The sequence below is a fragment of the Chiloscyllium plagiosum genome, unplaced genomic scaffold (assembly GCF_037043375.1).
Source record: "Chiloscyllium plagiosum isolate Xiang-an unplaced genomic scaffold, Cpla_swu_hap1 HiC_scaffold_38, whole genome shotgun sequence".
NCBI classification, from domain to species: domain Eukaryota; kingdom Metazoa; phylum Chordata; class Chondrichthyes; order Orectolobiformes; family Hemiscylliidae; genus Chiloscyllium; species Chiloscyllium plagiosum.
Window position 1 is genome coordinate 23020616 of NW_028270176.1, and position 144179 is coordinate 23164794.

General features: G+C 47.1%; 2 protein-coding genes across 8 annotated transcripts; one reads left to right on the forward strand and one right to left on the reverse strand.

The window, feature by feature from the left end:
* Window positions 1-12207: 12207 nt before the first annotated feature.
* LOC148139305 (putative G protein-coupled receptor 139) lies at window positions 12208-16286 on the reverse strand. Its single transcript, XM_087980966.1, has 2 exons — window positions 16169-16286; window positions 12208-13130 (listed from the first exon to the last, which is right to left on the reverse strand). Exons 1-2 carry the CDS (start codon window positions 16236-16238, stop codon window positions 12208-12210), a joined length of 993 nt encoding a protein of 330 aa, XP_087837092.1. The 5' UTR covers window positions 16239-16286.
* A 25448-nt stretch (window positions 16287-41734) lies between these two features.
* LOC122544179 (uncharacterized) lies at window positions 41735-97911 on the forward strand. 7 transcript variants are annotated; one of them, XM_043683214.2, is made up of 18 exons: window positions 41735-41838; window positions 42009-42326; window positions 53097-53375; window positions 57958-58039; window positions 58200-58271; window positions 62881-62955; window positions 65700-65780; window positions 67780-67860; window positions 74324-74389; window positions 80509-80574; window positions 83493-83573; window positions 85966-86046; window positions 88132-88184; window positions 90949-91008; window positions 91934-91990; window positions 94031-94068; window positions 95062-95142; window positions 95326-97878. In XM_043683214.2, the coding sequence occupies exons 1-18, from the start codon at window positions 41787-41789 to the stop codon at window positions 95437-95439; spliced, it is 1737 nt and encodes a 578-aa protein (XP_043539149.2). In that variant the 5' UTR covers window positions 41735-41786; the 3' UTR covers window positions 95440-97878. The 7 variants fall into 7 exon arrangements, with proteins under 7 accessions (XP_043539149.2, XP_043539151.2, XP_043539150.2 ...); XM_043683216.2 differs by having other exon boundaries at window positions 85966-86025; XM_043683215.2 differs by having other exon boundaries at window positions 80512-80574.
* The last annotated feature ends 46268 nt before the right edge of the window (window positions 97912-144179 follow it).

Sequence of the window (144179 nt, forward strand, 5' to 3'; positions counted from 1 at the left end):
CCAGGAAGGCCAGTGTTGAAACACATCGCGCAGCAGATTTTATGCTGCGCACATTGATAGTTGCAATTTTAAACCCCATTTTGTTAACAGGTTGTAAGGTTACCCATGTCCGATTGTCGCTGGTCCTGCCCCTCTGGGGTAGCTGTCTGCATCCCCGTGCAGTACGCAAACTGCTGGACCCTCGCTGGGCTGAGGTAGCTGTCCAGTTCCTCACTCGGCCCATTTGCCCGCTTCGGTGTCATCGGGCCGAGACCAGGGTCCACGCTGTCTGTTTCTATATCTGACAGCGGGGCTGTCAGAGGGTCGCTGCTCCCAGTGACCTGGAGCTGTGGGGCGGTGGGGCCCTCCTGGCTTTCACCTGGTGGGGGGTGGTGGTTTCTCATTTCCTCAGGAGGCTCGTCCCTTGGTTGGCAGTTGCTGCTCTCCTTTCTCCTCGCAGCGCTCTGCCTCTTCTTTTGGTGACGGCCCTCCTTTCTTCCGTCCTCACCCTCTGAAGAGCTGTCCGTATCTTCCACCTGCAGCTGCCTTTTCCCCTTTTTCTGGGAGGTCTTGGTGACCGGGTGGGTTTTCCTCTTCCTGTTTTTCACCACGGTCCATTCCTCTGCCTCCTTCTTCCCTTCTCCGCCTCCTCCTCCTGTCCTGTCGGAGCTTCGCTCGGCAGCTGTACCTCTCCAGTAGCTGTCATCTGCTCTGCTCCGGCCTGTCCTTCCTGTTGCATGCCTCCTGACACCATTCCCTTGCTGGTTTGCGGTGCCTTGCCTTCCTTTTGTGGCCCGCCTCCAGCCATCTGCGCGTAGGTGGCGGCCCCTCGTCTTGGGCAGGCCCTGTACACGTGGCCCGCCTGCCCGCAGATTGCAGTTCTTTTCCTCCTTGCACTCTTTGGTCGGGTGGCCCTCCTTCTTGCAATTGCGACAGATCGTGACCTTGCAGTCCGCCGCCATGTGGCCTGACCTCCCACAGGTTCGGCACACATTCGGCTGCCCTGCATAAGTCAGGTACCCTCTGCTCCCTCCGATAGCAAAGCTGGAGGGTGGGTGGAGGATATTCCCGCTGGCGTCCACCCTCAGGGTTACCTTGACCTGTCGTTTGCTGGTCCAGATCCCGAAAGGGTCAACCACGTCGGTGCTTTGACCCTCGACCTGCACATATCTTCCCAGGAACGTCAGGACATCAGTTGCTGGCACGTAGGGGTTGTACATGTGGATTGTAACAACCCAGCTCCTCTGTGCAGGAAGCACACACAACGGGACCTCTGACAAGATGGAGAACAGCGGCTCCCCTTCCTTTTCTTTGAAGACCTTCAGGAGCTGCTCACATTGCTTCACGCTCCTGAAGGTGACATCGAAGTAGCCTGCCCCAGGGAAATCCTGCAGGCAGTACACGTCTTCTGCGGCGAATCCACAGCACTCGAACAACACCTTCTTGACGAACACCGTCCGATCGACTGGTGTACGCTCCTCCACCTTCTTGACAGACACCCGGACAGTGTTTCGAACCCCCTGCCCAGGGCTGCGTGCAGCTGTTGAGGCCATAGCTCTGAGGTTGGCTGGTCCCTGAATTGGCGTTAGGCCGAAGCCAGCATGAAGATCCACCAATAGCAGGTCAGCACAACCAAACGATCCTCCAACATCCAATCACGATCCAGCGATGATCTCCACTAGCTCTGATGACTCACAACTCGACCCCTGTCCTGATAAGAACAGACACTTGATCTTAGCCAAAAGGCAAATTCAGCTGATGCTTCAACTCGTCAACAGCAACAGTCCCACTGATTCCCCGGTAAGGAATCTTGAACTACCTGACCAGACAATTATCATACACCTGTGGGTCAGGTGGACTTTGGGTGGCATGATGGTTAGCACGACTGCCTCATGGGACCTGGGTTCAATTCCAGCCTTGGGCAACTGTCTGTGTGGAGTTTGCACATTCTCCCCATGTCTGCGTGGGTTTCCTCTGGGTGCTCCGTTTTCCTCCCACAGTCCAAAGATATGCAGATTAGGTGAATTGGCCATGCTAAATTGTCTGTCGTGTTCGGTGAAGAGGGGAGTGGGTCGGTGTGGGCTTGTTGGGCCAAAAGGCCTGTTTCCACTCTGGAAGTAACCTAATCTAAAGAAAACTTGAACTTGTCTTCACACCCACTTTCCAATTGTCAGATCTGCCTTCAGTCACTGGGGATCTGTTTTCTATTGGTTGGATCTGCCTTAAATCACTGTGGATCTGCCTTTCTATTGGTTAGATCTGCCTTCAGTCATGGGGACTCTCTCTGTCTATTGGTTAAATCTGCCTTCAGTCACTGGGGCACTGCCTCTCTAATGGTCGGATTTGTCTTTAATTAGCACCTCTCTCCCAATCTGTTGGCAAGTCCTGCCTTCAGACACTTATTGCCTCTTACTCTATTGGTCAGTCCTGCTTTCAATCACAACCCTTTCCTCATTCTATTGAGAAGACATGCCGTCAGTCAGCAGCACTCTCCCTCTCTACTGGTCAGTGCTGCTTTAAGTCACTGATCCGCACATCCACCAATATCATTTATTGTATCCGTTGCTCCCGATGCGGTCTCCTCTACGTTGGGGAGACTGGGCGCCTCCTAGCAGAGTGCTTTAGGGAACACCTCCGGGACACCCACACCAATCAACCACACCATCCTGTGACCCAACATTTCAACTCCCCCTCCCACTCTGCCGAGGACATGGAGGTCCTGGGCCGCCTCCATCGCCGCTCCCTCACCACCAGACACCTGGAGGAAGAACGCCTCATCTTCCGCCTCGGAAAACTTCAACCCCAGGGAATCAATGTGGACTTCAACAGTTTCCTCATTTCCCCTTCCCTCACCTCACCCCGGTTCCAAACTTCCAGCTCAGCACTGTCCCCATGACTTGTCCTACCTGCCTTTCTTTCTTTTCCACCTATCCACTCCACCCTCTCCTCCCTGACCTATCACCTTCATCCCCTCCCCCACTCACCTATTGTACTCTATGCTACTTTCTCCCCACCCCCACCCTCCCCTAGCTTATCTCTCCACGCTTCAGGCTCTCCGCCTTTATTCCTGATGAAGGGCTTTTGCCCGAAACGTCGATTTTACTGCTCCTTGGATGCTGCCTGAACTGCTGTGCTCTTCCAGCACCACTAATCCAGGTCAGATGTTTCGAAAGATTCGTGTACTCACTGTCGTCAGTCCTCTCTCTCTCGATTGGTCAAGCCTGCTTTTTAGGTGGACCTAAATTGGCCATTCTCTCGTTCTATTGGTCAAGGCTGCCCTCAGTCACAGCTATGCCAACACACTATTGGTTAATCTTGCTTTCAGTCATCTGTCCTCTCCCTCTCTATTGGTTAATACTGCTATCAGTCAACGTTTCTCTCCCTCTCTATTGGTGAACACATCACAAACTCACAAGCAGAGGGTGGGAACCCCAGTATGTGGTGACGTCACAAACCTCTGCGGAAATCTGGAGGAACAGCATCCCATCTTCAGATTGGACACTTTACAAACTTCTGGACTTAGTATTGAGTTCAACACCTTCAAATTGTGAACTCACTCCCATCCCTTTCCTTTCTTTTAGCTTGAGCTGAAAATGTGTTGCTGGAAAAGCGCAGCAGGTCAGGGAGCATCCAAGAGGCAGAAGAATTGACGTTTCGGGCATGAGCCCTTCTTCAGGAATGCTCCTGCTCCTTGGATGCTGCCTGACATGCTGCGCTTTTCCAGCAACACATTTTCAGCTCTGATCTCCAGCATCTGCAGTCCTCACTTTCCCCTCCTTTCTTTTAGCTTTCCTCGTCACATTGTCAGTCCCCATGTCCTCTCTCCTCAGTCTCCATCCCAGTGGGACTGTCTCCTCCATCCCAGTCTGGGTTGTGCCATTCTCACATTCCCACTCAATCTGAATTATCAACACCCTTTCTCCCCCAGCACTCCAAGACCCATTCCCCCACTATAGCATAGATGCTGCCCCCTCCACACTTCACCTCAGTGATGATGAAGAGTCATCTAGTCTCGAAACGTCAGTTGGTGCTCTCTCCATGGATGCTGTGACCTCCAGCATTTGCTGTTTTCAGCATAGATTCCAGCATCTGCAGTAATTTGCCGTCACAAATCAACACCGACGCTTCGAACATTTGGGGTGACAGGAAACAGAACGAACCTTCAAAGTGAGTGCCCCCTCCATTTACTCAGTGAAGCCCCAACTGTAAGTGAACCTGTAATGGTTTATTTATTAATTACAATACACTTTCATTCTGAGTACGACCCAATTCCAAGTGACCCAATGGAATGAAAACACACAACAGGGGGGTTAGGAAAAGGCCAGAGCGGTGGCACATTGTTTGTTGTTTGGTTTGTTTTTGTTTTATTTGGGCCTGTGGCTGAATCTTGCCAAAATTGGGGACGTGACAACTGCTGTCCCTGAGGGATGTGTGAGCATCTGGTCCCCATTCACAACCATGTCGCCATGACAACAGCTACCAGGATGGAGAGAGAAATCACGGCGCCTTTGAGCAAATGGAAGCAATATCACCACCTTCATGGGCTGAATGGCCTGACTTAAGTCTTCTACCTGCCTCCTTGCAGACCAGTGGGCGGTTTCACTTTTAAAAGGAGGAATCTACCAAAAACACTTGGGTTTGGAAGAAAGTTTCTGGACTAAACTGAGAGAGACAGTGAGTCACAGAGAGAGAGAGTGAGTGTTACACAGAGAGAGACAATGATGGTGAGTGACATAGGGAGAAGAAGAGAAAGCCAGTGAGTTACTGAGAGAGAGAGTGATAGTTACAGAGAGAGAGAGAGAAAGACAGTGAGTTACAGAGAGAGCGAGAGAAAGACAGTGAGTTACAGAGAGAGAGAAAGACAGTGAGTTACAGAGAGAGAGCGAAAGACAGTGAGTTACACAGAGAGAGAGTGATAGTAAGTTACACAGAGAGTGATAGCATGTTACACAGAGAGACAGAGAGAAAGATAGTGAGATCCACAAAGAGAAAGACAGTGAGTTACACAGACAGACAGTGAGTCGAGAGAGAGGGAGACAGACAGATAGACAATAAGTAACACGGAGAGAAAAAGACAGTGAGTTACACAGAGAGGAAGACAGGCAGGTATACAGAAAGAGTGTGTAAATCTTTTAAGACGCCTTGATTTAATTTGTTGTAGTCACATGCACCTACGTACAGTGTAAAGCATTGTTTTGTGAGCACTACAGGCAGATCAATGCGTACAAGGACATACAGACCATAGAGTGCTTAGACAGTGAGAAATACAAGGTTACACTGCACAGGAAATTCACAAAGCAAGATCAACATGAGCAAAATCAACATTATTTGAATTTAGAGCGTGAATTCATCAGTCTAATAATCCTGAACTGCTGGGAACTGAGTACAAACTTCTCTATCTTCTGCCTGACGGAAGACATTGTAGGAGAGCGTTACTGGGTTAGGAGGAGACTTTGATGACGTTGGCAGCCTTTCCCTGACAATGTGAAGTGTAAATGGAGTCCATGGATAGGAGGTTAGCTTCCATGATGGTCTGGGCTGTGATCACAATCTTCGGCTCATGGACAGAACAGTTGCCGTACCAGGCCGTTACACACCCAGACAGTGTGCTTTCGATGGAGCATCTGTAAATGTTAGTGAGGGTCATTATGGACATGTCGAATTTCCTAAGCTGCGTGAGGAAGAGGAGATGTGATTGTGTCTCCTTGACCGTCACATCTATGTGGTAGGTCCAGGACGGGTTGTCGGTTATCATCGCTCTGAGGAAATTGATGCTCTCAACCTCCGTTCTGTTGATGTAAATGAGTGTGTGTCCTCCTTTCTTCCTGAAGTCAATGATCAGATACCATTTCACGACTTGGGACAGAAACTTTATTGAACCAAAAGTCTTGTTGGATTGTTCATCTTTAATTAATAGTTAACGTGGTAAAATCTCATTTTGATAAAGTCTCATTTTGGGAAAATGTAATTTAGATTCCTGAATCCAAGTTTACTTTTGAGAGCGAACAGGAAGAGAGCTTCGAAAATGTTTTACATCCAAACAGTTGGAGTGGAGTCTGTAATGCACTGCCTGGGAGGGGAGTTGAGGTTGGGGAACCTCGCAAACTTTAAATTATCACTTCATTGAGCACTTGAACGACGCAACATTCAAGGCTTCGAGCCTTCAGGTGGGAGGTGGGAGTAATGTAGGTAGTCATGAAGTTTTGGCAGGACAGACTTGATGATGTGTTCCAGCAGTGTAAGTGAGAGAAAGAGAGGACAGTCTGAGAATATATATATATATATATATAAGAAACTGAGATAGAAAGGAAAGATTGAACGGCAGAGAGATTAATAAGGATAGATAGAAAGGCAAACAGAAAAAAAGGCAGTTATATAGAGTCATAGAGATGTACAGCATGGAAACAGTCCAACCCGTCCATGCCGATCAGATATCCCAACCCAACCTAGTCCTACCTGCCAGCACCCAGCCTCCAAACCCTTCCTGTTCATATACCATCCAGATGTCTTTTAAATGTTGAAATCATACTAGCCTCTACCAAGTTAAAAATCACACAACACCGGGTTATAGTCCAACAGGTTTAATTGGAAGCACACTAGCTTTCGGAGCGTCGCTCCTTCATCAGGTAATAGTGGAGAGCTCAATCCTAACACACAGAATTTATAGCAAACATTTACAGGGTGATGCAGACTTTGGGACAGGCAGCAGCGAAAAGTGGCCGAGCAGAGGCTGATAGCTAAGTTCGGTACCCATAGGGAGGGCTTCAACGGGGCCTTGGGTTCATGTCACACTACAGGTGACCATTATTGCACTATACACACACACACAGACACTCCTACACACAGATACTCACACACACACATGCAGGCACTCCTATACATGCATACACACTGACACACATATACACAGACGCGTACACAGACACCCACACACATCCTTACAGGCACACACAACCCCACACTCACACATGCACCTCCTCACAGACTAAAGACACTCTACACTCACTACACACACATACACTTTCTCACACTCACAACCCCCAACCCAGACAGACACTCACACACACAGACAGAAGAAGACCCACATGCACACATATATTTTGTGTGGTGAATTTGTACTTGCAGGGTTACATTACTTTGCTCAAAAACTGCATAAATTCATGTAAAACTCAGTTATCCCACTTTTTAGATTAGAATCAATCTAAACATCATGGCATAGACAGAGAACACAGGGGGCTAACACCTTCAACATATTGTCTAGCTATCACCGTTGTTAACAGCTAACCTGAGAATGCAACTTTTTAAAAAAAGGTTTTGTGATTTACACATGAAAGGAGTGAAACTATCATGGTATTCAAACAGATGACAGACAATCCATTTTTCAAAGTATAATTTCAGTTACATCACACTGTAAGTTTTTGCTATAAATTCTGTGTGTTAGGATTGAGCCCTGATGAAGGAGCGGTGCTCTGAAAGCTAGTGTGCCTGGAGTCAATTATAAAGGATGAAATTACGGCACATCTGGATAGCAGTAACAGGATAGGTCAGAGTCAGCATGGATTTATGAAGGGGAAATCATGCTCGACTAATCTTCTGGAATTTTTTGAGGATGTAACTCTGAAGATGGACAATGGAGATCCAGTGGATGTAGTGTACCTGGACTTTCAGAAAGCCTTTGATAAAGTCCCACATAGGAGGTTAGTGAGCAAAGTTAGGGTGCATGGTATTGGGGGCAAAGTACTGACTCGGATTGAAAATTGGTTGGCTGACAGGAAACAAAGAGTAGTGATAAATGGCTCCCTTTCGGAATGGCAGGCAGTGACAGTGTGGTACTGCAGGGATCAGTGCTGGGACCGCAGCTTTTTACAATATATATTAATGATATAGAAGATGGTGTTAATAGTAACATTAGCAAATTTGTTGATGATACAAAACTGGGTGGCAGGGTGAAATGTGAGGAGGATGTTAGGAGATTACAGGGTGACCTGGACAGGTGAGGTGAGTGGACAGATGCATGGCAGATGCAGTTTAATGTGGATAAATGTATGGTTATTCACTTTGGTGGCAAGAACAGGAAGGCAGATTACTACCTCAATGGAGTCAAGTTAGGTAAAGGGGCAGTACAAAGAGATCTGGGTGTTCTTGTACACTAGTCAATGAAGGCAAGCATGCAGGTACAGCAGTTAGTGAAGAAAGCTAATAGTATGCTGGCCTTCATAACAAGAGGGATTAAATATAGAAGCAAAGAGGTTCTTCTGCAGCTGTACAGGGCCCTGGTGAGACCGCTCCTGGAATATTGTGTGCAGTTCTGGTCTCCAAATTTGAGGAAAGACATTCTGGCTATTGAGGGAGTGCAGCGTAGGTTCACGAGGTCAATTCCTGGATTGGCAGGACTATCTTATGTTGAAAGATTGGAGTGACTAGGCTTGTCTCCCCTTGAGTTTAGAAGACTGAGAGGGGCTCTGATTGAGACATATAAGATTATTAAAGGATTGGACACTCTGGAGGCAGGAAACGTGTTTCTGCTGATGGATGAGTCCCGAACCAGAGGACACAGCTTAAAAATAAGAGGTAGGCCATTTAGGACGGAGATGAGGAGAAACGTCTTCACCCAGAGAGTGGTGTGTGTGTGGAATGCTCTGCCCCAGAAGGCAGTGGAGGCCCAGTCTCTGGACTCGTTTAAGAAAGAGTTGGATAGAGCTCTCAAGGATAGTGGAATCAAAGGTTATGGAGATAAGGCAGGAACAGTATACTGATTGAGGATGATCAGCCATGATCATAATGAATGGTGGTGCAGGCTCGAAGGGCAGAATGGCCTACTCCTGCACCTATTGATTATTGTCTATTGCTTCCAATTAAACGTGTTGGACTATAACCTGGTGTTGTGTGATTTTTAACTTTGTACACCCCAGTCCAACACAGGCATCTCCAAATCATAGCCTCCACCACTTCCTCTGGCAGCTTATTCCATACATGGACCACCCTCTGTGTGAAAACATTGCCCCTTAGGTCCCTTTTATATCTTTCCCCTCTCACCCTAAACCTATGCCCTCTAGTTCTGGATTCCCCCACCCCAGGGAAGAGACTTTGTCTATTTATCCTATCCATGCCCCTCATGATTTTATAAACCTCTATATGGTCACCTCTCTCGCTCCGACGATCCAGGGAAAGCAGCCCTAGCCTCGTAGAGATATAAAGGCAGGCACATTGATAAGAGAGATAGAAAAACAGAAACCAAAGGGCATCCTGTGTACTGTATGTTTCTATAATCAATGAAACATTTAAGCATTTAAGCATCTTTAAGAAATGGGAGTTTTGGATTTCCAATGCAGTTTTACCAAAGGTTTCGAGTCATATTTGCACAACACATTTTAACGAAAGCAAAGCTTCATGTTCTGGAAGGAAAATAAAGCAGCCACATGAAGCTGCCCGTGTGCAAAAGCAAATATTTAAAAACAATGTTAAGATTCTGGCAATACGTCTTCTTGCTAATTACCTCTCATTTCACAATGTCCACATTGAGCCTGAGGCTGTGTTATTGTATGTACCATTGTGGATTGAACACGAGGCGACGCTGCTCTCTGCTTGTGTCGTTGCCATCGGGTCTGTCCCTCCAGTCACCAACAGAGGGCAGTGTTTTAACACTTCCAAAACAGGAGGGAAACAAGTTTGAGAAATTTCTCCATCCCTTCACAACTCAGCTCCTTTCGCTTTTATCTTCTCGCTATCTCTCTCTGTTCATCCCATTATATTCTGCATTCTCTGTCTCTCTACATTTCTCTCTCTCTTTATCGATCTCTCTGTCTTTTTATCTATATCTGTCTCATTGCTTTTCTATCCCTCTTTACCTATCCCATACATTCCTATCTCTTTACCTCTCTCTGCTTTTCCATCTCTGTAGCAGGCTGTCTGCCATTCTCTCTCTTTGGCTGAGTCTCTGCTTTTCAATCTCTCTGTCTTCTTATTTCTCTGTTCTATCTTGCTGTAACCATCTTTCTTCCTTTCTCTCAATCTATATGTCTTTATCTCTTTATCTGTCTCTCTGCCTTTCCGTCCTTCACTATATGTTTATCTTCCTTTCCATCTCTCTAAATCAGTCTCTCTCCTTCTCCCTCTAGCTATCTCTGTGCCTTTGTATCGCTCTTTACCTTTCTCTCCTCTTTTCTGTTTGTCTTATCTCTTTCTTTTGTCTTTCTATCACTTATTATCTCTCTTCCTGCCTCTCTCTCTCCTGTTACATATTTGTGGTTCTTGCAGTCCTCTTTTTCTCTTGCCCTGTGCCTGAGCAGATCCCCCAAACTCCGGCCTCACGTTTTCCAGTTTGAAACCAAAGCAGACATCAGCAACAGCAGAAGCCATCAGTGTCCATTGGGAAAACGAGTGAGATTGTCTACTCAGGATATCCCCAAAGTAGGTAGGGAATGCTCGAGAGCCAAATACGGCCCCTCGCCCACCCCAACAAGTCCCTCTGTTTTGTTTAAATGGGGAGAGTGAGCAGGGGAGAAGGAATCGATGTCTCGTGTTGAGCAGGAAGTGTTTTCTGGGGAAACAGGACAATAATTGAACGAGCAGTGACCGAACTCAGGAACTCTGTGAGCTTCAATTAAAACAGTTGCTTCAAAAGAGATGTGACCGAGAAAGCAGCAATCAGCTGTTTTGAACTCTTCCCAAAAGTTGGCTGAGGGACAGGAGATTATCCCAATGCCATCCAATTCAAAGTTTGAGTCATGTATCTGATTTCCAATGATCCTGAGGGTGGAAGATTTGGGACAATCACCTGGATCTTCTAAGCAGCAGCAATGATCCCCAGATTGTCATTGGTCTGATCAATATCACAACATCCACAGGATCCCAATGCCTACCTCTGGCCCACACCCAATCTAACGATCTTGAAACTGGAAGGTTTGACCCCTGACATTGAGGAGACATCTTTGTGTTGTTCATACCTTTCAGTGGAAATGTCTTCCACAGCAATTCTCTTCACTTTCCTAATTTCCTTCATAATTTCATCTAAGATGAGGAGAAATTTCTTCAACCAGGCAGGAGAGAGCCTGTGGAGTTCTTTGCCTCAAAAAAAACAGTCAAAGCCAAAACAGCGACTATTTCAGGAAAGGGATAGATATAGTTCTGTGGGCTAAAGGGATCAAAGGTTATGGGGTAGAAAGCAAGAACAGGGGACTGAGGTGGATGTTCAGCCATAATTATCTTGAATGGTGGAGCAGGCTTGAAGGGCTGAATGGCCTACTCCTGCTCCCATTATATTTGTGCTGTGTTCAATCCATATGCTATTTTGCAATATTTTGTCAACGTGCGTGTGTGTGTGTCTCTGAATCTGAATGTGCTTGAGAGAGAGAGAGAGAGGGAGTGTGTGTGTGTGTGTGAGAGAGAGGGATTGTGAGTGTGTGTGTGAGAGAGTGAGAGAGGGATTGAGTGTGTGTGTGAGAGAGTGAGAGAGGGAGTGTGAGTGTGTGTGAGAGAGAGGGAGTGTGTGTGTTAGTGTGTGTGTGAGAGATGGAGTGCATGTGTAAGTGAGGGAGGGAATGAGTGTGTGTGTCTGTGTGTGTGATAGAGAGGGTATGTGTGTGAGAGAGGGAGTGTGTGTGTGTCTGTGTGTGAGAGAGGGAGTGTGTGTGTGTTAGTGTGAAGTGAGAGAGTGAGAGAGTGTGTGTGAGAGAGAGGGAGTGTGTATCTGTTAGTGTGTGTGTGAGAGAGGGAGTGATTGTGAGTGTGTCAATGTATGTATGTGAGAGAGAGGGTGTGTGTGTGTGAGTGAGAGAGGGAGTGTGTGTGTCTGTGTGTGTGAGAGAGAGAGAGGGAGTATATGTGTGTTAGTGTGTGTGAGAGAGGGAGTGTGAGTGTGTGTGTCAGAGAGGGAGTGTGTGTGTGAGAGAGAGGGAGTGTGTGTGTGAGAGAGAGGGAGTGTGTGTGTGAGAGAGAAGGAGTGTGTGTGTGAGAGGGCGTGTGTGTGAGAGAGAGGGAGTGTGTGTGAGAGAGAGGGAGTGTGTGTGTGTGTCAGAGTGGGAGTGTGTGTGTGTGTGAGAGAGAGAGGGAGTGTATGTGTGTGTGTGTGTGTGAGAGGGAGTGTGTGTGAGAGAGAGGGAGTGTGTGTGAGAGAGAGTGAGTGTGTGTGTGAACACACATGGTGCAGACATTCCAATGGAGCGTGTTTCTTCTCTCTGTTGGATCTAAACTGTTTGTTGCTGAGAGGGAGAAAAACAAGCGAGAAGGTTACAAGCGTGTCCCCGTGACTGTTGACAGAAATTTAACGATGAGATTGAATGGGTATTTCACCCCGTTCTTCAGCTCCTCTCTGAATTTAGTCTGGGTCACAACATAAATACCTGTGTTAGTGCAAGTACTGAGTACTTGCAACATCTTTGATGTGCGGTATGTGGTGTAGTTCGGGTCAATATAGGAGTAATACGGTATCATATCTGCAATTCGCCGGTAAATGATGTACACAATGTGTAACACCCATAACAGGATGAAACTGCCTGAAATGCTCAAGAGTAAAATAATGGATTTCCTGCGACTCTTCATCTCTGGATCATTGTGCTCATCTCTGTAGCTTTTGCCCCGAAGTCCTCTTCGAACTTTACTTGCTACTGAAATGTGTCTGACTGTCAAAACATTGAGCAGCAGAATTAAAAAGAAAGGGATACAAGGTGTTAAAATGTAATGAATCAGTTCTAATACAGCCCATCCAGGGGATGTATGGAAGCTTTGTTTAGTGACACAATTCCAGGGAACATTCCCAATTACATGTTCAGGTTCTTTTATAAAGCACCAAGGAATAGACTCCAAACAGCCCAGCAGGGTCACTGTTGCTATAACCACAGTCGCGGTTTTCTTGGTGCAATATTTTGTTTTCAGCTTCTCACAACAAATGGCCACAAATCGATCCATGGTGAAAGCAACTGTGAGCCACACAGAAGCAACAGTGACTGCCACAGCTGAAAAATAAATGACAATACAGAGAGGAGTAATGAAAATGAAGGAATCTGCAAAATACATTGAGGCTGTCTGCCTCAGTAAGGGATCAGTGACGACGACAAGAAGATCAGAGGCTGCCATTCCCACAAGGTAGCAAGTGATACATGGCGAGAGACCACACTTGCCTCGGTATAGGATCACAATTGCCACCAGGTTAACTATCAGAGAGAAGGAGAGAGGAAAAGATCAATCAGCAGTTGCACATTTAATTTTGTCTTTACTTCTTGCACCCTGTCCACCAGCCCATATCCAATTAGAGCCAAACAGTGAAGCTTCTATTAATATTCCAGTGCTTCTCCATATACTCCAAGTTTCTTACTGTTCCTGCACACTTTTCACTTAATCTGAACTGCACAGATTGAATGCAATCTAAATCCTCTTCTCAATATCGATCCAAAAAACTGTCTGTCCTTGAATTTTAGAGTGTACTGTGTATGACCCCTGTTGAGAAGAAACAAAAACAAAGATCCCAACATACCAAACTGTCCAAGGGCAAAGGAAAACCAATGGACAAAGTTTCCGTTATCTAACTTTTATACTAACATCCAAAGCAAAGTCAACATAAATTCAACATGAATTCATGGCAAATTGCAGTCAGTTAATAGTTAGACCAGTCAGCATATATGTGATAAATTACAGCCACAATGTCTGTCAAGACTCCAACTTCAGCTCCTTTCCTAGGAAGATTTGGTTTCCAAAAGAGTTAGTATAAATTAAAATGTGTTCCATGTGTACATTCTTTGATACAATGGTACATTTCACAGAGGCTGTGAGTCTGTTCCCCTTCATTCTTGGTCGTATATGTATGGACTTCTTTTATCTAAACTGTCAGTGGAGACAGTGTGCACTATGGGCCAATTCACAACTCTCATTTGTTTTGAAGTAATAGAAACAGTGAAAAATTCTGCTTACATATCACCCACTCCAATATTCAGCCTTCAATTCTCATTTTCCAACTACATCATCATCTTCTCCCCTTGCAAAAACCCAATTTCATAGATCCATTTTATGTGCCCTCCCTTGCTCGTGAATGTTGGGTTTCAGACCCTTTGCTCTGAACTCACCCACACCAGGGCCTGACACTCTTCCAACCAAATTCTTCTTTCGGAAATCTACACAACCCGCAATATCATGCATGATCAAGACCGACGAAAAAGATATCAATCACTGCAGTTCCACAAATCAGGACAAAACTCTCCCTCAGAATAACTGTCCAGCTCCTTCATCAGAAGCACCAGAAGGTTCACTTATCAGAACACTATCACAGAGAATGAAAGTATTGATAAATCCATGTCACACATGGTGTCTCATCAATCTCTGAAAGAATGTTTTCAAAAAAAAACTTACACTGCAGGTTAATGCCAAAGAGTGAAATTATTAATACTTCCTGGTGATCTGATTTCTGCTCTTAACACAAGCATCCAATTCAATGTTGTGGTTCTATTCGCCGAGCTGGGAATTTGTGTTGCAGATGTTTCGTCCCCTGTCTAGGTGACATCCTCAGTGCTTGGGAGCCTCCTGTGAAGCGCTTCTATGATGTTTCCTCCGGCATTTATAGTGATTTGTATCTGCCGCTTCCGGTTGTCAGTTCCAGCTGTCCGCTGCAGTGGCCGGTTTATTGGGTCCAGGTCGATGTGCTTATTGATTGAATCTGTGGATGAGTGCCATGCCTCCACAAATTCCCTGGCTGTTCTCTATTTGACTTGTCCTCTAATAGTAGTGTTGTCCCAGTCGAACTCATGTTGCTTGTCATCTGAGTGTGTGGCTACTAAGGATAGCTGGTTATGTCGTTTCGTGGCTAGTTGGTGTTCATGGATGCGGATCATTAGCTGTCTTCCTGTTTGTCCTATGTAGTGTTTTGTGCAGTCCTTGCATGGGATTTTGTACACTACATTGGTTTTGCTCATGCTGGGTATTGGGTCCTTCGTCCTGGTGAGTTGTTGTCTGAGAGTGGCTGTCGGTTGTGTGCTGTTATGAATCCTAGTGGTCACAGTAGTCTGGCTGTCAGTTCAGAAATGTTCTTGATGTATGGTAGTGCGGCTAGTCCTTTGGGTTGTGGCATGTCCTCCTTCCGTTGTCTTTCCCTTAGGCATCTGTTGATGAAATTGCGGGGTATCCGTTTTTGCCGAATACATTGTATAGGTGTTCTTCTTCCTCTTTTTGCAGTTCTGGTGTACTGCAGTGTGTTGTGGCCCTTTTGAACAGTGTCTTGATGCAACTTCTTTTGTGTGTTGGGGTGGTTGCTTTCGTAGTTTCGGACTTGGTCTGTGTGTGTGGCTTTCCTGTATACCTTTGTGGTGATTTCTCCATTCGGTGTTCTCTGTACCATCACATCTAGGAATGGAAGTTGGTTATCCTTTTCTTCCTCTCTAGTGAATCAGATTCCTGTGAGGATGGCGTTGATGATCCGGTGTGTGTTCTCTATTTCTGTGTTTTTAATAATTACAAGGGTATCATCTACATAGCTGACCCAGAGTTTGGGTTGAATTTGCGGTAAGACTGTTTGTTCTAACCTTTGCATTACCGCTTCTGCTATGAGTCCAGAGATGGGTGAGCCCATGGGTCTGCCGTTGATTTGTTCATATTGACAAAATCCTAGCCAGAGAAACACTAGCCAACCTGCTGGACAGACAGAACAGACAACAAGACGGGGAACCTATCAACAAAGACTGCATACTCAAACTAATGGACCTGTGCCTCACAACACACTTCACATTCACCAACCAAATATATGAACAAATCAACGGCACACCCATGGGGTCCAAGAGGAAGAAGAACACCTACACAATGTATTCGGCAAAAACGGATACCCCCGCAATTTCATCAGCAGATGCCTAAGAGAAAGACAACTGAAGGAGGGCACTGAGGATGTCACCTAGACAGGGGACGAAACGTCTGCAACACAAATTCCCAGTTCGGTGAACAGAACCACAACAACGAGCACCCGAGCTACAAATCTTCTCAAAAACTTTCATCCAATACTTGCACTCTAAAAGGATAACGCTGAAACAATACCAGCCTTTGATCAGCAAATGCCATCGCAGATGTGACATAGTCCTGTGGAAATTGAAACAGCAGCGAACATGTTATCATGCAACTGTTGGACAGACCAGATAGCTGTCTGAAACAGTCAAATGTAATGTCAGGAAGAGCCAATAATAGATTTTCATCACTTTTAATTGCGATAACAACTTACCAGGAACTCCAATAGCTGAAATTAAAGGATAATAAACACGCCTTATTTCCCATACTCCAGAATACACCATTTCTGTGAAAGACAGTGATTTCTGTTGGATTCTGCCCAAAACTCTGACAAGATCTCTCGCTGATCTGCTCTGATAGGTTTTTATATAGAGATTAAGTCTCCACTGACATTGTTATACTCCTGTTCATTGAGATTATTTCCATGAAGTTGAACAAACACATTATCTCATCAAAGTTGTCTCTGATGTGGGCGGTATGGTGAATCATTTCACGGTTCAGAAGCTATTGTTTGGGATTAACTCAGTAATGAAGCAGGAATCAGTTGATTTACAAATTTCATGTAACTTTAATGAGCAAATTCAATATCATTGGTACAATTATAAATGTAACATATTTCTCCACTCTTCAACTTTACCAGGGACCCCAACATTCATGTTTCCCTTTGTGCTACAGTGTTCCATTCACAATACCAAGTCCCTACAAAGGGAACAGGTTAAGTCAACACTCAGCATTTCAGCCTGTGAATAGCTGAGTGCAATAATAGAGGAAGTGTTTCCTTTGCCCACCTGCTCAAGCCTGTTTCTCTGAACGTGATCACCTGTTCATTTGACAAGGTTCCCCATCGGTTAGATATCGTGGAATACAGGGAAAACTAGCCATTTGGATAGAGAACTGGCTCAAAGGTAGAAGACAAAGGCTGGTGGTGGAGGATTGTTTTTCAGACTGGAGGTCTGTAAGCAGTGGAGGGCCACAAGGATCGGTGCTGGGCCCACCACTTTTCATCATTTACATGAATGATTTTGATTTGAACAAAGGAAGGATATTTTGTAAATTTGCAGAAGACAACAAAATTGGAAGTGTAATAGACAGCGAATAAGGTTGCCTCAGATTACAATGGGATCTTGGTTAGATGGGGCATTGGGTTGAGGAGTAACAGATGGATTAGTTTAGATAAATGCGAGGTGCTGCATTTTTGGGAAAACAAATCTTAGCAGTACTTATACACTTAGTTGTAAGGTCCTAGGGAGTGTTGCTGAACAAAGAGACCTTGGAGTGCAAGTTCATAGCTAGTTGTAAGTAGAGTTGCAGGTGGATAGGATAGTGAAGAAGGTATTTGATATGCTTTCCTTTATTGGTCAGAGCATTGAGTACAGGGTCATTTTGTGGCTGTACAGGATGTTGGTTTGGCCACTGTTGGAATATTGTGTATAATTCTGGTCTCCCTCCTATCGGAAAGATGTTTTGAAACTTGAAAGGGTCCAGAAAAGATTTTCAAGGATGTTGTCAGGGTTGGAGGATTTGAGTTATAGGGAGAGGTTGAATAGGCTAGGGCTGTTGTCCCTGCTGCCTCGAGGGCTAAGGGGTGACCTCATAGAGCTTTATAAAATGATGAGGGGCATGGATAGGATAAATAGACAAAATCTATTTGGGGTGGAGGAGTCCAAAACTAGAGGGTATAGGTTTAGAGTGAGAGGGGAAAGATATAAAAGGAATCTCAAGGGTAATTTTTTTTTCCCACAGAGGGTGGTGCATGTATGCAATGAGCTGCCAGAGGAAGTGGTGGAGGCTAGTATAATTGCAACATTTGAAAGGCATCTGGATGAGTATTTGAATAGGAAAGGTTTAGATGGATATGGGCCAAGTGCTGGTAAATGGGACTAGATTAGGTTAGGATATTTGGTCAGCAAGGATGAGTTGGATCAAAGAGTCTGTTTCTGTACTGTATATCTCTTTGGCTCTATGACTCTACATTGACTGTTGTCTCTAGTCAAATCAGAACTCTTTTAGTTCCTGGCTATGATTCTCCTTCTCAATACTGACTTGAGAGCTCAAAGATAGAGATAGAGATATTACCACTTGATATTTGAGCTCAGTTCTTTGTTACACATGAACACTTTGTGACTTTCACTGTCCACGTCCTTTTGCAGTTGGCTGTTTCCACTACAGTGAGAATCCTCCATTCCACAATCTGTTTGCTATTTCCCGTTCACAAGCTTGATGCTATCGCTGGAAAAAAATTACATTTCGAAGTTTTGGCTGATGGATTGACCTGAACTGAACGGCATGCAAAGTTTAAACATTTCTGAAAGCCAACATCATAAAACCTTAGTCTATGGTCCCATTAATTTTCAATGTTGACTCTCTTGAATTTCAGAGAAAGGTAGACTAAATTTAAGATGCAAAGTGAACATTCAGGCATTTGTGGATGATAGAATGCTTTGTGGTGCAGTTCCTCCAGCAAGCTGTTTGTAATCAGCTGAAATATGCCGATTTCCTGTCAAATAAACAGGAGATAATGTGTGTCCAATATTTAAATCAATGTTATGACCAATGCCATTTAATGATCTATGGTGGCATGGTTAGCATAGTGGTTAGCACTGCTGCCTCACAGCATCAGGGACCCAGCTTTGTTTCTAACCTGTGTGGAGTTTGCATGTTCTCCCTGTGTGAGAGTGGGTTTCCTCTGAGTGCTTTAATTTCCTCCCAAAGTCCAAAGATGTGCAGCTTACATGAATTTGTTGCACTAAGTTGTCCCATATTGTGCAGGCTAGGTGGATTAGCTGTGTTAAATAGGGGGTTATGGGTCTGAGTGGGATGCTTTCAGACAGTCTGTGCAGACTTAATGGGCCAAATGGCTTCTTTTCACACTGTAATTCTATTAACAAGTGGTAATATCTATCTTTGGAATAGAAGCTCAGCATTCAAATCCTACCTGCCTCAAAAGGGAGTGTGTGTTTCAAAAATAAGTCACATGCTACAAAAGAACTGACAATTCTTCTTTAGAAGATACATTCTGTTTCCTTTCTGCCAAATTGAGTCATAGATTCATACAGCACGGAAACGAACCCTTCGGTATTGACCACAATCTCAAACTAAACTAGTCCCACCTGCACTTGGCCCTTTCCCTCCAAACATTTCTTGTTCATAAATTTATCCAAATGTCTTTTAAACAATGTAACTATAGTTGCATCCACCACTTCCTCTGAAAGTTCAAACTACGCAGGAATTACTCTCTGCGTAAAATAATTGTCCCCATGTCTACTTTAAATCTCCCTCCTCTCACCTGAAAAATATGCCCCCTACTCTTGAAATTCCCCACCCTAGGGAAAAAAAATCTGCAATTCACCTTATCTCTACCCGTCATGATTTTATAAACTGCTATAAGGTCACCCTAAACCTCCCACACTTCTGTAACAGGGTGACCAACACTGGACACAGTACTCCAGAAGAGACCCCACCAATGACCTGCGTAGCCTCAACATGACGTCCCAACTCCCATTCTTAAAGGTCTGAGCAATGAAGGCAAGTGTGATAAACGCCTTCTAACCACCCTATCTACTCAAGGCCTTACTTACAATCATATAGTTTCTGCCCTTGGGTCAATAGAAGTGGAGTTGGAAATAGCACACAGGTCAGGCAGCATCTAAGGAGCAGGAAAGTCAACATTGTAGATGGGTTAAACACAGACCCCATCTGTAGTTTGTGAGAACAGCAAGCCACTGCAGATGCTGGAGATCTGAAGTAAAAACAGAAAATGTGAGTGACACTCAGACAGTCTGGCAGGCCGCGTGGTGAGAGAAACTGAAGTTCAAGTTTTGGAGTTCAATTTGATTTCAGGACATCCAGGGGATGGGGGAGCAGCAGAAGCTGTGGCACATATTGGTACCAATGACACAGAGAGGCAGAGCGATGAGGCTCTGAAAGCAGGATTCAAGGACTTAGGAAGGAAACTTAGAAGCAGGACATTGAAAGCAGTGATCTCAGGATTGCTCCCCATGCTAACCTGCTGGTGAACATTAGAACTGAGGATTGATTGAACACATGGATAAAGAATTGTCCTAAGAGGGAGAGAATCAGGCATCTGAAACCTTGGGACCACTCCACGGGCAAGTGGTAGCTATACAAGCTGGTATCGATACACATTCACAGGACTGTGCCTGATGTCTTTGCAGGGAGATTTGCTGAAAGGGGTTGATTCGAACTAGCTTATCAAGGGAAACTGAGAGGCTTTTGATAAGATTCCCCCCCCCCCCCCCCAACAGGAGCTTGGTCAGAAACATTTAAGTACGTGTTATCGATATTTATATTTTCATTCAGAATGTGGTAAAATTTTGGAATTCTCTCCCTCAAAGTGCTATGGAAGCTCAATCTTTGAGTATTGAAGGACAGGTTGATGAATGTTTGGCTGCCAATAGTGTACATGATTATGGGGATACGATGGATAAGACTATAGCACATGGCCTATCAGTCCATTGTGTTGGCTCCACCAGTCAGTGTGATCATGGCTACTCTGATAATCCTCAACTAAACTTTCCTGCCTTTTCCCTGGATGAGTTCATCTCCAACAACATTCAAGAAGCTTGACGCCATCCAGGACAAAGCAGCCCACTTGATTTGCACCACATCTACAAGCATCCACTCCCTCCATCACTTATGCTCAGTAAAAGCAATGTGTGCTATCTACAAGATGCACTGCAGAAATTCAGAGATCTTCAGGCAGCATTGATTGATTGAGTTATTGTCAACTGTACCAAAGTACAGTGAAAAGCTTTATTAATGAGCTGGAGGCAAATCATAGTCAGCAAGGACGTACAGATCAAAAAGACTTAGACAAAGGTGTATAGGTTACAATAGAAAGGGTGTGCACTCGGCAAGATCAGCATTATTTGAGGCTAGAGAGTCCATTCATCAGTCTAATAAGAGAGAGAAAGAAGCGGTTCCTGAACCTGCCGGTGCATGTGTTCAGGTTTCTGTATCTACTGCCTGGCAGAAGAGGCTGTAAGAAATCATTACCAAGGTGCCATGAGTCTTTGATGATATTGGCAGCCTTTCTGTGGCAGAGAGCTGTGCAAATGGAGTGCACAAATGGAACGTTGGCTTTGTGATAGCCTGGGCTGTGCACGCCACCTTCTGGAATTTCATGCGGTCCTGGGCAGAACAGTTGCTGTACCAGGCCATGATGGACCTGGACAGTATGCTTTCGATGGTGCATCTGTAAGTGTTGGTGAGGGTCCTTACACACATCCTGAACCGCCTGAGGAAGAAGAGGTGTCGTTGTGCCTCCTTGACCGTTACATCCATGTGGGAAGCTCAGGACAGATCGCCGGTCATCATCACTCTGAGGAATTTGACACTCCCCACCCTTTCGCCAATCATTGCACAACATTCAGCACCATTCGCAACTCCTCAGGTTCGGAAGGAGTTGTGCCTAAATGCAACAAGATCTGGACAATATCCAGGCTTGGGCTGACAAGTGGCAAGCAACATTCCCACCACACAAATGTCAGGCTATGACCATCACCAATTAGAGACAATCTATTCACTGCCCCTTGACATTCAATGGTGTTACCATCACCGAATCCCCTACTATCATAACCTTGGGGTTATCATTGATCAGAAACACAACTGGTCTCACCACATAAACGCAGTGGCAACAAAATTCAGAAGCTTGGAATCCTGCAGTGATTCAACCTCAGTTCTGTTGATATAGATGGTAGGTGTGTATTTCTCCTTTCTTTCTGAAGTTAATGATCAATTCATTAGCTTTGTCGACAATGAGACAATGAGATGTTGTTCTTATTGCACCGCTTCACCAGGCCCTCTATTTCCCTTCTGTTTTTTGACTCATTGTTGTTGGATATCCGGGTTTTGGATTGAGGGAAGCCAGATTATGTTAAAATAAAGTGGGATGTAGCCAAAATAAACTGGGAACAGCTAGTTGAGTGTAAATCTGCAGCACAGCAGTGAGAGATACTGGACAAGAGACAGGCCCAACATGTTCCCTCAGGGCGAAATGTGGGAGCAACAAGCCCAGAGAACCCTGGACATCCAAGAATATTCAGGACTGGATTAAAAAGGGGAAAAGAGATGCATAACGGTGACAGAGGGAGCAAATCAATGGAGGCTTGAATGAAGTATCGGAAGGGTGGGGGGAACGCAAGGAAGCAATGTGGAGTGCAAAGGGGGAGAATGACAGAACATAGGCTGGTAATGTTAGGGAGAATCCCAAGGAATATAAAGGGGAAGAGATTAACCAGGGAAAGAGCCGGGCATTTTAGGGACCAGGTGGGGGGGGGGGTGGGATATCTATGTGCAATGCTGGAGGACATTGATAAAATGTTGAATGAATACTTCACTTTTGTCTTTGCTTGGGATAAGGACGGTGCAAGTGCAGAATTTGAAAAGAAGACCATGAAGTTCTTGACCAGATTGATACAAGAAGTGAGAAGGTATTGAAGGTTTTGGCGGATTTAAAAATAGACAATTGCAGTGATCTGGCAGAATTGCATCCCAGTCTGTTGTGACTGGAAATCATAGGGACCCTGACCCAAATTTTGACATTGTTTCTCATCACAGGGAGTATGTTATTTGGAAGTACTAGCTTTCAGAGTGCTGCTTCTTCATCAGGCAACTAGTGGGGCAGGATCATAAGATGCAAATGATCACAGTGCCACACAATTAAAATGGTATAATGAACAAACCTAGCTTGCTGTTAAGTCTTTCATCTTTTAGAATGGGTTGCAGGTTTCAGTTTATTAATATGTAAATCCCAGAACTTTCTTTAAGTCACGTTCTCGATATAACTTAAGGTTTTATCAAAATAAAAGTGAAATCTCAGCTCAGACAATGTATTTCTTACTTTGGAGATAGAACCAGTCTGACTCAAGATTAGGATACAGACAGATTCTAACCTGACACTTTTAATGCGCTGTCTGTACAACAGGGTACTAGGTCCCTTCTTGTCTGTGATCTTCATAAATAATGTAGGTTAGAATGTTGGGGTTTGAGAATAAGTTTTTGGATGGATCGAAGATTGGCTGGGTGATGAACAATGAGGATGAAGGTGTTAAGTTACAAGAGGACAATAACAGATTGGTCAGCTGGACAGATCAGGTAGCAGATGGAATTTCATCCCACTAAGTGTGAGGTGATGCACTTTGGAAGAAGGAACAAGACAAGGGAGTACTCAAGGAATGCTTGGAAGCTCAGAGGAATACACGAGTCTTAGGCTTGTCCACACTTCACTGAAGGTATCAGGACAGATTAATAAGACGCTTAAGAAAACAATGCGCTGCTTGCCTTTTGTGAGTTGTGGCTTGGATTATAAGACCAAGGAGGTTATGCTAGAGCTGTACAGGACTGTGATTAGTCCACTGATGGAGTACTGTGCGCAGTTCTGGTCACAACACTATAGGAATCATATAATTCCAACAGTGTGGAAAGAGGCCATTCAGTCCAGCAAGTAGAGGTTTATAAAATCGTGAGAGGCATGGATCGCATGAATAGACCAGGTCTTTTCCTTGAGTTGGGGGAGTCCAGAACTCAAGGGCAGAGGATTAGGGTGAGAGGGGAAAGATATAAAAGGGACCTAAAGGGCAACTTTTTCATGCAGAGGGTGGTGTGTGTATGGAATGAGCTGCTAGAGGAAATGGTGGAGGCTGGTACAATTACAGGGCATCTGGATGGGTATATGAATAGGAAGGGTTTGGAGGGATATGGGCCAGGTGCTGGCAAATGGGGCGAGATTCATTTAGGATATCTGGTCAGCATGGGCCGAAGGGCCTGTTTCTGTGCTGTAGATCCCTATGATTCTGTGTGCACACCAATCCTCCAAGCGCACCTCACCCAGGCCCAACCTATCCCCTTAATATTGCATTTCTCATGGCTATCCACCTCACCTGCAGATCCACCTAACGTGCAGATCCTTAGACACTATGGGCAATTTAGCATGACCAATCCATCTAACCTGCACATTTTTGGACTGTGGGAGGAAACTGCAGGACCTGAAGGAAACCCACACAGAAATGGGCAGAACTTTCAAACTCCCCACAGATAATCACACACAGGTGGAATCGCACACAGGTCCATGGCTCTGTGAGGCACTGAGCCACCTTTTGAATGTGATTGTGATTGCACTGGAGGGGGGTGCAGAGGAGATTTACCAAACTGTTGCCTGGGATGGAGCAATACAGCGACAAAGAGAGACTGGATAAGCTTGGGTTATTTTCTTTGGAGCAGGGAGGATTGAGGGGGGACCTGATAGAGGTGTATAAGAGTATGAGGGGCACGGACAGCCTGGATACGAAGCAACAGTTCCCCTTCATCACAGGGACAATAACAGGGGGGTCTCATTTTAAGGTGAAAGTCAGGAGGGTATGAGGGGAATTGATCACCCAGAGGGTGGTAGGGATCTGGAGTAGGGTAGTTGACCTCATAACATTTAAAAAGTACTTGGAGGAGCAGTGGAAATGTCAAGACTATGGGCTGAGTGCAGGGAAGTGGGTAAAAACAATGACTGCAGATGCTGGAAACCAGATTCTGGAGTAGAGTGGTGCTGAAAATGCACAGCAGTTCAGGCAGCATCCGAGGAGCAGGAAAATCGACGTTTCGGGCAAAAGTCCTTGGTGTCTACAGTGGTGTCCTACTGGGAAGGCTGAAGCCAAGTAGTTATTCAACCCCAACTTCAAATACCAGGAGGTGCAGGGTTAAGGTGAGAGGGGGAAAGTTTAAAGCAGATGTGCGAGGAAAGTTTTTTACACAGAAGGTGGGAGGTGCCTGGAACGCATTGCCAGAGGAGATGGGAGAAGGAGATACAGTCACAGTGTTTAAGGGACACTTCGACAGACACATGAAATAGAGGAATAGAGCACGTGAAGGCATATTGGGTTAGTTGGGAATGGCATCATGGTCAGCACAGACATAGTGGGCCAAAGAGCCTGTTCTTGTGATGTATTGTGTTACATCCTCTGAGGTTTCCTGGTTCCCCGATATTATTTCCCCAGCCTCATTCTCTAAGGCTTTGAAGTGTTCCATGACTGTGCTGAATGATAGAGCAGGATGGAAAGGTTAAATGACCTACTCCTGTTTCGATGTGAACACAGAAACTCATTCAAATATGGAAGTTATTTGAGAGACGAGAGAGCTCTGTGTTTGCAATCACCTCCTGACATTTCAGACAGTCTCTCTCCCATTGGGAGCTCCTATGTGCTCAATGTTGTACAGAATATTGAGTAAGTGCAATTAGTTTTGTTGCTACCGGGTGTGTTGCTTAACGAGCTGCCCGATTTGTAGGTCACAATAACAAGTGTGAGGCTGGGATAAACAGCCATTCCCGAAAATGCCTGAAATTTATAGACAGAGCAGCTTTTCTTAATGTACATAAAATGGATCGTTGTTTGAGGAGCACTTGGAGACTCTGGGTCTGTTCTTGATAGAGCTTAGAAAGATGAAGGGGCATCTCATCGAAGCTTACAGAATTCTGAGAGGCCTGGATCGAGTGGACGTGGTGAACATGTTTCCACAAGTAGGACAGAATAGGACCTGAGGGCTCAGCCTCAGGGTGAAGGGCTGATCCTTCAGAACTGAGATGAGGAGGAATGTCTCCAGCCAGTGGATGGTGAAACTGCAGAACTCATTACCGCAGAAAACTTGAGAGGCCAAATCATTGAGTGTATTGACGACAGAGATAGATTCTCGATTAGTGAAGGGATCAAGGGTTACGGGGAGAAGGCAGGAGAATGGAGCTAGTGGGCGGCACGGTGGCACAGTGGTTAGCACTGCTGCCTCACAGCGCCAGAGACCCGGGTTCAATTCCCACCTCAGGTGACTCTCTGTGTGGAGTTTGCACATTGTCTGCGTGGGTTTACCCCTGGTATTCCGGTTTCCTCCCACAGTACAAAAATATGCAGATTGGGTGAATTGGCCATGCTAAATTGCCCATAGTGTTAGGTGAAGGGGTAAATGTAAGGGAATGGGTCTGGTTGGGTTGTGCTTCGGCGGGTCGGTGTGGACTTGTTGGGCCGAAGGGCCTGTTTCCACACTGTAAGTAATCTAATATAATATAAAATATATCAGCCATGATTGAATGGCAGAGCAGACACAATGGGCCGAATGGCCTCATTATGCTCCAACGTAACAGTGTAAACAGCTCCAATCTCGATCATGAATCTATGAGGCAAAAAATGAGCTATTCACAACAAATATAAACATAGCTGAATATATTTAGTCTGATTTTGACTGTATCATCAAGAAGGACATTCCAAGCATAATCAAGCTGTCAGCTTCTGCATTTCGCCCAAATATTGTATCTGTGGCTGTCATCATCGTTGCAGTTCTTATTGCAGCCTGTTTGTTATTTCAGACTCGTCGGCTGCTGATGCTTGATGTGCTGCCTGTGAGATAATCTACACCCTGAAATGATGGCCAAGGGTTTGGTCTGAAATGAGTCCACACACCACATCCTCTCTCCATCAAAACAGGATCACAACGGCGAACATGCAGTGGTGTCTGTGCAGAATGTTCCCAATGTGTAAGACCAGGATTGTTGTCTATTCTGGCAGACTCCCCCCATTTCTCTCATATGTCAGTGGTGACTAATGATGGAGATTTGTTAAGATTAGATTAGATTCCCTACAGTGTGGAAACAGGCCCTTCGGCCCAACAGTCCACACTGACCCTCCGAAGATTACCCACCCAGACCCATTCCCCTACATTCACCTCTGACTAATGCACCTAACAGTATGGGACAATTTAGCAAGGCCAATTCACCTAACCTACACACCTCTGGACTGTGGGAGGAAACCAGAGCACCTGGAGGAAACCCATGCAGACACAGGGAGAATATGCAAACTCCACATAGGCATTTGCCCAAGGTGGGAATTGAACCTGGGTCCCTGGCGAAATTAGTTGCTGCTGCCAGTTATTCTGTACTTTGGCTACAATTTAATCGTCCTCAGGGTGAACTAGGGAGATAAATGATTGGATTTTATAGGTAGAGTATCACGGAAGTAATGCATCACAAAGGAGGCCGTTAGGCCCATCTTGCCTGCATCTGCTGTTCTGATAAGCACTTCCCTCACTGCCATTTCCCTCCCTTCACCCCATGACCCTGCACATTCCTTCTCAAACAGGTCCCATCCCCTTTGGATAACCTCAGAGTAATCCGCCTCCACTACACTCTGGGACAGTGCATCCCAGAGCCTAACCTTTCCTTCCTCTGCTGTTGCTACTTTTACCAACCAGTTTAAATGTGTGTTTTGTCCGTCACCAGCACAGTAGCTCATTGCTTAGCATTGCAGCCTCATGGTGCCAGGGACCTGTGTTCGATTCCACCCTCAGGCGGCTGTCTGTGTAAAGTTTGCACGTTCTCCCCAGCTCTTTGTGGGTTTCCTCTGGGTGCTCCGGTTTCCTCCCACAGTCCAAAAATGTGCAGGCTAGGTGGATTGACCAGGAGGAAATCAGGGTTATAGGTTGGGGAGGGAGTTGAGTCTGGGCTGGATGCTCTTGGTATGGGCCAAATGGCCTGCTTTCACACCGTAGGGATTCTACAATCCTTTCTTGGGTGGGATCATTCCCCTCTTAGCTGTGTGCTGACCTGTCATGATTGTGGACAACTCCATCAAATCTCCACCCAGCCTTTTCTTCTCCAAGCCAAACAGTCATCTCTTCTCCAAGTAACTTCCATTATCACACAGTTTGTCCAGAATTAGTTTGTTAAAAGCTGAATCCATAAGAGACGACCTGTAATAACAGGCGATGGTACATGTCAAGTTTAATTCAATGCCGTGACTGGGCAAGTGAAGGGGTGATAAAAGTCTGAGAAAGAACCTTTTGGAAATCACATTTTGGTCTTTTCATTGCTGAGTTTCCCATGCTACTGGCATAGTGGCCAATCCCACAATTAGCGTGGCACAGTGGCTCAGCGGTTAGCCCTGCTGCCTCATGGCGCTAGGGAGCGAGCTTCGATTCCAGCCTCGGGGCAACTGTGTGTGTGAGGTTTGTACATTCTCCCCGTGTCTGCGTGGGTTTCCACCAGGTACTCCAGTTTCCTCCCACAGTCCAAAGATATGCAGGTTACTCTTTGGAGGGTCGGTGTGGAATTGTTGGGCCGAATGGCCTGTTTCACACTGTAGGGATTTTATGATTCAACAATTAGGAACCCCGGGATCACTGTACACTTCCTCCTTGTGACATGCTGAGCTGTGTTCATCGCCAAATCAGTCGACAGGTATGGTGTGCTTTCACTATCAAACAATCATCATGAAAAATAACTTATTTATTTATCTAGTTTAGTGTGGTAGGCTCCTGATTGACCTTAGTTGAGAGTGTGGTGCTGGAAAAGCAGAGCAGGTCAGGCAGCATCCAAGGAGCAGGAGGATCGATGTTTTGGGCATAAGCCCTTCATCCCGATGCTGACCGACCTGCTGTGCTTTACCAGCACTACACTCTCGACTCTGATCTCCAGCATCCTCACTTTCTCCTGACTGAGCTTACACGTGCTCTTTGTCATACAGTCGTACAGCACAGAAGGGGCCGTTCAGCCCATCAAGCCTGCTCGCACTTATCCACACACTTTCCATTGCTTGGCCCACAGGCCAACAAAGCTGAGAAATTTCAGTTGCTCATCCAATTACCTTTAAAGGTTGCGAGGTTTCCCACCTCAACTGCCCTCCCTCTGTGACCAGCTGTCCCTGTGTCTGATTTTCTGATACTCCCAACAGTTGCCAAGTAGCACTTAACTCAGAAACATTTGTTTTTTAAGAAAGAAGTAATTAATAGCTTGAATGTTCAGATATTGATGGGCTAGTCTGTCCACAGTCTGCAACACTAGGGCGCTGTCCACAATCACGACTCCTTACATTTCAGGCATATATCACTTTAAGCAGTGTTTAAGAGATGAATATTAGAGGTATACAACTCAAGTGATTTCAGTTGCTACTGCCTCTTGATATTACTCAATTAGATGTCCTGTTTGCTGTTATCGTTACAGGGTTTAGTGAGCTGTTTGATGCTGGGAAAAGCAGACAGTCCTGCAATGTTTGAACCATTAGGCAGAGCAGCGTTTTTTTAAGAATTTAAATTTGCTGAAGTTTAACATCATTAAGACTTTAGTTGTGCATAAATTGTTGGAAGTGATTATAAAAGATTAAATTTACAAACATCTCGAGAGTCAAAAATTGATGAGGGATAGTCAGTATGGTTTTGTACGAGAAAAATCGTGGCTCACAAACTTGATTGAGTTTTTCAAGGAAGTTACCAAAAGAATTGATGAGGGCAGAGGAGTACATGTTGTTTGTTTGGACTTTAATAAAGCCTTTGACAAGGTTCCACATGGTAATCTGATGAATAAATTAGGTCACATGTGATTCAGGGTGAGCTTGCCAATTGGATATGGAATTGGCTTAACAGCAGGAGACACAGAGTAATGGAATATTATGTCCAGTTCTGGTCGCCCAGTTATAGGAAGGGTATTATTAAGTTGGAGAGGGTTGAGAAGAGATTTGCTAGGATGTTGTTGGGTATGAGGTATAAAGAAAGGCTGGATAGGCTGGGACTTTTTTCACTGGAGCATGGATGTTGATAGAAGTTTATAAAATAATAAGGAGTATAAATAGAGTTAGTGGTAGTTGTATTTTCCCTAGGATAGGGCATTTCAAGACTAAGGGTACAATTTTAAAGTGAGTGGTGAGAGATTTAAAAAAGTCATGAGGGGGGGCAAATGTTTTACACATGTTGGTTTGCATAGGGAATGAACTTCCTGAGGAAGTGGTGGATGTGGGTACAATTACAGCATTTAATAGATATTTGGATAAATACATGGATAGGAAAGGTTTGGAGGGATATGGGCCAGGAGCAGGCAGGTAGGACTGGTTTAGTTTGGGATTATGTTTGGTATGGACTGGTTGAATCAAAGGGTCTGTTTCTGTGCTTTATGACCAAGTTACACTTTATTTACACATGAACAGTCCTTGAATGCAATACTGCCTCATATACAATGAGGTACTGAAATAACTCCATGAAGATTGGTATTCCGTCACCAAGTCACCCTTTATTTACCTGTGGAGAGCACTTGACACTGACCCAGCTCGCTCAGAGCTGTCTTCTAGCGAGAGCAGAGCTCCTGCCACTCCTGTTTATATCAGCCAGGTATGGTTATGTCAGCCAGGGTTCCCTGATTGGACCAGGGAGTTCTCAATCAGAGAACTCATTCTCTAAGGTCCACCTGACTGACCTCATTCCAATCACTAAATCCCTCTCCCTCGAAGTCCTGAGACGTAGGCCCATTCTGTCTCTTCTGGCCTCTCCTGGATTGGTTCCTCTGACTTTCCCTTAGATGCAGTCGGTGTATACTGGACCATAAAACGCCTCTTGCACCCAGAGCATCTTGGCTGAAACTCATTTTCTTTTTCAGGCGGTAATGGCCTCGGGGCTGCGACATCAGCCATCTTTGTTTCGTTGCCAGCGGTTTCCTTGACACTGAGTGGAAGGCGGGTTCTGACAGCATTGCCGGATGTTCTGAGGGGCCGGGTATGTTTCGTCCCTGCCCCGTTTGCGAGGTTCCAGCTTTCATGTGGTCCAAGTGCTTGGTCAGGACCGCTCCCCCTACTCGAACCTTGTTTGTTACAGGACCTGACCTCGCATCAACCCACACCTCTTACACTTGCAGGGCCATTTCCGTAGATTTGATGCCAAACTTCATCCCCTGTAGGGAACTGTGTCTCTTTTAGATGAGTCTTGAGTCCAGCGCTGGTGTTTCTGATGCCATTTCACCCCCACCCCCAAGACCTGGAAAAATCAGATTTAACCTGGTGCAGAGTCTTCTCCCCATTAGCAACTCTGCCAGAGCGCTCCCTGTAGGCGCGTGAGGGGTGGTCCGACAATCCAATAGGAACCGGGACAGGTTGGTATCAAGTGAAGCTGTGGGCTGTTTCTTTAAGCCTGTCTTCAAAGACTGCTCTTCCCACAAGACCATCAGTTGATGGTAGGTATGGACTTCTCCTTACATGCCGAATACCATTCACTTTCAGAAATTTACAAATTCCCTGCTGCTAAATGATAGCCTGTTGTCTGTGACCAACACCTCTGGGAGCCTGAGTATTGCAAAATAGGCTTGGAACCTTTAAAGACCATAGGACCATAAGAAATAGGAGTGGAAGTAAGGCCATTTGGCCCATCGAGTCCACTTCGCCATTCAATCATGGCTGATGGGCGTTTCAACGCCACTTACCCACACTCTCCCAGAATCCCTTAAATCCTTGCGAGATTAAGAATTTATCAATCTCTGCCTTGAAGATATTTAACATCCTGGCCTCCACTGCGCTCCATAGCGATGAATTCCACAGGCCCACCATTCTTTGGCTGAAGAAATGTCTCCTCATTTCCAGTTCTAAATTGACCCCCTCTAATTCTAAGGCTGTGCCCACAAGTCCTTATATCCTCACCTGATGGAAACAATTTCCCAGCGTCCACCCTTTTAAACATTGTCGTCGAGTTTGACAAATAACCTCTATGCACGTCCAATCACTTTGAATGGACATTCATAATGAATAAGAACATATAGCCTAAGAAAAGACCGGCAGTCAACTTACAACCAAGTCCATGGTTTAACCCAACCATTCCCACAAATGTGGTGGAGCTGCTGGCAGTAATGTTTGTCATTGTTTGCAATCTCGACTCGTGTCCAGCTTCCTGAAGGTCAGCAGCCCTCACCAGTATGGCGTAGGAGTACTCTAGGTGAGGGATTAGGTATTTATCCAGCTGCAAAAAGCCATTTACCATTTTAAATCCCCACAAAGGCGAACCAACCCGTTGGGCTTCACAATCGAAATGACCGTTGCTGCCCATGCCTCTACTGCACTGGTTTGATAATTGCTTCGCTTTCCAGCTCCCTGATTGCCCCATAGGGCAAATGGCATTTGGTGGGCCTTGCAGAATTCTGCAACTGCTTCCTGGTCAACATGTCCAGGATTCTCTCTAGGTCAACTTGCAGATTGAGTCAGTAGTTAGGAAGGCAAATGCAATGATGGCATTTATTTTGGGATGACTTGAATATGAAAGCAGGGGTATAGCTCTGAGGCTATGGTCAGGCAACATTTGGAGTAGTGTGCAGAGTTTTGGGCTCCATATCTCAGAAATGATGGACTGGCCCTGGAGCATGTTCAGAGGAGATTCACAAGAATGGTCCCAGGCATGAAGAGCTTAACATATGAGGAACGTTTGAGACTCTGGGTCTATACTCAATGGAGTTTAGAAGGATATGGGGAGATCTAATTCAAACTTACAGAATGATTGGATTTGGGAAGGTGTGATCATTGATAGGAGAGTCTAGAACCTGCAGGCACAGCCTTATAAAGGGACGATCTTTTAGAATGGAGATAGGGAGAAACTTCTTCAGATGGAGAGTGGTGAATCTATGAAATTTACTGCCACAGAAATGTTGTGGAGGGCAGGTCATTGTGTATATTTAAGATGGAAATCGAAAGGTTCTTGATTGTTAAGAAGATCAAGGGTTACTGGGAGAAAGCAGGAGAATGGGGTTGAGAAACTTATCAGCCGTGATTGAATGGCGGAGCAACTTGATGGGCTGAATGGCATCATTTCTGCTCCTATATCTTATGGTCTTATGTAAGGTGGCCTTGACTCCTTTGTCAGTCCCTTGATATTCCTAAAAAATGTCCGGATTTATTTAATTAGGACCTCACTCCAGCAGTCAATATTTAATAAAAAAATGTTGAGTCAATTGAGATGAATCTTTTTTGACCAATTCTGCCCCATCAAACTTGAGCCAGAACCTTTCACTATAATCACTGGTAACTGAAGCAGCTGCTCCTCATAGGAGATCAGAACCAAGGTTATACCCTTAATCTGTAGGGGTTCTCTGGTACAGGTTCTCGGCCTAGCTGAGGTATTAAGCAAATTTAATGCAGTGGAGGCTGGGATGTTAAATGTCTTCCAGACAGAAATTGATAAATTCTTAATCCCGCAAGGAATTAAGGGATATGGGGAGAGTGCGGGTAAGTGGCGTTGAAATGCCCATCAGCCATGATTAAATGGCAGAGTGGACTCGATGGGCTGAATGGCCTTACTTCCACTTCTATGTCTTATCGTCTTATTGTCTTAATGGTTGGAATTCAGTGCATTTTTGTAAAGATTGGTTCCACAATCATTAATACAGCCACGCTGGTATCGACCTCCATTAGAACTGGGTGACCATTTAACCAGACATTGATTTTGACTGGTTCCGATTTAGAGTTATAGAGAATTACAGCATGGAAACAGATCTTCTCTCTAACTCTTCCATGTCAATCTTAAATTAATCTAGTCCCATGTGCCAGCATTTAGCCCATACCCCTCTAAACCCTTCCTATTCATATACCCACCCAGATGCTGTTTAAATGCTATAATTGTACCAGCCTCCACCACTTCCTCTGGCAGCTCTGTCTATACACGTGCCACCCTCTGTGTGAAATAGTTACCCCTTAGGTCCCTTTAAATCTTTCCCCTCTCAGCTTAAACCTATGATCTCTAATTCTGGACTCTCTTAGGAAAAGACCTTGACTATTTACTCTATCCATGCACTTCATGATTTTATAAACCTCTATAAGGTCACCCCTCAGCCTCCCATGCTCCAGGGAAAACAGCCCCAGCCTATTGAGCCACCCCCTGCAACTCAAATCCTCCAACCCTGGCAACATCCTTCTAAATCCTTTTTGAACCATTTCAAGTTTCACAATATCCTTCCTATAGCAGAGAGATCAGAATTACATGCAGTATTCCAAATGTGGCCTAACCAATGTCCTGTACAGCTGCAGCAGGACCTCCCAATTGCTATACACAATGCACTGACCAATAAGGATATTGCTAAGCAATTTAACTGTTCCAAACCATGTGTAGGTGGACTTTCCAGGGTGTGCACTGTCCTGGATACCGGCCTATGAGTTCTCTTACTCAAGTCAGGCCTAGGGGTGTCTCTTTTGTTGTCTCAAGTTCATATACTGGCAGCAACTACAATGGCCTTGGCGAAAGTGAGGACTGCAGATGCTGGAGATCAGAGTCTAGATTAGAGTGGTGCTGGAAAAGCACAGCAGGTCAGGTGGCATCCGAGGAGCAGGAAAATCGCGTTTCGGACAAAAGCCCTTCCTCAAACTACAATGGTCTGCCATCCTTAATGACAGTTTGACGACAGCTTGGTTTTGTTTTTGGGTTTTTGCTGTGGGCTGACCTCTGTTCAGGATATATTCTGAGTGAGGCTATGCAATTGCCTTCACTCAAGAGGCGTTCCCCAAACTCGGTCAGCCTGGCAAGGGTGCCCACTTCCGTTGGAATACCCTGCAAACTCATTTGGTGCACTTGCTGCATTTCTAACGGCAAAGCCACTTGTAGGGCCTGTTTGAAGTCCATTTGGGCTTTAGCTGGTAAGCGCTTTTGCATGTTTATGCCATTAATCCCACACACCAAACGGTCTCTGTGCATCTCACTTCAGGTTAAACTAAAATCACAGGCCTCTGCAAGTTGTCTTCACCTCGTCAAAGATCCCAATATGGATTCCCCTAGTTCGCGAAGTGCCAAGTGAAACCAATACTGGGGTTGTAATATTTCTTAGCTAAATTCTTAGCCATGGATTGAGATTGCCTGCTTATTGTGCTTCCCCTATGCTTTTTGGTACAAAATATAATAAACTCCAAATTCCTTCACTATCTGCAAACAGGAAATATTGTACCTTTTAGTAATTTGAATGTGAACCTTGACCATAGACTGTACTCATTTGTTAGTTTTTGTTAGGAAATGTCTTAACACAATGTTGCCTTGTTCAATGTTTGACAGGCAGAGGTCTATTACTCCCACATACAGTTGTCTCTGAAGTCAGTCGATTTAAATCCAGCACATACATCAATGTTTCCGTAAACTGACTACCTTGACCTCTTCCTTTGAGTCGAAAGAGGAACTACTGCAACGAAAGAGGGCTAATGCAGCGGTTCAGCCTTGGTGTGGGTTGATACTTGTTTTAAACATGTTTAAGTCAAGTCAATGATTAACCTTTTAGCAAAGCAGAAGAGATAATAGAGTGAAATCCCCCGATGATACAGCATCAAATACCACAATCCTTCACTAACTGTTCCTCTTAGGTTTCTAAATAAGCTTTTATATATTGTTTTTAAATTGTTTAGAATAAATGTTAGGCCTGATGCACAATCATCTCCAATTATTCACTCCACCCCATGTCCCTTCATGCAAACACTATTTCCACCCCCCCTTGCCTTTAAGAGTTCAAAAATGTACTTTTCATTTCACTCAGCGGGAGATCGCAGAGAATAAGCAGGCATCATTCTTCCTCCCCTCTGTTAAACCCCCTCCATTCCCACCAGCTACAGCGACCAGCTCTACATCTCTAAATTGTTTCCATCTGATGTGGCACTTAATTGTCTAGGGATACAGACATGCCAAGGAAGGTCGAACATGGACTGGACCGAGCTAATCATAGAACCCCTACACTGTGGAAACAGATCAGCTGGCCCAACTAGTCCAAACCGACCCATTCCCTTACCCTATTGTGCTGCATTTCCCCTGACTAATACATCTAACCTACACATCCCTGAACACTATGGACAATTGAGCATGGTCAATCCACCCTGACCTGCACGTCTTTGGACTGTGGGAGGAAACCGAAGCATCCAGAGGAAACCCACGCAGACACAGGGAGAGTGTGCAAACTCCACATAAACAGTCACCCGAGGCTGGAATCGAGGCAGCAGTGCTAACCACTGAGCCACATACTTTTAATGATTTGCTTTACTTACAACATTGAAACAGTTTGCAAAAGCACAAAACCATACACACTATCTGTAGGCCAAAGGATATTTGCATTTACTAAAGTGCTGTTTGAAATGGTCCAGCAAACCACTCAGTTGAGGGGAAATTAGGGATGGGTAGCAAATGCTGACCTTTACCAGTGGTGCTCATACCTCAGAGAAGAATAAACGGAAGTAAAGTTAGAATAATCACAGTGTTCTCCAGCACAGAAACCGATCCTTTGGTCGAATTCATCCATGCTGACCAGATATTCTAATAAATCTAGTCCCATTTGCCAGCATTTGGCCCATATCGCTCTAAACCCTTCCTATTCATATACCCATCCAGCTGCCTTTTAAATGCTGTAATTGTACCAGCCTCCACCATTTCTTCTGACAGCACATTCCATACACGCACCACCCTCTGCTTGAAAAAGTTGACCCCCTTCAGTGCCTTTTATAACTTTCCCCTCTCACTTTTAACCTATGTCCTCTAGTTTTCGACTCCCCTATCATAGCTATTGATACATCTGTGCTCCTTAAGGTTTTCTTTTTGAAAACCTCTATAAGGTAATCCCTCAGCCTCTGATGCTCGAGGGGAAATAGCCCCAGCCTATGTAGCCTCTCTCTATAGCTCAAACCCAGCAACATCCTTGCAAATCTTTGTGAATTCTTTCAAGTTTAACAACGTGCTTGCTATAGCAGTGAGACCAGAATTGAACACAATATTCCAAAAGTGGCCGAACCACTGACCTGTACAGCCACAGCATTATGCGCCAACTCCAATATGCATTGCAGTGATCACACGCCAAGGTCTTGAAGAGGCTTCCTTTTCTTGGACCTTCTTCTTTTGGGCAGAGCTCCTCAAGGCTTCTGCAAATGCGATGTTAGACCTGCCACAATGTTTTCCTGGTGGCAATTACTGGGATGTGGTTGCCGGGAGACCTGATTGGGGGATTGAATAGCCAAGGGTACACTGTGTTTCAGAAGGGTAGGGAAGAAGCAAAGGAGGTGGTGTAACTCTGTGAGTAAATGGACAGTTCAGTGTTGTCGTGAGAAATGATATCTGCATTATGATAGGGGGTAAACACTCCTGCTTAATCTAAACCAGCAACACAGAAAAGATTTCACAGCAATCTGTGAAACTTTGAGAGGCCAAGAACTATTTAAAGTAAAAATTAACAACTTTACTTCTTAAAGTATAACAGAGAATAATTAACTAACAACTATTTACAACTCATTCCTCTAGGGAGAAAGTGAGGTCTGCAGATGCTGGAGATCAGAGATGGAAATGTGTTGCTGGAAAAACGCAGCAGGTCAGGCAGCATCTAGGGAACAGGAGAATCGACGTTTCGGGCATCAGCCCTTCTTCAGGAAGAAGGGCTGATGCCCGAAACGTCGATTCTCCTGTTCCCTAGATGCTGCCTGACCTGCTGCGTTTTTCCAGCAACTCATTCCTCTAACCTATCTTTTGCCTTCCCCTTCTACAATACTAGTCTGATAAAATCTGTAAAATAAGATTGACAAAACAAAACTTCCTATCTCCAAATGAGGCAGCTTTTAATTCTTCTCTGTATTCTAGTCTTCTTTTCTTCTTATTGGGGTTTCTGCTTCACAGGTTACTGATCAATAAAAGTACCTTGAAGTGAGTTATTTTTCAGGTAGTCTGTATGTATTGGCTTGGCAGTTGTCCTCTCAACTGTCCAATTTTCCCTGGTCTTATATTTCCCAAAGCATCGGACTGAGTCATTGGCTTTTAAGATTGTCAATATACTCAATTCAAACTGGATTGGAATTTTTTGGGGGGTATAATTTAAACTAATTAGCCTAATTTGGATCTGTTTTTCTCTCCAGGCAACCAGCTACACTAACTGCTGGACCAATAGGTTACATTATATCTTTTTTGCAGAACACTTGGTGCTGTCAAGTAGTTGTGTTGCTTTTCACTCTCTTACAGATACAGTACGCCCACATCTTCATAACAACTGGACATGACGATGCAGAATCAATCTGGGTAGATACAAGAAATAGCAAGGGGACAAAAAACCTGACGGGCAGTAATCTGGGTGCCCAAACAGTAGGCCTGCATTTGGGGAAGGTATAAACTAGGAAATGCGGGGGTTTATAAGAAAGGTATGGCAATCATTATGGTAAATTCTAACCTGCATATGGATCGGAATAATCGAATGGCCAGGGAGAGCCTTGAGGGGAAGTTCATTGACTGTATTTTCTTGAAGTAATCGGTTGTGGAACCAACCAACCCAGGAGCAGGCTAATCCAGATTTGTCAATGTGAAATGAGATGGGATTAATTAATGTGGTCAGAATGAAGCATCGATAATAACATGCCAGAATTTCAAATTCAGTTTATGGATGAGAAACTGGAATCCCACACAAGTATTTTGGAGATGAACAAAGGTAATCACATAGGCATGAGGATAGGTCTGTCTTGAGTGGTCTGTGTGAGAAGATTAAATGGTAGGACAGTTGATGAGCAGTGAAGGATGTTTAAAGAGACACTCAAATATTCTGAACTAAAATGTATTCCAGAAAGGAAGGATAATTGTAAGGCAGTAAAAATAATCCATGGCTTAGCAGGGAAGTTAAAGAGAATTTATAAAAAAACAAAAACTAAGGCTATTATATTGAAAAGGTGGGTGGTAGATTGGAACTTTGAGAAATTATAAAGATCAATAAAGGATTACTATAAAGTTCATAAAAAGAGCAAAGGTAAATTATGGAAGAAAACCAGTGCAAAATGCAAAAAGGAAGAAACTTCTGTAAGTATATAAAATGGAGGAGAGTAGCTAAAGTGAATCCCTTGGAAAATGAGAATTGGAAGATGATATTGGGGAACGTAGAACTGGCAGAGTCAGTAAATTAATATTTTCCTTCATTTTCACAAGGGGAGGACACTAATACCACCCCAAAATCAGCAGGTAATGCAGAGGTTATAGAAAGGGAGATACACAGAGCAATCATCATCACGAGGGAAAAAGTACTGAGCAAACTACTCAGAGCAGACAAGTCCCCAGGTCCTCAAAGACCCACATTCTCAGGTCTTAAAGGAAGAGACAGCAGAAATAGTAGATCCGTTGGTTATTATATTCCAAAATTCCCTGGATGCTGGAAAGGCTTCAATAGATGCTTAAAAATGCTAACACAGCACCCTCCTTCAAAAAGAGAAAGAGGCAGAAAGAACAGAAACAGATCATTTTGTTTAACATGTGTTATTGAGAAATTGTTAGAATCCATTATTAAGGAAGTAATAACAGGGCATTATGAAAGTCAAAACACAATCCATCAGAGTCAGTGTGGCTCTATGAGGGGTAAATCATGTTTGACTAATTGCCTAGAGTTCTTTGAAGATGTAAGAAGCAACGTGAATAATGGGGATCCTGTTGATGCAGTATATCTGGACTTCCAGATGGCAATGGATAAGGTACTGCACAAAAGGTAAGATCGCATGGGTACGGAGTAATTTATTAGCTTGGATAAAGGATTGGCTAACCAATAGAAAACAGAAAGTTGAGAGAAATGGGTCCTTCTCTGGTTGGCAGGATGTAACTAATGAGGTTCGAAGAGTTTGGTTCTCAGGCCCTAAGTATTGACATTCTGTATTAATAACCTGGAAGCTGAGGCAGAAGGTACTGGAGCCAGATTTGGTGATGACACTAAAATAGGTCGGAAAGTAATTTGCAATGAAGAAGTAAGAAATTTACAAATGGACACAGATGGGACAAAATGTGGTAGATGAAGGGTGGCATGGATAAGTGTGAGATTTTGCATCTTGGTCAGAGGAGTAGAAAGGGAACTTTATTCTCTAAATGGGGAGAAACTTCAGAGTACCTATGGCAAGATAGATCTGAGTGCCCTTGTGTATAAATCACAGAGAATTAGTATGCAGGAACAGTAGGTAACAGGAAGACAAATAGAGTTTTGCCATTAATCACTAAAAGATTTGATTATAAAAGTAAGGAACTTTTGCTGCAACCTTACAAGGCATTAGTGAGACCGCACATGGAGTACAGTGTATAATTTTAGTCCACTTACTTGAGAAGGGGTGTAGTTGTATTGGACGCAGTTCACAGGAGGTTCACTAGATTGATTCCAGAGATGTGGGGTTTGTAAAGAGAGATTAAGTGATTTAAGCCTGTACTCTCTGGAGTTCAGAAAAATTAGAGGAGATCTAATTCAGATATAAGATACCAAAGGGATTGACAAAGTTGGGAAGGATGTTTCCAATTTACAATGAGATGTCATAGTTTTAGAATCAGGGTCAGCAGATGTAAAACAGAGATGTGACAAAATCACCTCTCTTAACCTGTGGAATTCACTACCCCAGCATGCAGTGAATGCTGTGATGCTGAGTAAATGTAAGGAGGAGGTAGACTGATTGGTAATTCGTAATGCATTAAAGGGTTATGTGGAGCAGGCAGAAGAATGGAATGGGGACCAAGATGAGGCCAGCCATGATTGTATTGAATAGCAGAGCAGGTTTGACAGGCTGAATGGCCTACTCCTCCTCTGAGTTTTTATGCTCTTAACTTAAGAGTTTGAGATGCACAGGGCATGTAAGGAAGAACACTTTAACACAGCAAATAACACTGACCTGGAACTCACTCCCAATAAGGGCAATGGAAGCAAAGACAATGAGTAACTTCCAAAGGAACTTGGATGGGCTTTGGAAGGAGATACACATACAGGACGACAGGGATACCTTAGTGGCAACTATTGCGATGATGAATGACCTCCTTCTGTGCCATAATCCAAGTGTCAGACATGTTTCCTTCATAGAGGTACTCAACACTGTTCACCAGACAAACCTCTCATCTCTGGAATCAATCAACTGAGCCTCCTCTGGACTGCCTCCGATACTCAATTGGAGTCACTCAAGTAAATGTCCTCAGCCCAACCACTTCAATCTGCTTCATCAGTGGGTTCACTTCCACCTTCCCTTTATAATGCATGGAGATGTTTATTTTTTAATGTGGTATTGGGTTCCATTCTCAGCTGGGAGCAATGAGAGCAAGAAAACAGTCAGTTTTTGAGCTGGTTTGTGACAAGTAACATACACCTCCCAGAGGAGAGAGTCAAGCCATCTTGACATTCAGTAGCATTGCGGAATCCTCCATCATTAACGTCCCGGGGAAATTACCGTTGACCATGAGCTGAATGCTGTCAGCAATATCAATATCAAGACGAATCCAAGATTGGGAATTCTGTGACGAGCAACTCATCAAAACAATCTCCACAGTCCACGAGGCGCAATACTCCCCACTTGCCCACAGTGCCAAAAACACGCAAGAGGCTGAACACCATCCAGGACAAAGCAACCTGCTTGATTGGCACCATACCGACCATTGTTGCTGCATTGTATAGCACCTGCACGATTTGTTGCAATGCCTAACCAAGGCTCCTTCAACAGAACCTTACGAATTGCAACTTTTACTGCCCAGTTGGGCAAAGTCATCAGGATGAGGCTGACACCCCCAGCTGCAAGACCCCCTCCAAGCCCCATGCTTTCCTGATTTGGAAACATATTGCCATTCCGACAAATGTAACTGCTTCGAATACACTATCCTCAGCTCAAAGTGGGAACGCCAGGACACTCAGTGAAGAACATGATGGGACGTGGTTTGATGTCCCTTTATCAGTATTGGCCATTGTGTACATGGATGTACAATGACCATGGAGACTTGTTGCTATCCCCTCTCAATCAGATTTCGGTGGAGAATGGGAAAACTGGTCAGACTGTGGGAGACCTGGCCTTCCTCAGTCACAGAAACAGTCACCACCTCATCCTCAACTGAAGGACTGAAGAGTTTAACCTGGGGAAAAGGGAGGAAAATTATAGCGTGAATGTGCTTCCTGCAGCATTCCATCAGTCAGTGAACTGGATAACTGCCACCGTCTCCCGATAGTTCCACTCAGTGAAGTTAGCTCTTGACTGATTGAATTAGTTAAAAATTAACCTGGTTCATTGACCAGGGACTGCTGGCTGGACACTGTTTAGTACAGGGACCGACGCTGCTCTCACAGGATGGAGAGAGCCCGACTCACTGCCATTACTGTCTGGTCACTTCTATCTTTTGGTGAGAGTGAATTTCTCATGTTGGTATTGAGGGTTATGTAGGAAGGCTGTGGGGTGGGCGGGGGTGCTGGTGAGGATATGTTAAATACAAAGGGTTTCACAGTCTTTCCCTGTCTCCATTTGGAGTTAAACTGGCTGAACATTAACCTGGGATTTTTCTTCCCCTTGTAGTTGACTCTGAGGCTTTGACCATCTCAGTGAGTGAGAGGCGGATTAATGCAGCAATCAGAGACCCTGTGCTCCTGTCAGTGAGACCGTCGGAGAGGGTGAGGAGTGGATCTTGGAAGCACAATGGGTCAGATGTACTTGTGTGGATTAACACAACAGCAGACATTAATAATGTTTACACGGGACGGGTGGAATTCTTACAGAGTAACAGCTCCCTCCTGCTCAAATCAGTCACTGCTTCAGACAGCGGAGAGTACTGCGTTACCATGAACTCATTCGGTGATGCTGTAGCGAATACAACAATCATCCTTTCTGTGTTTGGTGAGTAACAGGAATGTTTTCTTTATCCAAGTCGTTAATGCATCGCTTGTTCACAGGCTGCGTGTGAAACATGTTGGTTTGGGATCATGTATTTTGTCGATCCTGGAAGTCGAATTCTGGCAAGGGAACCACTGAGAAATGTCCTTGTTCAGCAATGAGTAGGGCCTCTGTACCTTTGGTGAACACACAGATTACAACCATCTACAAGACGCACGACAGCAACTCCCCAAGGCTCCACCAACATGACTTTCCAAACCGGTGACCACTTCCTCCTCAGTTTAACTCCCAAGCTTCCTCCGCCTACTGTTAGTCAGCTCTGCCCCAGCTAGTGTGAGGGAGACAGACTCTCATAGTTGTGAAGGGTTTTTTTTTTAAATCAGTTTGTGCATGGGATATGGGCATCACTGGCTGGGCTAACATTTGTTGCTCACCACTAATTGCTTTAGATAAAATGGTGGTGAGTAGCCTTTATGAACTTTTGTATTCCCCAGGCAGTGGTGGCTTCCACAGTGCAGTTGGAGTTTCGGGATTTTGAAACCTGGTGACAGTGAGGGAACAGAACATCTAATTCCAAGTCAAGATGAAAAACCTATCTATTTCTACCTTATAGAGCCATCAATACATATAGCATGGAAACAGACCTTTCGGTCCAACATGTCCATGCTGATTTATTTTCCCAAATTAAACAAGTCCCTCTTGCCTGTTTTTGGCCCATATTCCTCCAATCTTCTCCAACCTTTCCTATCTGAGTACCTGTCCAAATGCCTTTTAAATTCACCTGCCACTTTCTATAGCAGTTCATTCCACATACAAACCACCCTCTGAGTGAAAAGGTTGGCCCCCCAGTTCCCTTTCCCCTCTAGTTTTGAACTTCCCCCACCCCTAGAGTAAAGACCTTAGCTATTCACCTCCTCTCCTCATGATTTCGTAACCCTCCATAAGGTCACCCCTCAACCTCCTTCAGTCGAGTCTTGAATCCACTTAATGACACAGCCTCTGCGGTAAATGACCTTGTGGGAGCAAATAAATCAAGAAATCCCAACTTTTTTTTAATGTCAAAAATATACTTTATTCATAAAATATTTTGATAATCTGTACAATTGGTCATGCCATACATCCGTAAACATTCCATTTCTTGGTATGCAGAGACAGAGTAATCATTCATATATACAGGTCTGTACGATTACATTTTCAGCAGAGCCCAAATGCCTGCATGGCCCCCTGTTCTTTTTAGGCAGGCAGATGTTACACAGTGGTTTTTTTTTATTTCAAAAATATACTTTATTCCTATATATTTAATCTATACAATTGGACATGTCATCCTTCTGTAAACATTCCATTTCTTTGCGTATCGAAACAGGGTAATCATTCATATTCACAGGTTAGTGCGATTAAATTGAGCTCAGACGCCAGCGGAGCCCAAATGACTGTGTGGGCCCCCTGTTCTTCTTAGGCAGGCAGATGTTAGACGGTGGTCTTTCCCCACCGTGCCTTGGCGGCAGCTGCCCCAAGCTTCAGCGCGTCCCTCAACACGTAGTCCTGGACCTTGGAATGTGCCAGTCTGCAACACTCAGTCGGGGACAACTCCTTCAGCTGGAAGATCAACAGGTTTCGGACCACCCAGAGAGCGTCCTTCACCAAGTTGATGATCCTCCAGGCACAGCTGATGTTCGTCTCGGTGTGCGTCCCGGGGAATAGGCCGTAGAGCACGGAGTCCCGCGTCACAGCGCTGCTCGGGACGAACCTTGACAAACACCACTGCATTCCTCTCCAGACTTCCTCTGCATAGGCACATTCCAGAAGGAGGTGTGTGACAGTCTCGTCCCCCCCGCAGCCGCTTCGAGGGCGGTGCGGCTGAGAGTCCGGGCGTGCATAAATGATCTCACAGGCAGAGCCCTTCTCACCACCAGCCAAGCCATGTCTTTGTGCTTGTTGGAAAGTTCTGGCGATGAGGCATTCTGCCAAATGGCTTTGACAGTCTGCTCAGGGAACCGCTCGACAGGATCTGCCCTCTCCTTTTCCCGAAGGGTCTCAAGGACACTACATGCTGACCACTTCCTGATGGACTTGTGGTCAAAGGTGTTTTTCTTGATAAATTTCTCCACGAAGGACAGGTGGTACGGAACGGTCCAACTACTCGGAGCGTTCCGCGGCCAGGCCCATCCTTCGCAACACCGGGGACAGGTAGAACCTCAGTACGTAGTGACACTTGGTGTTTGCGTACCGGGGATCCACGCACAGCTTGATGCAGCCACACACAAAGGTGGCCATCAGGGTGAGGGTTGCATTGGGTGTGTTTTTTCCCCCATTGCACCGGTCTTTGTACATTACATCTCTTCGGACCCGGTCCATCTTTGATCTCCACACGAAGTGGAAGATGGCCCAGGTGACTGCGGCGGCACAGGTTCTGGGGATAGGCCAGACCTGTGCCACGTATAACAAGACTGAGAGCACCTGACATCTGATGACCAGGTTTTTACCCGCGATAGAGAGCGACCGTTGCTCCCATCTGCCCAGTTTCTGTCTCACCTTCCTGATCCGCTCCTCCCAGGTCTTGGTGCACGCCCCAGCCCCCCCGAACCAAATACCCAGCACCTTCAGGTGGTCAGTCCTGACGGTGAAGGGGATAGAGGATTGGTCGGCCCAGTTCCCGAAGAGCATGGCTTTGCTCTTGCCTCGGTTTACCTTGGCCCCCGAGGCCCGTTCGAACTGGTCACAGATGCACATGAGTCTGTGCACGGACAGTGGATCTGAGCAGAAAACGGCGACGTCATCCATGTACAGGGAGGCCTTAACCTGCAGACCCCCGCTGCCAGGAATAGTCACCCCTCTCAGGCTCGCATCCTTCCTGATGGACTCGGCGAATGGCTCTATGCAACACACAAACAAGGCAGGAGAGAGAGGGCAGCCCTGCCTGACTCCAGATCTGACTGGGAAGCTATCTGATTCCCACCCATTGATTGAGACTGCACTGACAATGTTGGTGTAGAGCAGTCTGATCCAATTAGCGATTCCCTCCCCGAAGCCCATTTTGGAGAGGACATCCCTTATGTATGTATGCGATATCCTGTCAAAGGCTTTCTCCTGGTCCAGGCTGATGAGGCAGGTGTCCACCCCACTGTCCTGCACGTAGGCAATCGTATCTCTAAGGAGTGCGAGACTCTCAGCGATCTTCCTGCCCGGTACAGCACAGGTTTGGTCAGGGTGAATCACCGATCCCAGTGCAGACCTGACCCGGTTGGCGATGACCTTTAACAAGATTTTGTAGTCTGTATTTAACAGTGAGATTGGTCTCCAATTTCTAATTTCTTCCCTCTCCCCCTTCTGCTTGTAGATGAGGGTGATGATGCCTTTCCTCATGGATTCACTCATGGTACCTGCCCGAAGCATACTGACATATACCTCCAGCAGGTCCCGGCCAATCAAGTCCCAAAGAGCGGAATAGAGCTCGACCGGTAAGCCGTCGCTTCCGGGAGTTTTATTCTTTTCGAAGGACTCGAGGGCCTTGGTCAGCTCATCCAGAGATAGCGGCAGGTCCAGCCTCTCTCGTGTTCCGTTGTCTAGGACCTCCGTGATAGAGGACAGGAACGACTTGGAGGCCGCGCTGTCGATTGGCTTCGAGTCATACAGACTGGCATAGAAGGATTTGCTGATCCTCATGATGTCAGCCTGAGATGACGTTAGCGAGCCATCTTCTTCCTTCAGGCTGCTGAGCACAGAGCTCTCTAGGTGCACCTTCTGGAAGAAACGTGAGCACGTCTCGTCCTGCTCCACCGAGCGGAAACTGGACCGGAAGATTATCTTGGAGGCCTCCGAGGCAAAGAGCGAGGCTTGCTGGCCCTTCACCTCCTTGAGGTCCTCCGTGACATCAACCCCCAACGTCTGCAGTAGGAGCAGGTTCTGCATACTTTCCTGGAGCTGGGACAGTTTTCCCCGTCTCTCTCTTGCCTCCTGAACACCTTTGAGGATGAAGAACCTCTTGATGTTCCCTTTTACTGTTTCCCACCAGTCCGCTGGAGACTCAAAGAGGGTCTTCATGGTTCTCCAACCTGCGTAATCCCTCTTGAGCTCCTCGATGTTTCCCGGGGTCAACAGCTTGGTGTTCAGTTTCCACGTTCCCTTACCAGCCTGCTGCTCGTCCTGTAGGTGGCAGTCGGCCAGCAGGAGGCAGTGGTCAGAGAAGAACACCGGCTTGACGTCGGTGGATCTGACCGAGAGCATTCGGGACACAAACAGGTAATCTATCCTTGAGCGGATAGACCCGTCTGCCCGTGACCATGTATATCTACGCTGCGCTCCGTCTGCAGGGGTGCTGAAGACGTCGTGCAGCTTGGCGTCTTTGACCGTGTCCATCAGGGCTCTGGACGTGGCGTCCAGTTTACTGTCCCCCCCGCCGGATCGTCTGTCTGCATCGATGATACAGTTGAAGTCTCCGGCCAGAATGACTGGCCTGGACGTAGCCAGCAACAGTGGAAGCTGTTGCAGGACGGCCAACCGTTCCCTCTTACCCGCTGGGGCGTACACGTTGATTAGTCTCATGGAAGCGTTTCTGTAGGTAACATCAGCAACGAGGAGGCGCCCGCCCACCACCTCCTTAACCTCGGAGATGGTGAAGTTGCCTCCCCGTAACAGAATACCCAGGCCCGAGGAGCGGTTATCGTTGCCCCCCGACCACACTGACGGCCCATGGGCCCACAAGCTCGACCATCTCCTGTAACTGCTGAGGTGCGGTATCCCACACTCCTGCAGAAACAGGACATCAGCTTTAACGTTGGCCAGGAAGGCCAGAGTTGAAACATATCGCGCAGCAGATTTTATGCTGCGCACATTGATAGTTGCAATTTTAAACCCCATTTTGTTAACAGGTTGTAAGGTTACCCATGTCCGATTGTCGCTGGTCCTGCCCCTCTGAGGTAGCTGTCTGCATCCCCATTCAGTACGCAAACTGCTGGACCCTCGCTGGGCTGAGGTAGCTGTCCAGTTCCTCACTCGGCCCATTTGCCCGCTTCGGTGTCATCGGGCGAGACCAGGGTCCACGCTGTCTGTTTCTATATCTGACAGCGGGGCTGTCAGAGGGTCGCTGCTCCCAGTGACCTGGAGCTGTGTGGCGGTGGGTCCCTCCTGGCTTTCACCTGGTGGGGGGTGGTGGTTTCCCATTTCCTCAGGAGGCTCGTCCCTTGGTTGGCAGTTGCTGCTCTCCTTTCTCCTTGCAGCGCTGTGCCTCTTCTTTTGGTGACGACCCTCCTTTCTTCCGTCCTCACTCTCCGAAGAGCTGTCCGTGTCTTCCACCTGCAGCTGCCTTTTCCCCTTTTTCTGGGAGGTCTTGGTGACCGGGTGGGTTTTCCTCTTCCTGTTTTTCACCACGGTCCATTCCTCTGCCTCCTTCTTTCCCTTCTCCGCCTCCTCCTCCTGTCCTGTTGGAGCTTCGCTCGGCAGCTGTACCTCTCCAGTAGCTGTCATCTGCTCTGCTCCGGCCTGTCCTTCCTGTTGCATGCCTCCTGACACCATTCCCTTGCTGGTTTGCGGTGCCTTGCTGTCCTTTTGTGGCCCGCCTCCGGCCATCTGCGCGTAGGTGGCGGCCCCTCGTCTTGGGCAGGCCCTGTACCCGTGGCCCGCCTCCCCGCACAGATTGCAGTTCTTTTCCTCCTTGCACTCTTTGGTCGGGTGGCCCTCCTTCTTGCAATTGCAACAGATCGTGACCTTGCAGTCTGCCGCCATGTGGCCTGACCTCCCACAGGTTCGGCACACTTTCGGCTGCCCTGCATAAGTCAGGTACCCTCTGCTCCCTCCGATAGCAAAGCTGGAGGGTGGGTGGAGGACATTCCCGCTGGCGTCCACCCTCAGGGTTACCTTGACCTGTCGTTTGCTAGTCCAGATCCCGAAAGGGTCAACCACGTCGGTGCTTTGACCCTCGACCTGCACATATCTTCCCAGGAACATCAGGACATCGGTTGCTGGCACGTAGGGGTTGTACATGTGGATTGTAACAACCCGACTCCTCTGTGCAGGAAGCACACACAACGGGACCGCCGACAAGATGGAGAACAGCGGCTCCCCTTCCTTTTCTTTGAAGACCTTCAGGAGCTGCTCACATTGCTTCACGCTCCTGAAGGTCACATCGAAGTAGCCTGCCCCAGGGAAATCCTGCAGGCCCGAGGTCTTTCCCAACATAAAAGTGTCTTAAACAGTGAGAGTCAAAGTAGCTTCCAAAAGCGCAGATCCTGCCTGAACAATGTCGTTAACCCTTTCTTTGTGACATTGACATACAAAGTAGATTTTGAAAGTTGAATGGTGAATCCCATGAAAAGCTGTTCAAAAGGTTCCACACAGAAGGTAATCACATGAACTAGAAGCTGTTGGTATCTTTGGACCCAGCAAGGCTTGTGACTCAATGGGGAAGTGATCAGTAAGTGATTTACATGAGCAATGTAAAGAAATGTTCTAAGGAATTTGATTGGAGCTCCTACTTTTTCTCATTTCTGCAACTCATTCGGGAGTCAGTAATGTTTTTGTCCTCGTCATCAGAATTTAGTGCCACCCGGTTGCTCTGGGATGGTGACGCTGAGCTGCCTTCTTCAATCGATGCAGTCCATGTCTCTAGTTTTGGCCACTGTGCTCTTTGGGAGGGGGTTGACAGATTTTGACCCAGTAATATTGATGGTGTGGTAATATAATTCCACATCGGTATGGCGTGTGAATTGGAGGGGAACTTGGAATTGGTTTATGTTTCCGTCCATCTGCTTTCCTTCTTCTAAATGGTAGAGGTCACAGGAGAAAGTGAGGACTGCAGATGCTGGAGATCAGAGTCGAGGGTGTGGTGCTGGAAAAGCACAGCAATATTCTCCTACTCCTCAGATGCTGCCTGACCTGCTGTGCTTTTCCAGCACCACACTCTCGACTCAGTAGAGGTCACAAGTTTGGAAAGTGCAGTTGAAGGAGCCTTGGTGAGTGGCTTTAGTGCATTTGGTAGATATTTATTATTTGATGCTCCTGAGTACTGCGGGTAAAAGTACATACTTCTCCCTTCTACCGCCTCCAACACACCCCTTCCACCTGGAATGTCCACAAAGACTCCCGTCCACCTTCCGAGGACCCCTACTCCCACCTCTAACACACCCCTTCCACCTGGAATTTCCACAAAGACTCCCGTCCACCTTCCGAAGACCCATTCTCCCACTTCCAACACACCCTTCAACCCAGACCATCCATGTAACTCTCCACCCCCTCAGCTCCCTGCCTCATTCCTAATGAAGGGCTTTTGCCCAAAACATCGACTCTCTTGCTCCTCGGATGCTGCCTGACCTTCTGCGCTTTTCCAGCACCCCCCCCCATTAACTCTGAACCCAGCATCTGCAGCCCTAACTTTCTCCGAAGAGAATGCACTGACAATAGTCAGATGTAGTGAAGCAGACAATGACTTAGAACTCCCTTGCCCGTATGTGAAATAGGGCTGGGGGTGCTGTTTGTTAAGATGGGGTTAGGAACAGGCGTGGGCCATTCACCCCCCTCGAATCTATTTCACCATTCCAATGGGATCATAGCTAATCTGTGCTGTGGTTCCATAAGCCTTCCCTTGGCCCATATCCCTTAATATCATTGCTCAACAAAAATTCACCGACCTCAAATTCACCTGGACAGTCTCGGACTCCTCCCTCCCCTTCCTAGACCTTTCTGTTTCTATCTCAGGCGACCGAATCAACACGGACATCTACTACAAACCTACCGACTCCCACAGCTACCTGGACTACACCTCCTCCCATCCTGCCCCCTGTAAAAACGCCATCCCATTCTCCCAATTCCTTCATCTCCGCCGCATCTGCTCCCAGGAGGACCAGTTCAAAATACGTACAACACAGATGGCCTCCTTCTTCAAGGACCGCAATTTCCCCCCCGACGTGGTCGACGGTGCCCTCCACCGCATCTCCTCCACTTCCCGCTCCTCCGCCCTTGAGCTCCGCCCCTCCAACCGCCACCAGGACAGAACCCCACTGGTCCTCACCTACCACCCCACCAATCTCCATGTACAGCGCATCATCCGCCGTCACTTCCGCCACCTCCAAACAGACCCCAGCACCAAGGATATATTTCCCTCCCCTCCCCTATCAGCTTTCCGTAGAGACCACTCCCACCGCGACTCCCTTGTCAGATCCACACCCCCCCACCGACCCAACCACCACTCCCGGCACCTTCCCTTGCAACCGCAGGAGGTGCAACACTTGCGCCCACACCTCCCCCCTCACTTCTCTCCAAGGCCCCAAGGGAAACTTCCATATCCGCCACAGATTCACCTGCACCTCCACCCACATCATCTACTGCATCCGCTGCAGCCGGTGTGGCCTCCTCTATATTGGGGAGACAGGCCGCCTACTTGCGGAGCGATTCAGAGAGCACCTCTGGGCCACCCGGACGAACCAACCCAACCAACCTGTGGCACAGCATTTCAACTCCCCCTCCCACTCCACCAAGGATATGCAGGTCATTGGACTCATCCACCGCCAAACCACAACAACCCGACGGTCGGAGGAGGAGCGTCTTATCTTCCGACTGGGAACCCTCCAACCGCAGGGGATGAACTTGGACTTCACCAGTTTCTTCATCCCCCCTCCCCCCACCTTGTCTCAGCCGGATCCCTCCAGCCCGGCACCGCCTTCCTGACCTGCAGTCTTCTTCTTGACCTCTCCGCCTCCATCCTACTCTGACCTATCACCCTCACCTTGACCTCTTTCCACCTATCACATTTCCAACTCCCCTCCTCCAAGTCCCTCCTCCCTACCTTTTATCTTCTCCTGCTGAACACTCTCTGCTCATTCCTGAAGAAGGGCCTGTGCCCGAAACGTCGAATCTCCTGTTCCCTGGATGCTGCCTGACCTGCTGTGCTGTTCCAGCAATAAAGTTTCAACTTTGATCTCCAGCATCTGCAGACCTCACTTTCTCCTCAACAAAAATGCATCCATCTCAGATTTAAACTTAACAACTGATCCAGCATTCACTGCCATTTTTGGAAGAGTGTTCCAAACGTGTCCCACCCTTTATGTGTCAAAGTGCTCCCCAAAATCTCTCCTGAATGCTCTGTCCCTAATTCTCAGGTGATGTCCCCAAGATCTAGAATGCCTAACCAAATAGTTTATCTACCCTGTCTTGTCCTGTTGTGGTTGATATAAGACAAAAACACCCCCCTACACATGCAGACATCTCCATCTCGGGGAAGCATTGAAATTACTTTCAAAGAATGGATTTATGAGATTTACACCACTTGGCAGACACATTTTGTGGGTGTCATTGGTTAGGCCAGCATTTATTGCCCAGAGGGCAGTTAAGAGTCAACCACATCGTTGTGGATCTGGAGTCACATGTAGGCCTAGACCAGGTAAGGAGAACAGATTTCCTTCGTTAAATGGCATTTGTTAATTTCTTTTTCTGCCAGTTACCAATTACATGGTCACTCTTTGATTCTTCATTCCAGATTTGTATTTATTCGAACCTGGACATTTTCCAGAACTCTGGAATTATATCCTGGCAATGATATCACTAGGGCTACCACCTACCCCATATGAAACTGGATGGAATTTATTGATTGCAAGGTCGATGCATCAAGTTCTGAGGAATATTTATTTTTGTCACTAGGATCTTGAAACCACTGATTGACATCACATTGCTGTTAAATCTAATGCACTCTTTAGCAGAAGTGAATGAGTCCACTAATGTTAATGAAATAGTGAAGGAGCTGGCCAATAGGATGAAGAGGAAATGATGGCCAAGTGTTATTATTGCCAGACTTTTAGTCCAGACATTCAGCTAATTTTTCTGGGGACCAGGGCTCAAATTCTGCATAGTAGATGATGAAATTTTAATTAATTTATTTTTTAACTCTGGCATTAAGAATCAATTAATGACCATGAAACCATTGATTATGGTCAGAAAAGCCTAAATGGTTTATTAATGTTCTTTAGGGAAGGAAATCTGCCATCCTCACCTGGTCTGGCCTACATGTGACTCTCGATGTGGTTGACTCTCAACTAATCTCTGAAATGACACGGCAAGTCACTTAGTTCAAGGGCAGATCTGGATGGTAAGACATGCTGACCAGGCAGTGATGCACATGTCACGTGAGTGAATAAAATAATCAGCAGGAAGTATTCGTTTCATTCTGAACATACACTTCCATTTTCCAGAAAAGGGACATATGGCTTGATACTTTCAAACCAGCAGAATTATATTCAATGAAATTCGATTTAAAAAAGCCTTAACAATAGAAAGCAAAATGGGGAGAGTGACTTCTCAGTGCTTTTCAAGCAATGTCCTGTCTGAACTGGAAAAGGAATCAGGCAAAACTGGAAGACAATGTGTTCCAATTCACTACGTGGAGCTTGTTCAGCCAAGAATTCTCCAGCACAGAACCAACCTACAGCCTAATGTCATGAGGTTTAAGACCTTTGTCATGAATTTGGTAAAATACTCCAAATGAGAAGAAGACATGAATACAGTTCATTGGGCCTTGAACGTCAATATACTTCCTTGTTATAAAGTTGTCCATTTCTGGAACATGTTTCTCATTTCCATTGCTTTCAGTGGAGAATAAAAATCTGTTTTTTAGCTTTACATCTGCACTAGCTGATCTACCCTGATTACAGGGAAATTAAAAAATAAGACATGTTCACATGCGGAATGCTGATGGCATGAAGCTATGTATGGCTGGAGCTGTTCAATTAAAATAAAACCATGTATTTCATTATTCTATCTTCGATTAATTCTTCTGTATTACATTCACAGAGCCAATCTCCTCTGTGTCTATTATATCCAATGTTTCGAACACAGTGAAAGAGAATGACACAGTGTCCCTGAGGTGCCATGTACTGGGAGATTGGACCGAAATAGTTTGGCTCTTCAATGGGAGTCTTGTCAACAGCAAAGGGAAGACAATATTTTCCTCAGGAAATGCCATGTTGACAATAATTCATGTTGACACAAGCAATACTGGCAACTATCGATGTATTGCACGTAGTCCTGTGAGTGAAAAAGCAAGCGAGCCCTATTCCTTGAGCTTGGACAGTAAGTACAATGGATTCACATTGATTTGTATTGAACAATTGGGTGCTGCATTTTATATGTTAACAGTCTGAGCACCTGGAGGTATTATATTCTGTTCACAGCCCTATACAACTGCAACTTGCCTCCATCAGTAGCAATTGTGTCTCACAGCATTTAATATCAGATTCTGTTCCTGTCCTGTTCAGGTTAAATTCCTGTTCTGTAACAGGCTGGATGACACTGAGGTGAAGCCAATGGAGCATCTACATAGGACCAGGATTGACCATTCAGTTCATTGAGCCTGTTCCACCATTCAATGGTTGATCTCCTGTCTAGCTCCATATACATGGCTTTGACCCTTTGCTCAACAAGGCCTTATCTATCAGATTTAAAACTAATAGCTGATCCAGCATCCACTGCCATTTGTGGAAGACAGTTCCAAACATCTGCCACCTTTTGGGTGTCAAAGAATCATGGAGTTATACAGCACAGAAACAGACCCATTGGTCCAACCAGTCCATGCCAAACATAATCCCAAATGAAACTGGTCCCACCTACCAGCTCCTGGCCCATACCCTTCCAAAGCTTTTCTACTCATGTATATTACCAAATGTCTTTTAAACGTTATAAATGGACCTGCACTACTTCCTTAGGAAGTTCATTCCACCTTGACTGGGTCATCCACTTGACTAGATCACCATGCAGGCTGGGGGAAGCGCAGCAGCTCAGTGGTTAGCACTGCTGCCTCGTAGCACCAGGGTCCCGTGTTCGATTCCTGCCTTCAGCAAGTGTTTGTTGTTTGCATGTTCTCCCCGTGGGTTTGCTCCGGTTTCCTCCCGCAGGCCAATGATGTGCAGGTTAGGTGAATTGGCCATGCTAAATTGCGCAAGCATCCAGTGATGTGCAGGCTAGGTGGATTAGCCATTGGAAACGCAGGGTTACAGAGATAGCTTAGGGGGTATAGCGGAATGAACTTCAGAGGATCCATGTGCACTCTATGGGCTGAATGGCCTGCTCCACACTGTTGGGATTTTATGATGGCTCTGTGTAAAACATTTACCCCTCATGTCTTTTGTAAATCTCCTCTCACCTTAAAATGTGTTCCCTAATCTTTAAATCCCCCATTCTGGGGAAAAGACAATTACCATTAACTCTATCTATACCTCTCATTATTTTATAAACTTCTATCAGGTCACCTCTCAACCTCCTACCCTTTAGTGAAAAAGTCCCAGACTATCCAGCCTTTCTTTATAACTCAAACCTTTCATACCTGGCAACATCCTGGGAAATCTCTTCTGACCACTCTCCAGCTTGAGAACATCCTTCCTATAACTGGGCGACCAGAACGGGACACAGTGCTCCAGAAGAGGCCTCACCAATGTCCTGTACAACCTCAACATGACATTCCAACTCCTATACTCAAAGGACTGACCTCTTGAAGCTATAAATTTACAGATGAACTATATTCCAAGTAACAGGACAAGGGCCAAAGTGCTTCCTAGCATCTCATCGGAATGTTCTGGCCCTAAATGTCAGACAGCGTCTCAAGTTCCAGAATCTCCAACCAGTGGAAATAGTCTATCTGTGTCTACCCTGTCCTATCCTGTTAATATCTAGGGTTGGAACTAATATATCGTCTCCTTACCAGCTGGGTGGCACAGTGGCTCAATGGTTAGCGCTGTCCCATCAGCACCAGGGATCAGAGTTTGGTTCCAGCCTTGAGTGACTGTGTGTGAAGTTTGCACATTCTCCCTGTGTCTGTGTGGGTTCCCTCCAGGTGCTCCAGTTTCCTTCCATAGTCCAAAGATGTGGAGGTTAGGAAGATTGCCCATCGGAAATTGTCCTGTTGTGTCCAGAGATGTGTAGGCTGGGTGAGTTATTCGTGTGGGGATAAGGTGGGGTTTCCTTTGAAATGTCAGTGCAGAACTCGATGGGCCAAGTGGTCTTTTCGTGCTGGTTGGAATTTTAGATGCTACGATTCAGAAAGAAGTGAAATGATGGCCAAGAGTTGGAGTAAATTGGAGTTAAATTAGCTCAAAACCATCTTCCTGCCCATCTTTGAGTGGATTCTTTTGTGTCCACCTGAGACAACAGACAAGACTTGAGATTCACAAATGCTTCAGGAAGATCACATTTCAGACAGTACAGCACTCCCTCCCTCCTTTGTGGACATGTCCGTTTAGACTGTGGATAGGGCAGATGTGCAAAGTGACTGAGGGTTCCTGTTGTTCAGCCACCGAAGGCTAAGCCAGCTATAGGAAGGCTAATGGAATGTTAGCTTTTTCTGCAAGCGGATTTGAGAATCAGGTTTTTGTGAACAATTGGCTGAAGTGTTGCTTGAGCCCATGACATTCTGAGGCGGGGAGAAGCGTATTATCGATGATCCAAAAAAGAAATCAAGATACCTTCTCAAAAAAGTGCATGTCCACTTGACTAGGTCGCCATGCAGGCTGGGGGAAGCATGGTGGCTCAATGGTTAGCACTGCTGCCTCACAGCACCAGAGACCCAGGTTCGATTCCTACCTTGGGCAACAGTGTGGAGTTTGCACATTCTCCCAGTTGGTTTCCTCCAGGTGCTCCAGTTTCCTCCCACAGTCTAAACATGTGCAGGTTAGGTAAATTGGCCATGCTAAATTCCACAAAGTATCCAGAGATGTGCAGGCTAGGTGGATTAGCCATTAGAAAGGCAGGGTTATTGGGATAGGTTAGCCATTGGAAACGTAGGATTACTGGGTTAGGTTAGCCATTGAAAACGCATGGGATAGGTTGGGGGGGGGGGGTGAGTGTGGATGGGATGCACTTCAGAGGATCCGTATGTACTCAATGGGCCGAATGGCCTGCCCCCACACTATAGGGATTCTATGATGGTGAAGACAAAAATGTGATACATTGAGAATTGAATTCTTCTGAGTGTGAGAAAAAGCATTTGAGATGTTTACCATTCTACCAGAGGGTTAAACACATTTGAGGTATTGCAATAATATCCTTGTGAGTCCACTAAGAGTTTTTCTATCTCGCCCATGAGGTGTGGGTGTTGCTGACATTACCCATCCCTAATTGCCCAGCAGGCAGTTACTGTCAACCACATTACCATGGGTCTGGAGTCACACATAGGCAGATGTTCTTCCTCAAAGAACAGGAGTGAATGGTTCAGAAAAGGATTACAAAGTTGTTACCAGGGTTGGAGGGTTTGAGCTATAGGGAGAGGCTGAATAGGCTGGAGCTGTTTTCCCTGGAATGTTGAAGGCTGAGGGGATGACCTCATAGAGATTTACATGAGGGGTATGGATAGGGTAAACAAAGTCTTTTCCCTCGGGTGGGGGAGTCCAGAACTAGAGTGTATAGGTTGAGGGGAAAGATATAAGAGAGACCTACAGGGCACCTTTTTCATGCAGAGAGTGGGGCATGTATGGAATGAGCTGCCAGAGGAAGTGGTGGAGGCTGGTACAATTGCAACATTTAAAAGGTATCTGGATGGGTATGCGAATAAGGAGGGTTTATAGGGATATGGTCCACGTGCTGGCAAACGGGTCTAGATTAGGTTGGGATATCTGGTTGGCATGGACTAGTTGGACCAAAGGGCCTGTTTCCGTGCTGCACAGCTCAATGACTCTATAGCTAGATGGGATTTATTTTATAGTTGCATGTTGACATTAGGCTAGTTTTTAGTTTTTTTATGAAAAAACGTAACCTATTTTTCAAATTAACCTGTTCTGAGTTGTTATTACCCGCCTCTGGAGTGCGTGGGTCTTGAACCCAGATCTCCCAATCCAAGGGTAGAGATATGACCACTACATCACAAGAGGGCCCTATCTTAGCTTTTGAATTGTTTTTTTACTTACCTATTTTACTAATCAACTTTATCAGAGATTTTATCACACTTCTCTGGAGCAGGTGGAACTTGAACATCAGCCTCCAATCCAGGAGTAGGGTTATTGCCACTGTACCACAGAAGGGCCTATGCTAGTATTTCTTTATTTAGCTTACTTTTCTAATCAACATGTTCAGAGATGTTGTTACACTCCTCTAGAGCAGGTAGGTCTTAAAGCCTCCCAGTCCGGTGTAGGGATACCACCACTGTACCACAAGTGGACTATTTGCTAGCTTTGTATTCCAGATTTTTTTTAAAAATCGAATTCATCTGCCACTATGGGATTTGAACCTAGGGCAGAAAAGAATCGTTCCTGACCCAGAACAATAAACTGGAGCTCAGGATTAGATTAGAATCCCTACAGTACGGAACCAGGCCCTTTGGCCCAACGAGTCCACACCGACCCTCCGAGGAGCAACCCACCAAGCCCCATTCCCCTACATTTACCCGTGACTAATGCACCTATGGGCAATTGAGCACGGCCAATTCACCTAACCAGCACATCTTTGGATCGTGGGAGGAAACCAGAGCACCCAGACATGGGGAGAATGTGCAAACTCCACACAGACAGTTGCCCAAAGCGGGAATTGAACTCGGGTCCCTGGCGCTGTGAGGCAGCAGCGCTAACCACTGAACCACCATCCCACCCAATTATTAACCACTACTGCAGCACCACCTCATTCACCTAAATGGTGTCACCTTGATCTGTAATGCAATGAACTTCTTTTGCAGATCATACCAGTTCAAAGGATAGCAAAGGATACTCAGGATGGAGTATATGGCTTTTGGCGATACTCGCACCATGTCTAATGATGTAAGTAACTCCAACTGGATTCAATCTACACAGTAAAATTTAATGGTGCTCCCTACTCAAAACAGCACTTTCAGGTCAACACAAAAAGCTCACCCGTAATTGTGTTGAAATGTTTTAACGTGGGAAAGGTATTTAAGCTGCGTCGTTCTGATTGTTGCAGATGCTGTGTGGTCTTCACCAGGAACAGAATAAGCTGTTGTGATCAGCAATGCTCCTGCTCGTTCCTCAGCAGGTGAGAGTCACGTTTCTTCAGAAGCTTGCTGTAGAATTTCAGCTCATGAGTTCAATCAGAGTGGGCAGACACCATGTTAGAGAAACACGCCAAAATTTCAAAAAAGCGAGAATGTGCAATAAGATCTGGGTGTCCTTGTATACCAGCCGCTGAGAGTAGGCATTGCAGCTACAGCAGGCAATGAGCAAGGCAAATGGTATGATAGCCTTCATAGCGAGAGGACTAGAGTGCAGGAGCATGGATCTGGATTAGACTGGTGCTGGGAAAGCGCAGCAGGTCAGGCAGCATCCGAGGAGCAGGAAAATCAACCTTTCGGGCAAAAGCCCTTCATCAGAAATGAGGCAGGGAGCCTCCAGGGTGGAGAGATAAATGGGAGGGGGGGGTGGGGCTGGGAGAATGTAGCCAAGAGTACAATGGGTGGATGGAGGTGGGGGTGAAGGTGATAGGCTGGAGAGGAGGGTGGAGCAGATAGTTGGGAAGGAAGATTGGCAGGTAGGACAGATCATGAGGATGGTGCTGAGTTGGCAGTTTGGAACTGGGGTAAACTGGGAGGGGGAGGGGAAATGAGGTGAGTCTGTTTCAGGACATGGTTGAAGAGCTGTAGGGCAGAGGAGATGACTTGGGGGTTGCAGTAATCCTTGTAGAGAGCAGAGCATAGCTTCTTCAAGGTAGGCATCCTTGCAAAAGCCTTGCTGCTATTGTACAGTACCTTTGTGAGATCACAGCTGGAATACTCTGTGCAGTTTTGTCTTGTTTATCTGAGGAAGACTGTTCTTGCTGGAGAGAGAGTGCAGCAAAGTAATAACAGGCTAATTCTTGGGATGGCAGGACTGATGTTTGAGGAGAGGTTGAATTGGTTAGGATTTTCATCGCTGGAGTTCAGAAGAATGAGGAAGGAGATATAAACAAATAAAATTGTAACAAGACCAGATATTGTAAAACTTGAAAGGGTTCAGAAAAGACTTACACGGATTTGCCAGGGTCGGAGGGTTTGAGCTACAGGGAGAGGCTGAATAGGTTGGGCTGCTCTCCCCGGAGCATCGGAGGCTGAGGGGTGACCTTATAGAGGTTTACAAAATCATAGGATAAATAGACAAGGTATTTTTCCTGGGGTGGGTGAGTCCAGAACGAGAGGGCATAGGTTTAGGGTGAGAGGGGAAAGATTTAAAAGGGACCTAAGGGGCAACTTTTTCACGCAGAGAGTGGTACGTGTATGGAATGAGCTGCCAGAAGAAGTGGTGGAGGCTGGTACAATTACAGCATTTGAAAGGCAGCTGGATGGATAGGAAGGGTTTGGAAGGATATGGGCCAAGTGCTGGCAAATGGGACGAGGTTAGGTTGGATATCTGGTCGGCATGGACGGGTTGGGCTGAAGGGTCTGTTTTTGTGCTGTCCATCTCCATGACTCTAAGACGAGACAGGAAGGATGGTCCCAGTGACAGGGGAGTTCAGAACCAGGGGGCTGCTGTCCCATAACACGGGGTAAATAATTTTGGAGAAATCGCTTTACCCAGAGAGTGGTGAGCCTGTGGAATTCTCTATCACAGAAAGCAGCCAACTATTACACAATTTTCAGGAGGAGTAGGATATAAGAGGTTAAGTGGATCAAAGGGTATAGGGAGAAAGTGGGAGCAGACCTTGGAGTTGGATGATTAGCAATGATCTTAATGAATAGCTCAAAGGGCCGAATGGCCTACTCCTGCTCCTCTTTTCTATGTTTCTATGAGTGTTTTACCAAATATTATGTCAGTGCAAAGATATTGGAAAGAGTAATTTGCAGAGAAACCAGTCTATTCAATCTGACTGGGTCATGCTAACATTCATATTTCATCAGAATCTCTGCACCATCTCATATACTTAGCCAAAATCTCTTCAACACATCTGGAGGCTGATACAGTTACAACATTTAAAAGGCCTCTGGTGGGTATATGAATAGGAAGGGTTTAGAGGGACTAGCGCTAGCAAATGGGACTAGATTAATTTAAGATATCTGGTTGGCATAGACAAGTTGGATCAAAGGGTCTGTTTCTGTGCTGTACATCTCTATGACTCTATGACTCTAAATCAGTGCTATTCTCGCCCCCAACCTCTCTGTTCTGCCACTGGTTTCGATCATGGAATTGTTGTGAAAGTAAATATTTAAGTAAGCATTTCACAAATTGTACTTTCCAACCCCCATTCCACCAGATCTCATCTGAAGTGTCAGCATAAATAAATCTTTATTTACATATTTAGGTAAAAACAATGACTGCAGATGCTGGAAACCAGATTCTGGATTAGTGGTGCTGGAAGTTTGGAACTGGGGTGAGGTAGAAACTTCCAGCTCAGCACTCTCCCCATGACTTGTCCTACTTGCTTATCTTCTTTTCCCCCTATCCACTCCACCCTCCTCCCTGACCTATCACCTCCATCCCCTCCCCCACTCACCTATTGTACTCTATGCTACTTTCTCCCCACCCCCGCCCTCCTCTCATTTATCTCTCCACCCTTCAGCCACTCTGCCTTTATTCCTGATGAAGGGCTTTTGCCCTAAACGTCGATTTTACTGCTTGCATATTTAGGGTCCACTCGCTTTCTTAATGCAAGCAAGGATATTGAGGCAGCAGTGCAAGCGGGCAGCATAGTAACTCAGTGGTTAGCGCTGCTGCCTCACAGCAGCAGAGACCCTGGTTCCCTTCCACCCTTGGGTGACAATCTGTGTGAAGATTGCATGTTCTGCCTCTAGTGTACGTGTGTGTGTGTGTTTCTGTCAGGTGCTGTGGTTTCTTCCCACAATCCAAACATGTGCACATTAAGTGGATTTGCCATGCTAAGTTACCCATTGTGTTCAGGGATGTGTGAAATGTGCATGGGAAATGCAAGGTTACAGAGCTGGGGATGGGTCTGGGTGGGATGTTTTTTGAAGGGTCACTGTGGACCCATTGGGCCGAATGGCCTGTCTCCACCCTGTAGAGATTCTATTTTTAAAAAGTGTGAAATAAATTCACAAGAATCATGCGAGGACTAGGGGCAATAGCCATTGGGGAGAATTAAACATTTCAGGCTTTTACCTCAGCAAAGAGAATCGCCTTCTTATAGAAATCTTTGAAATGATTAGAAAATTTGAGTCTAACACTAGAGAGTATAAATTAACCAAGAATTAATTCAGGAGAGAATTCAAGAGAAATGTCTGTCGGGAGAGTGGTGTAACAAGGAACATAGTACCAATGAAGAGTAATTAAGATGATTAGGATATAAATGGATGCATTTAAGGCGAGTTTACATAAGTACATGATGAGGACTGTGATGGAAAGTAATGATGATGCGGTTTGATGCTATAGGCTTGGCAGAGACAACTGTGCATCATAAACAGGGCCCTCGGCAATTTCGTATGCAGTTAGTTCTATGCAATATGTAATTAGAGAGTACTTAGTTTTAACTATCAACTATAAATTGTTGACACTGAGCAATTTAATAATACAGTGAATATATGAATCAATTTTAAATTAAGTTAGTGGTTTTCTGGTTGTTTGAGAACTAATTTCAGGGGAAGGTGCTGCTCAGAATGTAACACAGATACCAGCAGCTTCCAACCAAAGGCAACAACTCTTTCCTTTACATCCATCTGCCGATTGCTCCACAAACTCACGTTCACACTCACACGGACATACACACACACATTCTCACACTTGCACATTCACACACAGACACAGACACACATACATGCGCACACACATACGCGCACACGGAGTCTCTCTCTCTCTCATTCTCACATACACATACACATACACACACACAGAGCACCACTCTCTCCCTCACATACTCATTGCCACACAGACAAACACACACTGTCAACACGCAAATGCATTGACACCTCTTGCACACACACACGCAAGCACACTCTCATTTACACACACTCATGCTTGCGCATGCACACACACGCTAATACATGCAAACACACACACCTACTCACATGAGTACTCACACGCATTCTCTTTGCCACCCATGCTCATACTGACAAACGTACAGCCATGCACACACATACAAACTCACACTGACACACACACACAGTCATGTGTGCGCACACACACATACACACACATAGATCCACAAATTCACACTGACATACACACAACCATTTGCACACACACAGACCCACAAACCCACACTGACACACTCACACTGATGCACACATACACAGACATTTACACTAACACACAAATAGGCACACACACTCACATATACGCACTATACCAATGCTCACAAACACAGACACACGTACAGATACCTACAAATGCATGCAGACACATGCACATAAGCGTACAATCACACACATACACAAAACACACACACACAGACACAAACTGGTGCACACACACACACACATATGCGAATGCATAAACACACACATGCATTCATTCATTAAATAATGAGTAATCAATTGTGTCTATTTCAGTTGTTAAATCTTTAAAGCTACAGTAGATGTAAGTATGGATAATATTTTGTCAGCAATAGTTCCTTTGTTAAACTCTGTCATAAAATTAAATTTGTGGACAATTGCCTTTCATGTGAGCAACACGTATTATCAGACAATAAATGCTGCAAAAGATGCATTTTCTTTCTCCAATAGGTATTTATTCTATTTTTGGGTGTCGTGCTGTAACCGAAAAGCTTCGGACAACATCACTGACAGTGGGGAAAGCGGGTAAGAGGTCCTTTCTCTTTGGGAGAAGGCTATTCTGCTTGTGAAATTAGAATTAGTTCACAGGATGAGCCGAATATCTAGACAAAAATGTTACTCCCTCCCAGGTATGATACTGACAAGCCATCTGAAGCCCAGAGTGGACCCAGTGAGATTTTCTGCCAGGCAAATGTTTTACTGCATGGGTTTGAGCGTCTTGGTTAAAAAAACGCCAGGTGCTCTGAGGGGATGAAAACATTGTAGACACTTGTCCCACTATAGGCAGTGGCTGTCTCTTTCCCTGTTCTGATACCATTAAAGGGGCAATTTAAATTTTATTCTGTTGTTCCAGCTGTAAGATACAATGGTGTCCGATCACTGCAAATTTAGTTTGGGCATAAAACATATGGGCCTTTGTTTGATCAGAGCCTCATCATTCCAATTGTAGATTTTGATAGTTCAGAAGGCGGCCATTCATCCGATTGTGTCTGTTCCACTCTGGAAAGAGCTACCTAATGAGTGCCATTCTCCATAGCCCGCTAAATTCACCACTGTCAAATATGTGCCCACTCTCTTCCTATGGAATCCACCTTCGCCACTCTCCCAGACAGCGCATTCCAAATCCTAACAACTCTCTGAGCAAAAACATTTAGACAGGTAGATGGATAGGAAAGGTTTAGAGGGATATGGGCCAACTGCAAGCAAATGGGACCAGTTCAGTTTGGGATTGCTGCTCGGCATGGATGGGTTGGACCGAAGGGTCTGTTTCTGTGCTGTATGACTCTATCACTCTGAGTTTCTCCTCACCTCACTCCGAGCTCTCTCGCTGACAATCTTGAAATTGCAACCCCTACATACCGACTAATGGGAACAGAATATCCTACTTTACCCTGTTGAAATAATTTTGAACACCTCAGTAAGAGTACCCCACCCATTACTAGAGGTCAAAGTTTCATTTGGGGAGAAATTGCACATGTTTATCTAATTTTTGGTTGCTGAAGTCATTACTGTGCTGTTCAAACACTCCAAGTCTTTTTGTTTCAATACATCTATTTCAACCCTCCCTCTGCCTCTACAAAACCACACTTCCTTTGTACTCTTACTTCCTGCCAACTTGTTCCCACTGTCATGTCACTTTTCTCACGATTTCTCTAATTGTAGTTTGTTTTCAGATGCAATCTTCTGCCTCTGTCACTATCCATCCCAGTTGCTCAGTTTGAAATTTGTTTTCTAATCCTTATCTGGCTTCCTTTATACGAATTACATGACTGCTGTACAGAATATATTTACCTGCACCCCAACATTTCAATTAATTGATTGCGAGAGAATCTAGGACCAGAGGGCACAGTCTCTGAAGAAGGGGTCGCACATTTCAGATGAGTTGAGTTGATTTGATTTATTATTGTCACGTGTGCAGTGAAAAGTGTTGTTTTGCATGCTGTCTAGGCAGATTGTACAACGCAAAGCGCATCAGGGTAACAGAACAGAGTGCAGAATACAGTGTTAAAGCTACAGAGAAGATGCAGAGAGAGAGAGAGGGGTCAGAATTAACATTTGAGATGTCCATTCAAACGTTTGATTACAACGGGGATCAAGCTGTTCTTGAATCTGTTTGTACGCGTACACAAGCTTTTCTATCTTCTGCCCGACAGAAGAGGATGGAACAGAGTAAAACCTGGGGGAAGGGTCTTTGATTGTGTTGGTTGCTTCCTGAGACAGCAGGATGTATAGATGGAGTCAGTGGATAGGAGGCTGGTTTGCATGATCACAAACTCTCTGTAGTTTCTTGCAGTCTTGGGAAGAATGGATGCCACACCACACCGTGATGCATCAGAGAGGATGCTTTCTGTGGTGCATCCATAAAGGTTCGTCCAGAATCTTTATGGACCTGCTGAATTTCTTTAGCTCCTGAGGGAGTAGAGGCATTAATGTGCTTCCTTGACCATCGTGTCAGTATGGGTGAACCAGGACAATCGTTGGTGATCATCAGTCTCAGGAACCTGACACTCTCGACTATCTCCACCTTGGCACCATTGATCCAGAAAGGGTACGCTTTCCTACTCTGGTTCCTGAAGTCAATGACCAGCTCCTTCATTTTGCTGACATTGATGGATGGATTGTTGTCTTTACACCATGCTGTTAAGCCTCCATCTCTTTCTTGTACTCTGTCTCCTCATTGTCTGACATCTGGCGTTACAGTGGTGTTTCTCCTCTCAGAAAGAAGTGCAATTCTTTACCATATCGGGCTAACAAGGCTGAGTCATTAAGTATATTCAAGGCTGAAATAGACAGATTATTAATCATTAAGTGGAATCAAGGGTTATGGGGAAATTGCAGGAAAGTGGAGTTGAGGGTTATCAGATCGATCATGATATCATTGAATGGCAGAGCGGACGCAATGGGCTGAATGGCCTTATTCTGTTCCTATGTTTTATGCATCATGTTTCCTTGTTTATCTTGTGTCTGCATAAAGTAAGAAATTGTCTGGGGCAAAAGTGGCGGTATCAGGCAGCATGCAATGAATGATTGTCACATTCCACAATACTCAGATGTGATTATTAGCAGATGTGGAGGTGCCGATGTTGGACTGAGGTGGTCAAAGTTAAAAATCACACAACACCAGGTTATAGCCCAATAGGTTTCGGGAATGCAATTTGAAAGAAATTATTTGCAGAAGCACAGAGCATTTTAAGGTACGAATGAAGACCTTTTGTGCTCAGTCTGTCAAAGATGAGGAATAACAAGATGTATGTTCCTCTATTTAACAGCAATCTTGCAGGCACTTGGATGGCATGTTGTTCCGCAAGACTGAAAAAGGAGTGTGACTCACCTTGCATTGAGGAACCCAGGTAAAACCTACTTAAACAGCAATAAACTTTGAACCTGTCGGTGTGTATGCAGAGATTACGAAATGACATATTCAGAATTCTGAATGTTGCAGCCCGCCATTCCATTTGGAACATCTGCAATGTTTTCACCCATTCACATAAATGCATTTGGAGAATACAAGCTAAATGGGAGTCTCAAAGAAAAATGTAAAGCATTCAGCAGCTCATGCAGCTCCTTGTTAAGGTAATTGACAAATCTGAGTGCTACTGCACAGTCATCAACTGAAGCGTTAAACATTGTTTTAGTTTCCACGGTTGCTGTGTTGAGTTTGGAGTATCTTCTACTTTTGATTCCATCTTTATAAAGCATTTCAACAATTCCCATGCTTTTGCATCACTCACCATTTGTGAACTGCACATTGTACTGAGTGGAGCTTTCAATCATTTTGAGAGATTTATCAAACTATAGTTTGGCGAACTTAATTGGAGCCTTTCTTGATGACATTCTTTCCTGTTGAGCCAAATCCACACTTGCCTATGCATTTCCAAGAGTGTTTATATATTATTTTTATTTTTTTGTGTCAAGCGTACTCCAGTACAAAAGTACAGTGAAAGGTTTTCCGTGTCACCACAGACAGCACTATGTTAGTGTTACAACACAGGAGAAACTCTCCTGCTTAGTGTAACCAGCAACACAGAAAAGATTTATCCCATGCAGTAATCTGTGGAAATTCGAGAGTTCAAGAACTATTTAAAGTAAAAATTAACAACTTTATTTCTTGAAGTATAACAGAGAGTAATTAAATAACGACAATATACAATTTCATCCTCTAACCTATCTTTTACTTTCTCCTCGATAATACTAATCTGATAAAACCCCCAATTAAGTTTTGCAAAACAAAACTTCTTTTCTCAAAATCAGGCAGCTTTCAGTTTTCTCTGAATTCCTGTCTTCATTTCTTCTTCTTGGGGATTCAGTTTCACAGGTTACTGATCAATAAAGGTACCTTTTAAGAGAGCTATTTTTCAGGCAGTCATTTTACATGCTAGTGACTTGGCAGTTCTCATCTCAACTGTTCAATTTTCCCCAGTCTTAGACTCCCAAAGCATCGGATTGTGTCATTGGCTTTTAAGATTGTCAATATACTAAATTCCAACTGGATTGGAGTTTGATATTTTTTGGGGTATAATTTAAACTGATTGGCCTAATTCGAGTCTGTTTTGTCGTTTCCAGGCAACCAGCTACCCCAGTAGCTGGAGCCCATGTTCTTTTTTCAGAACCCTTAGTGCTGTCAGGTAGCTTTTGCGAGCTTTTAACTCTCTTAAAGGTACAGTACACTCACGCCTTCATAACATTTGGTACAAGTACCTCGGTACAAAAACTCAAGGTAGAAAGAAACAGGAACAAGCTTAAAAGTTTAACATTACAGTCATTCTTAGTTTTAAGTTGAAAAATAAAGAAATAAAGTCCAAAGTTCCAACATTGCAGGCTTTCTTAAGTGCTTAGCTTGATTGGGATGGCAGATTTCAAGTGGGAAATTAATACTGGGGACTTGGACCTGAGCATTTCATTCATTTTGTAAAAAGCTTTGAGGACACTCTACCAGTGAATAATCAGCAGTCACCTCCACGTCTGTTCCCAATCGGGTTGCTGGACCTGGACAAATGCATTTGCCATTTTCTGTTTGTATACAAATAGCCTTGACAAGTTACAATTTCCAGACTGCCCCTGCCATGATAATTGGCTTCATTCGTCTGAATACTGAACATGTTTATTTCCTTCACCTCGAATCACAGAAAGAGGCCAAATGGCCCATCGTGTCTGTACTGGCTCCTGAGAGAGTTACCCAGACAGTCCCATTCCCCATCCCTACCTCCGTGTCCTTCCAAATCCATCACTTTCCATCAGTTCTCTGAACACATGCCAGAGCGAATGTTGTAACACTGTAAGTTTATCCACCTTCAAGTAGTGTATAAGTCGAGAACAAGGACTGTGCACTGACCATCTATTCCCACGCAGGACCCTGAGTGGCCTTTCCCTGTCTTGCTGCAGCAGTGTGATAGGAGAGAAGAATGAATTCCAGGATGAAACGAAAACTGAGTAAGTTTTAACATTGGCGCAAAAATGTGTCATTTGATTCAGTGTGAACTGTCAAAAATACACTTAATACTAAATCGTTTGCTGTCACCTCACTGTAGAAAGATTTTTTTTCCTGTTTGATGTCATTTTTATTCATTCGAAGGCTAGCTGTGACTGATTTTATTGCACATTCCTAATTGCCCTGAAAGACCTGGTGTTAAATGGTCTTGCTCTGGTGCAATCTAATAGATGTTCAAAGCAGGGACAAGAGTGGGGTCCCAGTTTTCACACCCAGAGCCAGTAAAGGAACAACTATATAGTCCTGATTCAGCTAGTATGTGGTTTGGAGGGGATCAGATGGTGGTGTTCCAATGTATCTGCTGCCTTTAGCTTTCTAGACAGTAGTGGCTGCTGATTTGGAAAGTCTTTGAAGGTCTGTGCCTCACAAATCTTCCCTAATGTCAATTACTTCGACCTGACCTGCCCCTATGTTTCTTTAAAATCTTAGAATCCCTATAGCGCAGAAGCCATTCAGCCCATTCATTTTGCACTGACCTTCTGAAGAGCATCATGCCCAGACTCATCACCCCATCTCTGTAACCCTGTATTAATCATGGTTAACCCATCCCTGTGCACTATGGGAGAGTTTAGCATGGCCAATCCACCCTAACCTGCACATCCCTGGACACTATGGGACAATTTAGCATGGCCAATCCATCCTAACCTGCACATCCCTGGACACTATGGGACAATTTAGCATGGCCAATCCACCCTAACCTGCACATCCCTGGGCACTATGGGACAATTTAGCATGGCCAATCCATCCTAACCTGCACATCCCTGAACACTATGGGACAATTTAGCACAGTCAATCCATCCTAACCTGCACATCCCTGAACACTTTGGGACAATTTAGCATGGCCAATCCATCCTAACCTGCACATCTCTGGACACTATGGGACAATTTAGCACGGTCAATCCATCCTAACCTGCACATCCCTGGGCACTATGGAACAATTTAGCATGGCCAATCCACCCTAACCTGCACATCCCTGGGCACTATGGGACAATTTAGCATGGCCAATCCACCCTAACCTGCACATCCCTGGGCACTATGGACAATTTAGCATGGCCAATCCACCCTAACCTGCACATCCCTGGGCACTATGGGACAATTTAGCTTGGCCAATCCACCCTAACCTCCTGTGGGCAGCACGGTGGCACAGTGGTAAGCACTGCTGCCTCACAGCGCCAGAGATCCGGGTTCAATTCCCGCCTCAGGCGACTCTCTGTGTGGAGTTTGCACATTCTCCCCGTGTCTGCGTGGGTTTCCTCCGGGTGCTCCGGTTTCCTCCCACAGTTCAAAAATGTGCAGGTTAGGTGAATTGGCCAGACTAAACTTGCCCTTGGTGTTCGGTGAAGGGGTAAATGTAGGGGAATGGGTCTGGATGGGTTGCGCTTCGGCGGGTTGGTGTTGACTTGTTGGGCCGAAGGGCCTGTTTCCACACTATAAATAATCTAATCTAATCTTTGGACTGTGGGAGGAAACTGGAGCACCCAGAGGAGACCCACGCAGACACAGGGACAACGTCCAAACTCCACACAGACAATGGAAACAGGTTCACTATTCATAGAATTATCATCAAATCCTTACTGTGTGGAAGCAGGCCATTCAGCCGATCAGGTCTGCCCCAACCCTCCAAAGAGCATCTCACCCACTCCCAGACCCACCCCACTGCCCTTTCCTTGTAACCCTGCATTTCCCACTGCTAACCCACCAAGCCTGCATATCCCTGGGCACTATGGGACAATTTAGCATGGTCAATCCACCCTAACCTGCACATCCCTGGACACTATGGGACAATTTAGCATGGCCAATCCGTCCTAACCTGCACATCCCTGGGGGCACTATGGGCCAACTTAGCATGGCTAATCTACCCAACCCTAGACACAGGGAGAATGTACAAACTCCCACACACAGTCACCTGAGGGTGGAACCAAACCTGAGTCCCTGGTGCTGTGAGGCAGCAGTGCTAACCAGTCAGCCAATATGGCACCCTTTCATGTCGGCACAAAAGGTACTATTGTGTCAGCTTTTAACCATTCCATGTCTCAGTGATTTCCATATTCATATCAGCATATGTAAAACAATTTCCTCTAAATTCTGTCTTGATCTGTTACAGACCACTTTACTTTCATGGGCCCTCATTCTCCACTTTCCCAGAATCAAGAACACTTTCTCTACACCTACCCTATCCATGCCCTTCATAATTTGAAGATTTAGATGAGCCACCACTTCAAGAAAGCATATTAACCCAGGCAGCTTCATCTTTCATCACAGATGTCAGTTCCCAGTTCTGGCATCTTCATTACCACCTCATTTTTGCAGCTTTTCCAGGGAACAATATTTGATTTGCAAAGTGGAGAGCAGACCTAGGTGCAGTACTCCAAGTCTGGCCTAACCCAGGTGCCAAGTCATAGAGCGATACTGCACAAAACATGCCCTTCTGCCCAACTCGCTCGTGCAGACCAGGTTTCCTGAACTGAACTAGTCCCATTTGGCTGTGTTGTAGGGGGTGTTGTCGAACCGAGAGGAGGCACATAGTTCCTTGAAGGTGGAGTCGCAGGTAGACAGGCTGGTGATGAAGGCTTTCGGCACACTTGCCTTCATCAGTCAGAGCACTGAGTACAGGAGTTGGAACATCATGTTGCACCTGCACGAGACAGTGCTGAGGCTACATTTGGAATAATTGGCTCTGATATAACGTGATAGAACATAGAAAAGTACAGCGCAGAAAAGGCCCTTAGGCCCATGACGTTGTGCCGAGAGTTAATCCTAATGCAAAACATAGCAACTTGACCTACACACCCCTCAACTCACTGCTATCCATGTGGATGTCCAGCAGTTGCTTAAATGTTCCCAAGGACTCTGCTTCCACCACCACGGCTGGCAATGCATTCCATGCATTCACAACTCTCTGCGTAAAGAACCTTCCTCTGACTTCTCCTTTGTACCTTCCTCCTAATATCTTCAAACTATGACTCCTCGTACCAGTCAATCCTGCCCTGGGGAAAAGTCTCTGGCTATTGACTGTATCTATTCCTCTCATAATTTTGTACACCTCGATCAGTTCTCCTCTCTTCCTCCTTCTCTCCAGAGAGAAAAGTCCAAGCTTATTCAACCTTTCTTCATACGGCAAGCCCTCCAGTCCAGGCAGCATCCTGGTAAACCTTCTTTGCACCCTCTCCAAAGCCTCTGTACCTTTCCGATAGTAGGACGACCAGAACTGGACACAATATTCCAAGTGTGGTCTCACCAGGGACTTGTAGAGCTGCAGCAAAACCTTGAGGCTGTTAAACTCGATCCCCCTGTTAATGAAAGTCAAAACACCATATGCTTTCTTAACAACACTCTTGTGCGATCTCGTGTTGTAAGAAAATTAATGGGACTGGAATCGCGTTATAGCCAACACAGTTCGTGTTCTACAAATAATGGTCTAAATTCTTCAATTGCCATAAATCTAATTGTGCTGAAGAAACATGGGTTATAGCAGAACTTGTACTGTGCATCATTCTAATCGCCCTGTTGTAGGAAGGATATTATTAAACTGGAAAGGGTGCGATAAAGGTTTTGGCCCACAAATCTTTATACTTTTCCTAACCAGGCATACCTATCCAAATGTCTTTTAAATTTTGTAATTGTACCATCATCTACCACTCCTTTCAGCAGCTCGTTCCATGTAGGCATCACCCTGTGAGTGAAAAGTTTGCCCCTCAGGTCCCTTTTAAATATTTCCCCTCTCACCTTAAACTGCTATCCTCTAGTTTTAGACTCCCTGACCCTTGGAAAAGCACTTTGGCTATTCAACTTAGCGGTACCCCTCGCGATTTTATAAATGTCTATTAGGTCACCCCTCAGCCTCTTACATTCCAGGGAAAAAAAGGTCTCAGCTTTTCCAGCCTCTCCTTTTAACTCAAACCCTCTGCCATTCGAGTGTAATGTAAATTCTCAGCAGCTCTACTCCATTAGAAATGAACCCCCATTGCATTGTATTTTGTTAATAATCAAACACCCAGTGTGATTTAATTTGAAAATTTCAACCACATCCCTTCCATGCACAGTCCAAGTCATTTAAATATAAGCTAAACCAATGTGGGATCCTAGCTTGATATTGAGCTGCCAGAGAAAGTGGTAGAGATGGGTACAATTACAGCATTTAAAGGATATTTGGACAGGCACATGGATAGTTAAGGTTTAGAGGGATATGGGCTAAATGTCAGCAAATGGGACGAGTTCAGGTTAGGAAACCTGGTCTGCATGGACCATTTGGGCCAAATGGCCTATTTTTTACGCTGTATGACTCTGTGACTGACCTGACTGAATCTGTGCGTCTATCTCACCTTAAACTGATCTCCCCAGTTCCTCATTGAAGTGCAAGCTTAGATCATGAGCGAGAGTGCTAAAATGGAGTTGAACTTGAAATCTCATTCGACCAAGGGGACACTATATTACACTGGATTCACTGTCCACCATAGATAGTCCATGAATTTACAAGGATGTTGATGGGGTTGAATGGATTTGAGGGATGGGAGAGACTGAATAGGCGAAGATCACTTTCCCTGGAGTGTCGGAGGCTGGGATTTATAACATCATGAGGGGTGAATGGACATGGTCTTTTTTTCCCCAGGGTATAGGAGTCCAAACTATGAGAGGTGAGAGAGGAAAGAATTAAAAGGGACCTGAGGGGGCACTTTTTCATGCAGAGGGTGGTACATGTGGGCGGCACGGTGGCACAGTGGTTAGCACTGCTGCCTCGCAGCGCCAGAGACCCGGGTTCAATTCCCGACTCAGGCGACTGACTGTGTGGAGTTTGCACGTTCTCCCCGTGTCTGCGTGGGTTTCCTCCGGGTGCTCCGGTTTCCTCCCACAGTCCAAAGATGTGCAGGTTAGGTGAATTGGCCATACTAAATTGCCCGTAGTGTTAGGTAAGGGGTAAATGTAGGGGTATGGGTGGGTTTCGCTTCGGCGGGTCGGTGTGGATTTGTTGGGCCGAAGGGCCTGTTTCCACACTGTAATCTAATCTATGTATGGAATGAGCTGCCAGAGAAAGTGGTGGAGACTGTTACAATTACAGCATTTAAAAGATCTGGATGGGGAGATGAACAGGAAGGGTTTAGAGGGATATGGCCGGTGCTGGCAAATGTGACTAGGTCAGATTGGGACGTCTGGTCGGTGTGGACAAATTGGACCGAAGGGTCTGCATCTGTGCTGTACATCTCTCTGAGCGCATGACTGTCCTGTTTTGAATAGGAATGTAAAATTTATCGTCTTCCAGTCCTCTGTTGCCGTCACGTTATACAGAAAGGTTGAAGAATTCTGATCATCATTAGTTTGTTTGTTAACTTCTGGTGCACGTCAGCCAGTTAGGAATGACATCTGACCCACCAGCACTGCTAACCTTTATTTTTATCCTATCCACTGTCTCTACCACCTCATCCTTTACAGTAACGGTAACCACATTCTCCTCTTTCATGAAGGCAACAAAAGCACTCACTTAGAACCTCAGCCATTCCTTCTTTGTCTCCAAGAAGATTCACATTGCTTGCTAATTTGTAAATCCTTTCCTGAGCATTTTTGTACCTTCACTTTACACTACGGTGGCTCAGTGGTTAGCACTGCTACTTCACAGCACCAGGAACTCAGGTTCGATCCCGCCCTTGAGCGACTATCTGCGTGAAGTTTGCACATTCTCCCCGTGTATACGTGGGTTTCCTACGGGTGCTCCGGTTTCCTTCCACTGTTCAAAGATGTGCAGGTTAGGGTGGACTAACCATGCTAAATTGCCCATAGTGTCCAGGGATGTGCAGGTTAGGGTGGGTTGGCCATTGTGTCCAGGGATGTGCAGGTTAGGGTGGATTGGCCATGCTAAATTGTCTCATTGTGTCAAGGGATGTGCAGGTTAGGGTGGATTGGCCATGCTAAATTGTTTCATTGTGTCAAGGGATGTGCAGGTTAAGGTGGATTGGCCATGCCAAATTACCCATAGTGCCCAGGGATGTGTAGGTTAAGGTGGATTGGCCATGCCAAATTACCCATAGTGTCAAGGGATGTGCAGGTTAAGGTGGATTGACCATGCTAAATTGCCCATAGTGTCCAGGGATGTGCAGGATAGGGTGGATTGGCCATGCTAAATTGCCCTGTGGTCCAGTGATATGCGGGTTAGGGTGGATTAGCCATGATTAATGTGGGGTAATGGGGATGGGGTAGGGTGGTGAGTTTGGGTGTGATGCTGTCCGGACAGGCAGTGTGGACAGGATGGGCCGAATGGCTTGCTTCCACACTGTAGACCTGTGAAATTTTATTTGTGAAAATACTGATTGTATTTTTCATTTCTTCCTTTGCTTGGCTGACTATTGCTGTGGAAAGTGACATTGATCATGAGCTCCCTTTTCTGAAATGAATAGATCTGGTTTTATTTTCCAGAATTTATCGTGGCATCTTGCTATCTTGCTGTAGCGGCAGGTCACCCAATGGAACAAAGAGGACAAGGTAAAAGTTTACATAATTTGCTTCTTTATTCCTTTTTTACCAAAACTTCTCAATACTTTGGTTTAATAGCCTGGTGTGTGGTAAACTGTGATTGCTGAAGCTGCCTGGACCTGCAGGTCCTGGGCCTCCTCCATTGCCAAAGCCCTAACCACCCAATGCCTGGAGGAAGAATGCCTCATCTTCGGTCCGGGGATCCTGCAACCAAGCGAGATCTCTGTGAATTTCATCAGTTTCCCCATTTCCCTACCTTCGACCTTATCCCAGTCCCGCATTCCAACTCGGCACTGCCCTCTTGACCTGTCCATCATCTTTCTCATCTATCCACTCCACCCCCTTCTCCAACCTATCACCTTCTCCCCCAACGTCATCCACCTAATGCATTCTCAGCTACCTACCCCTCCGCCCCAGCCCCAAACTCCTCCCATTTATCTCTCAGCAACCCCAGCCCTCAAGCCTCATTCCTGATGAAGTGTTTCTGCCCAAAATGTCGATTCTCCTACTCCTCAGATGCTGCCGACCTGCTGTGCTTTTCCAGCACCACATTCTTTGACTCTGATCTCCAGCATCTGTAGTCCTCACTTTCGCCTATCCCTCAGATGCCAAAGCAATTCATCCCATGGGACCCAGAGACATTCACTTTGTGATTCTGCAGAAAATTCTACAGTAGGGAAAAGCTCTGAGGGGAGTACACCCCACTTAAGGAAAAAAAAGACAATTACGCAAAGATGAATGACTAGTCAGGATATGACAAATAAAAAGCACAGAACAACAGAAAGGCTAATCAGGAGGAAGAACGTAGAGTGACAGGTGGCTTGCTAGAAATGTAAAACTGGTTAGCGAGAGTTTCTGCAAATACCTAAAAAGGAGGTTGCAGGTGGATATAGATAGGTTCAGCGACTGTCAAGATGGAGTATAATATGGGGAAATGCAAAGTTATTTATTTTAGCAGGGAGAACGCAATAACAAAGTCTAATTTGAATGAACCACGTGTGTAGAATTCTAAGGTGCTGACAGATCTAGCATAGGAATCACAAAATGTTATTCTGCAGATACAACAAGTAAATAATAAAGCTACCGGAATGCTATCCTTTACTATGTCATGCTTCAGTAATAGGGCATTGTTGGGACTATACCGTGAATACTGAATGCGGTTTTGGTCTCTTTATTTCAGGAAATTTATAAATGCATTGGAGTCATTTTGATTTTGATTTGATTTATTACTGTCACATACCGAGATACAGTGAAAAGTATTTTTGGTGTTGTAGTCAGACAGTTAATACCTTACATAGGTACATCAGGGTAATAGAACAGAGTGCAGAATACAGTGTTACAGCTGCAGAGAAGGTGCAGAGGTGGTTTCCAGCATCTGCAGTCATTGTTTTTACCCCGCAGAGAAAAATCAACTCTATTGAATGCGAGGTCTGTTCAAAAGTCTGATAACAGCAGGAAAGAAGCCGTCCTTGAATCTATTCATATGCATTTTCAACCTTTTCTGTCATCTGACCGATCAAAGAGAGTGGAAGAGATTGTAACCGGGATGGGAGGGATCTTCGATGAAATTGGTTGCTTTCCTGAGGTAGCAGGAAGTGTAGAGAGAGTCAGTGGACAGAAGGCTGTTAGTGAGATAGACCGGGCTGCGTGAACAGCTCTCTGAAATTTCTTGTGATCTTGGGCAGAGCAGTTGACAAACCAAGCTGTAACGCATCTGGATAGGGGGGGTCATGCATAATTTCCTTCGCTTTCTGAAGAGGTTTCACTGGCTCAATATCTGAACGAAGTGGGTTGTCTTAGAAGGAAAAGTTGAACAAATTAGGTTCCTTCAATCCAGTGCTGCAGAGAGTGAGGAGTGAGTTGATTGGGGGATGTAAGATCTTGACAGGAGGGAATAGAAGTGATGTTTCCTTTTGTGGGCAAGTCCAGAACTATGGAGTACTTCTTAAAACCAGGACTTGTCCTTTTAGGATGGAGATGTGGTGAAATATTTTATAGGCTCAGAACATATTTTTAAAGCAAAAGTAGATAGATTTTTGTCAGGCAATGGATTCTAAAGGTTATTGGTCATTGATGTGAATATGAAATTTGGAATACAAGCAAATCATCTTATTCAATGACGCATATTTACCCAGGTATAAATTGGTGTTTAGCAATGGTCATCCCTCACCTGTTATCAATGGCAATCGATATTTGAGATTTCCCAAGTTCTTTTTTTATAAACATCATACATAGGAGCCAGAGGAGGCTATTCAGCCCTTTAGCCCCAGCCTATTATTCTAGATCACGGTTGTTTTTCTACCTCAATTCCTCCAATCTCTAAAAAAATCCCTTGATGTCACTCGCATTCCCAATTAATCCCTGTCACGGTCAGACTTGATGACTGAGATTTCACAGTGCTTCCGGGCAAGAGAGTCTCACGGGTTCATCATCTTCTGGGCCTCACCCCTAAACGGCTTCTTCCTTATTCAGACACCGTGTCCCCTTGTTTTAATCTCCCGGTCACAGGGAGCATCCTCTCTGTACCCACCCTCTGGAATAATATTAAAAATGTTGTTGCCTCAATGGGATAACCTCTCATTCTTCTAAACTTGAAGGAAGATAGGCCCAGTCCCCTCATTCTCTCTGGGATGGCTGGCTAGCTGTTACCTATGGGGATGAAAGCTGGATGGAATAACTCAATACGTGACCTACCCATGGATTGATAGAAGTGAAGCTAGACATTATAACTTATTTAATACTCACTGCAAAATGAAATACATTAGAGGTCTCAAGAGTATCCAAATATTGATTCAGGAAGTCGGGTTTTATTGGCCTAATCTCAAACTAGCAATGTGGCATTGGCACGATATGGTATGGGCAATATGCTGTGGAGCCCAAATCAATACAAATAGGGAGGCGACGCCCCAGTGGTATTATCGCTCGACTACTAATCCAGAAACTCAGCTAATGCACTGGGGACCTGGGCACAAATCCTGCCATGGCAGATGGTGGATATTCAGTCTTAATAAATATCTGGAGTTATGGATCTCATGACGACCATGAATCCAATGTTGATTATTGAAGAAGCCATCTGGTTCACTGATGTCCTTCAGGGAAGGAAACTGCCATCCTTACCTGGTCTGTGACTCCAGAACTACAGCAATATGGTTGACTCTTAACTGCCCTCTGATTAATAAATACTGGCCTATCCAGTGATGTCCCATCCCATTGGTAATTCTTTAAAAAGCTGCGCATGATTTTAGACATAGTTGCATCTCTTATGTTTGTTTTTATAAACACAAAGCCTACGGATTTTAATAAGGATTCATATTAGTATTAGTTCTGGATGTAGGTTTGCTTGCTGAGCTGGAAGGTTCATTTTCAGATGTTTCTTCACCATACTAGGAAACATCATTAGTGAGCCTCTGGATAAGGCACTGGTGATATGGCCCACCTTCTATTTATGTGTTTAGGTTTCCTTAGGTTGGTGATGTCATTTCCTGTGGTTATGCCATTTTCTGTTCTTTTTTTCAGGGTGTGGTAAATGGGATCCAAGTCAATATGTTTGTTGATAGAGTTCTGGTTGGAATGCCATGCTTCTGGGAAATCTCACATGTATCTCTGTTTGGCTTGTCCTAGGATGGATGTGTTGTCCCAGTCGAGTGGTGTCCTTCCTCATCTGTATGTGAGGATACTAGTAAGAGTGGGTCATGTCTTTTTGTGGCTAGTTGATGTTCATGTATCCTGGTGGTCCTGGTGGCTAGTTTTCTGCCTGTTGTCTAATGTAGTATTTGTTACAGTTCTTGCATGGTATTTTGTAAGTGACATAAGTTTTGCTTGTTGTCTGTATAAGATCTTGCAAGTTCATTAGCTGCTGTTTTAGTGTGTTGGTGGGTTTGTGGGCTACCATGAGCCAAGGGGTCTGAATAGTCTGGCAGTCATTTCTGAGCTGTCTTTGATGTAGGGGAGCATGGATAGGGTTTCTGGACATGTTTTGTCTGCTTGTTTGGGTTTGTGGCTGAGAAGCTGGGTACCCGTTCTTTTTGAATACACCGTATAGGTGATTTTCCTCTGCTCTGCATAGTTCCTCTGTGCTGCAGTGTGTGATGGCTCATTGAAATAATGTTCTAATGCAGCTTAATTTGGGGATGTTGGGATGATTAACAGAAGCAATAAGCTGTAAGCTGACAAAGCCCATAGGGAGGGAATTCCAGAATTTTGACCCAGTGACAGTGAAGGAACGTTAATATATTTCCAAGTCAGGATGGCCAGTGTCTTGGTGGGGAACTTGCAGAGCATGGTGTTCCCGTGTATCTGCTGCCTTTGTCCTGGGAGGTGCTGTTTAAGAATCCTGGGCAAGTTTCTGCGGTGCATTTGGTAAATGCTACACACTGCTGCTACAGTGGAGGGATTGGATGTTTATGGATGTGGTGCCAATCAAGTGGGAGCTACTTTCCTGGATGATGTCAAGATTCCTGAGTGTTGTTGGAAGTGTAGTCATCCAAGCAAGCGGAGAGTATTCCATCACATTCATGACTTGCGCCTTGCAGATAATAGACAAGCTTTGGGGTGTCAGGAGATGAGCTACTGTATTACAAACCTCTGACCTGCTCTTGCAGTCATTATATTTACACGGTGAGTCCAGTTCAGTTTCTGGTCAATGGTAACCTCAGGATGTTGATATGGGGGATTCAGTGATGATAATACCATTGGATGACAAGGGGCAAAGGTTAAATTGTCTTTCATTGGAGATGGTCATAATCTGGCATTTGAGTGGCACGCATGTTAGTTGCCACTTGTCAGTCCAAGTCTGGATATTATCTAGATCTTGTTGCATTGGGATTGCTTCAGTACTTGAGGAGTTACTTACAGCAAGGGATCACCAAACAGTGATCAAGAATGGAAGTCTGTGCTGAGTATCCCTAAAGCCAGAGGTACTCAGGCCATTTGTGCTCTCCTTACTGTCCTAATGGAGGAAAGAAAGAGAATGACACACGCGGTCTCATGTGCCTCAGTTTTCCACTGGACTAATCCATTTTTCTGTCACACATGCACTTGAGATGGTTGAGGTTATGATGGCCAGAGACAGGGTAGATAGGAAGAAGCCCTTCTCCTTGATGGAGGGATTAGTGTCAAGAGTGTGGTGCTGGAAAAAGCACACCAGGTCAAGCAGCATCTGAGGAGCAGTAACGTTGGATGTTTCGGGCAACAGCCCTTCATCAGGAGCCTCAGGGGTGGAGAGAGGGAGGTGGGGCTGGGGAGAAGGTAGCTGAGAGTGCAATAGGTGGATGGAGGTGGGGATATAGGTGATAGGTCGGAGGGAAGGATGGAGCAGATAGGTAGGAAGGAAGATGAACAGGTGGATGGGTCATGAGGATGTGCTGAGCTGGAAGGTTGGAACTGGGTTAAGGTGGGAGGGAGGGGAAATGAAGAAACTGGTGAAGTCCACATTGATGCCATGGGGTTGGAGGATCCTGAGGTGGAAGATGAGGTGTTCTTCCTCCAGGCGTCAGGTGGGAAGGGAGTGGCGGTGGAGGAGGCCCAGGACCTGCATGTCCTTGGCAGAGGGGGAGGGGGAGTTAAAGTGTTCGGCCATGGGGCGATTGGTGAGGGTGTCCCCGGAAATGTTCTCTGACCAGGAGCTATAGATTTAAGGTAAGAAGCATGAATGTGAGGAAAACCTTTCTCACCCAGAGGGTAGTGGGAATGTGGAATTCACTGCCTGTAAGAGTGGGAGAGGCAGAAGAAGAATTTTGATGTGCACTTGTGATGCCAAGGCAAGCCGTGCATTTGGCCAAGTGTTGGAAAATAGGAGCAGAATAGTTCGGTGGCTGTTTTTGACTGGTGCAGACTCGATGGGCCAAAGGGCCTTTTTCTGTGCTCTAGACCTCTGTAACTTAGGAGGCTGAATGATTTAGACATGAGTGACACTGAACATATTGCGCATCCTTTACAAATCTGTCCAGCTCATGGTCAGAATGTTCCCCATCACTTTCGGAATTTTCTCAGGTTGAAACATTCTTTTTGTGGGTGTTCGTGTGCTTAGTTCAAATGACTGTTGTTTTTCAAGTTGCATGTTTAATATTTGTGGCTGCTTGGCAAAGCCAGCTACACTTGTATCTTTGCTGAAATGTGTGTTTGTTCAGAAGGCATTGCTGTGGTACATGGATGTCTTGCTGCAAAACCAGATTAAAAGATGGTATTGAAACCAGGTGAGTGTCTATAATTTTTTTTTAAAAGACGCTTTAGAAAAGTTGAGTCAGCATCATCACTAATTATAGTTTCAGGTCACTGACTCTTTATGATTGGGTACTATTGTTAGAGGGTAATGTTATTGGGCTTGAAGCGAAAGTTAAGATCCCCTATGCGAAATTACTGATTACTTTCCCTGTGAAATTCATCTGGGCAAAATCTATTAATTTTGTTTGAAATTAAACGTTCAAAAAGACAAACAACTATTACCATATATATGTGAATAATAGTCCAAATCTTTGACTACTTTATAAGACTAAATTTATGGGATTGACTATTACATGGACGCTAATTTTGAGGGGCTGAAATTCGTGCCGCGTCATTAGTAGAAGTCAACTTGATCTCTCAATGATTAAAGAAAGAAAAAAAATTAAACATGGTAATTTTGAAAACCTGGAGCAGAGCGGAACGGACCGGAAGACTAAATCATAAATGTTGATCTATTATCTGTGAAGAGCTAGGATTGACTATTTACATGAGATACCTGGAAAATTCCAGAATTTTTGCCCAACAATATGAGATCGACTTTTACTTGAGTATATACGGTATTAAAATCTTGAACTTTACTGATTATACTTCAGTGAAATGTGGGCTTTTTGTCACAGTTTTTACTTCCAGTTTTTCTGATTTGATTCATATTTTAGTTCCAGTTTATCAACATTTCTTTTGCAACTCTTACTACTGACTGAGGGGGGGGGGTCTCTCTCGTCTCAATAATCCAAATATCAGAGCATTTATGAAAATGAGGCCAATTATGTACATGGATTCAAAAGAATCAGAAAGAGCCATCAACTAGACTTCTTCAACAGACACCAAAATTAGTAATTTATTTTGAAAACTGAACTTATCTGGTAAAGATGCAAAGCTGATTAACGTATAGTTGGAAATATTAAAGTACCCTTCTAAATAATTCAAAACATATAAGCAGAAAAAATTAACTTTCCCGGCAGAGATTAATTTTGCAGAAATAAAAATCAATTTGTTTTTATAATAGTTGTTAAAGAATAGAGGCAGACAACACAGAAACAGACCCTTTGGTACAACTCATCCATGCTGACCAGACATCCCAATCTGACCTAGTTCCATCTGCCAGCATTTGGCCCATACCTCTCTAAACTCTTCCTGTACCCATCAAAGTTTAAATATTGTAACTGTACCCACCTCCACCACTTCCTCAGGCAGCTCCTTCCAAATACGCGCCACTTTCTGTGTTAAAACGTTACCCTACAAGGCCTTTTTAAATCTTTTCCTTCTCACCTTAAACCTATGTCCTCTAGTTTTGATCTACTGCACCCTCGGAAAAAAGGCCTTGGTGATTCACTCTATCCATGTCCCACAGTCCTTAATGGAAGAAAAGATAAGGTTTGAAACATTCAAGATAGCTTTCAGTCAGAGTCCTCGTGCACGTAGATGGAGTATCACTGAACAGAGATGATTGTCACCGGAACCTTCAAATCCATTTCATTCATGAGAGGTCATGCGAGAACCATCAGGAATAACCTCATCAGAAATGTATGAGAAGCTTTGGCTGCAGTTGAAGTTTTGTGATGATGTTGCTCCTTTAACAAGGTTATGCTGTCCTTGGCTTTTTTCTTTCAGAGTCTGTAAAAGACACGGACTCCGAAAAGTCTAAGTTGAAGGGTTTTCGGGCCAGTTTGATTATAGTTGACAGATACTGCCTCGGGCAACAGGTTTTTAAGTTTTTGGGAAAAAAGCACTTGTACAATCAAAGTGCAGTGGCCAGTTCTCCCAGCTCAGTTTTTCTCTGGTTTAATTTGGTTTATTTTAGCAGAAGTGTTGTGAAGCTGCTGGACCCAAAAAGGCAGGTCCATGCTGGTAATCTCTCTCTGACATCTCTTACAAGTATTTGAAACAGCGTCATTAACTTGGGATCATCAGTTGGGATGTCAGATAGATTGTTAGTCTGTATTCCGTTCTCTTTTGTTTGTGTTACATTCAGCAATCCTGTAAATAAATTCTGTTTTCTTTCAAACTAAGTGGTTTGACCAACTGCATCACTTCTGGAATATCCGCCATACACCTGCTTAAAACAACTAGCAAAGTGAGAGTCTGTGCTACTTTCTTGACATGTTTTGAGGGGGGGTCTGGCCTGGTCTATAACTGGAAAATAAGTACTAAACACTGAAACACTCAAAGTCAGAAACAAAAAAGCCTCACATAGTCAAAGGGGCTTATCAACAGAACGTGTTATGCGCAATTTTCTTTCAAGAGTCATATAATTATAGAGTTGTATACTTTGATTTATCATTGTCACATGCACTGTGTGACAGTGAAAAGTATTGTTTTGCATGCTAAATAGACAAACTATACCATATATAAGTACATCAAAGGATAGAACAGAATGCACAATATAGTGTTACAGCTTAGGTGCGGAGCTAGATCAACCTTAATATATCAGAGATCAATTATAAAGTCTGGTAACAGTGGGGAAGAAGCGGTTCTTAAATCTGTTGGTGTGTGTTTTCAAACGTTTGTATCTCCTGCCTGATGGAAGAGGGGGGAAGAGAGTATTACTAGTGTGGGAGGGGTCTTTGATGATGTTGAAAATGTGTTGCTGGTAAAGCACAGCAGGTCAGGCAACATCCAAGGAACAGGAGAATCGACGTTTCGGGCATAAGCCCTTCATCAGGAAGGTCCCTGCTTATGCCCGAAACGTCGATTCTCCTGTTCCTTGGATGCTGCCTGACCTGCTGTGCTTTACCAGCAACACATTTTCAGCTCTGATCTCCAGCATCTGCAGACCTCACTTTCTCCTCTTTGATGATGTTGGCTGTTTACGCGAAGCAGTGGGAAGTGTACATGGGGTCAATGGAAGGAAGGCTGGTTTCATGATGGTTTGTATCTTTTTCGCTCACAGTACTTTTCGTGGATTGTGGCTGTCATGTTGTGACCGCGGATTTGAAAAGGACGAACAATCACAGGAATACAATGAAACCAGGTATCGGACTCCCTCCCTCCCCTTCCTCTGGACGTTGTGTGACAGTTCAGTGATGTCTGAACAGAATTACGTAGCGATATCTGCACCTTGCACGTCTTCATCGTTTTTACTCACTCTCAACATTCTGGCGAACGGGTGTCAATGTGGTTAGCGATGAACTGTACAGTTCTTGAGAGAGCCCCTGAGAGTGAGGGTGTGTTGAGTACCATGGATGGAGCATGAGATGAGGGACACTGCGTGATACACTGAGAGTGATAGAGGATGAGGCCAGGTGGGAGGTGGGTGTCATCGCAGAGATCAGGAGAGTTTGAAGTGGGAGAGAAGTGACACGTCACCTGGCAGAGAGATTTCTTCCTGCATTGGAGATAATTCCTCCGCATGTTCACTGGGGGAGTGAGGGACTGGCACAGTCTGCTACCTAGCCTCCTCACAGCAAAGAGGGGGTCCTTCCTCTGTAACCTCTAGGTCCCTGCCCACAATGCATTTTCCCATGTCTGAGGCAAATAGGGTGGCATGGTGGCTCAGTGGTTAGCACTGCTGCCTCGCAGCACTAGGGTTTTGGATTTGTTTCCAGCCTTGGGCGACTATCTGCGTGGAGTTTGCACGTTCTTCGTGTGTCTGTGTGGGTTCCCTCTGGGTTCTCTGGTCTCCTCCCACAGTCCAAAGCTGTGCAGGTTAGGGTGGATTGGCCATGCTAAATTGCCCATAGTGTCCAGGGATGTGTGGGCTAGGTGGATTGGCCATGCTAAATTGTTTCATAGTGTCCAGGGATGTGCAGGTTAGGGTGGACTAACCATGCTAAATTGCCCATAGTGTCCAGGGATGTGCGGGCTAGGTGGATTGGCCATGCTAAATTGCCCATAGTGTTCAGCGATGTATGGGCTAGGTGGATTGGCCATGCTAAATTGCCCATAGTGTCCAGGGATGTGCAGGTTAGGGTGGATTGGCCGTGCTAAATTGTCCCATAGTGTCCAGGGATGTGCGGGTTAGGGTGGATTAACCATAGTATAAGTGCAGTTGTTGGGATAAGGTAGGGGCCTGGGTCTGGCTGTGATGCTCTTTGATGGGTTGGTGTAGACCTGATGGGCTGAATAGCCTCTTCCTGCACTGTCAGGATTCTCTGATTCTAAATAGCTTCAAATGCGCAGGGGTTATTAAACTGGAAAGGGTGCAGAAAAGATTTACAAGGATGTTATTGGGACTGGAGTGTTTGAGTTATAAAGAGAAGCTCGAAAGGCTGGGACTTTTTTTTCCCTGGAGTATAGGAGGTTCAGGATTAGCCTGATAGAGGTATATAGAATCATGAAGGGTCTGGATAGGGTGAAGAGCCAAGATCTTTGCCCCAGAGTAGGGGAGTCTAAAACTACATGCCCTAGGTTTAAGGTGAGAGGGGAAAGATTTAAAAAGGTCCTAAGGGGCAACGTTTTCACACAGAGGGTGGTGTGTGTATGGAATGAGCTGCCAGAGGAAGTGGTGGAGGCTGGTACAATGACAGCATTTAAAAGGCATTTAAACAGGTACATGAATAAGGAAAGGTGTAGAGGGATAGGCAAATGGGACAAGTTCAGTTTCGGAAAACTGGTTGGCAAGGATGGGTTGGGCCGAAAGCCCTGTTTCTGTGCTGTATGACTCTATGGCAGCCAACACAATGCCAACACTTCACCATCGCTCAATAACCTTTTCATTATGGGATGCTGGTATATTCCATTATGATGTGGATTTTTGGCTTGTGTGAGGATTGGGTTAGCACTGAAACAGAGGGGCTGGGTGGGTGGTAAGCCTTTACAGAGGTTTGCTTATATTTTTCTGATTTCTCTCTCTCTCTCTCTCTGTGTCTCTGTGACTTTATCATTTTATCCCTTTGTCTCGGATCTCTCCTGTTTGCAGGAGAATAAGAATTGCACAGTGCACTTCCCTGTCAGCTTTCTCTGCCCATCCTGAACGGTGTAATACTTCACTCTCTGCATATAGGACCTTGATGATCCTAACGAGACGGGCGGCAAGTATTTTGTTCGGACAATTGATTGTTCGGATAATCGATATGATCGTAAACAAGTGGAAATTTGAATGCCGGTTATCTGAACATTTCTCAGTAACCGACAGTGCATGCCGTAATACCGGTTTAACTGATAACTGATCTATCGTATACAAGCAGTAATGTATAAGTGCCAGTCATCCCAACATTTCTCGGGTTATCTAGCAATAAACACCATAATGCCGTTAAACTGATAACTGAATGCTGAGTGGCCTAATGCTGTTTTTACAGGACCTTGAGAATCGTGTTCGGATAATCAAGGTTGTATTTTCCAGCATCATACATGTAATAAGGCTGTCTGACAGGTAGAGATGGAGCATTATTGTATCTTTTAACCCTCCTTATGTTTTGTTCCAGAGAACTGTGTGATTGCTGGGTAGCATGCTGCAACAAGGGGCAAGAGGAATCCAGAGATGTGTATGTTAACCCCATAACTTGGTGAGAGGTTTAAGCCTTTGGACAATTACAAACCACCTGATTAAATCAGCAAATGTGGCAGAGTTTTAATGATCAGATTTTACATTAAGTGCATTCGATCAGTTTATCATCGTACAAAAGTCACATGACAAACTTATAGTCATGGAGTCATACAACATGGAAACAAACCCTTCGGTCCATCTCGTCCATGCAGACCATAATCCCAAACTAAACAAGTCCCACCTGCCTGGGCTTATCCCTCGAAACGTTTCTTATCCATGTAATTTTCTAAATGTCTTTTAATTGTTGTAACTGTACCTGCATCTACCACTTCTTCTAGAAATTCATTCCACACATGAAACACTCTCTGTGTAAAATAATTAGCCTTCACATCCTTTTCAAACCTTTCTCCTCTCTCCTGAGCAATATGCCCCCACCTGAGGGAAAATACACCTACCGTTCACCTTAACGATGCCCCTCATGATTTTATAATCCTTTATAAGGTGACCCCTCAAGCTCCTATGCACCAGTGAGAAAAGTCCCAGCCTATCCAGCCTCTGCTTATAACTCAAACCCTCTAATCTCAGCAACATCCTGGGAAATCTTTTCTGAGCCCTCTCCATCCTTCCTAAGATAGGGGAGACCAGAACTGGACATAGTATTCCAGAAGAGGCCTCACAACATCCTGCACAACCTCAACATTAACGTCCCAACTCCTATACTTAAAAGTCTGAGCAATGAAATTTGATTTGGGGCATGCCAGTCTCGTGATTGGAACATGGTCAGCCAGGTGGACCTCCGAGAATAGGAGTTCGCTGATTGTGGCAGTTAACCCGGTCCAGTCAGGAAACCCTGGCTGACAGATATAAACAGGAGTGTCAGGGGCTCTGCTCACCCTCAGAGCCGGCTCTGTGCTTGCTGGGTCACAGAGTCATAGAGATGTACAGCACGGAAACAGACCCTTTGGTCCAACCCGTCCATGCCGACCAGACATCCCAACCCAATCTAGTCCCACCTGCCAGCACCCGGCCCATATCCCTCCAAACCCTTCCTATTCATATACCCATCCAAACGCCTCTTAAATGTTGCAATTGTACCAGCCTCCACCACTTCCTCTGGCAGCTCATTCCATACACGTACCACCCTCTGGGTTAAAAAGTGACCCCTTAGGTCTCTTTTATATCTTTCCCCTCACACCCTAAACCTATGCCCAAAGGGGACTTGATGACAGGGTAGCAGCCTTTGTGGAATTATTTCAGACCGCATGATAAGCTTTGAATTAAACAACTTCAGATATAGCTGGGGACCTGCAGGCAGAACTGTTGCTCCATTTTAATGCATTTTCGAAACCGTTTATATGTCAGAACAGTTACCTCTGTCTGCCTGTTTTAGGAGGTCACTCTTGTAACTCAGAGTCCAAAAGTGTGGTGCTGGAAAAGCACAGTCGGTCAGGCCGTATCTGAGGAGCAGGAGAGCCGACGTTTCGAGCATAAACCCTGATCATCCCTGATGAAGGACTTATGCCCGAAATGTCAACTCTCCCGCTCCTTGGATGCTGCCTGACCGGCTGCACTTTTCCAGCACCACACTTTTGGACTCTGATCTCCTGCAGCTGCAGTCCTCATTTTCCCCCATGTTTGTACTTCAGTCACAAATTATCGTCTGACTCTCTCTGTCCCCAAGAACGAAACCTTTTGTGTTCTCTGAGCCCCGAGTCACAGTAAAATAGCATTAATCCCGTACAGCCGCAGATTGAAAATATACAGTTTGCACTTGGGGCAGCTCAGTGGTTAGCACTACTGCCTCACAGCACCAGGGTCCCAGGTTCGATTCCAGCCTCAGGCCTGTGTGGAGATTGCACATTCTCCCCGTGTCTGTGTGGGTTACCTCCGGGTGCTCTTCCCACAGTCCAAAGCTGTGCAGGTCAGGTGAATTGGCCATACTAAATTGCCCATAGTGTTTGGTGCATTAGTAAGAGGGAAATGGGTCTGGCTGAGTTAGTCTTCAGAGGGTCGGTGTGGACTGGTTGGGCCGAAGGGCCCGTTTTCACACTGTAGGGAATCTAGAAATCTAGAAAAACCCCTGAATTATTTTCATTTTGTTTAGCACCACAGGGCAGCAGCAGGCAAGGCATTTCAGGTGGACATCAACAGGCAGCGGTAAGTCACAAGACGCGATCATCACGCAACTGCAGTGAGCACCTGAAATAGAAGCAGAAAGTACTGGAGAAACTCAGCAGGTCTGGCAGCTTCTGCAGAGAGAGAAACAAGGTTAACATTTCGAGTTTTTGGACTCACAATGTTCATTTTGTCTTCCCCCTCTGCACAGATGTTTCCAGACCTACTGCAAGTATCTACAGTGCTTTCTGGGTTTTATTTCACATCTCCAGCGTCAGCACCTATGCGATTTAATTGCATTGAGCAGCTGGTGTAATGGACACAAACACGGGGTTGTGTTGGAGAAACTCAGCATCCATCAAGAGAGAAACAGAGTTAGCATTTTGAGTCTGGTCCGACTCTTCTTCAGAACTCTAAGGCCACTTCTGAATCACTGCATCCAATTCTGGTCGCCCTGCTATAGGAAGGTTGCCATTAAACTGGAAAGGGTGCAAAAAGGATTTACAGCCATGTAACTGAGACTGGAGTGTTTGAGTTATAAGGAAAGGCTGGTAAGGCTGGGACAATTTTCTGTAGGCTGCAGGAAGCTGAGGGGCGAACTTACAGAAATTTATAACGTCATGAGTGGCATAGTGGCTCAGTGCTTAGCACAGCTGCCTCACAGTGCCAGGGACTGCCAGCCTCAGGTGACTGTGTGGAGTTTGCACATTCTCCCCGTGTCTGTGTGAGTTCCCTCTGGGTCTGCTCCGGTTTTCTCCCACAGTCCAAAGATGTGCAGGTTATGTGAATTGTCTGCTAAATTGCCCCACAGTGTTCAGGGCTGTGTAGGTGAGGTGCATTAGTCAGAGGTAAATGTAGAGTAATAGGGTAGCGGAATGAGTCTGGGTGAGTTATTCTATAGAAGGTTGGCGTGAACTTGTTGGGCCAAATGGCCTGTTTCCACACTGAAGGGATTCAATGATAGATAAGGTGAATAGCAAAGGTCTTGTCCCCAGGGTAGGAGAGGAGAAATATTTACAAGGGACCTGAGGGGCAACCTTTTCACACAGACTGAGTGATGTGCATATGGAACAATGTGCCAGAGGAAGTGGTAGAAGTGAGTACAACATTTAAAAGACATTTGGATAGGGATATGGATAGAAAAGGGTTAGAGGCACATGGGTCAAATGTGGGCAAATGGGACTAGTTCAGTTTGGGAAATCTGGAGAGCATGAACTTGTTGGGCTGAAGGGTCTATTTCCATGCTATACAACTCTAACCACTCCAGAACCGAGTTCTGAAGGAGAGTCATGAAGGATTCAAAACATTAACTCTGCTTTTTCTCTCTCTGCAGATGCTACCAGACCTGTTGAGTTTCTCCTGCATTCTCTGTATTCGTTTCAGACATCTAGCATCTGCAGTACTTTGATCCACTTGATGGTTTATTAGAGTCAAGGTTTATTTATTTCCCCTAACGATGGGTGAAAATGTCATGAAGGTTCCGCCAGTGGGTCTGCTGTCCCCATTGTCGAGACAACTTAATGTTGTATTAATGTGGGTCATGAAAGACTCGTGTCCAGGGAAGTGATTCTTAGCTTCCAGCCTGGAGTCATTGGTCAGCACCAGCACCTGCACTGTTCTATTCTCTAGTCCAGGCTAATGCTTACGGAGCCAGAGGCTGATGCTCATTCGTCCACAGTGTTAACGAAGAACCACTGTTCAGTCTTACTGGGCATAAGTTGGCTTATTCATTGAGGCTCAAGAGGAGAAGGGAGAGCGACAAAACAATTCCCCCTCATCAGAATTCTATCAACACCAATAACACTTGATCAACCTCAGTGACCGTTATACCAAAGTTAACACACTATTAACATTGCGGACGAACTGAACTACAGTCGGAATATGATGTGCGCTCGAATTATTGAACATATCTCCCCCATCTTGACAAGACTGGGTTTTTTTGTTCATTCACTGGATGAGGGCGCCATTAGCTAGCCCAGCATTTATTGAGCATCACTAATTACTCCAGAGGGCAGTCAAGAGTCAACCACATTGCTGTGAGTCTGGTGTCACATGTAGTCCAGACCAGGTAAGGATGGCAGTTTCATTTCCTTAACGGCCTTAGTGAACCAGATGTGTTTTTCCCTAACAATGGATTTGAGGTCATTGTTAGACACTTAATTCCAGATTTTTATTGAATTCAATTGAAAAAATTAAAATTCCACCATCTGCTGGGGAAGGATTTGAACCTGGGTCCCCCACCACTGCCTGGGTCTCTGGATTAATACCACTCAGCCATAACCTCCCCTGTTGTACAGCAGCCCCACCAAATTACACATGAGGTAAATGATATGAGAATGTAGATGTTGTCATACAGAAAAAATATATGTTTCACAGAGAGTAGGTGGCATTTTTGTGATGTGAGAGGGAGGGTATTGAAGAAAAATTAAATTGAAAACCCTAAATTAAATGATGTTTGCATACGTAGATGTTGGTTTATTTTAATCTCCGCTTGTGAATGATGGCAAGATGACAAGTAAGGAGTCATTGGTAATCTGGGGTGGACAGGGAAATGGAGTTGAGGTCAGAGACATGAGCATTTCAAATGGCAGGAACCGTCTTGAGGGCCGAATGGCCTACTACTCCTACCTCAATATGTTCCTATGATTTCCCAATGGCTGCGAAGTTTCTTTTTCAGCCCCAATCAATGAACAGGGTTAAGGACGCAAGGGCAGCAACATTTGGATAATGAAATAAATGGAAATTGAAGGGAAGTTGACCAATTGATTTTGGCTGAAAGTTAAATTGCTTTCCTTTTTGTGCACAGATGCTGCTATGGAACAGCCTGGACAAAGCAAAACTTGTGAGAAAAATCCAGGAACAAAATGCAAGTACAGTTTTCCGTATATTTATACATAGATTGGTAAACTTATATTTTGAAGTGAACTGATACAGTCATACAACACGGAAACACACCCTTCGGTCAACCAGCCCGTGCCGACCATAATCCCAAACTAAACTAGTCCCACCTTGGCACATATCCCTCCAAACATTCCTTATTCATTAACTTATCTAAATGTCTTATAAACATTGTAACTGTACCCACATCCACCACTTCCTCTGGAGTTTCAGTCCCCACATGAACAACCCTCTGTGTATAAAAGTTATCCCACATGTCCTTTTTAAATCTTTCTCCTCTCACCTTAGAAATGTGCCCCCTCATCTTGAAGTTCCCCCACCCTAGCAGTTCCCCCATGTTTTTGGAGCTTTGGTTGGGCTTCGCTGGAAAACGTAAGCCAGCTCAGGACTGTAATGTCAACATGAAGGCAAGGTGGTTTCATTGAAATGGCAGGCAACTGCAAAGTTGGGGTCTGGGGGATCTGTACAGGTCTAACAGGTTACACCCGAAGCTGAGGTTAGGACCAACCTATCCTTGCAATGGGGTTTGCTAATGCTGTTGGTAGATAGTGCAGTAGAGGGGCCATGGATGTATGGAAGCCATATCCTGTAATGGTAGCACATGCTGAAGCCATCATCACATTTAAGAAGTCCTTAGTCCTTGAGTCACCATAATGTACGAAGCGATGAGCCAAGTGCTGGATAATGGGACTGGAGTATGTCAGTGCTTGACTTGTATGGATGCACAGGCAGAAGGTCTCTTTTTGTGCTGTGAAACCTTATGTCTATATGGCTCTAATAATTGGAATTCCTGAAACGTTCCTTGGAAGGCTGTTTTCAAATGGGACTTCAGTGTGCTTTAGATTTTTCCCTTTGTATCTTCGGCTTAATCGATTTCCTTTTTTTTCCTGCAGCACCATCAAAGGCATTTCCCATATATACTGGAGTTAAGAAGAAACGCAGGGGAAACGGTATGTATGGCCTTGGTTATTCTTGCCCAAGTGCATGGATGCCCATGTGACTGGGTGGCATGGTGGCTCAGTGGTTAGCACTGCTGCCTTACAGTGCCAGGGACCCTGGGGTTCGATTCCACTCTTGGGTGACTATCTGTGTGGAGTTTGCACATTCTTTCCTGTGTCTGCGTGGGTTTCCTCCCAAAGATGTAGAAGTTAACCCACCCAGACCATTACTCTAAATTTAGCCCTGACTAATGCACCTAACCGCACACCCCTGAACACTATGGCCAATTCACCCTGACCTGCACGTCTTTAAACATGAGAGGAAACTTGACCACCCAGAGAAAACCCACACAGACAGTTGCCCGAGGCTGGAATTAAACCTGGCTCCCTGGCACTGTGAGGTAGCAGTACTAATCATTGAGCCACCGTGATATGTTAGCCTCCATACTGATAGGATTGGTGTACGGGAGCAGGGAGATCTTGCAGCAATTGCACAGGAGCCTTGGTGAGACCACACGTGCAGTTTGAGTCTCCTTATCTGAGGAAGGATGTTCTACCGATAGAGGGAATGCAGTGACTGATTCTTGGACGGCAAGGCTGACATACGGTGAGCAAGTGGATCAGGAATTTATAGAATGAGACCTATCAAATTCTAACAGGACTAGACAGAGCATATACAAGGAAGAGTGTTCCCAATGACTAGGGAGTCCAGAACCAGGGGTCACAGTCTAACGACATGGTGTCGGCCATTTTGGACTTAGATACGGAGAAATGCCTTCGTCCAAAGCCTGTGGAATTCTGGGCCACAGAAAGCAGTCGAGGTCAAAACTTTGAATGTATTTAAGAAGGGGTTAGGTATCGTTCCTGCAGCTGAAAGAATCAAAGTGTATGGGGAGAGAGGGGGAACAGGGGACAGAGTTGTATGATCAGCCATGACCATACTGAATGGCCTACTCATAGTCCCATTTTCTATGTTTCTATAAAATAATAAACCAGGGTGTGGTTCAATTTTTGATCTCGCTACCACTACAATAACTTTGATTTTTTTAAAATTCACTAACGGGACATCGCTAGCTGGGTCAGGATTTTATTGCCCATCCCTAGTTGCCTCTTAAGAAGGTGGAGGTGAGCTGCTTTCTTGAACTGCTGCAGTCCATGAGCTGTAGATTGACCCATAGTCATTTCTTTCTTGAGACTTTGTCGCGACTGATACAACTGAGAGACTTGCTGGGCCTTTTCAGAAGGCAACTGGGAGTTAGCTACATTGCTGTGGGTCTGGAGTCACATGTAGGCCAGACCAGGTGAGGAACATTAGTCGGCCAGATAGGTTCCTCTGACAATTGACAATGGTTTTATGGTCATCTGTAGATTCCTAATTGCATTAAAATTGAATTCAAACACCCCCCTTCGCCATAGCAGTATTCAAACCTGAGTCCCCAGAGCATTATCTGGGTCTCTGGATTAACAGGAGAAAGTGAGGACTGCAGATGCTGGAGATCAGAGCTGAAAATGTGTTGCTGGAAAAGCGCAGCAGGTCAGGCAGCATCCAAGGAACAGGAGAATCGATATTTCGGGCATAAGCCCGACCTCTCCGTCCCCACCCCACTCCGGCCTATCACCCTCACCTTGACCTCTCTCCACCTATCGCAATTCCAACGCCCCTCCCCCAAGTCCCTCCTCCCTACCTTTTATCTTAGCCTGCTGGACACACTTTCCTCATTCCTGAAGAAGGCCTTATGCCCGAAACGTCGATTCTCCTGTTCTCTGGATTAACAGCCAAGCAATAATACCAGTAGGCCATCATCTCCCCTTAAAAAGACATGAGGGAGGAAGGATGGAAGGTCATACTGAGATGGATTACAGTGGAGGTGCACTTGGGTGAAGCCTGAAAACTGGGACTGCTCTGAATCTCATGGAGCTGTGCCGAAATCTCCTACACGAGGGAGAGAAAAGGCACATTTGTGTACAATAAATTTTCCTCAGTATCAGATGCTGTCAGTTATATTCAGAGACTAAAAAGCTTGGCCTTAGTGTTTAATCTTTGTTTTGCAGAAACTGTTAACCTTGGAAAAGGTCCACCTGCCTCCAAGGTAGGAGCTTAAAGTTGTGATATAATCTGCAGAAGATGTGTTAAGTTGGCAAAGGACACTGGTGTCAGTCTATTTTTACAGCAAGCCTAGTTATCTTTACCCATGTTCCATGATCCTCTTTGATATGTTGAGGGGTACCGACACAATTGACTGCGGTGAGGCCTAAGGTTAGACCAATCCTGGGTGGACATTCTGTGTTCCTGATATTGCTCCCATCTTGCTGCCAAGCTTCATAACGTCCCTTAAGCAGGAGTAAAGCAAGGAGTGAGGAACAGGTAGACAATAAGACTGTAAGAAATAGGAGCAGCCAGAGGCCATTTGGCCCCTCAATCCTGCACCACCATTCAAATGGATCATTGGCTGGTCAGGTACACTCTCCTGCCCTTTCCCCAAAACCCTTAATGATCCAAGTGATTAAGAATCGATATAATGTATAGGGAGGGAAACTGCCATCGTTACCTGGTCTGGCCCACATGTCAACTATAGTAATATAGTTGACTCTTAACTGCCCTCTGGGTAATTAGGGATGGGCAATAAATACTGGTCTAGCCAGCCACGCCCACGTCCCCATAATGAATAAAAATACCTCAGCCTTAAACATGCAGACATACTCTGCACCCACAACTCTCTGCAACACGGAGTTCCAAAGATTCACAACCATCTGAGAGAAGACGTTCCTGCTCATCTCAGTCTTAAACTTGCGTCCATTTATTCTGGGACTGTGCCTTCTGGTCCTAGACTCTCTCCTGATGGGAAATAGTACTTACCCTGGAAAAGCCCCTTAAGAATCCTATGTATGGATCAATGAGATCACCTCTCATTCTTCCCAATTCCAATGGGTAGAGCTCTCATCTGTTTAATCTTTGCTGACAAGATCCAACTGATCAAGAATCTAGTTAATCTATAGGGAAGAAAACTGTCATCCTGACCTGGTCTGGCCCACTTGTGACTGCAGACCCACAGTAATATGGTTGACTCTTAACTGTCCTCTAGGTAACCACAAGACAATCCCTCCATACCTGGGATCATCCGAGTGAACTCAGTGAGGTAGCTCAGTGTTCAGCAGGAAAGGGGGTAAGTGTAATGCATGAATTTCAGTCTTGTATCAGCACGGATGGACTGATTTCATGTTGCCTGTTTAGCAATAGAATGTACACAGTGTGACAGGGGGTGGTGTAACAGTGTCTGTGGGATTTTGAATTGAGTTGCCGGATCTTTGATGATAGTCCAGGTAATATTAATCCATTTGCTTTTCAGCTGAGTGAACTTCCCTGTCATTATGTCGACCTGCAACATCCAGACACTGGCTCCAAATCCAGTGATGTAATTCCCACCAAGCATGCACCCCAATATACTTCTCTGAAATTCTAACCACTGGGATGTCTTCACCAGACCCTGTTTGTGTATTATCTCTGTTGCACCTCTCACTTTGAAATTTGCATGATACTCCAGGACCATTTCTGATATGTGGATGTCGTCAGAATTCCTTCACCTGCCTCTGCCAGATTCTTGCCCGAGCCATGAATACCCGTGCCCTCTCTCTCTCTCTCCTATTTATGGAGTGTGAAAGCCAGCCATTTGGCCCATCGAGTCCACACTGACCCTCTGAAGAGCATCCCATTCAGACCCACTCCGCTACATTTCCGGTGGCTAATCCATCTAATCTACACATCCCTGGATACCATTGGCAGTTTAGCACGGCCAATCCACCTGACCGGCATGTGTATGGACCATCAGAGGAAACTCACACAAACAGAGGAAGACTCCTGCACACAATCCATGTTTGTTGGCTTCTTTAAAAAAAGAAACCACAGAAATTGCTGGAGAAACTCAGTGAGTCAGGCAGCAATGGTCGGGAGAAAACAAAATTTTGAATATAGTGGCTCCTCATTGTCTCCGGACTCCTTTCCCGACCTCTCATGCAATACTTTGGCACACACTCCTTAAGGCTTGTCAATTGATCCCAATTCGTGGAAGGTCCCTGACAAAATGAGTTTCTGTCTGAGTTTTAAAATAAAACCCACATGACCCACATGAGGGTTACCTCAAACTACAACAGGATCTTGACCAGATGGGCTGAGAAGTGGCAGATCGAGTTTAATTCAGATAAATGCGAGGTGCTGATTTTGGGAAAGCAAATCTTAGCAGGACTTATACACTTCATGGTAAGGTCCAAGGGAGTGTTGCTGAACAAAGAGACCTTGGAGTGCAGGTTCATAGCTCCTTGAAAGTGGAGTCGCAGGTAGATAGGATAGTGAAGAAGGTGTTTGGTACGCTTTCCTTTATTGGTCAGAGTATTGAGTACAGGAGTTGGGAGGTCATGTTGCGGCTGTACAGGACATTGGTTAGCCCACTGTTGGAATATTGCGTGCAATTCTGGTCTCCTTCCTATCGGAAAGATGTTGTGAAAATTGAAAGGGTTCAGAAAAGATTTACAAGGATGTTGCCGGGTTGGAGGATCTGAGCTATAGGGAGAAGTTGAACAGGCTGGGGCTGTTTTCCCTGGACCGTCGGAGGCTGAGGGGTGATGTTATAGAGGTTTACAAAAGTATGAGGGGCATGGATAGGGTAAAAAGGCAAAGTCTTTTCCCTGGGGTCGGGGAGTCCAGAACTAGTGGGCATAGGTTTAGGGTGAGAGGGGAAAGATATAAAAGAGACCTAAGGGGCAACTTTTTCATGCAGAGGGTGGTACGTGTATGGAATGAGCTGCCAGAGGATGTGGTGGAGGCTGGTACAATTGCAACATTTAAGAGGCATTTGGATGGGTATATGAATAGGAAGGGTTTGGAGGGATATGGGCCGGGTGCTGGCAGGTGGGACTAGATTGGGTTGGGATATCTGGTCGGCATGGACGGGTTGGACCGAAGCATGTTTCCGTGCTGTACATCTCTGTGACTCTGTGACTCTATGACATCCCAAAGCAATTTCTGGTTGATCAGGGATGACATGTGCCTTGAACCTGAAATGTGGCACGTTCTGGGGAATGCCCTACCACACTGAGTGAGACCATTTCCTGGTCAGGGAGACAGATCAGATATTGTTGGATGCAAATCGATGTGTGTTTTTAGCTCTTTATTGACCAATTCCAGCAACAGTAGCAGATGGAGGGAAACCTCCATGAAATGGCTCTTGTCCTCCAAGCGGGTAGTGTTGGGAATTGCAGGGTTTCTGATGAGCAGCAGAGGGCGCTTGTGGCTCATCAACTTCTCATTGATCTGCAGTACACCAGCTCTGCCGTGTAGTTGCAAACCCTCCCCTCCTGCTGGGATTTATGGAAATTCTCTTCATGAATATTTAGATTAGATTCTAATTAGGGAATCTCCTACAGTATGGAAACAGGCCCTTCACACCGACTCTCTGAAGACTAACACATGCAGGCTCATTTCCCTACCCTATATGTACCCCAACTAATGCACCTAACACTATGTGTTAATTCACCAGGATTGTGGGAGGAAACTGCAGCACCCAGAGGAAACCCCACACAGACACGGGGAGAATGTGCAAACTCCACACAGACAGTCGCCCTGAGGTGGGAATCGAACCCGGGTTCCTGACGCTGCGAGGCAGCAGTGCGAACCACTGAGCCACCGTGCCACCCCAAGTTTAATGCCCGGTTTCACTAGGTGACCCCCAAAAAATGGCCAAATAAAAGGAACAAACTGGAAGAAGGTGTACCCACAATTGGGTAAAATTCAAAGCTTGCGGGTTCATTGGAATTTCAGTAACCTGTGTAAAAAATCTTGTGTTAATCTGTGGAATAAAAGTGTGTTCATTTGGGTAAAAAATTTGAATCAATCTGTGCAAAACTCTTTAATTTGAGAAAAAGCCTGTGCAGATCTGGGCAAAAATGTGGTATCAGTTTGTACAAAGAATGTGGGTTAAGTTGTGCAAATGTCTTGTGTCAGTTTGTGTTGTGAGTGTGTGCCCAGGGGCTGCCCAGGGTTTGAATCTACAGCTTTGTGTCTGTGTGTATTCCCAGGCTGGGTCCAGTGACAGGAGATGGGGAAAAGGACAGGGACACAGTGGGACAGCCCTGGTCTAAACCTGCTGCTTTTTCCCAGACACCCCCCCAGCCCCCAAATCCACAAAGATGACGATTGGTGCGTTCCATACCTGTGACCTGTGGGAGGTGTGTTCCAGGTAATGGAGTTGGGAGCTGACTGGATGAGCTGGGATTTGGGAGGAAATGGGATTTGAGTGACAGACATGGGGGGGGGGAGGTACTTAAACCTGGCTTAGGCTGCCATGAGCCTTTTACCATGTGGAGTGACCAAGGGTGGGTATTAGGGTGTTACTGTCTCTCTTGCTCTGTCTGTGAGTGAGAATGTGGGTTGTGTTTGAAAGGTAAAAACAATGACTGCAGATGCTGGAAATCAGATTCTGGATCAATGGTGCTGAAAGAGCACAGCAATTGAGGCAGCATCGAGGAGCTTCAGCAAAATCGACGTTTCGGGCAAAAGCCCTTCATCAGGAATAAAGGCAGAGAGCCTGAAGCGTGGAGAGATAAGCTAGGGGAAGGTGGGCGTGGGGAGAGAGTAGCATAGAGTACAATGGGTGAGTGGGGGAGGAGATGAAGGTGTTAGGTCAGGGAGGAGAGGGTGGAGTGGATAGGTGGAAAAGGAGCTAGGCAGGTCGGACAAGTCCAGACAAGTCAAGGGGACTGGCAGTTTGAAACTAGGATGAGGTGGGGGAAGGGGAAATGAGGAAACTGTTGAAGTCCACATTGATGCCCTGGGGTTGAAGTGTTCCGAGGCGGAAGATGAGGCGTTCTTCCTCCAGGCGTCTGGTGGTGAGAGAGCGGCGGTGAAGGAGGCCCAGGACCTCCAGTTCCTCGGCAGAGTGGGAGGGGGAGTTGAAATGTTGGGCCACGGGGCGGTTTGGTTGATTGGTGCGGGTGTCTCGGAGATGTTCCCTAAAGCGCTCTGCTAGGAGGCGCCCAGTCTCCCCAATGTAGAGGAGACCACATCGGGAGCAACGGATACAATAGATGATATTAGTGGATGTGCAGGTAAAACTTTGATGGATGTGGAAGGCTCCTTTAGGGCCTTGGATGGAGGTGAGGGAGGAGGTGTGGGCACAGGTTTTATAGTTCCTCCGGTGGCAGGGGAAAGTGCCAGGATGTGAGGGTGGGTCGTAGGGGGGCGTGGACCTGACCAGGTAGTCACGGAGGGAACGGTCTTTGCGGAAGGCGGAAAGGGGTGGGGAGGGAAATATATCCCTGGTGGTGGGGTCTTTTTGGAGGTGGCGGAAATGTCGGCGGATGATTTGGTTTATGCGGAGGTTTGTAGGGTGGAAGGTGAGCACCAGGGGCGTTCTTTCCTTGTTACGGTTGGAAAGGTGGGGTCTGAGGGCGGAGGTGCGGAATGTGGACGAGATGCGTTGGAGGGCACCTTTCACCACGTGGGAAGGGAAATTGCGGTCTCTAAAGAAGGAGGCCATCTGTTGTGTTCTGTGGTGGAACTGGTCCTCCTGGGAGCAGATACGGCGGAGGCGGAGGAATTGGGAATACGGGATGGCATTTTTGCAAGAGATAGGATGGGAAGAGGTGTAATCCAGGTAGCTGTGGGAGTCGGTGGGTTTGTAAAAAATGACAGTGTCAAGTCGGTCGTCACTGATGGAGATGGAGAGGTCCAGGAAGGGGAGGGAGGTGTCAGAGATGGTCCAGGTAAATTTAAGGTCAGGGTGGAATGTATTGGTGAAGTTGATGAATTGCTCAACCTCCTCGCGGGAGCACGAGGTGGCGCCAATGCAGTCATCAATGTAGCGGAGGAAGAGGTGGGAAGTGGTGCCGGTGTAATTACGGAAGATCAACTGTTCTACGTAGCCAACAAAGAGACAGGCATAGCTGGGGCCCATACGTGTGCCCATGGCTACCCCTTTGGTCTGGAGGAAGTGGGAGGATTCAAAGGAGAAATTGTTAAGGGTGAGGACCAGTTCGGCCAAACGAATGAGAGTGTCGGTGGAAGGGTACTGTTGGGGACGTCTGGAGAGGAAAAAACGGAGGGCTTGGAGGCCCTGGTCATGGCGGATGGAGGTGTAGAGGGAATGGATATCCATGGTGAAGATGAGGCATTGGGGGCCGGGGAAACGGAAGTCTTGGAGGAGGTGGAGGGCGTGGGTGGTGTCTCCAATGTATGTGGGGAGTTCCTGGACTAGGGGGGATAGGACAGTGTCGAGGTAGGTAGAGATAAGTTCAGTGGGGCAGGAGCATGCTGAGACAATGGGTCGGCCAGGGTGGTCAGGCTTGTGGATCTTGGAAAGGAGATAGAACCGGGCAGTGTGGGGTTCCCGGACTATGAGGTTGGAAGCTGTGGGTGGGAGATCTCCTGAGGTGATGAGGTTCTGTATGGTCTGGGAGATGATGGTTTGGTGATGGGGTGTGGGGTCATGGTTGAGTGGGCAGAGGAAGAGGTGTCCTCGAGTTGGCGTTTGGCTTCAGCGGCGTAGAAGTCAGTGCGCCAGACTACCACTGCGCCCCCTTTATCCGCTGGCTTGATGGTGAGGTTGGGATTAGAGCAGAGGGATTGGAGGGCTGCGCCTTGGGAGGGTGAGAGGTTGGAATGGGGGAGGGGGGTAGACAGGTTGAGGCGGTTAATGTCCCTGCGGCAGTTGGAAATGAAGAGGTCGAGGGCGGGTAATAGGCCAGCGCGGGGTGTCCAGGTGGATGCAGTATGTTGGAGGTGGGCGAAGGGGTCCTCGGAAGGTGGGCGGGGGTCCTGATTGTGAAAGTAAGCTCGGAGGCGGAGGCGACGGAAGAAGTGTCTGATGTCACAGCGTGTATTAAATTCATTGATGCGTGGACGGAAAGGGATGAATGTGAGATAGGGTTCCCTAACCCTATCGCAGAATGTCATCCTGTTTTGGATCTTAGAAGCTTCCCCAAAGCAGGCTCTGTCCCTGATGGGGGACACATGCACAGAGAGAGAGAGAGAGAGAGAGAGAGAGAGAGAGAGACCATGGAGAGGGAGCTGGGACCTGCTGGAATGGTGAAGATGGTCTCCTTCCCCTCTCCATGTCTCTCCTTGCCTCATCTTTGTCTCTACCTCTCTTATCCCTTCCATCTCTCTTTCCTTTCTCGTGTCTATCTCTGTTCACTATCTCTCTCTGTGTTTGTCTGTCTGTCTCTCTTTTTCTGTGTTCTGTGTGTGTGTGTCTCTCTCTCTTTCTCTGTGTTCTATGTGTGTCTCTGTATGTTCTGTGTGTGTCTCTGTGTCTGTGTGTCTCTCTCTCTCTTTGTGTCTGTGTGTATGTGTCTGTGTCTCTCTCTCTCTCTTTGTGTCTGTGTGTCTCTCTCTCTCTTTGTGTGTGTGTGTCTCTCTCTCTTTCTGTGTGTCTGTGTGTACCTCTCTCTCTGTCTCTCTTTTGGTGTGCCTGTGCCTCTCTGTGTCTGTGTGACTCTCTCTTTCTGTGTGTGTGTATCTGTCTGTCTGTCTCTGTGTCTCTCTCTTTCTCTCTGTCTGCCCCCCTGTGCTTGTCCTCCAAGTGTGTCAGTGGCTGGGAGGTATTGGGGAAGGGGCTATTTATGTCCTATATACCCTCCCACCCCCCTTGCTGAGCTCTCCCCCTGGGCCGGGGTGTGGGAGGGGTACATAAGTCCTTATGGACTCGCCCCCATCCCCACTTGCTGCATAGCAAGATCCCAGTCCCACAATCCCAGGTGGACATTCAGCCCATCGTGTCTATCTCCGGTCCCCTGTTAAATGCCCCATGTCCTGCCCCCACCCCCAGACTCCCTTCAGGTCTTGCCCCTGAAAGGCCTCTCATTGAACTCCCCCTCCTGATGGAGACCTCTCATCCCTGATACCCTGCCATGGCCCCACCCAGAGAGCAGACACTCTCTGACCTTTTGACTGAGAGCGGTCGGGCACAGCAAGTTCCTACCTCCAGTTGTTCCCTGTAGCACCCTCTTTCTCCCCTTCCCCCCTCCACCCCACCAAACACTGAGGGAGGGGCTTTACCCGTCACCTCCTGCTCCTCAGTTTGCACCAAATATTTCCGACCCACCCCCCCCACTAGGATGTTGTCTGTCCCCCCATTTGGCAGCCCCTCACCCAATACCCCTCATGTCAATGTCTTATTTCCCCCTTTCCACCCCCACACCCATGTACCTTTACACCGCTCCACACCCCGCCTGCCAAAACACTCCTCACCACTCCCCCAAATCAAGTTCCCTCCTCCCCTAGTTTCTCCCCCGATCCTGAAGTGCCCACAATTTAGCATCTCCCAATCCTTCACCCTTCCCCAAATCGTACCCCACCCCCATGTTTTGCTCCCCTCATGATTGGCACCCAGATTTGGAAGGGAGGGGGGGGGGTTAAGGATCAATACTAGGTGTGTAACCCCTCCTCTGATTTTATGCCACGTCCCCAAGTTTTGGCCCCTGCACCAATTATATGACCCCCTTCTGCTTTTGCCTCCACCCCCCCCCCCCCAGAGTGTAAGTCTTTTTTTGCCCATGACCCTCCCTTCCATTATCCCCCGACATAAAAGCCCCTCTTCCCCTCCCTCCATGTCCTCTATACCTCTCCCCCTCCCCCCACTGAGCCCCATCCCCTGGGCTTTGGGTAAATGAATCTAAGTGGCCCGTGAGTGCACCCCCCAACACCATCGACGCACAGCAAGATCCCAGTCCCAGACTCCACACACCCCAGGAAGAGGACATTTCGCATCATGCCTAGCCCCTGCTAAAGTGATAGGGATCCTGTCCCGTTCTCCTCAGGACTTGCCCCCAAATAGCCCCCCCATCAAATCGCTGCTTCCTGTGGGCACCTCTTCTCCCTGTTACCCCCCATCCTGCCCAACACATACAGTGAGCATGTGCAGAGGCTGGCCGTGGTGGGGGGAGAAAGAGGAGGGTGGGGGGGGGGGAGAGGAAGGGGGGGTAGAGGAGGAGAGGGAGTGGGGGGGAGAGGGGGAGGGGGGAGAGGAGGAGGGGAGAGGAGGAGGGGGAGGGGGGAGAGGAGAGGGGGAGAGGAGGAGGGGGAGGGGGAGAGGAGGAGGGAGGGGGAGAGGAGGTGGGGGAGGGGGAAGAGGAGGAGGGGGAGGGGGAGAGGAGGGGAGGGGGAGAGGAGGAGGGGGAGGGGGAGAGGGGAGGGGGGGGAGAGGGGAGGGGGAGAGGGGAGGGGGAGGAGGAGGGGGAGGGGGAGGGGGAAGAGGAGGAGGGGGAGGAGGGGAGGGAAGAGGAGGAGGGGGAGAGGAGGAGGGGGAGGGGAGAGGGGAGGGGAGTGGGGAGAGCAGGAGGAGGAGGAGGAGGAGGGGGAGGGGAGAGGAGGGGGGAGAGGAGGAGGAGGAGAGGAGGAGGGGGAGGGGGAGAGGAGGAGGGGGAGAGGAGGAGAGGGAGGGGGAGAGGAGGAGGGGAGGGGGAAGAGGAGGAGGGGAGGGGGAAGAGGAGGAGGGGAGGGGAGAGGGGAGGAGGGAGAGGGGAGGGGGGAGGGGGAGAGGGGAGGAGGAGAGGAGGAGGGGGAGGGGGAGAGGAGGAGGGGAGGAGGAGGAGGAAGAGGAGGAGGGGAGGGGGAGGGAGGGGAGAGGAGGAGTGGGAGGGGGAGAGCAGAAGGAGGAGGGGGAGAGGAGGAGGGGAGGAGGAGGAGGGGGAGGGGGAAGAGGAGGAGGGGAGGGGGGAGAGGAGGAGGGAGAGGGGTGGGGGAAGAGGAGAAGGGGGGTGAGAGGAGGAGGTGGGGGATGAGGAGGAGAGGAGGGTGGAGAGGAGGTGGAGGAGGAGGGGGGAGGAGGAGGAGGAGGGGGAGGAGGAGGAGGAGGGGGGAGGAGGAGGAGGAGGGGAGGAGAGAAGGAGGAGGAGGGGGAGAGGAGGAGGAGGAGGGGGAGAGGAGGAGGAGGGGGGAGAGGAGGAGGAGGAGGAGGAGGAGCGGAGAGGAGGAGGAGGAGGGGAGAGGAGGAGGAGGAGGGGAGGGGGAGAGGAGGAGGAGGAGGGGGAGGGGAGGGGAGGAGGAGGGGGGGGAGGGGTGGGGAGGAGGGGGAAAGGAGGTGCAGGGGGAGAGGTGGAGAAGGAGGAGGAGGTTGGGGGAGAGGAGGAGAGGGTGGGTGGAGGTAGTGGGGAGAGGAGGAGGAGGAGGTGGGGGGAGGAGTGGTGGGGAGAGGAGGAGGAGGTGGGGGGAGTGGAGGAGAGGGTGGGTGGAGGTAGTGGGGAGAGGAGGAGGAGGAGGTGGGGGGAGGTGGTGGGGAGAGGAGGAGGAGATGGGGGGAGTGGAGGAGAGGGTGGGTGGGGACGTGAGGGAGGGTGGGGGAGGGGAGGTGAGGGGAGGGTGGGGGTGGGGGAGGGGGAGGTGAGCTGGGCGGTTGGAGCTTGAACAATTCAACAGTTCCCGGGAATGAGGGAGGCTCCAGAGAGCTGTAGGAACTCCACAATTCCTTTCCCCAATGAGTGTGTGTGTCTGTGTGTGTAAATGAACAAGGAGACAGGACAGTTTCTGATTATTCTCTCTCTCCCTCTCGCTGTGTCTCTCCCTCTCACTGTCTCTCTCCCTCTCGCTGTCTCTCTCTCTCTCTCGCTCTCTCTGGTTCTGGCTCTGGTCTGACAATTCCTCAGGGCAGAAATGATTTGATTCCCTCTGTCTCTGCACCGTCCCGAGTTTCAGCTCCTGGATCCAATCCCCTTGTCGGGGCGGGGGGTATAGACTGAGAGGGAAATAAAAATCGATTTGAATAAAATACAGCAGCGACACCAAAAGCACAGCAAGATCCCACTACTCTCTGCCTTCCACAATCTCCCACTTTACCCTGATTTGGCGATGCTGGTGTTGGACTGGGGTGTACAAAGTTAAAAATCACACAACACCAGGCTATAGTCCAATAGGTTTAATTGGAAGCACTAGCTTTCGGAGCACTGCTCCTTCATCAGGTGGTTGTGGAGTACACAATTATAAAACACAGAATTTACAGCAAAAGTTTACAGTGTGATGTAACTGAAATTACACATTGGAAAATACCTCAATTGTTTAAGTCTCTCATCTGGTAGAATGACCGTGATCGTTTCACTTGTTTCATATGTAAATCACAAAATTGTTTTAAAAGTTACATTCTCAGGTTAACTGTAACAATTGGTGTCAGCCCAGATAAGATGTTAAGATGTTGAAGGTGTTAGCCCTCTGTGTTCCCTGTCTGTGCCATAATGTTTAAACTAATTCTAATCTAAAAAGTGAGTTAACCAGTTTTCCTAAACAGAGCCAGTCCCATTTGCACTTTTTCTATCCTCACAACGATCCTAATGTCTTTTAAATGTTGTAATTGTAATTGCCTCTATCACTTCCTCTGGCAGCTTCTTCCATACACGCAGCACACTGTGTTAAAACGTTGCCCCTCAGGTCCTTTTTAAAACATTTCCCCTCCCCTTAAGCAGTTGCCCTTCATTATTATATATCCCTCTGTAAGGTCACCCCTCAGCCTCCTGTGCTCCAGGGAAAAAAGTCCCAGGCTCTCCTTACAACTTAAGTCTTCCAGTCTTGGGAACAGTGGGACTGGGGGGAGAAAGTACGCAGCACGGACCAACTCAAGGTTCCCATGTGTTCTAAAAGATGGGAGAGAATCAGACAAACACCCTCAGTGACCGACAGTCAGGAAGGGACTGAAGGGTATTTGGATTTCCAAATGGCACCAGATCAGGACAGGCTTAGATTGTGAAACAGATTTGACACAGATTGATTGGAAAGTGAATTGTGAAGAGGAGGTACAGGTTTTTTCAAGTTAAGAGACAAAGCACAGCAATGAAGCTGAAGTACAAAGGGATCTGGGAGTGCTCGCCCAGGATTCTCTAACAGTCAACTGGAAGGTGGAGTCCGTGATTAAGGAAGTGAATGTAATGTCATTTATCTCAGGAAGGTTGGAATATAAAAGCAGCTTCTGAGACTTCATAAAGTTCTAGTTAGGCCCCATTTAGAATACTGTGTCCAATTTTGGGCCCCACCCCTCAGGAAGGACATACTGGCACTGGAACATGTCCCGCGGAGATTCACATGGATGACCCCAGGAATGGTAGGCCTAACACACGATGAACGGCTGAGGATCATGGGATTGTCTTCATTAGAGTTTCGAATATTGAGGGGAGATCGAAGAAAAACTTACAAGATAATGCATGGCTTAGAAAGGGTAGATTCTGGGAAGCTGTTTCCATTAGATGGGGAGACTCGGACCCATGGGCACAGCCTTTAGAATTACAAGGGGGCAATTTAGAACAGAAATGAGGAGACTTTTCTTCAGCCAGAGAGTGGTGGGCCTGTGGAATTCATTGCCACGGAGTGCAGTGGAGGCTGGGACATCTCTCCAAGGCAGAGATTGATAAATTCTTGATCTCTCAAGGAATGAAGGACTACGGGGAGAGTGCGGGTAAGTGGAGTTGAAATGCCCATCAGCCATGATTAAATGGCGGAGTGGACTTGGGCCGAATGGCCTTACTTCCACCCCTATGTCTTCTGGTCTTAATTGAACATGCTGGTGCAGTTAGGACGACAAATAGTGTAGGAGCAGATCTTACCAGGGATTGGAGGAAGAGAGTGAGGAAAAGGCATCAGGCTATTACAGCCTGCAGTGAAACTTGACCAGGGACCAATTCTGTTTTGCTGCAAACAGTTCCAAAAGTGTCTGAGCATGGAGCTCCCTCCAATCTGAAAGCCGCATTAACCTCCGCCCTCTATTCTGTCTCTGAGCCGATGGTGTATCTGTTATGTCACTGACCCTTTAGTCCCACGGGCATCAATGTTTCTCTCGGTCCCAATTGGAGACCTTCTCTCATCCACGTGAAGGAATTAGACCCTGAGCATTCCACTGACATGTGGGATCCCCGTGGCAGAGGGTAAAGAGCATGGAAGGCCTTGCTGTGAGGGTTTTACTGAGACACCATCAGGAATCCTAGGGACCATGTCCCTCTCCAGACCGAGTGTAAACAGCCTCTGCAAACACACAGCCCATTCTCAAGATGGAGCAATGTCTGACTGAAAACAGAGACTGTTGTGCTTCCCTGATACAGTCCCAGAGAGTTCTCAGGGTGAGATGTTCTGGAGGACATTGAACTGAAACAGAGAAACCAGGAGCAGGAGGAGGCCATTCAGCCCCTCTGACACTGCTCTCCCATTCAATACAATAACGGCTGATCCTCTATCTCAACGCCACTTTCTCTCCATACTCTGTGATGTCTTTAATCTGGAAAAGGATCATCAGGCTCTTTCCTGAATATATCCAGGGAGTTAACCTCCACACTTTCACACATTCAGACCCAGGGAGGTTTTGTCCCTGAGGGAGGGCAAGTTCAGATCTGCAGGAAGAATAGAAATATCAGAACGCTTCTGTCGAAAGTGGTGAGAAAATCTGAAATTAATGTCTAGGGGGTTCAGCTGATCTTGTACACATATGTCAGAGAGTTAACCCAATGATAGTGTCAGGAAATAGGACGACAAGCATTATATCAATGCAAAGAGACTAACAGGGAAGGTGGATGAACTCAGGGCCCGCTTGCAGTCCCCTCTTTCGGCAAAGGGTTGGACATGTCCACACCCCTGATGCCAATATTTTAAAAGTCGGTTCCTCGCCCGGTACATTCCGCCGGCCGTCATGCTGCAGTCATGGGGCCTTTGGATAGTCCCGGGAGATGGTCACATTAACTCGAGCCCTGTGAGCTCATGGTGCCTGATCGCCCGCCAGGAGTCGATGGCGTGGAGCATGGTCTTCCTGGCCTTTCGTTTCTTGTGCTGGCGGCATGAATGACACGCCAGCAGGAGCCAGGCCAGAGCCAGCAGTAACTGTATGCCTACAATGGTGTGCGAGATGATTCGGATCCAGGGATGGATGTTCACGTTCAGGCCCCAATCCCATACCCTCTGTGCCCACCCCTGGGACTGCAGAGCTGTGTCTGTGTCCTCCTCTAGGTCCTTTACATGCGACTGCAACTGGTGATACAATTTCACCCAGGTCCTAAGCTCCTGTAAGACCTCAGCCAAATGTGGGATGGGGGCTTGTTCAGGCTCCTGATATTCCCTGAGGGTGTCCCTGAATTTATCAGTAATTTGTATGGACTCGGGGTTCCGTCGTCGGACCTCTGAGATGTGAGCTTGCCCAATCGTGACTGGGCGCCTGGGGGTGAAGCAGAACTCGTGCTGGGGAATCGGGCACTGCAGTCCATTATACCAAAATGAGGTTTCAAGAGTGGAGACACAATATCGTTCCCCCCCCCACCATACCCCGCCCTAGTGAAGTGGGGGCCCGTGGGTTCGATTTCACGGGTGCAGCCCTGTGTCCGGTTGAACCCGCAGTCCGCTGTTTCACTCCTTTGTAAGGGGTGAGGGCAGACGGGTAATTGCCCCCCACTGCTTGCAGCCTGTAAGCGGCACCCCGTACACAGCGCCGTTTCGAGATATGGCTGTGTAGTGAGCTAATCGATATTTGAGGGAAGCGTTTTCCCGTATGACTCCGATGTTCTCAATGTGAAACAGGGGAAATGGCCCCGACTCTGGGGTGACCACGGGGATCAGGAGGACAATCCCGACTCCTGTCGCCTCACTGACCTCACAGTCGGGAACCACTGGGTATACTCTGGTCATACCCTTCAGAGTCCGGCTGTCGAGCGGCCCGGAGCGCCCCGCGAGTGAGGCCAGTTTGGCACTGTCGATCCAGTCGGGCACCTCCCCCCTTTGGACCTGGTCAAGACTATGCCGGATCTGGGCTACCATCCACAGGCCATACGCATGGCACAGCTGTCCCTCGTTGATATGGGCCGTGTTTTCTCTTTCCCGGTCTATAAGGCGGTTAATGGTGTGGGCGTGTGTCTCCAGGACTGCAATGCCGTCGAGCTGGATGTACGTTCCCTCTTCCCCCAGGCGTGCCTGGTCTGCCTGATTTGTGAGAGACCTCTGTACCCCTTTTAGTTGCTCGACCTTTTCGTTAAGGCCCTGGATGTCTAGGGAGTTTACTACGGATGTTCCCGTGTTGAGTCCTGTGAGAGCATCGTTGACTATGTCCCGTCTGCGTCATTGTGTGTGTGTGTGTGTTATGTATGTCATTTCGGTAGTGGGTTGCCCCCATGGCATCTATGGCCCTCTCTATAACCTCCTTCCCCATCATGGCGTATAGGTTGCGTACCTGTGCTGTGCAATAGTCCGGTACCCGGATGCCCGATATATTGACCAGCACAGGCACGACCTCTTGTCGGACGTTGTCATAAAGGGCCTCTCCCTCATCCCACAATACCAGTTCCCCTCCGGGCCCCGGTCCCAGAGAGGGGCACGGCAATATCTCGGGAGTCGTGGTCGGGGGCGGTGTGGTCGGGGTGGGTGGAAAGCACAAATACAAAGAGACTACCGCGGCATCAGTAGGCTCGTAATATCCGCAAACAGACAAATCCCGTACAGTAAAGGCATCAAAGGCCGGGACAGAGGAGAGGTCCTCTGGCATGGCACACATTGTCCCGAACATGCAACCCCCCAAGTCCATCGCCTCAGCACGCCGGAGGCAGGTCGGCCGCGGGTCGCGCTCCGATGTGCAGAATAAACAGAGTGTCTGTACGCCCGGGAGAACTTCCAGCCAGGCGTTGTAGAACGTGTCGATCACATCGGGCTTGTCCCTTGCAGGAATACAGATGGCGTCGGACGCGTTGAAGGCAACACCGTGGCGGTAGAAGTTGTCATGTATTTCGGGGAAGGAAGGCGCTAGTCGTAGGGCAAAGAGGAGAGTAGGGAGGAGAGCGGTGCACCGGTGAAGCATGATCTGTGGGAAGAGAGGGAGAGAGGCACCCTTACCAAGGGTGTAGGGTTAGTGTGTGTAGGAGCAGGTCTCCCTGGAACCGGTCCACCTGTTGCACTGTAAGGAGAAAGATGGGCGGTTAGAGTCAAGTCAAGGGGGGGGAAGTGTCTGTCCGGTCGGGGCTTAAGGGTAGGGCTTAAGCTGGGACCAGTGTTTCCACCTGCCCTTTCCCTTCGTGTCGACACAGGCTCACGTGTCACTGGTGAGGATGATTTTGTGCGGTCCCAGCCACCGGGGGGCGAAGCCGGGCTGGTCGGGGGCGGCCCTGACCAGGACTTTGTCCCCAACGCCGGGAAGGGGTTGGGCGGGCAGATGCGGTTGCAGTTTTGCCTGGTCTCTGATGTCCTGCTGGTCGCGCGCGGTTTGTCTAAAGGCCCGCAGCTGCGCGTCCAGCTGCCTGATATAGCGCGTCATCCTGTCCCTCAGGGGGGCCATGTCTTCTCCCCCGACCATGACGTTCTCTGGTAGTCGCATGGCCCTCCCCGTCATGAGCTCGAAGGGAGTGAGGCCAGTGGAGCGGCCTGGGGTGGCCCTTAAGCGCATCAGTATGCAGGGCAGAACGTCCACCCAGCCCTGCCCTGTTTCGGCGATTGCCGCTTTGAGGGTCCGGTTCATGCACTCAACCATCCCGGAGCTCTGGGGATGGAATGGGACGTGGAAGCGCTGTCTGATGCCTAGGAGGCGGCAGGCCAGTTTCATTGCGCGTCCGGTGAAGAGCGTGCCCTGGTCCGAGTCAATCTGGAGGGGGACCCCCAGCGCGGGAAGATGTCGAAGGCCAGCACTCTGGCCACGGTGGCGGATGTACAGTCCCGTGTAGGGAAGGCTTCTACCCAGCGCGTGAAATGGTCAACGATCACCAGGCAATACTTCTTGCCACGGCTGGGGGGTAGGGGTCCTGTGAAATCAACTTGGAGGTTCTCCCAGGGCCCCTTGGGCCGTGGCTGGTGCGCCAGGGGAATGCACAGGGGCCGCCCCGGGTTGTGCTGGGCGCAGACAACGCATCGGTGGCAGTGTTTGGCCACGTCGCGGCCGAGGCCGGGCCACCACCAGTCAGTCTGGAGCCTAGCAAGTGTACCGTCACGGCCCGCGTGGTCTGGCTCGTGGTGTAGTTGCATCTGGATCGTTCTGATGGCCGCGGGGGCCACGACCCTGCCGCCGTGCCACCACACCCCATCGGGGCCGCGGGCTGCGCCCTTTGCCAGCCAGTCCTCTACCTCTCCGGGCTGCGCGCAATTCTGGACGTCCAGGACGTTCACATCCCGGACCTCAGTAGCCGGTTCTGCATGCGTGGGCGGTAGCACCGCGTCCGCGGCGGCCTTGGCGGCCAGGTCAGCCCAACGATTCCCTAGCTGTTCAGCGGTGGTGGCCCGCTGGTGTGCTTTGATTTTCACCACTGCGGCGAGCAGGGGGAGGCGTGCGGCCGCCACCAGGTCGCGGACCGTGTTTTCGTGTTTAATCTGACCACTGCCGGCCGTGATAAAGCCCCGGCGGCTCCATGCTGCCATGTAATCATGGACTACCCCGAAAGCATACTGACTGTTGGTAAAGATGTTTACCCGCTTGCCTGCTCCCAGGCGGTGAGGGCGACCAGCTCCGCGACCTGGGCGGAGGTGTCGCCCCCCCATCGTTCCCTGTGCTCGGGTGGTCCCGGTATGGTCGACCACCGCCCATCCCGTTTGGTAGGACCCCTCAACAAGCCTACGTGAGCCGTCCACATACAAGGTCATGTCGGGATCAGGGACCGGGCTGTCGGCCACGCAGTCCCCCTCCGCCGAGTCGATGGCGGCCTGGCAATGGTGGGGTTCCCCCACCGCGATAATCCCGTCGGCGGGGTTTAGTCCTGTGTCCCTAACGATCTGAATGGACTGGTCCTGGGGGAGGAGAACCGCCTCCCAAGTTGCCCTGCGGGCATCCGAGACCGTCCGGAGGCGGCCCGTGTTCAGGAGTTCAACTATCGTGTGTCTAGTGTGTAACATTATCTGGCCGGACATAGTGACCGGCTCATACACCCGGACCACCCATGCGGCGCAATCCAGTGCCGCCACGCAGCGGTGCATGCCCTTCACGACCGGGGACTCCTTTGTGGAGTAGTAACCTACTGGTCTCATGTGGTCGCCTGAGGTTTGCGTGACAACAGCGCTGTAAAACCCCCCCCTCGAGTCCGTAGAAGATGTGGAAGGGCTTGGATAGGTCGGGGAGGCGCAGGGCCGGGGCGCTGAGGAGATGGGACTTTAACATAGAGTAAGCGTCGTCCTGTTCGGGTCCCCATACCACCCTCTCCGCTCCCGGCCTGCCCCCCTTCACCAGGCACTGAATGGGCTCGGCCATAGTGGCGAAATGTGCAATGAAGGGGCGGCAGTAGTTAAAAACCCCAAGACGCGGCGGATTCCCCTGACTGTGTCCGGCCGCGGCACGTCGGCGATGGCCGACTTGCGGTCGGCGGGTAAGGTCTTGCTCCCCTGGCTGATGTCGTGTCCCAGGTAGCAGACTTTAGCCAGTCCAACCTGAACCTTTGTGGGGCTTATTTTGAATCCTGCCTGGGCGAGCATCCGCAGGACGGCGGCCAGGGCCCCCAGGTGTTGGCGCGCTTCTGCGGACGCGATCGAAAGGTCGTCTACATATTGTAGGAGGGTGCTCGAGAAGGGGGAGAGGTCGCACCCCTCCAGGGTCCGGCTCATGACCCTGTGGAAAATGTTAGGGCTATTGTGGAAGCCCTGTGGCAGGCGGGTCCATGTGTACTGCCTGTCCCGCAGCGTGAAGGCAAACTTGTCCTGTGAGTCACGGTGCAGGGGAATGGACCAAAAGCCATCTGCCACGTCCAGGACCATAAAGATCCGGTGCGAGGGTTCGAGGCCGTTGAAGATGGTGGTCGGGCTGGCTACGATAGGGTGTTCTTTGGGGGTGACCCTTTTGAGTGCCGTGTAGTCGATGGTGAGCCTGTAGCTGCCATCCGGCTTCCGGACTGGCCATATAGGGGAGTTGGTGGTGGACACTGTCGGGCGCAGGATGCCGTGTCGGGTGAGCTTGGCAACTATTGCCTCAGTGGTGCGCAGAGCCTCAGGTTTAATCAGGTATTGTCGGTGCAGGGCATGTATGGGACCGGGTATCCGCTCAGGAGGAGAACGGACGAGGCCGCAGTCCTGCTTGCTCGTGGCCCACACCTCCGGGACTAGTTGGCAGACGGCTCCGAAGGCACCGTCCTTGGCCCAGTCCCGGGCGATGGGCACACTGGGGGCAAGTGTAGCGACGAATTTAGTGGGCACCCATCTCCCCTCGTGGGAGCTCTTGTGAAGATCGCGGGATGTCCACAGGAGGCGACGGTGGAACACATCCACCACCGCCCCCAGTTCGCCCAGGAGATCGACACCCGTGATCGTCCCCTCCGAGTTTGGGCAAACCCAGAAATGTACGGGGAGTAAAATGTTGTCTACCTCTAAGAGGACAGCCTCGCTTCGGCGTGCAATAACCGAGCTCCCCCAACCCCTTTAATGGAAATAGAGTGGTGGGTTGAGGGAAAGTCGAGGTCGGTGAGGGAGTCCGACGCCCCCGTATCAATCAAAATCTTGCATCGGCGGCCCCCTAGCGATGCGGAAACCCAGATACGGGGGTCGGTTCCCAGGATGGGGGCCGCGTTACTCAGTCTTTGCGTCGAGCGAGCATCTGTAAAAGCTCGAGCAGCTGGCCCCGACTGAGTTGATCCCAGTCGGGGGTGGTGGGTTTCAGGCTTGGGCTGCGGGTTTTGTGGGGTCCGGGGTCGCTGTCGACCCCTTGTCTGGGGCATTCCTGGTCATTGGGGCGTGAAGAGTGCGGCTGTGAGGGTGGCCGGCCCCCCTTCTGGCCCCAGGGTCGTCGGAAAGAGCGCGGGCATTGGGCTTTTCGATGTCCTGGCTGTTTGCAGGAAGCTGCCGCAATGGCGGGCGCCGCTCGGCTGTCCATGGTCATGGCCCAGTTCTCAAGCTCCGCAAAGGTGACATAGGGCACCAGGCCCGTCCGTAGGACTGCCTGGTGTGCGGGGCTCAGACCGTCTTTGTCTAATTGGACGAATGCGGGGTTCTGCCTATCAGCGTCGGGAACCCCGCTGTGTGCTCGGAATGCCTCAAACTTGCGGACCTCATATTCCTGGGCGCCCTCCCCAGGTTTCTGAGTGATACCCACAATAGCGTTTCCAGTCGACCGGTGTATGGCTGAGCGCCTCGCTGACATCAGCCTTGAAGTCGGCGAGGGCAACCTCCTGTTCGCGACGGCTGTTGCCGAGGTCAGTGCACCAGGACCCATTCTGGTGCGCGGGCTGGAGCCTGGACCACAGGGTCTCTGGGAGTTTGGTCCGGACCAGGCCGGCCACGTCCTTATTGTGAAGGTTGTGGCAGATCTGCATCTCCCTAAGCCTCTGCCAAAATTCAGCGTTATTGTGCCGAGGCTTAAGGGCGAGAAGCCTATCCAGAAGTTTCATGGTGTCGCCCAGGGTCAGGGAGACGTAGGTCATCTTAAGGCGGGGGTTATGGGCAAGGGTCGTGGCCCATCCTCTCTCCCCTCCCCCGGGGGTATATTCAACTTTTACCGGGGCTGCATGGGCGTAGTCCGAGCACGATTCCCGGGGGTCCTGATTGTCCGTGAGCCCCTCCCAGTCCCAGGTGGGGGACAGCGGGGCGCTGGGTGCATTGGTTAAGGTCAGTAAAACCGTACGGGCAGCAAGCGCCTGGGCTTCTATGTGCTCCGTGGCCTGCTGCTTCTTGCCTTGGCCATAAAGCTGAACCTTGCCGGCAAGCCTGACGTGTGCCTGCAGCACCAGGACGCAAGCTTTCTCGTACCTATCTTTCTTTTGGCAGGCCCACCACTAGCGCTGTACATCCAGCGGGTCAGCGGGTTCCCAGCCTGAGCGAAGCATAGCCTTAATAAGTTTCTTATTCTTGTCGGCTATAAAACGGGTAAGGGAACCCTCTGGCCCCCAATCTAGGTCTTCGGCCGCGCTCCCACCCATGGTAGGGGCGCAGCGGGTGTAACTTAACAGAAGCTAATTTAAAGTAAAGCTAGCAGGCGTGCTAAGGGATGTCGCTGGCACTGGCTTATTAATCTCCCAGTCGAGGAGCCCACTCCCCGTAAGTCGAACCCTAGCCCCGCGGGTCAACCTGGGCACGGGGAGGGATAGTTACAGACAGGGCACGTGTCGATTCCTGAGCGCGCAACCCCGGGTTTCCATGAGTCTCTCTCTTACCACCTGATGTTCAGCGGCCGTGTGTACCCCACAAACACTGGGCGTGAACCAGGGGCCTGAGTGCAAGGGGGTGGGGGGGGCGTGAAGTCAGACCTAACCGCGCCTGATCCTACAGAGGCCAATACCTCGGGACCACGAGGTCAATGGGCAGAGCGTATAACCGCCGGTTGGCCCAAAGGCCCCGCGTCTCGGGCTGGTTTGGAGGACTTCCCTTCTTGTAGCGCGCATAGACCTCCCAGTCTCTACCGCGTAAGCAAGAAAGGCGCTAAAACCGGGCTCAACGTACAATGGGGTCCCCTAACTCCCACTGCAGAGGTCAACCAGGAAGGCTTGTTTGGTCGGTTTTTAAACAGGGGGGTCAATCTGTCGGGGTCTCGTACCGAAACTCGTCGGTCCAAGGATAGTCCGTCAGTCACAGTAGCACATTAACAATAAAAGACAATAATAATAATCACGCACACTTTTACTAGTGTTCCGCGACCCCAATCGCCCACCCGCGAAGGATCACTCACACACACACACACACTTTTAAAGAGTACTGTACCGTTACACGACTGCCGGACTCACTCTGTTCACAGGTTCAGATAACGGCCGGCAGTGAAGTCCCTTGCGGGGCACTGGGAGACTTTTACACGAGAAGTATAAGAGTAAAGATACTCACCCAGTGCCGTCGCAGGGATCCAGTAGCCGTCGTTAACCAGGACGAAGCCCCCAATTGTTAGCGCGGATGAAAGGATATCAGTCCGAGCCCAGAGTGCGGTTCAACAATCGGTAACATTTATTACTGCAGTAACGCCGACGGAGACCAACCGAGGTCCGAATCTCGGCTGCTCTGCTCTTCCCGCGCGCAGCTACATATTATATACTTTTAGTTGTCAGTATGTGTGGAATTTGAGGATGAATGGGATGATAGTTCCCCATCATCACTGGAGTAGGTGCAAACAGTATGTTTCCTGCCGTCCCAGGAGAGTTGCAGGGCACGCACAATAGGGTGCTAATTGGTTTATGTAAAACGGGTTCGGGTATTATCTGCTTGTCTCTCTCTGTGAGGGCAGGGACTAGCACCCCCCTTTGTTCCCTTGAGGTGTTGGTGTGTATTGGTCTGTCCGTTCCTGTCTGGTGGATGCCTGTCCTTTGTGTCATGGGGTTCCGTATCGATGGGTATGGGTGTGTTTCAGTCAGTCTCTTGATGTGATTAGGAGATGGGTTTTCATATTAATTAATTCCGGAGTTTTGGTCTATGAGTCATGGGTAGTGTTGGTATAGTGTGGATTTGATCTGTCCTCTGTCTCCTATCTCCCGGTCACGTGGGCGGACCGGCAGCTGCTGAGTTCTGTGGGTTTAAAGCTGCGACTGCTGTTTAAAACACAAAATGAATTCTTATAGTTTCCTGATGTAGGCATAGTCCTGTGGCAAAAGCAGGGCGGCTCTGATGCCTGCTTGCAGGGACAATTTAACATGGCCAATTCACCCTAACCTACACATTCCTGTGCACTGTGGACAATTTAGCATGGCCAATCCACCATAACCTGCACATCCCTGGACACTATGGGACAATTTAACATGGCCATTCCACCCTAACCTGCACATCCCTGTGCACTATGGACAATTTAGCATGACCAATCCACCCTAACCTGCACATCCCTGGACACTATGGGACAATTTAACATGGCCATTCCACCCTAACCTGCACATCCCTGTGCACTATGGACAATTTAGCATGGCCAATCCACCCTAACCTGCACATCCCTGGGCACTATGGGACAATTTAGCATGGCCAATCCACCCTAACCTGCACATCCCTGGACACTATGGGACAATTTAGGATGGCCAATCCACCCTAACCTGCACATCCCTGGACACTATGGGACAATTTAACATGGCCATTCCACCCTAACCTACACATCCCTGAACGCTATGGGACAATTTAGCATGGCCAATCCACCCTAACCCGCACTTCCCTGAACACTATGGGACAATTTAGGATGGCCAATTCACCCTAACCTGCACATCCCTGTGCACTATGGACAATTTAGCATGGCTAATGCACATCTTTGGACTGTGGGATGAATTCGGAGCACCCAAAGGAAACCCACGCAGACACAGGGACAGTCGCCTGAGGTGGAAATCGAACCCGAGTCCGTGGCGCTGTGAGGCAGCAGTGTTCCATATTACCATTTTTACAGACCACCTTTGTGACACACCTCACCCTGTCTCCTTCAAAACATGATTACAGCCGTAAGAGTGGGATATGGGCCAAATGCTGGCAAATGGGATTCGATTAAATGAGGATATCTGGTCGGTATGGAAGAGTTGCACCAAAGGATCTGTTTCCGTGCTGTCCACCTCTCTGACTGTGTGAATGGTGATATGGTTCCAAGTCAGTGTGTTGGGGTTGAGCTGGTAGCTTCCTGTGTGCTGATTCTTTTGCTTCCCCTGACCGTCTACGTCATGAGTTAGGGAGGGTTTTCTGCACCACTCTTGCTTTGGTACTGCATTGCATCTTGTCCCAGTGCTGTTGCAGGCATTTTAGATGGGTTCATGACCATTGCAATATCCTGTCCCTTCAGTCATTCCTTGGTGTCACATGGACTGAATCGACTTGGCTAAAGGCTGATGTTCATGATGCTGGGAATCTCATGGGGGAGACCGAGATGGATCACTCACTTGGCACTTCTGGCTGAAGGTGTTGCAGATACTTCAGCCTCATCTTTTGGACCTGATGGGTTGGGATCCTCCAGTCAGTGAGGTTCGAGGTGATTGACTTCCCCCCAATTAATTATTTAGTTGTCCACCATCAGTCACAACCAAATGTTGAACAACTGTGTAGAATTACTTATGCCTGCCTATTTCAAGTTGATTTCCTACTGTTGAGCAAACCTGTGCTGTGACATTAGTAAATTATCTCCTTGTTTGGAGAATGTTTGGTATTGCTCTGTGGTAGCCCTCCTACACTTCACATTTTAGCTGATTTGATAATGCCAACACAACCAGTTCTTCTGTAACATGATGATTGTATTAGTCATAGAGATTTACAGCACGGAATCAGACCCTTCGCTCCAACTCGTCCATGTCGATGAGATATCCGAACCTAATCTAGTCCCATTTGCCAGCACCTGGCCCTTATCCCTCTAAACACTTCCTATTGATGTACACATCCAGATGCCTTTTAAATGCTGTAATTGTACCAGCCTCCACCTCTTCCTCTGGCAGCTCATTCCAAGCACACACCACACTCTACATAAAAAAAGTTGCTCCTTTGGTCCCTTTTGAATCTTTCCCCTCTCATCCTGAACCTATGCTCTCTAAGTTTGAACACCCCCACCCCTGGGCAAAGACTTTGTCTGTTTATCCTATCCATGCCCCTCATGATTTTATAGAACTCTTTCAGGTCACCTGCAGCCTCAGGCGCTCCAGGGAAAACAGCCCCAGCCTATTCAGTCTCTCCCTATAGCTCAAATCATCCAACCCTGACAACATCCCTGTAAATCTTTTCTGACCCCTTTCAAGATTCACAACATCCTTCCGATAGGAGGGAGACCAGAACTGAACACAATATTCCTAAAGTGGCCGAACCAATGTCCAGTACAGCTGCAACATGATCTCCCAATTCCTACACTTGATGCTCTGACCAATAAAGGGTCATAGCAGCCCCTCTTCCCTGCATTTGGCCCTAAGCCCTGACATTTCAACTGCTCCTCCAAGTGCTTTTTAAAGGATATGAGTTCAATACCCTCTCAGGTAGTACATTCCAGATTCCCACCACCCTCTGGGGGATAGTGCCCCTCAAATCCCCTCCTGCATTTCACCTTAAAATGAGGCCCCCGCTGTTATTGACCCTGTGATGAAGGGGAACTGTTGCATCATATCCAGGCTGTCCATGCCTATCACACTCTTATACACCTCTATTAGGCCCCTCCTCTATCCTCCCTGCTCCAAAGAAAACAACCCAAACTTAGCCAGCCTCTCTTCATCGCTGAACTGTTCCATGCCAGCCAACATCCTGGGGAATCTCCTGTGTACCCCATCTGGTGCAATCACAACTACATCCAAATGGCGGCACGGTGGCTCAGCAGTTGGCATTGGTTCACAGCACCAGGTACCTGGGTTCAATTCCTTGCCTTCCCACAGAGTTCTCGACCCCACCTGATCAGGTCATGGGGGTTTACCCACTTTTATGCATTTTAAGACACCCAAGGCAAACACAAGTAACAGATAAATCACATGAAGAAACAACCCCCACAATGCCTCAGGTAGGAGATTGGTGTCAAGACAGATCGCACGGGTTTCTTAGTGAAAGCCTTCCCCACGCCACAGCACCCTTCAGACAGTAGTGACACTGTGGAACACCAAATCCCTTATAAACTTCAAAGGTTTGTCAAATTGGTCAGTTTTTGATGTCGGGAAGATGAGTCACATTAGACTCAATGCTAATGGTGTTTCTCTCTCCACAGATGCTGCCAGTCCTGCTGAGTTTCTGCAATACTTTCTGTCTTTTTTTCAAGTTTTGATGATCTGATGTTGAAACTGTGAAGAGAATTCGATATTAATACGAACATTATACTTGTATATTGCTGGTGCATAAACTCTAATCATTCCTAACCACCATTTCTTGGCTGTATGACTATTGGAACCATTGCGTGATAGAAGAACTAACTGTGTTGGCGTTATCAAATCTGGTCAAATGAGCAGTGTAGGAGAGCTACCATGGAACAACACCAAACATTCCCAAAAGAAGAAGTTAATTTACTAATGTCACAACACAGGGTTGCTCAACGGTAGGAGATCAACGCGCAATAGGCAGGGTTAAGTAATCCTACACAGTCATTCCACATTCCATTGTGACTGGTGGTGGGCAATTAAATCATTAATTGGGGGAGGTCAATCACCTCCAACCTCACTGGCTGGAGGATCCCAACCCATCAGGTCCAAAAGATGAGGCTGAAACATCAGCAACACCTTCAGCTAGAAGTGCCAAGTGGGTGATCCATCTCAGTCTCCCCCATGAGATTCCCAGCATCATGAACATCAGCCAATAGCCAATTTGATTCAGTCCATGTGACACCAAGGAATGACTGAAGGCACAGGATGTTGCAATGGTCATGGACCCATCTAACATGCCTGCAACAGCACTGGGACAAGGATGCAATGCAGTACTAAAGCAAGAGTCCTGAGGAAAAACCTTCCCAACACATGACCGAGACAGTCAGGGGAAGCAAAAGAATTGGCATACAATAAGCTATAAGCTCAACTCCAAGACACTCAGCACACTGACTTGGAACCATACCACCATTTAAACAGTCATGGAGTTGTACAGCATGGAAACAGATCCTTTGCTGCAACTCTTCCATCCCGACTAGATGTCCTAATTTAATGTATTCCCATTTCCCAACATTTGGACCATATCTCCTGAAACCCTTCCTATTCATGGCCCCACTCTTTTAAATGCTGCAATTGCACCAGCCTCCAACACCCCCTCTGGCAGCTCATTCTACACACACATGATAAAGCTGCCCCTTGAGTCTCTTTCAAATCTTTCCCCTCTCACCTTAAAGCTTTGCCATCTAGTTTTGGACTCCCCTAACCTGGGAAAAAGATCTTGGCTCTTCACCCTGTTCATGTCCCACATGATTTTATAAACTTTAACTTCACCCCTCAGCCTCCGCTGCTCCAAAGAAAGCAGCCCCAGCCCATTCAGACTCTCCCTGTAGCTCAAAGCCTCCAACCTTGGCAACGTCCTTGTGAGTATTTTCTGCATCCTTTCAAGTGTAATGACATCTTTCTGAAAGCAGGGGCACTAGATTAATGTGCAGCATTACAAAAATGGCCAAAGCAATGTCCTGTACTGTCAGAGTATGACATCACAACTCCTATACTAAATGCACTGACCTTTCAAGACAAGCGTACCAAACGCCTTCTTCACCACTCTGCCTACCTGCGACGCCACCTTCAATGAACTATGAACTTGTACCCCAAGGTCTATCTTTCTGCAACACTCACAGGGCCCTATCATTAAGTGCATAGGTCCTGCACTGATTGGCCTCACCAAAATGCAACACCTCACATTTACAGTCCCACAACAATGTGGTTAACTCTCAACAGCCCTTCATCAAATTAGAAATGGGTGATTAAACACTAGTATTGCCAATGAAAAATTCCAAGTAGGATGTTTGTGTCAGATAATTAATAGAAAATTTACCATTCAGGCTCTGAGATATTCAAGAGCTGATTTGCAGATCAACACATTCCTGACTGAGAATCGCATATCAGGAAGAACATCCAAAGAAGGAACAACTGTTGGCCACATGGCCCTTCACATTTGTTCTGCCTTCCACGAAGATCACAGCGGATCGGATTTTAACATCAACTCCACATTCCTGCACCTTCCCTAATAATCCCACCCACTTTTGGTCATTAAGAATCGATCTACTTTTGCCTTAAAAATATTTAAAGATTCTGCATCCACTGCCTGTTGAGGAAGGGAATTCCAAAGACACTCACTCTCTGAGAGAAAAAATGTTTTCCCATCTCACAAACAGGTGCTCACTTATTTTCAAACCGTGTCCTCCAACCCTGGCAACATCCTTGTAAATCTTTGCTGAACCCTTTCAAGTTTCACAATATCCTTCTGATAGGAAGGAGACCAGAATTGCACACAATATTCCAAAAGTGGCCAAACCAATGTCCTGTACAGCAGCAACATGACCTCCCAACATCTGGACTCAATACTCTGACCAATGAAGGAAAGCATACCAAATGACTTCTTCACTATCCTATCTACCTGCAACTCCATTTTTAAGGAGCTATGAACCTGCACTCCAAGGTCTCTTTATTTAGCAACACTCCCCAAGAACTTACCATTAAGTGTTAAGTCCTGTTAAAATTTGCTTTCCCAAAATGCAGCACCTCACATTGATCTAAATTAAACTCCATCTAGCACCTCTCAGCTCTTCGGCCCATCTGACCAAGATCCCAGTTTCAAAAGATTCATTTCTGACCATTGGGAGAGGCTGAATTGGTGGTGGCTTTTTCTCTTGGAGCATAGGAGGCAGGGGTTTGACCTTATAGAGGTCCATAGGGTCATGAGGGGCATGCATTGGGTGAGTGGCCAAGATCTTTATACCAGGGTAGGGGAGTCCAAACCAGAGGGAATAGGTTTAAAGTGAGAGAGGAAAGATATAAAAGCGACCTCATGGGTAACTGTTTCATGCTGAAGGTGGTGCAGGTATGGAACAAGCAGCCAGAGGAAGTGTTGTAGGTGGGTAACATTTCAACATTTAAGTGGCATCTGGATGGGTCCATGAATATGAAGAATTGAGAGGAAGATGGGGCAAATGCTGGAAAATGGGACTATAGGAGCATGGGATATCTGGTCAGCAAGGATGAGTTGCACCAAAGAGTCTGCAACTCTATGGCTCTAAACTCCAGAGGATACAGACCCAGCCTACCTTGCTTATCCTCATAAGGCGAACCACTCATTCTAGGTATGAGTCAAGTAAGCCTTCACTGAGCTACATCTAACGCATTCACATCCTTCTGTCAGTGCGGGGACCAAAACTGTGTTGTCAGAATCAAGGGCTCAATTACCTGCAAAGCTTTTGTTTAAATTTGAATCAGGCCAGTCGATTCTGATTGGTCAACACACTGACCAGGGGAATGCACCCAGGGTTGGAAGATATAGGAATAGGAGCAGTCCATTCAGCCCCTCAAGCCTCTTCCACCATACAATACGATTGTGGCTGTTTTCATCTCAACTTCAACACCACTTTCCTGCCTGGTCTCCAAAGCCCTTTAACCTGTTACTAATTAAAAATGTGTCTGTCTCCTCCTTAAATTTATTCAGTGTCCCAGAATTCATTGCATTCTGGGGTATTGAATGCCACAGAATCACAACCCGTTTGACAGAAGTAAATCCTCCTGATCTCTGCTTTACATTTGCTGCCACTTTCCCTTAAACTGATAACCAAGATCGACTCACAAGGGAAAATATCTGCTCCACATTGACTTTATCAGTCTCCTTTTGCACCTCATGTACCTCAATTCGATTACTTCAGGTCCTTTCAAACTCGTGTGAACCTGGGCCTTAACTGCTCAATATCTCCTCAGAAGACAAAGCTTTCATCTCTGGAATTATCTGGAGAATGTTCTTGAAAATGCCTCCAATACAATGGCATCCTGTCCTGTCCAAATTCCATTGGCTGTGACCACAGAGGAATTTTCCAGAAGATTGATTAATCGTGTGACTTACTTCACAAGTAACTTGACAGCAATAATTAGATCATTTGAGGTGTGTGTAACATCATGAGTCATGGTTCTGTCTCAATATAAAGCAGACACCAAGTGAGTATCTGCAGTGAGGAGTGGAGAGCTGTGATCAGGAAGACTGCAGCAGCTCAATAACAGACAGAAGTGACTGACCTGTGTCTCTGACAGACCCCATCAAAGCTTGACAATGAAGTTGGTTCTTGCTTTCACCATTATCTGCTTGTGCATTGCTCACGGTAAGTCTGTTCTGTTTTCATTTATTTTTGGGATTTCTCTGATGTTGAACTCAATCCTCAGTTACCCCCAAAGACACTGAAGTGTCCAACAAGTAGTTATTTACGCTCAGACGGGGACACCAATATCCATTCCCATCCTGGAATCAGTTTGCTAACCAATCAATGGTTACACACTGATATATCATTGAACCCTTACAGTACAGAAAGACGACATTCGGCCCATTGAGTCCCACACTGACTCTCCAAAGAGCATCCCACCTAGACCCAGCCCTGCTCCAGTATCCCTGTAACCCAGCATTTCCAATGGCTAATCCACCAAGTTTGCACATCCCTAGACACTATGGCCAATTTATCATGGTCAATCCACCCAGTCTTCATATCTTTGGTATGTAGGAGGAAACTGGAGCACCTGAGGTGTTAACGCAGACATGGAGAGAACATGCAAACTCCACACAGACAATCACTGCAGTCTGGAATCACAGCTGGGTCCCTGGTGCTGTGAGGCCGCAGTGTTAACCACTGAGCCACTGTGCCACCCCAAATGTCTTTCCATCAAATCAAAAGTTCCCAAGGAGCTCCACAGAAGGAGAATGAAAAGAAAAGGGTAACTCCCGAGTTCTCAAGAGATCTGGGGTCAGATGTTCCAAAGCTTAGTCTTAGTCTTAGTCTCCTGCCCTATTACAATCTCAGAGTCTAATCCTACACCAGGATCAAGAAAGCACATTAATCACTAATTCCTCAATCAGCAATGCAGAATAATTCAGTGCAAACCTCAAAGTCAACCCCTTGCTGAGAAATGAGTGAATGCTTTGAGAATAAAGACCAAGAAACAATGTGAGAGAACTGAAACCAGTACCTGATCCTCATTTGACTTTCACTGCAGAACATGTCCAGGCTTTGGAACTAGTCTGTATATTGTGCCGAAGAATTTAATTACATGTTTCCACACTGTAAGTAATCTAATCTAAAAATCTAATCTAAAAAACATCCACTGCATCAATTGATAATGGAGTTCTACTGTCAAGGAAGTTTGTCTCTGGCATTGCAAAGATTCTTTTTTAACCAAAGTGTTTTCTTTGTTTCTCCCCTTTTCTGTGCTTATGTGATGTCTCAACTACAATGATGTCAACTAACACACCAGCTGCAAATGCTCGCAGCATGATGAAGGCAATGGAATCCAATGTGGCACCTTCAAATCTTCAATCTGTACTGGATCTTTCAGCAGACAGCGAAGCAGAATCTTCCGGTGATGATGTATCCGAGATGACAGGGTTGGAGTAGAGTCTGTTCCAGCCAGTAATCATTGCTGGGTTGGGACAGCTAGGCTCTTGGAAGGAGCAATGCAAAGCTGGATTGGTTTCTAACTCTTTTAATTGGCTGTGCAACTGTCTTAATGTAACAATTATAATCTACATGTATTAATGCAATCTATAAGGGTGATGATGTGTATTCTGGCTTCAACTGTGCTTTGACCTGGATGGCAGAACCTTCAGTAATATTGTCATGCCTTATAAACCGACTTGTAGCAACTTAAAGCCAGAATGAGATCGGCAGACCTGCAGGGGCTGTGTGACATCACTGTGATAGTGGGCAGGTGAACCCTGTTCACATTGACATACCAGGAAGTGGGCACGAGTGCCTCAGCTGTGCGGTGAAATGTCCACAGGTTACTGAAATGGATCGACTCAGGGAAAGCAGCTCAGTTCAAGTCCCACCTGTCCCTGTTGTATCTGAAGAGTTTAATTCAAAATCTCCACAGCAAATGTCGTTCTGTTAATGTCAGTCTGAACGTTGCTCTTCTTGCTTCAACTTGTTCTTCCATTCTCTTAATAAAGCATCAATGATCACGAATATCATCCAGTTGTTCATACTTTGATGAAGTTTTGACCTTACCTCAAATGGTTTACCATCATTACTTAATTTGTTCTTTTCATTTTTGTTTGCACTCATATTGTCAAAGGGGGGTAGGGGGGGGTTTGTTGGTTAACAAGGAAGGAGGTGTAGCCCCTTCAAGGGACCATGGCTGTCTCTCTATCTGAGCGAGGGAAAACAATCAGAAATAATTAGCCCCACTCCACATCAGTGTCTGGGTCAAGACTGGGAGTCAGACCTGCCTAAACTGGCACAGTTGGGACAGGGATTGAAATAGTTGTTAACATCAGTCTGCACAGCAATCCAGCCACCACACTGCTTTATCTATAAAAGAGGAGCTGGATTTGCTCAGAATTGCACTGGCCTGAATTTCCGGCTCTCTGGATGTCCAGGTATCTGAGTCATGGTGAGAGATGTTGTTGCGATATCACCAAAGAAGGGTGCATTCACCAGCGCAGACCTCCTGACACATGGGAATTGTGCAGGAAGTTTAAACATCAAATAGACACAAACTGCAGGTGCTTGCAGAAAAGGCTCTGAAGGATAGTCAGAGACATTGAAAAGTAACAGAGTGTTCAGCTGGATAGTTATAACTAGGGAATAAAATTAAGCTTGTCTGACTATTGTTTCATGGCTGACACTCTGATCACTCATACTGAACACTCCATCCCCAACATTCTCCTTGACCACAGTCATTCCAGCCCCCACCCCCAACACCCTCCACTAGTCACCTGACACTGCAGCTCAACCTCCCTGGTACCTGTGGAAGCCCAGACTGCACCCCTACAAATCTAACCATGATAGTATGACACAACCACCTCCCCTGTGAGAGGTGACTAGCCTCACAACCTAACTGACTAACTCCAGACGAACCTGACCAGCCCCAGTCGGAACTAAGCCTCCCAGCCTGACTGTCCACTGAGCACCTCACCTACCTGTCACTCCATCCACCCATCCTCTCACCTACCTCTCAACTCAGCCACCCAACTGGCCCTTGACCTTCCCCCCAACTCACCCCCAACAATTTAGCATGGCTAATCCACCCTAACCTGCACATCCTGGATAGTATGGGACAATTTAGCATGGCCAATCCACCCTAACCTGCACATCCTGAACACTATGGGACAATTTAGCATGGCTAATCCACCCTAACCTGCACATCCTGAACAGTATGGGGCAATTTAGCATGGCTAATCCACCCTAACCTGCACATCCTGGACAGCGTGGGGCAATTTAGCATGGCTAATCCACCCTAATTCGCACATCTTTGGTTTGTGGGAGGAAACCAGAGCACCTGGAGGAAACCCACACAGACACGGGGAGAATGTGCAAACTCCACACAGTCACAGATTGTCTACCACTTCAATCCCATTGACTAGATTCCAGTCAGTAACTCACTCCCAGGTACCTGTTCTTCCATAGATAAACCACCTTAAACCCCTTGATTAGATTCCAGTTCTAACTCACTCCCAAATACCTGTTATACCAGATATAACCCACCCCAAACTCCTCGATTAGATTACAGTTGGTAACTCACTCCCAGGTACCTGTCACACAATATATAAACTACCCCAAACTCCTCGATTAGATTCCAGTCTGTAACTGGTGCATTCACCAGCAGAGACCTCCTGACACATGGGAATTGTGCAGGAAGTTTAAACATTAAATAGAGACAAACTGCAGGTGTTTGCAGAAAAGGCTCCACTTTCCTCCCACAGTCCAAAAATGTGCACGTTAGGGCGGATGGGCCATGCTAAATTTCAGTCTGAAACTCACTCCCAGGTAGCTGTTCTAGCAGATATAAACCACCTCAAACCCCTTCATTAGATTCCAGTTGGTAACTCACTCCCAGGTACCTGTTATTCTTTATATAAACCACCTCCAAACTTCTCGATTAGATTTCAGAATCGGACAATGTTTTACTGACTCACTTACCATCTCTGCATCGAAATATCCTTCTCACAAACCCTATCCCTTGGTCAGTGTGTGTGTCTCTGTCTGTTACTCTATCCAATCCCAGAGGATCTGCAAACTGTCACATCCACCTGTTAGCCTTTTTGAGTTGGTTCATGGTGTCCATGATCCCTGTACAATCCCAGGAAGGCTTCCTGGGATTGTGCAGGGACCATCTCCCATCCCTGGGGATTAACTGGCAAATCATAAGGTGTTCTCCAAATACTTGGTGACACCATCGCATTAGCTTTCTGTGATCTATATACACGGATCCAGAAAGTCATGTTTCATGTCATAATAAGTACCAGATGAAAAGTTTTAATTAACCAATAATACAGGGCCCTAGTGACACTGACACTGACACACACAGGCACACACACACACGGTCTCACACACACACACACACACACACAGTCAACACGCGCGCGCACACACACACGGTCTCACACACACACACAGAGTCACTTGCATGTTTGAGAGTACGTGCAGGAGAAAGCGTGAGAGAGTGAGTGCGATCCTCGAGCGCAATTCTCTAATCCCAACCTCCCCCTCATGTCCCTTGGTTCGTTTAGACACAAGAACGAAAGCAAGATGATCTGTTGGAGAGGAGGAAAGACAGAGAGAGAAAGAGAGAGAGAGATTGTGTGCAAGAGAGTGACAGTGAGATTATACATGGGAGAGACTGACCTCCCCCGACACCAAGGGGCTCCTCTATCACACACCGCAATGAAATCAGACGCTGTGTTTAGGAGCAGGACATGGCCCATGGATTTAGAACGTCTCTTCATGAGGACATTCAGATCCAAGAATCCATCAGAGAATGACAGCAGAACAGAGAGAATCAAACAAAGAACTCGGTGCTGAATTTGTGGAAGAGTACAGGTCCAGTTGAGAATACAGAGCCAGTGATATACCGACCCTGTTGTAGCGCAGCCGAGAGGTTGTTTGTATCTGGGTGTGGGATACGTTTGATGGAGACAGTTTGAACTGAGTTGAACTCTGAGTCTCTGCTTTGGGAATGCCTATCCTTCACATTTCTGACTGCGACATCGTCCAGAATTGCACACAATATTCCAAAAGTGGCTGAACCAATGTCCTGTACAGCCTCAATGTGACCTCCCAACTCCTATACTCAATACTCCTTTACACTGACCAATAATGGACAGCATACCAAATGCCTTCTTCACTATCCTATCTGCTTGTGACTCTACTTTCCAGGAGCTATAAAGCTGCATGCCAAGGTCTCTTGGTTCAGCAACACTCCCCTCGACCTTACCATTAAGTTCATAACACCTTGATTTGACTTTCCAAATGCAGCACCTCACATTGATCTAAATTAAACTCCACCTGCCACTCCTTGACCCATCGGCCCCTCTGATCAAGATCCCATTGTACTCTGGGCTAACCTTCTTCGCTGTTTACTACACCTCCAATTCTGGTGTCATCTGCAAACTTACTAACTATACCTCCTGTGTTCACATCCAAACCATTTATATAAGTGATAAAAAGCATTGGACCCAGCACTGATCCTTGTGGCACACCACTGGTCACAGACCTCCACTCTGGAAACACAGTAAATACTGATGCAAAATACTCATTTAATACCTACCCCCATCTCCTGCAGTACCACTCATAGGCTGCCTTGGTGATCTTTGAGGAGCCCTATTGCCTCCCTCGTTACCCTTTTATCATTAATGTATTGATACAATCCCTTAGGAATTCTCCTTAATCCTATTTGCCAAATCTATCTCATGTCCCCTTTTTGCCCTCCTGATTTCCTTCTTAAGTATACTCCTGCAGCCATTATACTCTTCCAAGGATTAACTCGATTTCTGCTGTCTATCCCTGACATATGTTTCTTTTCTTAACTAAAACCTCAATATCGCCCGTCATCCAGCTTTCCCTATACCATACCTTTCCTTATCATTCCCCCTAACAGCAACATATTGTCTCTGGACTCTCGTCGTCTAATTTTCGAAGGCTTCCCATTTTCCAGCCATCCCTTTATCTGCAAATCATCCCTCCCTCAACTCCCACACTGTACTTTGGAATGTTCTTGCCGCATACCATCAAAACTGACCGTCCTTCCATTTAGAACTTTAACTTTTAGATCCAGTCTATCCTTTTCCATCATTGTTTTAAAACTAATAGAATTATAGAATTATGTTCGCTGGCCCTGAAGTGCTCCCCCACTGACACTTCAATTTCCTGCTGAATAAGGGTATAGTACATGAGTGTGGTGCTGGAAAAGCTCAGCAGGTCAGTCAGCATCTGAAGAGCAGGAGAATTGCCTTTTCAGGCATAATCCATTCATCAGGAAAGTGAAACATCTGAAACGTCGATTCTCCTGGTCCTTGGATGCTGCCTGACCTGCTGTGCTTTTCCAGCAACACACTCTCGACTCTGATCTCCAGCATCTTCAGTCCTCACTTTCTCCTGCAGTCTATAATACAACCCCAATAAGGTGATCATCCCTTTCTCATTTCTCAGTTCCACCCAAATAATTTAATTCCATGTATTCTCAGGAATGTCCACCCCAAGTACAGCCGTGATATTATCCCTGATCAAAATGTCATTCCCTCCCCTGTCTTGCCCCCCCCCTTCCTATACTGCCTATTGGATTTGTATCGGGGAATATTAAGCTGCCAGTCCTGTCCATCCCTGAACCACGTCTCTGTAATCACTATGATATCCCAGCCCCATGTTCCTAATGCCCTGAATTCATCTGCCTTCCCTGTTAGTCCCCTTACATTGAAATAATGCTTGTCGTCCTATTTCCTGACACTATCATTGGGTTAACTCTCTGACATATGTGTACAAGATCAGCTGAACCCCCTAGACATTAATTTCAGATTTTCTCACCACTTTCGACAGAAGTGTTCTGACATTTCTATTCTTCCTGAAGATCTGAACCTGCCCTCCCTCAGAGACAAAACCACCCTGGGTCTGAATGTCTGAAAGTGAGGAATTTGAAACAGCAACAGTATGTGATGGATGGCAATTATAGGAAGGGTGGAAAGTCTCAGATACAGTCACATAGATGGGTTAACTGCAGGAAAGATAAGAGAGGTAGGCACCTAGTTCAGGTAAAAACAATGACTGCAGATGCTGGAAACCAGATTCTGGATCAGTGGTGCTGGAAGAGCACAGCAATTCAGGCAGCATCCGAAAAGCTTCGAAATCGACGTTTCGGGCAAAAGCCCTTCATCAGGAATAAAGGCAGAGAGCCTGAAGTGTGGAGAGATAAGCTAGAGGAGGGTGGGGGTGGGGATAGAGTAGCGTAGAGTACAATAGGTCAGTGGGGGAGGAGATGAAGGTGATAGGTCAGGGAGGAGAGGGTGGAGTGGATAGGTGGAAAAGGAGCTGGGCAGGTCGGACAAGTCCGGACAAGTCAAGGGGATCATGTTGCTGGAGGTTAGAAACTAGGATGAGGTGGGGGAAGGGGAAATGAGGAAGCTGTTGAAATCCACATTGATGCCCTGGGGTTGAAGTGTTCCGAGGCGGAAGATGAGGCGTTCTTCTTCCATGCGTTCCATGGTGGTGAGGGAGCGGCGGTGAAGGAGGCCCAGCACCTCCATATCCTCGGCAGAGTGGGAGGGGGAGTTGAAATGTTGAGCCACGGGGCGGTTTGGTTGATTGGTGCGGGTGTCTCGGAGATGTTCCCTAAAGCGCTCTGCTAGGAGGCGTCCAGTCTCCCCAATGTAGAGGAGACCGCATCGGGAGCAACGGATACAATAAATGATATGAGTGGATGTGCAGGTAAAACTTTGATGGATGTGGAAGGCTCCTTTAGGGCCTTGGATGGAGGTGAGGGAGGAGGTGTGGGCACAGGTTTTACAGTTCCTGCAGTGGCAGGGGAAAGTGCCAGGATGGGAAGGTGGGTCGTAGGGGGGCGTGGACCTGACCAGGTAGTCATGGAGGGAACGGTCTTTGCGGAAGGTGGAGAGGGGTGGGGAGGGAAATATATCCCTGGTGGTGGGGTCTGTTTGGAGGTGGCGGAAATGTCGGCGGATGATTTGGTTTATGCAAAGGTTGGTAGGGTGGAAGGTGAGCACCAGGGGCATTCTGTCCTTGTTGCGGTTGGAGGGGTTGGGTCTGAGGGCGGAGGTGCGGGATGTGGACGAGATGCGTTGGAGGGCATCTTTAACCACGTGGGAAGGGAAATTGCGGTCTCTAAAGAAGGAGGCCATCTGGTGTGTTCTATGGTGGAACTGCTCCTCCTGGGAGCAGATACGGCGGAGGCGGAGGAATTGGGAATACGGGATGGCATTTTTGCAAGAGGTAGGGTGGGAAGAGGTGTAATCCAGGTAGCTGTGGGAGTCGGTGGATTTGTAGAAAATGTCAGTGTCAAGTCAGTCGTCACTGATGGAGATGGAGAGGTCCAGGAAGGGGAGGGAGGTGTCAGAGATGGTCCAGGTAAATTTAAGGTCAGGGTGGAATGTGTTGGTTAAGTTGATGAATTGCTCAACATCCTCGCGGAGCACGAAGTGGCGCCAATGCAGTCATCAATGTAGCGGAGGAAGAGGTCGGGAGTGGTGCCGGTGTAATTACGGAAGATCAACTGCTCTACGTAGCCAACAAAGAGACAGGCATAGCTGGGGCCCATACGTGTGCCCATGGCTACCCCTTTGGTCTGGAGGAAGTGGGAGGATTCAAAGGAGAAATTGTTAAGGGTGAGGACTAGTTCGGCAAAACGAATGAGAGTGTCGGTGGAGGGGTACTGTTGGGAACGTCTGGAGAGGAAAAAACGGAGGGCTTGGAGGCCCTGGTCATGGCGGATGGAGGTGTAGAGGGATTGTATATCCATGGTGAAGATGAGGCGTTGGGGGCGGGGAAACGGAAGTCTTGGAGGAGGTGGAGGGCGTGGGTGGTGTCTTGAACGTATGTAGGGAGTTCCTGGACTAGGGGGGATAGGACAGTGTCGAGGTAGGTAGAGATGAGTTCAGTGGGGCAGGAGCATGCTGAGACAATGGGTCGGCCAGGGTGGTCAGGCTTGTGGATCTTGGGAAGGAGATAGAACCGGGCAGTGTGGGGTTCCCGGACTATGAGGTTGGAAGCTATGGGTGGGAGATCTCCTGAGGTGATGAGGTTCTGTATGGTCTGGGAGATGATGGTTTGGTGATGAGGGGTGGGGTCATGGTCAAGGGGGCGGTAGGAAGAGGTGTCCTCGAGTTGGTGTTTGGCTTCAGTGATGTAGAGGTCAGTGCGCCAGACTACCACTGCGCCCCCTTTGTCCGCTGGCTTGATGGTGAGGTCAGGATTGGAGCAGAGGGATTGGAGGGCTGCGCATTGTGAGGGTGAGAGGTTGGAGTGGGGGAGGGGGGTCGACAGGTTGAGGCGGTTAATGTCCCGGCGGCAGTTGGAAATGAAGAGGTCGAGGGCAGGTAATAGGCCAGCACAGGGTGTCCAGGTGGATGCAGTGTGTTGGAGGTGGGCGAAGGGGTCCTCGGAAGATGGGCGGGAATCCTGATTGTGAAAGTAAGCTCGGAGGCGGAGGCGACGGAAGAATTGTTCGATGTCACGGCGTGTATTAAATTCATTGATGCGTGGACGGAGGGGGACGAAGGTGAGTCCTTTGCTGAGGACTGATCGTTCGTCCTCAGTGAGGGGGAGGTCTGGAGGGATGGTGAAAACTCGGCAGGGCTGGGAGCTGCGAGCTGGTGTGGGTGTAGAGCTGGGAGTGGGGTCGGAGCCAGTACCTGGAGTGGGTGTGATGGTGGGGGGAATGGGGGTAGATTCTGGATCAGTGGTGCTGGAAGAGCACAGCAATTCAGGCAGCATCCGAGGACAGGCAAAATCGACGTTTCAGGCAAAAGCCCTTCATCAGGAATAAAGGCAGAGAGACTGAAGCGTGGAGAGATAAGCTAGAGGAGGGTGGGGGTGGGGATAGAGTAGCATACAGTACAATAGGTCAGTGGGGAAGGAGATGAAGGTGATAGGTCAGGGAGGAGAGGGTGGAGTGGATAGGTGGAAAAGGAGCTAGGCAGGTTGGACAAGTCCAGACACGTCAGGGGATCGTATGGCTGGAGGTTAGAAACTAGGATGAGGTGGGGGAAGGGGAAATGAGGAAACTGTTGAAATCCACATTGATGCCGTGGGGTTGAAGTGTTCCGAGGCGGAAGATGAGGCGTTCTTCTTCCATGCGTTTGGTGGTGAGGGAGCGGCGGTGGAGGAGGCCCAGGACCTCCATGTCCTCGGCAGAGTGGGAGGGGGAGTTGAAATGTTGAGCCACGGTGCGATTTGGTTGGTTGGTGTGGGTGTCTCGGAGATGTTCCCTAAAGCGCTCTGCTAGGAGGCGTCCAGTCTCCCCAATGTAGAGGAGACCGCATCGGGAGCAACGGATACAATAAAAGATATGAGTGGATGTGCAGGTAAAACTTTGATGGATGTGGAAGGCTCCTTTAGGGTCTTGGATGGAGGTGAGGGAGGAGGTGTGGGCACAGGTTTTACAGTTCCTGCGGTGGCAGGGGAAAGTGCCAGGATGGGAGGGTGGGTCGTAGGGGGGCATGGACCTGACCAGGTAGTCACGGAGGGAACGGTCTTTGCGGAAGGCGGAGAGGGGTGGGGAGGGAAATATATCCCTGGTGGTGGGGTCTGTTTGGAGGTGGCGGAAATGTCGGCGGATGATTTGGTTTATGCGAAGGTTGGTAGGGTGGAAGGTGAGCACCAGGGGCGTTCTGTCCTTGTTGCGGTTGGAGGGGTTGGGTCTGAGGGCGGAGGTGCGGGATGTGGACGAGATGCGTTGGAGGGCATCTTTAACCACGTGGGAAGGGAAATTGCGGTCTCTAAAGAAGGAGGCCATCTGGTGTGTTCTATGGTGGAACTGATCCTCCTGGGAGCAGATACGGCGGAGGCGGAGGAATTGGGAATACGGGATGGCATTTTTGCAAGAGGTAGGGTGGGAAGAGGTGTAATCCAGGTAGCTGTGGGAGTCGGTGGGTTTGTAGAAAATGTCAGTGTCAAGTCAGTCGTCACTGATGGAGATGGAGAGGTCCAGGGAGGGGAGGGAGGTGTCAGAGATGGTCCAGGTAAATTTAAGGTCAGGGTGGAATGTGTTGGTGAACGCCTCATCTTCCGCCTCGGAACACTTCAACCCCAGGGCATCAATGTGGATTTCAACAGTTTCCTCATTTCCCCTTCCCCCACCTCATCCTAGTTTCTAACCTCCAGCCATACGTGTCCGGACTTGTCCGACCTGCCTAGCTCCTTTTCCACCTATCCACTCCACCCTCTCCTCCCTGACCTATCACCTTCATCTCCTTCCCCACTGACCTATTGTACTCTATGCTACTCTATTCCCACCCCCACCCTCCTCTAGCTTATCTCTTCATGCTTCAGTCTCTCTGCCTTTATTCCTGATGAAGGGCTTTTGCCCGAAACGTCGATTTTGCCTGTCCTCGGATGCTGCCTGAATTGCTGTGCTCTTCCAGCACCACTGATCCAGAATCTGGTTTCCAGCATCTGCAGTCATTGTTTTTACTGGAATGGGGGTAGAGTCATAAGCAGGGGTAGTGTTCCCCTCGGGGTTCTGGGGGGTGGGAACCTCCAGCAACATGATCCCCTTGACTTGTCCGGACTTGTCCGACCTGCCCAGCTCCTTTTCCACCTATCCACTCCACCCTCTCCTCCCTGACCTATCACCTTCATCTCCTCCCCCACTGACCTATTTTACTCTATGCTACTCTATCCCACCCCCAACCTCCTCTAGCTTATCTCTCCACGCTTCAGGCTCTCTGCCTTTATTCCTGATGAAGGGCTTTTGCCCGAAACGTCGATTTCGAAGCTTTTCGGATGCTGCCTGAATTGCTGTGCTCTTCCAGCACCACTGATCCAGAACCTAGTTCAGGTGTCTTTTGTGGATATACCCATTTCAAACAGGTTTGCTGGTTGGAAAATGTAGCAGGTGATGGATTCTCAGGGGAATGTAGCACAAAGTTTCTGGCATTGAGACTGGCTCTAATGCAACGAGGGGTACGTCCGGTTCCAAGAGATCAATTTGGTTCGGGGATTCTGTAGTCCAAGGTACAGACAGACATTTCTGTGGCCAACAGCGAGAAAGCAAATGGTGTGTTGCTTCCCTGTTGCCAGGATCAAGGATGTCTCAGAGAGCACATAGAATGTTCTCACAGGAGAGAGAAGGGGGCAGCAGTATGTGGATGTACCTGACCTACTCTTGGAAAATAAGGCAGGGCTGGTATCTGAGTGTCAGTGGGGGAGCACTTTGGGGCCAGCGACCATAATTCTATTAGATTTAAAATAGTGATGGAAAAGGATAGACCAGATCTAAAAGTTGAAGTTCTAAATTGTAGAAAGGCCAATTTTGATGGTATTAGGCAAGCACTTTTGAAAGCTGACTGGGGGCAGATGTTCACAGGTAAAGGGACGGCTGGAAAATGGGAAGCCTTCAGAAATGAGGTATCGAGAATCCAGAGAAAGTATATTCCTGTTAGGGTGAAAGGAAAGGCTGGTAGGTCTAGGGAATGCTGGATGACTGAAGAAATTTAGGGTTTTGTTCAGAAAAAGAAGGAAGCATATGTCAGGTATAGACAGGATAGATTAAGTGAATCCTTAGAAGAGTACAAAGGAAGTAGGAGTAAACTGAAGAGGGAAATCAGGAGGGCAAAAAGGGGACATGAGATAGCTTTGGCAAATAGAATTAAGGAGAATCCAAAGGGTTTTTACAAATACATTAAGGACAAAAGGGTAACTAGGGAGAGAATAGGGCCCCTCAAAGATCAGCAAGGCGGCCTTTGTGTGGAGACGCAGAAAATGGGGGAGATACTAAATGAATATTTTGCATCAGTGTTTACTGTGGAAAAGGATATGGAAGATATAGAATGTACGGAAATAGGATGGTGACATCTTGCAAAATGTCCAGATTACAGAGGAGGAAGTGCTGAATTTCTTGAAACGGGTAAAGGTGGATAAATCTCCAGGACCAGATCAGGTGTACCCGAGAACTCTGTGGGAAGCTAGAGAAGTGATTGCTGGGCCTCTTGCTGAGATATTTGTATCATCGATATACACAGGTGAGGTGCCAGAATACTGGAGGTTGGCTAACGTGGTGCCACTGTTTAAGAAGGATGGGAAGGACAAGCCAGGGATCTATAGCCCAATGAGCCTGACCTCGGTGGTGGGCAGGGTGTTGGAGGGAATCCTGAGGGACAGGATGTACATGTATTTGGAAAGGCAAGGACTGATTAGGGATAGTCAACATGGTTTGGTGTGTGGGAAATCATGTCTCACAAACTTGATTGAGTTTTTTGAAGAAGTAGCAAAGAGGTTGATGAGGGCAGTGCGGTGGATGTGATTTGTATGGACTTCAAGGCATTCGACAAGGTTCCCCATGGGAGACTGATTAGCAAGGTTAGATCTCATGGAATACAGGGAGAACTAGCCATTTTGATTTTGAACTGGCTCAAAGGTAGAAGACAGAGGGTGGTGGTGGAGGGTTGTTTTTCAGACTGGAGGCCTGTGACCAGTGGAGTGCCACAAGGATTGTTGCTGGGCCCTCTACTTTTTGTCATTTATATAAATGACTTGGATGCGAGCATAAGAGGTACAGTTAGTAAGTTTGCAGATGACACCAAAATTGGAGGTGTAGTGGACAGTGAAGGTGTAGTTACCTCAGATTGCAACAGGATCTTGACCAGATGGGCCAACGGACTGAGAAGTGGCAGATGGTGTTTAATTCAGATAAATGCGAGGTGCTGCATTTTGGGAAAGCAAATCTTAGCAGGACTTATACACTTAATGGTAAAGTTATGGAGAGTACTGCTGAACAAAGAGACCTTGGAGTCGCAGGTAGATAGGATAGTGAAGAAGGCGTTTGGTATGCTTTCCTTTATTGGTCAGAGTATTGAGTACAGGAGTTGGGAGGTCATGTTGTGGCTGTACAGGACATTGGTTAGGCCACTGTTGGAATATTGCGTGCAATTCTAGTCTCCTTCCTATTGGAAAGATGTTGTGAAACTTGAAAGGGTTCAGAAAAGATTTACAAGGATGTTGCCGGGTTGGAGGATTTGAGTTATGGGAAGAGGTTGAATAGGCTGGGGCTGTTTTCCCTGGAGCTTTGGAGGCTGTGGGGGGGGGGGGGGGGGTGACCTTATAGAGGTTTATAAAATCATGAGGAGCATGGATACGGTAAATAGACAGAGTATTTTCTCTCGTGTGGTGGAGTCCAGAACTAGAGGCATAGGTGAGAGGGGAAAGATATAAAAGAGACCTAAGGGGCAACATTTTCATACAGAGGGTGGCACGTGTATGGAATGAGCTGCCAGAGGAAGTGGTGGAGACTGGTACAATTGGAACATTTGAAAGGCATTTGGATGGGTATATGAATAGGAAGGGTTTGGAGGAATATGGGCCAGGTGCTGGCAGGTGGGACTGGATTGGGTTGGGATATCTGGTCACATGGACGGGTTGGACCGAAGGGTCTGTTTCCGTGCTGTATACTCAATGACTCTATTCTGTATGAGACATGTGCTGAGAGAGAGGGAGATAGTGATATCGTACATGGGAAGGAGAAAGAAATTGTGAGATTTTACATGAGAGAGAGAAAAACAGTGAGATCGTGCATGAGACAGAGATAGAAAGAGAGTTTGTACGTGAGAGATTCACCTTCCCTAACACTGAGGGGCTCCTGTATCACACACCGGAATGAAATCAGATGCTGTGTTTAGGAGAAGGACATGGCCGGTAGAATTAGAACATCTGTTCATGAGGATGCTCAGAACCAGGAATCCAGCAGAGAATGACAACAGAACAGAGAGGATCAAACAAAGAACTTTGTGTTGAATTAGTGGAAATGTAGAGTAGAGAATGTAGAGTCAGTGATGTATTGAACCTGTTGTACCACGGTTGAGAGTTCAGGACTGTATCTTTATTTGTATCTGTATGTGGGGGTGTGTGATGGAGACAGTTTAAACTTGGCTTACTCTGAGCCTCTGCTTGGGGAATGCCTATCCTTCATATATTTGACTGCAACATCATAGAGAGGTCTCCCCATGCTGTACCTGTTCTGGGAGTCATTAATGCAGACAGTGTCGAGACAGCTTTACTCTGTACCTCCCCCCATTAAACAGGACATATCACTGGAATGTGCAGATGGTACACAAATTGCCAATGGAGTATACAGGGAAGAGCAGTAGACTTTCAGTGGATACAAGCAGGTGCTGTTTACTATCATTGGGAAGATGTCTGAGGATGAAAGTGGTCCACAGGATTGCTGATATCATCTCAGTAAAACACTCACAGAGAGACCTCCTTCCTGTTGTTGGCCAAGTAATATGAAGCACAAAATCCAGTGAAATAGGCATGTGAGGGCTGAGGGCTTTCTCTGTTTGTCATAAAGAGCAAAATGGTCACCCAATGTCCTTGGGGGAAGAGGCCTGGCCTGGATTTAACCCAAATCACAGCCTGACACTGCAACCCCACAAAGTAACTGAGGGATGGACATTTATAAAACACATTCCATGCCTTCAGTGTAATCTCAAACTGGGTTTGAGGGAATGGAGCAGTTTTGTAGTGTCCTCAGTGTGTGATTGAGGGAATAGGGAAACTAATTTCTGAGGCAGATAGCGAGAGAGTTACAGACACAGATACAGAGCCAGACACACACAGAGACAGGATGGGAGTGTCCTGGAGATGTTTCAGAGCTCACTCTGAGACAGACATGAGTTGGACATGAGCAGATAGGAGTGAATTATTCGCTGATACCCACAGTGCGCTGGACACAGTCTCTGTGAACGACTGAGATGATGGGATCCCGTGTTCCATTTACTGATAATACAAAGTGATGTGGGACAGTAAAATGCAAGGCGGACGCAGAAAGGCTGGGAAGGGAGTTGGACAGGTTCAGTGAGTGAGTGAGTAAGACATCGTCTTTGCAGTATCACAGAGAGAAATGGGAGGCTTTGTTCCTTCATTTTAATCTTGAAACAGTTTCAGGGTATTGTTAGAGTTTTAGACATTGATTCTAATCCTAGACCCAGAAGCAGCAAGACACCTTTCTCTTTCTCTATCCCAGCAGTTGTCATTACTGTCTCAAAAACATCTATTCCGTCTGATCCTGGTAAATCCCAGGGAGACAATCCTGCGTTTTGTTGACTTCCCTCCCTCCCCAGTGACCCCTTCCTGTCCAGCTATCATTCTGGGGAGTCTATACTGCACTCAGATACACACACACTCCTCAACTCCCCACTCTTTCTTGCCTCTCCCTATTTGTAAAGTCAATGTCAGTGCTGGGCTAACATGAAATGGCTGCCAATATACCTAAGATGGCAGACACCTTCAGAATCCTTTGTGCTGGCTTTGTCGATTAAAACAGCCCCTCACAGTTTGTCCATGATCATTTCTCAATCTCCTACAGTGAGGTGGGAAGCGATGGTGTTTGGATGTTAGCCTGCAGAGAGACAATCCAGACTAAATGGTACAATGTTAACCTTGGGGGGGCAGGAGCAAAGAAGGTTTCAGTGATAGAACATAGAACATAGAAGAATACAGCGCAGTACAGGCCCTTTGGCCCTCGATGTTGCGCCGATCCAAGCCCACCTAACCTATACTAACCCACTATCCTCCATATACCTATCCAATGCCCGCTTAAATGCCCATAAAGAGGGAGAGTCCACCACTGCTACTGGCAGGGCATTCCATGAACTTACGACTCGCTGAGTGAAGAACCTACCCCTAACTTCAGTCCTATATCTACCCCCCCTTAATTTAAAGCTATGCCCCCTTGTAATACCCGACTCCATACGCGGGAAAAGGTTCACACTGTCAACCCTATCTAACCCCCTAATCATCTTGTACACCTCAATCAAGTCACCCCTAAACCTTCTTTTCTCTAATGAAAACAGCCCCAAGTGTCTCAGTCTTTCCTCATACGATCTTCCTTCCATACCAGGCAACATCCTGGTAAACCTCCTCTGCACCCGTTCCAGTGCCTCCACATCCTTCCTATAGTATGGCGACCAAAACTGCACACAATATTCCAGATGCCTCTGGAATCCTGTCAGCACAGGAGAGGGGAAAATGTCTCAAAAGCATTTTTCAAATTTGGGGACACCATCACAATGGCTTTCTGCGATTTGTGAACAAGGATCTGGAAAATATTGCTGAATATTTATTAAGTCCTGCAGTAAAGTCATATTGGACCTAATAATGCAGGACCCTGGTGGTACACACACGCACACACAGTCACAGACATGCTCACACAGTTACACAGGAACATGGAATGACAAAGTACACTGGGACTTTCAAATATTAAAGCTCCATTAAAAAATCCCTGGATGTCAGATTGAACAGAGAGTGTGTGCATGTGAGAGATGGGAGTGTGTGTGAATGGGACAGAGAATGGGTGCGTGTGCAAGAGGAACATTGTGTGCAAGCACGAGAGAGAGAGATGGAGAGTGTGTGCCAGTGCAAGAGTGTGTATGTGCGTGAGCATGAGAGAGTGCACGAACACAAGAGAGAATGTGTGAATGAGAGAGAGAGTGCCTAAACGCATGAGACAGAGTGTGCCAACATAAGAGAGAGTCTGTGCAAACGCAAGAGAGAAAGAGAGAGAATGTGAGGAGAAAGTGTGGGCAAACACGAGTGAGACAGTGCGCTAATGTGAGAGAGACATTGTGCAGAAATGTGGGAGACAGTGTGCACAAACGTGAGCAAGGGAGAGTGCACGCTAATGCAAGAGTGAGAGTGTACATGAATGTGAGAGAGTGTGTGCATGAACATGAATGTGCGCGAATGCAAGAGTGTGTGTGAACGAGAGACAGTGTGCACGAACATGAATGTGTGTGAATGCGACAGAGCAAGTATGTGTGGATGTGTGAGAGAGAGAGTGCGTGAAAGCGAGAGTGTGCGTGAATGCGAGAGAGCAAGTGTGCGTGGATGTGTGAGAGAGAGTGTGCACGAATGTGAGAGAGAGAATGCACGAATGTGAGAGACTGTGTGAGCTTGAGGGACAGTGTGTGCGAACGCGAGAGAGTGAGAGTGTGCAAACACAAGAGATAGAGTGCACAAATGCATGAAAATGTGTACAGAAACGCAAGAGTGCACAAATGCGAGAGATTGTGCAAACGTGAGAGTGTGTGCAAATATGTGAGATATAGAGTGCACAAAAGCATGAGAGAGAGAGTATGTACAGAAAGCAGGAGAAAAAGAGTGGAAAGGTGCGAGATGGAGAGTGGGTGAACATATGCAAAAGAGAGTGTGCAAACGCAAGAGAGAGAGGCGAGTACACAAATGCGAGAGAGCATTTGCGTGAGTGCGAGAGAGACAGTATGTGTGAATGCAAGACAGACTATGCAAATGCACAAGAAAGAGAGTGCATAAACGCAAGAGAGAGACAGTGCATGAGAAAGTGTGTGTGAACACAAGAGAAAGTGTGAATGAAAGTGAAAGAGAGAGTGTGTTTGGAATGCGAGAGAGATAGTGTGCGTGAGCGAGAGAGTGAGCATGAATGCACAAGAGAGACTGTGCGAACACGAGAGAACGTGCAAGCACAAGAGCTAGCATGCGAATGCGGGTGTGTGTGCACGAACACGAGAGACTATATGTGTGTGAATGCGAGAGAGTGTGTGAGCAAACATGAGAGAGAGTGCACGCAATCGCGAGAGAGTGTGTGTGCGAATGTGAGAGAGGGAATGTGCATGAACATGAGAGAGAGTATGTGTAAACGTGACGGAGTACGTGCAAGCTCGAGAGTGTGTGTGTGAGAATGCGCGAGTGTGAAAGTGTGTGCGTGCACATGAGAGTACATACATGAGAGAGAGTGTGCGAAAGAGAGAGCACACAAAAGTGAGAAAGATATGCGAGAGATATGTGAGTGTGTGAGTATGCAAGAGGAAGAGACTGTGTGTGAACATGTGATTGTGCGTGAACTTGAGTTATATAGTGCGCATGAACATGAGTGAGATAGTGTGCATGTGTGTGAAAGAGATATGCGTGTGTGCGAGAGGAAGAATGTGTATACATGAGAGTGTGCTTGTGAGAGAAAGTGTAGGCGTGCTAGAGAGAGTGAGCACATGCAAGAGAGATAGTGTGTGTGTGAGGGAGAGACAGCGTGTTTTAGAGCGTGCAAGAGGACGTGTACCTGCATGAGAGAAAGAGACAGTATGCTTGCGAGAAAGCCTGCCCGAGAAAGATTGTTTGCGTGTGTGAAAGCGAGTGTGTGTGTGTATGAGAGGGTGTGTACGTGTGTGCACTTTGTGTGAGTGTGCCTGCAAGAGAAGGAGAGTATGTTTGTGAGAGTGTGTGTGAGCGAGAGAGAGAGCATGCCCTTGTGAGACAGAGTGGGTGTGTGCTTACATGAGAGAGAGAATGTGTGCACTCAAGAGAGAGGGTGTGCATGAGAGGGAAAGACTGTATGAGCCTGCGTGTGAGAGAAATAGAGATTGCGTGCGTGAAAGAAAGAGTGTGTGCATGTGAGACTGTGCATGCACAATAGAAAGAGTGTGTGTGTGGGCATGAGTGTGAGAGTGTGTTTGTGAGCGTGTGTGTGTGTTAGAGTGTATGACAGACTTTGTGAGAGAAGGAATTTTGGAAAGAGTGTGTGCGCATGCGCACATGTGGGTCTGTAGGGGGCTGATACAAGTGTCTATGACAGAGTGCGTGTGTGTGTGTGCACGTGTGTGAATGTAAAAGAGTATAAGTCTGTGAGAGGGTTTGTGTGAGTGTGGAAGTGTATGTGTGAGCGCATGTGAGAGAGTCTGTAGGAGAGTGTGTGTGTGTATGCAGGAATGTCTGTCTGTCTGTGAGTGTGTATGTGTATGTATGTGTGTGTGTGTGTGTGTGTGTGTAGTGCAGTGGGATCACTTGCAGTGTGACATGAACCCCAGGTCCCAGTTGAGGCCATCCCCATGGGAACCAAACTTGGCTGTCAGCCTCTGCTCGGCCACTTTGCGTTGTTGCCTGTCCCGAAGTCTGCCTTGGAGGACTGTCAAACAAAAGTCTGAGGTGGAATGTCCCAGACCACTGAAGTATTCTCTGACTGGAAGGGAACACTCCTGTCTGTTAATTGTTGTGTGGTGTCTATTGTGGTGAGGAGATATGTGGACAAGAAATTGTCAGATTCATTCCCAAATGCTGTGTGTGTGTGTCTGCGTGTGTGTCTGTGTTTGTCTGTGAGTGTGTGTATGTCTGTGTGTTAATGTTTCAGCCTCTGGGTAATTGCTTTCTTACAATTTGATTGTATTTCGATGTTGTGGTGATGTTACATAATGTATTAGGGTTGGTGGGTTACGTTTAAACCTGGGATCTTGCTGTGTAATTTTGCATCAAAGTGCTCTCACTCCCCACCCCCCGCCCCCAACAAAACCAGTCTCATCATTTCTCTCTTTTGTCCCGAGGAACTTTTTTTTGGGAAAGCTGTAAAGTGAATGTCCAAAATGCCTGGGGCCAGGAAAGCCTTGGACAAGAACAACCTCCAGAGGGGGAGCACAGGCCTGAGGCCTATTCACCAGGCTGCACCCTGTGGGGCCCAGGTGAGTTGTGGCCTGTTTATTACCCCAAGGTTTCATCTCCTCTGGGGGTGGGGAGTGTGGTGGGAAAGAGCCTGGTTTGTAGGGGTCTCTGATTAACTGGGTCCTGTCAGATTGCGGCCCTGTCATTTTTAAAACGGGTTTGAAGCCAGGGGTTAAAATAACCGGGACTCGGGACCATGACACATACATGTTAACCTCCAGGATCTGGGAAGCAGGACTCCCTCAGGAGGGAATTAAAACCCAAAATATCTGACCCTCTGTAAAAGCTTGCCACAATGTCAGAGGAATATGGGTCATTGAGAGGGCAAGATGATAAAATTCAACAGTGAGAGAAGGAGAGTGAGAGAA

Coding starts and splice junctions, on each gene's coding strand:
- LOC148139305 (XM_087980966.1), bottom strand. CDS start 16,238: ATGGTGTATTCTGGAGTATGGGAAATAAGGCGTGTTTATTATCCTTTA. Junction 13,131..16,168: donor TTCAGCTATTGGAGTTCCTG/GTAAGTTGTTAT, acceptor TCTCTCTGATAG/TTAACCTGGTGGCAATTGTG.
- LOC122544179 (XM_043683214.2), top strand. CDS start 41,787: ATGGAGAGAGCCCGACTCACTGCCATTACTGTCTGGTCACTTCTATCT. Junction 42,327..53,096: donor AATCATCCTTTCTGTGTTTG/GTGAGTAACAGG, acceptor TTACATTCACAG/AGCCAATCTCCTCTGTGTCT. Junction 88,185..90,948: donor GTGGACATCAACAGGCAGCG/GTAAGTCACAAG, acceptor TTTTGTGCACAG/ATGCTGCTATGGAACAGCCT.